Here is a 122,801-nt window from a genome sequence, read left to right on the forward strand (position 1 = left end):
AACCGAATGCGCCAACATCGAATCACTATCGCTCTGGCGAACTCCGTAACTCACATACCCTGCGCTTCCGTTTCCCTCACGTGCCCGTGTGTTGCCATGCCACTCTTCTGCCCTTTGCCTGCGTCTCCTCGTTGACCTTTTCGTATTTCTCTTTCTCTCCTCCTCACCCCCCCCCCTCTCGGTCTTTGGGCCGCCTCCAACAACACGTAGCTCGGCGCATCGAATTTGAAAACGAACCCGGGCTCCGCAGCCATCGACTCCAGCTGGCAGACTCTACTGTCAGCGCTGTTGTGCACTGAAGCGAAGCACTGCATACGCAAATACGGCACCGCCCTGATGTGTCTGTGCGTGGTAGCTATGTGGACACACTGCCACCGCCACTCTACCCATTAATCTCCTCTCTTCCCCTCCTCCTTATCCCCTCACTCCTCCACGCACCTTCAGCCAGACGGCCAATAGCAAAGGCGGCAACAAACTTAAATCCCACGCTGTGCGCCGATTCTGTCCTCACTGCCCTCACCTGCTCACTCTCGGGAAAGCCTCATACCAACCGTGTAGGGACAGGCGCGCCAACATACACGCAAGCAGCTCGGTACGTGCACGCACGGCGTTTCGTTTTCTTTCCTTCTTCGTTATCCCCCTTTGAACCTGGGATGGAGGCGCATGTTTAGCAAACAGGCGAAAAAGGAACACCTTCGTATTCGGCGCAATGCAGGATTGGCAGATTGCCGTGCTCGTCATCGTCATTGTCGTGTTTGTGGGGCTGGCGACGCCGCTCATCTATCTTATTTACCGCTTTGGCAGCCGCCGACGCCGCTACTCCTCGAAAAGGACGAACATGACCACCTCCCGCTACGCCGATAGCAGCTGTTGCGCCAAATATGGCATCCTTGACGCCGGAGATGCCTTTGCCCAGCTGTTCCGCGGTGACCCGCGCATTCATTCCAGCACCCATCTGCTTTACTTTGTGGACTTTCAAGGAGAACTGCACTGGATCAACTTCAATAAGAAACCGGCGGCAAAGATCGACACCGAGTCGGCGATACAGCAGTATATCTTCGAAACCTTTCATCCTATAGTCGAAGAAGACAACAGGGTAGTCCCTTTACCCCCTGAGATGCTGGCTCTGTCGTACATAAACTATCATCAGACGCTGGTAGTGCTGGACCTGAATCGCCTGCTCGCCCGTGACGCTGAGTTCGGTGCACGGATGCGGCACACCGCAGAGCGCCCGTTGCTGTTATCGCGACTGGTGGCAGACGGCGCCGATAGGGCCGTATTGACGGCACTAAGTCGTTACGGCCACACTGCTGGGGACGCTTTCGTGCCGCCCGTCACTCAAACAAGCGGGCAGTGCCCGGCACTTGTCACAGCGTCACCACTGCAGCAGTATCAGCAGCGGATTGAGGTAGACCTTAGTACATCTCGCGCAAATCCAATGTCCACGACTCCAGCAGTTTCAACCTCTCTGCCCAACACACACGCCCCTCCGCCGACGGTCCAGCCGCCCGTCGCTCCCCCTCTACTCCCGCCATCGAACTTCAGCTCTTCGTACGCGTGCGACATTTTCGGCATGGCACCCACCCCTGTCATTCACCCATGCGACACGCATCACATCACGACCAGCACCCCCGTCTCCATCACGGCAGCCTCGTACGTGTTGCTGAACGCCAACGGCAGTGGCACGGAGCTTGACGCGATGAGCACAGCGAGGATTGAAGGGGCGCGGCTCCGGTGGGACCGACGACAGAGCCTTGTGGTGTCATTTGTGTCGGGGGTGTTGTCGGGGTACCAGTGCATCATTGACCCCATCACAGAGGAGGCGACACTCTCCACAGAGTCTGCAGCGCGCGCCACGAACGTCAACGGTGTGGAGTCCATCGTGTGTCGGCGTGCCGACGCCCTATACTACACCGTCGAGCGCGTGAACTCGACGCAGTGGCTGCCATTTGACAAGGCCTTCTACCTCCCGGCTGGGCGGTGGTGTGTGCGGGCCCGCGCCACACTGTACTGCGACAACAGCAGCAAAACGATCGCGAAAGTCTTCACGGTGAGTATGATTTGACACGTGCTTAGGAAAAAGATGGCAGGAGAGGGGGAGCTGCCTGGGATTATGCACGCCGCCTCCTGATTCTCCTGCGTTCATACCTCTTTCATGACACTAAACAAACGTGCTTACTCACATGGGTGTCGACTGTATTGCCCGCCTGCCTTCTGTTCTCGTCATGTTTCGAAGGACTGCTAAGGTGGTCGTGATGACAGGGGGGACACACCTCACCGCGTGGTATCCCAGGATCCAGCGCCCCCGCTCTATGTGTGGGGAGGCCAATCAGCACCCTTTCTGTCCCTTCCAAAATGCCGAGCCACCACTGGTGGTGAAAGGGTCGTGCGCCTGCGGCGTGGGGGGTGGTCGGAGTGGTGTATCGCTGCTGCTGTCGGTGGGCAGGTCCTGGATAGCGATGCGCCGGAGGGCGCTGCGACACTGCACACGCGTGTACCATCCATGTGATTGGGCAGAGTGTCGGCGTGGCTCAAACGTACCTCACCTGGCCAAGGCGAGGGATGCGCCAGGTCGCGGAAGGCACCATGGGATCAGCTGTGGGGCGGCCTGCGAGGCGGGGTGTGTTCAGAGTTTGAGGCAGGGGGCGTGCTCGGATGACCGGGTCAGCGCATGGCTTGTACCGCGTGTCTGCAGCTGCTTCGCCCCACGCCGATGGGGACCTGTGACAGGCCAGGTAGACTGGAGTGGGAACTCGTGCTTCATTGAAGATGTTTTTGTTTTTCTTTACAAAGCTGAGGTGGCAACGCTGGCAGTCTTCTGTGTGACGACTGCTACCACGCCGTCGACGGTGCTGTGAGTGCCTCATGTGCCTTCTAGGTGAGCTGCACCGGAGCCCCTCCTACTTTCCACGTTTCTTCCTCTGTTTTCATTGTGTGTCTGTGCTCGACTCTCAGGTTTGAATTCGGGATCGCGGAAAGTTTTTCTCTGCTGTCATGGATGTCCTGTTCACTGTGCGGGTGTACCTGTGATTCTGTGCATAGAGGTACACATACATGCATACATATATAGCATATATATATATATGTAGGGAGATTTGTGTATGTGTACACGCGTTCACTTCGTATCTAGATGTGCAGTTTGTTCTTATTGCCTTTTTTTTCTTGCGTTGAGGAAAGGGGAGAGAGGGTGGGTGGGTGGGGTGGCGGGTCTGTTGGCGCATGAGGAGGAAAGGGCATCTGCTCGCTTCTTTGGTTTCGTACATTTTTTTTCTTTCGGCTGCTTTCCCCACACACAGACGCAGAGACCCCCTCCCCTCCCCCTCTCCTCTTCTCTTTCTTATTTTTGCTAAACGACAAATCCTCGGCTCACTTCTCTGATGTCTCCCCTCCGGTTCTCTCATGGCACTTGCACGGCGAATGCGAGGATGTACAACAGCACCGAAAATAATACTCATTAGAAAAAAGGGGCGTGGCATGCCATTCTGGCCGTATTCGATCTCCTGGCGTCCTGCGGTCGTCTCTAGCCTGGGCACTTCCCTGTTGACTCTGCTATACAGGCTGCTGCTGCACTGGCACCGGTTGTTCGCAACGGGATAGTTCATGTAGGGGACTGGAGGTGTCAGAAGCGACTTTGTCACCACACCGCATCCGATATGAAAGAAGTAAGGACGACGAAAAGTTGCATGAACCGTCGCTTGGCTTTTTTTTTGGAATATGGTACGTGCGTGTGCATGAGTGCTACCATGAGACGTCCTGGCTCGCCCTCAACATTCTTCCCACGCGCGCTTTTCTTTTCTCCCTCACCTGCGACAACCGAGAGCATATATCGCAGCGCTCTTCTGTTGTGCTTGTCTCTGTATGTGTGCGTGCTGGTGTGCTTGTGGGTTGTGCATCCAAGGCACTGCAGGAGCGTTCCCTTCGCCGAAATCGGGCGCGAAGAAAGAGTCCATCGCACAAGCACAGCACACGGGCCGCACCGCGCTTGCAGAGAACAAGACCAACACGCGACGCGTAAGGACATGTTGCAGGGCATTTTGGGGTCCATGCCAAGCACAGGCATCCGCGAGGCGGAGAACGTACTTCGGCAGAGTTGGCCATCGCTTCTCAAGCTGAGGGGTGAGGCGAAGACCCGGGTCTGCGCCGATGCAGAGTCCTTCCTCAAGGCGCAGCTCACCAATAGACCAGCGCCGTCCGATACCTTGGCCATCTTTACTACCATCTACGTGACCGCGGTGCACGCCATCCACTCTGGCCTTGTCGCACCAGTCCGATGGGCCACGGCGCAAGAAAGCCCCTTCCGTCGGTCGATGCCTGTTGAGCGCGCGCTGCCGTCACGCACCGAGGCCGCGCGAGTTGTCACCAGTGTGTGCGAGCGGCTTCTGCTCGCCAACGCGGAGGTAGCGGGTGCGTACTTCAGCAAGTTGCTGCGTGAAACGGCCATGGGGGTACCTCTTCTGGCCCTTGTGCTACGCGCGTACGGCGAGGCGGCGGTGAACGTACTGTCAGCCCATTCAGAGGAACCACAGTACATCGAAAACTGCATCCATCATCTCGTTTTGGCAACATACAAGTTTACCGAGGCCATGTCTGACGATGCTCTTACTATCGCCCATCCAATCCTCCTGCACGTCGCCCGCGTGAGTGGTCACACTCCGGACGCAATGCAGCTCTTGTGCCGCCCGATCTACTCCGTTAGCCCAATGCTGACGGGTATTGGCTTGTTTGACTACGTCGCCTACCATGCTGAGGCTGCGCTCCTGCTTGCTGCACTCGAGCAGTACGAAAGCGCCATGTACGCCCTTGTACCAGTGAACCAGCTTTCTCCAACGCGCGGCACGCGGGAAGGTGAAATAGGAAACCGTGGCGGAGCCGGCGAAGGAGATCTCCCACCGTGGCTACACGGGCTCGAGGATGAGGAAGCTGACGTGTGCGATGCCATCCCCCGCAGTGGCGGTTGCGCTGCGGACGCCAGCCGGGCTCCCGTTACCGGTGCCGATAGCGCTCTCCCTGAGCAGCAACCGGTGCTCCTCTACCCCTGGTACCGCACGGAGTGTGTCGGGGAGACGCGCAAATACACCAGCAGCACCGATGCCAAAGGCCGAACCGCTAAGGCAAATTCCCTTATGTGGCGAGATATCTTGGTGCCGTCCGCGATCGAACGCGAAATGAATCGCCGCGCCGTTACGTGGGCAAACCGTTTGGGCATCGTGCTGCTCGCTGCGGCCTTTGGCGGCGGCAGCCCACGCGGCGTGATGGCGCTCACACCGTCGGTCGGGGGGCGGATCGTGGACGACGAAGAGGCGTCGTCCATATGGACTGGCATGGCGTCGGCGATCGTTGGCCATGTGTGCTTTCCGCATCCGCTGTTTCGCCTCCTGACGGAGACCACTCCCGTGTCGCTCCGCTCCTTTGTGCACGTCGTCACGACCGAGAAGACGACGAGTGCGCGGCCCTACGCGGACCTTCTCGTAGCAATCTCCCAACGCGATACAAAAAATGCCTATCAGTGCCTAGGCAATCCCGCCAATGTCGCGCTGTTCACAGCAGACCTCACGCTGGATCTGGTCAGGGCAACGGTGCTGCGTGAGCTTCCGCGACACATTCTACTAGATGTGGCGCGCATGTACGCTCATGTGCCGGTGCAAATGCTGTTAGACCGGATACAACTCACACGCGCGGTCGCTAAAGCCAACGGCGTGACGCCAGCGAATGAAAGTGCAGAAGATGAGGAAAAGCCACTGGATGCCGCCGCTGTGGACAGCAGACACGCGCTTGTGCAGCTGTTGGTCAAGATGTCCGCAGCCGGAGATATAACGTCCTCTCACGTGTGCGTCGCTGCAGCTCCCGCTGCTGATGCGGCCGCGAAGGAACATGCAACTTTCTACCCCGTCGAAGAGGTAGCCAGGCAGTTGAATAGCGGCGCGGCCCCCTCCTTTTGTGCGTCCACTGCCAGCGTGAAGTGGACGCTGCCGTCCTCAGCAGCGCTCTTGCAGCGCTGTGCTCAAGTTGTGCAGTTCCACATCTGTCAATACCCGAGCGCCAACCTCGACACCTCTCTTGTGCCGATGCTGGTTCAGCTGCAGGAGCTTCACAGGGTCGTGGATGCCGACGCCGAAGAGCTGTGTGACACGGGGATTGTGTAGGGCGGGGAGGGGGCACACACGGTATCGTGCCGATTGAACGATGAAGGTCGTGTGACATGTGGCGTCTTCTCCTTGGTGCTCGTCTCTTTGTTTCTCGCGTCCGACCAACTATTTTTTTTGTGTGTGTGTGTCTTGCGAATACCCTCGCTGAGTGACTTGTACACATCATGTAAGCGTGCGTGGGTGTACGCGCTGCTGGTCATTCGCCTCTTGTGTCCCTCCGCTGTTTCACATTGTTTTTTTTCTCCTCGCACCGGTCTTTAGTGGTCTGCGAATGGGCGTGGGTGTGCACATGAGTGCACTGCTGTGTATATCGAAGGGAGGGAGCGTGACCATGCATGCGCCTCCGCATTCATTCCCGCTTGACTTTCATGCTTGCAACCATCAGCAGTGATTTGCCTGTGTGAGGCCGCATTCAGGCAAGAACGCCGTTCACTTTCTTGTGTGGGTGTGGCGCTTATCCACTGTTTCGTGGTCGTTTTTCGCCGTTCCTCTCTCTCGTCCTGGATGTCGTGTGGAGGTACCGGAGCCCGAGAGACCACGCACGGAGGTGCCCCCACACAGCATCCGGGTGACTGAGGTGAAGGAGACACACAAACGGAGCGGCGCAAGAAGCGCTGCGAGGTGTCGACCACCTTTCCAGACCAAAGAAAAAAAACATACAAGGGATATCGTACTCAGACACCGCGTTTCTAGCGTGGGTGTTGGTGTGTGCCTTCTGCGTCTGTGCCGGCGAGAAATGTACGGTGGCCTCTTTTCCTTTTGGCGCGGGATGGGGTGCGGGGGGAGGGGTACAGCAAGTACATTTTAGGCGGCAGTCGTAGCAGTACCCTCCCTTTGCTACGGTGGGCACACGGACTCGGCTGGAACGGAAGACTCTCACTACTCCTTCTCTTTCACACACGCATGTGTCTCTGTAGACACGCGCTGGTGTTGAGGGGACCTTGGATGGAGTCGATCACTTTACCCGGCGGCACTGCTGGAAAAGCGAAGCAAACTTTGTCATCAGAGTTGAGCCCACCAGTGGAGAGTGCCGCTTCACGGCCATAACACGAAGACGCGCAAAGATGTTCCACGAAACCTATCAAGCTCTCCATGCAGCCACACAAACCAACCAACCCCCATCCTGGCCAGAAACTCCCTCTCTCCCACCCTTAGTTCTCCCTCTATTGAGCAGGAATCACCCATCTATACAGCCGCGTTTCTTCTTGGCTGTGATATAAGTCGGGAATCTGATCGAAGCGGAAAAAAGCACTTGCTGGACCTGGCGAAGGGTCCGTTGTAGTCCTGAGCCATCCTTCTCCCCTCCTCGTCTGTGCCCGACCGCCCCGCAGCCTCAGCGTGCGTGTGTACGCATCTTTGCTACTGCACGCAAGTGGTCTGGAACGCCTACAAGCAAAGGCACACCTTCGTCTATTCCATAGCTAGACATTGGCGTATAACTGAGCATCAAAGGTAGAAAACGTCACTCATACAGAGCTCTCCACCACGGCCTCAATGACGCCTCTTGGGCGCGGCGCTCTGGCGCGGCGCTCGGTGTTTTCCACTCTTCTTGTGGCCCTTGTGTTGGTGATGAATATGGCGAGGCTTGTCTCAGCGTTCGGTCTCCACGCTGCGCGACGCAATAAGCCGTCAACAGCACCTGAGACAAGTTACCTCCCACATCCCCGCGCGAACATCAACTGGACACAGCAGAGCCTGAGCTCAAATTTAACCAAGGCGGAGCGCAAGGAGATTCTCAAAAGCAAGCTGGTGCTGACAAAGCTGGTGGTGCTCAATCGCCACGGCCACCGCGCACCGAACGCGCCGTTTTGGAAGATGTGCCCAAACGATATCAAGAGCAAGAAGCGCTACGACGTCGACGCAGAGGACTTGACTGGGCTCGGCATGGAGGAGGAGTACAGCTTTGGCCAATATATACGAAACACCTATCACGCCTTTATTGGCGACAAGTTCAACCGCACGCTGCACTACTTCCGCGCTGTCGGCGAGCCGCGCATCTTGCAGTCGGCGATGGCGGTGGCCCAAGGCATCTTCCCGAACGGATTCGGGCTGGGCGGCTACTTGCCCTCGCGGCCGCAGTTTGTGCCCATCTTCTCCGACATGGACACGCACGAGTACCTGCTCGATGACGTGCCGTGCTTCCGGCGGGCCGAGAAAGACTCGCATCAGTGGATCGACAACGACTATCAGAGCTTCATCGATGACCCGAACACGGCTCGTGTGTTAAAGATAATAAAGGAGGTGTGCGGCGAGTACATCGGCGCGGCGGAAGGCTACGCCTACATCAAGACTGTGGCAGACGGTCTCACGTTCAACAGCGACATTGGTCTGAAGGTGGCCCAGGGCAGGCTGACACCAGAGATGTTGTTCAGCATTCGAAACGTCTCGCTGCAGCTCCTCATGCAGCGCCTCTACGACACAAATGAGCAACAGACGTACATGGCGGTCGACCTCCCCCGCAACATCCTGCAGACGCTTAACCACACCCATGTCGGCGATACCCCGCAGCAGCTGAACGACTTCACCGATACGCGGCAGGAGTCCACCTTTTACTTTATGCACCGTGAGGCCCTCTACGCCTTCGCGCAGTTTTTTGGCTTTCAATATAACGTAGCTGGGTTGCCCTCAGGGGAGTTGCCTGTGGCATCCTCCATCATTATGGAAAAGCTCGTGCCTCATCGCGACCAGTGTTCCCACAACACCTCCAACATCTACGTCCGCATGACGCTCTGGACGCCGCACAACGGCATCTACACAATACCCATCTCCACCTGCCGTATCCCCGAACTGTGTGAGCTAAAGGAGCTGCAGCACATCCACGACACCCGCGTGAGCCTAACGGGTACATGGGAGCAGCTGTGCAACTACACGCCGCAAGAAATCGATCACACAACGGATATTCGTTGACGACAGAGAAGGTAAAGGGAAAGGGAGATGGTGGTGTCGGAAGCAGAGGGATTGGAAAGAGAGCTGAGGAGAAGGGAAGAGCGTGGGCAGTGTACTGTTTTTCTGTGCCGGATGTGGTTATCATGTTTTTTTTCGCTGTTGTGTGGGTGCTACCCGCTCAAGCGCTTATCCCCTCCCCCTCCCCTACACCCACGTACCTCCACACCCAGCGTCCAGGGCTGTGGACTGTGTGGCCCTTTTTTTTTCAGTTTTGTTGCTTTGTTTTTGTTTTGCTACACCAACTCCATTTGCTGCATTCGACGTTCTCCCCTCCCCTCTCTTTTCCTTGCTATTTTTATTGCCCTTAGCCTCCGTGCTTCCCATACTTCTCTCTTCATTCTTCTACCTGCTCCTCACCACCACCATCACCACCCTAGTTGACTATTATTTTCCTTTATTCTTCTATTTCTTGCCTTGTAGCCCCCTATCGACCACAAGCACCCTGTTACCCTTCTTGTTACCCACCGTGCCGCTACGCCACGCATTTTACCCTCTTCTCTTCGCCCGTGCTCTTTTTTATGCACGAACAGCGGCAGACAAGTCGTCAAGCACCAACTTGTTTTTCCGTCGTGCTCGGGGAGATTCACGCTCCTATCTGCTGCTCTGCAGAACTCAGCTTACACGGTGTGGTACACTTTGTTGGCAAGAGAGCATAAACAAAGAAAATGGGGATTCGGGTAAGAGGAGCGTCGTAAGACTCAAGCCGTGTGTGGTGTGTTTTTCGTCCGCGGTGCACGGTATTTCCTACACCTGTGAGTGGTGTATTCGCTACTAGCCTTTTTGGGGGAGGGAAGGGGGGGCTGTGTGTGCGTATGTGTGTGTGTTGTGATCATGCTGTGTCTGGGTCTCAGTGTGGGGGTGTTGGAGCCGAGCACAAGCGCGTAAAAGCGGGCACAAATCGTGCTTTTTTTGTTTCTCACCGCCTCTTCACCCGCCCCCGCCCATCCCTTCGTCGGTAGAAAGGGGATTCGTACGCGTGTGTGTGTGTGTGTGTGTGTGAGAGACACCTCAGATGAGGCGGAGAGACTGCATGTGTATTTTTGACGGTTGATATATGTTCATGTGCACGGAGGAAGGAAGGGGTGAGGGCACGCTACTTCCACGCGCACTCTCCACTTCCGCCGCCGCCCCTTCAAACCCCCGCCTGTATCACGTATGTAACAATGAAGCAAAGGAATGGGCGTGGAGAAAGATGATCGATGACAGAGCAAAAAAAAACGAGAAAAAAGGTAGAAGTAACTCAGGCAAACAAAAAAGAAAACGAAGAGAAGCACAATGGTGAAAGCCGAGTTGACGTGCACATGCGGGTGCGTGCTTCTTTTGCTCCCCGCGCCTGCACTGTAGAACATTGTTGTTGTTATTTTTTTTCGGGGGAGGGGGAAGGGGGGGGTCTTCTGACTCAGGGAATCGGTATCGAAGAAAAAAGAGTAAGCGAGACCTCCACGTACACTCCCCGACCCTCTGTTCCCACGCCGTCCTCCTTGCAAACCGTCTCATGGGGAGCAACTCCCACCGTGGACAGCATTCTCTTGTCTCCCTTTGACGCCTCACTAGCAAGACATCATTTAACTTACTGTTAGTGTTCTTTTCCCCCAACGGCGCGTTGAACGACGAGCAGCTCAACAGCTATACGCACACACCAACGCAGCTCACCTACCTCTGCTGCACCACGGCGACATCCACGAATCGGGCCGACCAGCACCGCTTGGAGTCGTTCAGCCCCCTGCAGCTCCACTGCATACAGCGCAGGCTAGGCGCAGGATTGAGCTCGACATCACCGCAACGAAGCACAATGAGAGAAAAAAGCAGCGGGTGGATGCGCGTATTTGCTGGATCGTCGACACAGCTCGGAGTGAGCTGGCCCGATCCTTGTCATGGCCGCAAGCCTCTTTGGCACTGCGCCAGCTCAGACTTGCCTGCTGGCACCAGGAGCCCGCAGCCGTACCCGACGACAGGCGGTGCAGGCTCGTGGCTTCCCTACAGAGTAGGCACTCTGCCCCGGTACTCACGGTCAAGGGGGGGGGCGCGGCATCATCAGGGTTTCCGTAAGTGCCATAAGGCATGCAAAGGGAAGACCCCTTCTTTGGTTCTCATTTTTCCTGTAGTCCTTCTCCCCTCGGCCCACGCTCTCCGTTCCTTATCTCCTTCCCTTCTCCCTGTGGTGCAGTGAGGGCCAGAAAGTGTCACACATTGCGTGACGAACGCGCGGGTTGAACTCGTGGGTGCGCGTGTCTGTGTGGCGGGTCATTTGGGTATCCTGTACCCACCACACATCGAAGTCGCTCACGGCTGTGAGACGCAATAGCTCACACATCGCTCTACTACTTTTGCTCTTTAATATTTGAGGTTAGCCTTTCTTCTTCGTTCGTTCTGTCGTTTGGTGCCATGGATCCATCGAAGCGAATCTGTCTCAAGAACCTGCCAGAGGGGTGCACCAAGCGCGAACTCGCCGAGCTGGTACGCAACCGCACAGGCACACCGATCCACAGCATCGACCTAGGCCTCGACGCCGACGGGAAAACGCGGCGCTATGCCCATTTTTCCTGCGAGGGCGCGAAGCATGTGCTGGAGGTGCTGAGCACTGGAGTATCGTTGCGCGATTCCACCATATACGCTCATCCTGCCAAGACGCATTACTCGTTCCGCTACGCTGAGGCTCGCCGCAAGCGAGAGCGGGCGGAAGCGGAGGAAAAGGAGCAGCTAGAGGCGTTTTGGGCTGCCTCGAGGCAACGCTTTTTGGACCGCACTAACGGCGGAGAGCTGCCCAAGAACAAGATACCCAAAGACTTCTACGCGTCGAAGCGCAAGTATGCGCGTATCGCCGCCGAGATCGCTCAAATGTCGCGCAACGCGCACGCCGCCGCGAGGGGTGGCGCCGCCTATGCCGAGCACCCACGCGGCGCCGCCCACGCAGCGCCGCCCTTCTCAGGCGCAGACTGTGGCACGAATAGCGCTTATCGGGCTGCTTCCAAGGATCACGGCACCTCAGGTGGTGGTGCTGCCGCGGCTTGTGAGCCGCCTCGAACCACCGCGGGTGGTGGTGACGCCAATGCAGCCAAGAAGTGTGCATCGAGGCTTACGGCTGCCAAATCTCAAGCACCTGCTGTCGCGCCACCGCCGCCGCCGCCTCCGGGGCCCACGAAAGAGGAACGAAAGCTGAGCGGCCTCCAGGCGAAGCTAGCTGCTCTGAAGGAGAAGCTGAAAAAGTGAGGCAAGTTTGCGGTCGATGTGCGTTTGTGTTGTGGGGTGTGGTCTCACTGCTCATCCTGACTTGACGCGAGTGGGTCTCCTCTACTTTTACGTTTTCCGGTAGTACAATTGAGCGTGCATGTGGGTTCGTGGATGTCTCGTGCGTACGTATGTGTGTATGTGTGTACCTAACTGCGAGTAATGAGTTGTGCGCTCACCTACGCAATCGGCCCATGCTGAGAAATCGGTTACCTCTGTCTTCTCCTTCGAGGTCGTGATGCAACGCTGAGGGCATGCATGCGTATGGGGCTGGATGGATGGCCTCTCTTTCCCTTTATCCCCTCTTTTTCACAAGAGGGTGTAGCTGATTGTGGGGCCAACGCGGTGGCGTGTGCGCCGCCTGTGTTTCTCTTTGCGTTTGGTCCTCTCGCTCTCTCCTGTCCCCCGTCTGCTGCTGTGCAAGGCGACATCATCACCACGCAGCCTCACATCAGTTGCGCCTTCCTCTTCGCCCTCGCCTCTCCCCACCTCTTTCCTTCACGGTAACCAACCTCCTCTCCCTTCTCCACGGCCGATGCGGCACACAGTCTATCGCTTCTCTCCCCACGCACCCCACCGCCTTAGTCGCTTGTGGACGGTATCATAATCAAACATTGAAAAGAGCGCCTCACCATTCTCGGTCTTTCGTGCTGCTTGTGTCGCTGCAAAGCCACTGCTTCACTGGGGAGAAAGCTGCACCTGGGGGCTTGTCTCTCATCCTCGACCTTGCTTTCTCTTCTTAACACGCACAGTGCTTCTGCTGCAAAACCAGACGAGCCAAACGCAACGTTAGCAGACAGGTAGTGGTGCCTTATTCCCTCTCCCCTCCCCACACACCCCACACCACTCCTGTCCTCTCGCGTTGTGTGCTGCGTTTCTTTTTGTAGCTGTGTGCCTGCTTGCGGGTGGAGCGTGTGTCTTGTGCGAGAAGCGGAGGGGGAACCAACGATAGAGTCCACTCTTGCGTCTTTGTTTTCTCGAATTCCTACGGCCCGTACTGGGAACGTTTGTCGCACGGTATCTTCAGCCCCCTCCCACCTCCTCCCCTCCTCTCGCCCCCTACCCGCTGTACACTCAATATACGGACATACACCGTTAAGCGAATACCCATACCTGCGCTTCCTCACGCAGGCACGCAGACACGCCCACACTCAGGCGCGCGCACAGTACGCAGAGGAAAAGACGGCAGTGCCAACCGCCTCATCCACGACGACAGTAGAAGGGGAAAAGCAGCGGTTTTTCAGCACCGTTTTCTTTTCACTCTCGTGTGTGCATCTTTCCTCAACGCCGTCAGCGATCTTCTTCTTTACTCTGTTTTTCGTTTTCTGCGTGCCTGTGTGGAGACAGGTCCATCTGTTATCTTTACGTATCCCTCACTCGCTCCCTCACTCGTTGCCCGTCTTCTGGGTTCTCCGCCTCCCCCTTCTCTATTGCTCGCTCCGTGTCATAACGATCTTTCTTTTTTCTTAGTGTGTGTGTGTTTAGCTCTGTTTGTGTGAACGGTAGTGGGAAGGAGCGAGGCGGTGTGTCTTGGGCGGTTCCTCTTTCACGGAGCCTTAGAGGCCCTCCTCTCCGTCCTGTGGCTCGTCTTCATTGTGGAGCGCCTTCGAAGGTGTGGAGAAGATAGGAGGGCAGAAGCTATTCCGCCCGACACATCTCTTGCTAGCCTCCTCCTCCCCTCCTGTTTATGTGTGCCACGTGTGCACTCGTGCTCTAATCCCGCTTTCGCTTTGTCAGGCTTCGCCGTTTATTTTGTTTTCCGCCTCCCTCCCCCTCACATGAACATCGTTTTAGATCGCTCCCTCACGCAACGTCCTTTTCTTCCTCCCTGTGTGTATTTGTGTGTGTGCCTGGGGAGAGGAAAAGGGAGGGGAAACTTGTGTATTCAGTGCCGTTATAGGTGTGCTCATCTTCGAGCTTATCGGAGTAACGTTGCGGCTGCCGTTGGCGCTTGCATCCTTTTGTTTTTCTCCCCTGTGGTGACTTCGCACTGCATCTCTCATCTGTTTTTCTGTCTCTTTTCGTCTGCTGAGTCGCCATCTATAGACTAACGCGTGCGCCTCATCGCGCCTCCCCCATCCATACCACCTCACCCTTAGCGCATACCTCACTGACACCGCACGTCGATAGCCACCATGCACACAAAGAACGCAGACTGTGAGAAATCGCAGCAGCAGAAGCTCGAGGAGGACATCAAGTCTCCATGCACTCCCTTGTTTCACTGCATCTCTGATGTGAATCCAAAGAGTGACAAGGCAACCAATTACGGTTGCGCAAAGCCTCTTGATTGGTCACCGCAGACACCAGAGACGTCACCGGTGAGCGTGGCAGAGCTGAGAGTGACGGTGGTGGCGGATATGTCCGAGGCGGAAACGACTTCCAAGAGTGTGACACATGGCAAGGCCCCGCGCACAAACGAAGGTGAGGCGACCGCATCGGGGACCGTAGAGGAGCCCGTTTGTGGCGTCGCTGCTGCAGGAGACGCTGCGCCCTCAGCGGTGCAACAGAAGACACAGGAGAGAGGACCATCAGCGCCTGCCAAACACAAACGCCCGTATGCTACCTCTGACGCCGTGCCATCCTCTTCCTGTCACGTAGATGCACTCGGCGATCTCGCTGGCAGCGTCCGGCAGCACCACCCGAGCTCCACACCCACGCTGGACAGCAGTAGCAGCAGTGGTGGCGGCGATGCGTCAAAGCACGCGGTAGCGGCGGGGAACGTCGATGGGCCACTGCCTCCGCCACTGAGTGGCGTCTTCTTTCCCTCCACGGCCTGCGATGCGGTGACAACTGCCTCCTTAGTGACCCTTATTTCCTCCTACTGCGACGTTGTGACGCTGGTGCAGCTTATGCGGGTGAACCGCTCGGCGCACCTGTTGGCGACGAGTGATGCCGTATGGAAGCCTCTTCTGGTGTCCATGAACCTGCCACCTTTGCTATCCGCCTACGAGCGGGACAGAGACTACTACGACTTCTTTGTCAAAGACGTCATCACCACACGTGCTCTGCACGGACACTACACATTTCAAGCCGCAAACGCCGCGTCAGGTAGCCGTGAAAGCGTAAGCACCACAAGCGGCTCAAGGTCCGCCGTCATGAACCGCGACTATATGTCACGGGACGAGGACTCCCTTCAGGATGATATATTCAACATTGCCTCACTGCAGCTGCTCATCTCCGCTGCGTCGCTGGGTCAGTCAAACCACCTTATTGGTCGCGTGCAGCTACTCCTCACGTATAAAAATGAATCGATGGAGGTGTTGCAAGGCTCCTGCCGCTTCTCCGTTCATCGCCGCTGCTTCTCCCTCTGCTGCAGCGCTTTTGGTACGGTGAAGCGCGGGCCCGTCTTCACGGTGGCCGTCGCGACGGTGACGAAGCCATGGGCGAATGAGGGTTTTCAGCACTTCAGCGAGCACAAGAATGGAATTCGGCTAGTGATGACACCGGTGCTGTGGGAGGGCCAGAGCCCTGGCTCGCAGATTACGGAGAACGACATTCTCGTCGTAAGTCGCCCCAAGCCGGTGCCCTCCTTGATCACATTGACGACGGGACCTGCGACGGCAAACAGCTCCCTGGACGCCCCCACAGCATCACGCGGCTAGTGCGGGTAGTGGTGGTAATCGGTACATGGTGCCTGTGGCATTCATGTGCAGGAGTCGAGACTGCTGTAGAATATTTATTGTCTTCTGTTTTGTTTCCTACCGCAGTATTCTGACGGCAGCAACGGAACCGAGGGCCGCGGTACGTGTCGAGAAGGCAGCTCCACGGAGGGAAGGTAGAAGCAATGAATGGATGTGCGTATACCTGCATCCCTGCTGCACGCATCTCATGCCCTCGTGCGAAAGGGGAAGAGCGACGGTGGGGGTAGTGCAGTGTTGTGTCAGTCACCACTAAAATATCTCGTCCTTCCCCTCCCCTCACCCTCTCTGTCCATGAGCATACGGGCTTCTGCCAGCACGCGCGCATCGGATCCGTTTGCCAACTACACGCATGTTGTTAGTGGTCTCGGACAGGTGCGTCGACGTGTGTGTGCCTTTTCCCGTTGAATACCCGCTTGTGTGCGTGGGTTCTGTACGCCCCCTCCCTCCCGCTTCTCTCTTTCTCCCTCGCCTCTGGCACTGTTTGTCCCTGTTCCCTCTCTGCGCGAACGCCCCTGCGTGGGTTTTTTTGCGCTGCAGCATTGCACTTGCATGTCAAAGAAGGCGAAACAGCACACACACACACGCTTATCGAGTCTCAGCGTCATCTTTCATGCTGGTGCGAGGGACAAATGGGCTGACCTTGAGTCCGTGCTGGTTGAGGCAAGGAAAACAGAGGCGCGCTGCACACGTGTTGTGCTCCGCGAGTTCTTCGCCTTTCTACTCTCTCGCTCTTTGCAAAATGCGCCCTGTGCCGTGGACAATCCGCATAGCCGACGCATCCAGGAAGGGCAAGGCGGAGACGAAGGGATGGCCGTGTCCAGAAGTGCGTGTCACTGGAATGCAAACAAAGGCCATGGTGGTATCCTCGCACTGCATCTTGTTGCTGACTCCCCACTCCTCTCTCCCCGCTTCGTGTGATTACCACCATCACCACCACGATTCTCCTTCGTGTGTTGTGTGTGCCTATCAACTCTCTCTTTTTTGCCTGCGTGCGCACGCATCTACTCCTTGCCCTCCTCCCTCCACCCCTCCACTCTATTCATCGGCGTACAGCATCATACACGCACACCAGGTGGGACAAGTGCCATTCATAGAGTACACACGCACACACATACGCCGGTGGCGAGCTCGTGGCTGTGCCTGCGCAAGTCAGGCATTGATCCTCACGTACGCCAACGTCTCGCCGACGACGAACAGGACCGGGGCCGTCAAGGCGCACAGAAAGAGATACTGCGACACCAACAAAGGAGAGACTGCCTCCGTGCCCTTTTACTAATTCTTTTGCAGATGAGAAGCTCTGTACGAGGCGCACACACGCATCCGCATACATTTTCCATCGCACACCCGCTTCACTAGCGAGCATACGGGTAGGCATGGGCTCCCACAATACAGAAAAGGAAGAGGCGAGAAGGAGCGCGCACGTGGACGGGGCCGGCCTCGACGGAGAAGCGCGTTGCGTGCCCTATCAGCCGCTGCGCGTGCGGACCATTGAGATCCTGTGGCACTTCAATGAACGCAACAAAGAAGCGGAGCTGCTGGGCCTGCAGAGCAGCGTGACGGAGGGCATTACGAGTGTCGACTACAACCCTCGTTGTCATCGCATCGTCACCACAGGTGGCGATGGCAACATTCGCCTGTGGGAAATCCGCGTCAAAGCCGTCGACGCTTGGCTAGAGAACAACGCAAACGACATGCTGGCGTGCTGCCGCCACCTGTGCCGCATGCGCACCTCCTGGATGCCGCTCACAGCGCGGTGGTCGCCGCAAGGAGAGATGATAGCGAGCGCACACTGTGACGGCAAGGTGTGTCTGTGGTGGCGCGACCCTTCCGGGGGATCAGCGGCCGCAGCAGAAGCGAGTGATGACGGCAGTTGGGGCAGTGGTCTACAAGGGACGTCTGGCGACTCGGACGGCGACGTAGAGGAATGGAAGGCATACCGCCACCTGACTGGGCACATCAGCGATATATATGACATCTGCTTCTCCGCTGATTCTCGCTACCTGCTGAGCGGAGCTGGTGACGGCAGCATTGTCATTCACGATCTGGAAGGCTCCACAATGCCGGTTCTACAGCTCACCAACCTGCACACGAAGTTCTGCCGCGGGGTCGCGTGGGATCCGTGGACGCGGTTTCTTCACACCTTTGGCTGTGGCCCGTCGCTGCTGTGCTTCACGCACGTGCCGAAGAGCGAGGGTCACCACCGCCGCATGCACCTCGCTGGCCAGCGCAAGTGCCAGGGGGACTACATTGGCGAGTCATGTGCCCTGTCGTACCGCCGCTTGTGTTGGTCGCCAGATGGCTTGCTGCTCGCTATGCCGTACGGGAAGGTGACGCGGACTGGTCAGCAGCAGGCGCTGAGCACAGCCAACCTGCTGGCCTCCATCGAGGCAAAGGAGAAGGCGGAAGCGACGTTGGGGGCAACGAAAGGCCATCCGCGGGACAACTCGTCGCCCACGCACAGAAGGGAGGCTGGCGGGGGTAAAAACCTCCACGACGCGCCTGTGACACCCATTGGAGATGCTGGTGACGATGCACTGGATGACATACTTCACTGCGTGTATGTCTACACTCGAGGGGCGCCGGACAAGATCGCCTGTCGACTTGGGGTGCGCGGGTTCAGCGAAGTGCGTGGCGTACTGTGGGCGCCGTGCTTCTTCGAGCCGCTGCCCGCCGACAAGGTTCTGGAAGGATGCTCGCAGCAGCCCACGGCCCTTTCGACCGCTGCAACCGATGGCACGGCGGATGAAGCGACGACAACAGTGTCGTCCGCGCTCCCGCACAGCGCCAGCGCCGCAACGGCAGAGGCTCTGCCGTCGCAGCTGGAAGCGCTTGAAGCGGCACGTCAGCGCCGCGGTGCCTGGGGGCCGGCGGAGTACCGCATGGCACTTGCCGTGTGGACCTCAGATGCTGTCATCGTCTACACAACAGACAGCAGCTCTCGCCACAGCGACTTCACCGACTTGCACATGCGCAGCATCACCGATGTTTCTTGGAGTCACGACGCGTCCCACCTCTACACTGCCTCCCTTGACGGGTACATCAGCGTCATCGCTTTTGGCGATTCCCTGACAGCGGCGCATCGACTACCGTACTTCTCGGCATCGCCGGCGGTGCGCTCGCTGTGTGGGCTCCTGGAACGTATTGAGCAAGTCGGCATCAGCGTTGAAGCCGGTCGAAGCACCGGCTCATTCTCGGCCGGAGCCGAGAGAGGGGACAGAAAGGCTGGAGGCGACGCCTCTGCCGGTGCAGCAGCAGCGGCGGCGACTAAGACCAGTGTAGCTGTGGTAAGGAAGAAGAGGAAGGTAGAAAAAACGTGTGGCGATGCCGCGACACCGTCAGTGGCGGCCACGAAGGAGGTTGATATGCAGCAGCTGGAAGCCCTCCTCTCGGACATCTGAGCGGGGAGGCCGTTTTTTTTTGCATGTTTGTGGGAGGGTGTGTGGTTGTGGTTGTCGCAAGCTGCGCGACCTATCCCCCTCCTCGGCCACCAGCCGATCTCTCCCACCGCCACTCCTAAGAATGCATCGCTTCTACAACATGCATGTGCCACACGCCAATAGAGACCTGTAAGGTAATATGCTACCGTGGGCTGAGAGGTGCGTGAGTATGTGGCTGTCGTCGCAACTCGCTTCTCCTGCTCCTCTCGGATGCGCGTTGGTAATAGAAGCGGAGTGGCACAGAAGCATACAAGCATGACGCATATGTCTGCCGTCTGACCGGCGTATGTTGCCGTCGCTTGGTGGTCCGTTTTCGAAGGTGTTATCCTCGTGGTCTCCCGTTTCGCGTGCGGCAAAACAAAACAAAAATGGGGCTGGCGGTGAGCCGGTAAAAAAATTCGCATGCATTTTGCGCACAGAGGGGTCTTCGCTGCCACTCCTCGTATACTACCAGACTGTCTTGTACCTTGTTCCCCCTCTCAGTGGCGAGGGGGGGGACATGGTCCGTCATCATGGGCGGAGGGCATAACCTTTTCTCCCCTGCTTTGACGCTTTGTGTGACTCGTGGAGACCCCACCGCGCGCGGGGGATGAAGCTGCCCCACTTTCCGTATACTTTTACCCCATCGTCTCGCCCCTTTTCTGATTCAGATCGCCATGTTTAGCTCGACTTCCAATATTGCCCCGCGACGGCTTGGCAGTGCCGGCCCTGGCGGCGACGACGCCTCAGCCTTGCGCGTCATGCCCTCCACAGGTGATCCCACAGACGAAGTGCGTGCGTCACTTGCCAGCCTTACGGCGCGGGCACAGAGGCTTGTGTCTGAAAGAGATGCTGAGCAGCTCCTGCGCAACGGGTTCGGCCTTTTCGAGGCCTCCCGCAAGGCCGCGGAGGAGGCGCGGCACCAGGCGAACAAGTGCCAGTCCACTAGCGAGGGCTACGCCCCGGCGACCCACGCGTCCGTGGAGTTGTTTATGACTCAGCACCTCGGCTTCGACGCTCAAGCGCAGCAGCGTCTGCTGCAGCAGCTGCAACGCCGCCACGCGCAGCTTGGTGCAGATCTCGGTCCGATCGACACCGTACCGAGCGCCGAGGCCTCGGGTTTCACGGGGATCGCGGACGTGGACGCGGTGGTGGCAGAACTGAAGAATGACATCTTGCTCGACGTCCAACACGCCGTGCACCGACGTCAAACGAGCATTGTGCGGGACCAGGTCGACACCCTCTTCAAGGCGGCCTGGCACCCCTTCTACGTGCGCGTCGCGGACGACTACGAGGCGCTGTCCATGGGGGCAAACGAGCTCGCCGCTGGGAAGGCCGGAGCCACTGGTCGCCTGTCCTCCACGGGCACCGCTGCCCCGTCCGCAAACGCATTTGGCGGTGCCAGCAGCAGCGCTAGCAGTTCCCTGGTGGACATACTCAATAGCGGCTCTTCGTTGGCCGCGGAGTTGAACAGCCGCATCGCCGCCTTTGCCGCCATTGTTGAGGAGTATGCACCGGCGCAGTGGATCAAGCACTTCACTGCCTACGTCACGGAGACGTCGCTGGACGGGGCGAATGACTTGACGGTGCTGTGGACATCAATTGTGCAGATTATCGAGCCAATGCAGCGGCGCGGCTCCGAGGCCGACATCATGTCCTACGTAGCCAGCAGCCGTCGCGTGATGGAGCGGAAGTCGCTGAGCCGGCTGCTCGAGCGGGTGTTGCGCATGGACCCCATGCGCTTCGAGGAGGTGGAGAACATGAGTGCGTTGCACCTGATGGACGTAATCGCGCGCTCGTGCGGGGCGACGAACCCCTGGATGCACGCATTCGTCGCGATGCGGGTGGGTCGCTACGATGTGGCGCAGCTGGCGATGGATGCTATTGGGATTCAGTCTGTGCGCGATGCAATGGCGAAGATGACCGCGACACCCCCTGCCGAGCGCAACGCCATGCCGCCCGCGTCCGATCTCCAACCTGTCTACGCCGAAGCGAAAACAAAAGAAGACCCATATCGACAGGCCGTGCTGTTGGTGCTGCTCGCTGGCCGCACGGGTGAAAGCCCGGCAGCTGTCCTGCGCACTATCCTGAGCCTCGCGCAAAGAGTGACAGACTCTCTGGAAGATGCGCTATGGCTAAGACTGTCATGCATTCGCGGTGTGGACAAGTCGGCGCAAGCTACACCCGTTCAGAGCCTCCGCACGCTCCAGCGTGCTGTTCTCGATGACATGCAGGATCTGGTGAGCATCACGCAGGGAAACGCCTGCCGTCTGGCATCGTTTCTCATCCACGCCTTGCTTCCCTCGACAGGTCTGCGGCTGCTCTTAGAGAACAACATCACTCATGTGGACGGCTTTCACATGGCGTTGTGCTTTAGCGCGCAGAACCTCTTGCAGGGTAGGCTGCACTCTGCGCTCGAGGCTCCAATCGACATTGCTCGTCACATGAACCGCTACTGCTCCGTGGTGTTGCTGGGCGTCGATCGCCGCATTCGTGCCACCGTGTTTGCAGGGACAGCGATCTTCGCCTACTTCCACAAGAGTGGTTTGACGGAGGCGTTTGTGGAGTGCTGCTTGAAGGATATCATTTGCGCGCGGCTGCTGGGCTCGCGCAACGCCGTGGGTGGGCAAGATGCACTGCTCCTGCGGGCCGGTACTCGCGCGCTTTCAGAGGAGCTGCTAAAGGCACTCATGCAAGTCGCGGAGGATGCCTCGGCTCGCAGCGAGGTGGCGAAAGCTACTCATGTTCTGCTGGCGGTTGCCTTCCTTGCAAGCCAGTTTTGCCGTCCAGAGCTGCAGCAACGGGCGCTACGGCGCGCAGTGCAGATGATGTCGCCAGCTCTGGCCCAGGTGCTGCATCTTCCATCGCGCAGCAGCGTCGTGTCGGACGTTCTGTCGCAGGCAGCGCAGCTGCAGCAGGCTGTGAACACTGCCCCGCACCATCTGAATGAGGATGCCATCAACGCGCAGGACTACCAAACGTTTGCGCAGCTGTGCCGCATGGCGGATGTGTATGCTTTTAATGTTAATGGCAACGTCAGCGACGCTGTGGATGCATTCCTGCAGCTGCCGTTTGTGCCGCCGCCAAACACTGCTGTGACGGGCGGGGTAGACGCCTATGTTGAGGCGTACTGCAACGCACCTGGAAGCGTGCAGCTAGGCGCACGTGCCGCGCTACGGATTGCCATCTCAGCAGCAGGGCAACTTCTCCAGCACTACGCACGCAACAGCACCAGCGGTGGCGCTGACGTCGATGAGAAGAGACTGCGCCTGCTGCACCGAATGCAAACCGTGCTCGAGTGGGCTCGTCAGTGCTGCGCGCGGACCAGTGTTGCATACCCGGCTGTCGCAGAGGGATTCGAACGAGCGTATCTGTGCTGAGAAGGTGCGCGAGGGTGTTTGCGCACACATCGCGTTTTCCCTCTCCCTGATCTTGTCCTTTTCCCGTTACGCTGCACCGCTTCTCACGCACACCCCTTCGTAACACAGTGTTTCTCTTTTCCCCTTGTGTGTGCGTGTATCTTTCCTGCCCCAGTCGCCATGATTCGTCACCTGCACGAGTACGCGGTGGGACAAGGCTGACGCGCGCGCTGTCTGTGATGTGTGGTTCGCGTGTATGTTGTATCCGTCCCCTTCCCTCCCTCTCTCTTTGTGAGTGCATATTGTTTTTGGGGGGAGGGGGAGGGGCTCATCGTGTACGGGGCATCAGAGGATCTCTGCCGGGGAGGTGCGGGAGTTAGGGTACCGAGCCAAAAGGAGGTGAAGAAGATGAGTAGGTATATATAGATGTGTGTGTGTAAGGTTTTGTTTGCGCATCTGCATCATTGTGGGAGGAACACAGGGCGGCGTTGACGCCCTTTCAACGTTCCGCCACGGTGCCTCTTGGCTAATCCTACGTGGGAGAGTGCAATCAGGTCCGTTTCTATGTGCGTGCATGCGTGGAAGGGTGTCCGCGTGCACAGGCGTGCGTGTATTTGCGTGAAGACTTTAGACAGAGACAACCTCTCGTGTGAGGGCCGTCGTTCTAAGACGCGTGTCGAGCCAAAAGAAAAGAAAACTCATAACGGCATATGAAACAAGTGCAGTCTATGCGTGGATGCTCTCTCTCTCAGCGTGGTACTTCACGCAGGCGAGCGTCGGAAGTACTCTGTGTGTGTGTGTGTGTGTGTGTGTAGAGGTGGGGAAAGGGGAAGCAGCACGCCCCACCACCGCCACACCCCCTCCCTCACCTTCCCTCTCAGAGGCCGATGTCAACCGCGCCTTTGCGTTGTGTTCAGCCGCCCTCGTTCTACTCTGGCGCGCTGCCTCCGCCTCTTTTCCTCATTTTCTGTCGAACTCCCGCACACTTCCTCTCCCTGCACTCGTGGGCGCTTTCTCCCGCTCCTCTTCAGTCCTCTGACTGGCACGTGGACGATGCCGCGGGATACGGATCTGGAGCGGCTGACGGCGTTCGCCAGCGACTACGCGCAGCTGTACGCGCGCTTTGCGAGTCACTTCTCTATCCCGGAGAGAGCCACCATCGACGGTTTTGCGGAGCTGTTTGATGCGAGCCACATCGAGTACCTACACTACTGCGGCGGCACGACGCTCGAACGTCCGTTCTTTCCCGCCATTACAAGTGAGCTTCTCATGCTGAGCTCTGCCTATCTGTCGATTCCGGAGGCAGTGGCACCGCGCGGGGTTCGTACGTTTGGACTGCTTCTGAGTTTATTCCTCTATTCCACTCAGCCCGCGCGGCAGCGGCCCCAGGTGCCGGCTAGTGTCGCCAAGGAAGGGACGACGTTGCCGCCAGTTCAAACAACTGCTTCGTTTGTGGGATCCGCACCACCCCGCACTGAAGGACCGCGAGCGACCCGCATCACGATGGTGGCGGACAGCCTCACCAGCTCAAGCACGCAGCAACCACAGTCTTGTAGCGCGGCAGAAGGAACGGCAGCCACTGCACCACCGTCTCCGCCTGTCCCGTCGTCCCTGCGTCTCCCGATGCAACCAGTGCCAGTGAGTGTCAGCTGCATGCGCTTACTGCTTTCCCGTCTGTCCATTGACACCGGATCGGGGGTCATGTCTGGGCAGCCCGCTGCAGGAGCTCCGCCTCTACGCACAGCAGTGGCAGACGCACCAGCATCCGCCTTGCCGGCTCAGCTGTCCCATACGGAGGCCAAGGTGGTGCTGGCGCTGCGCCGCGCCAGTGGGTGGCATATCGAGCCCTACCTGCAGCAAGGAAAGCACATTTCTGCGCTCTTGTCCGCTCACCAGGGATGCGCGGTGCCGCTTGTGCAGCACGTCACGCCTGTCCCGCGCTCTCTCTTTGCAGCTACACTGACAGCACGTTCGATGCTGAATGCGTCGGCGGCACCAGAGGAGATGGGCGGGAGCGACAGCCTCTTTCGCGACCCAGACTTTGTGCGGCTGCGGCAGGGGTACGAAGCGGCGCGCCGGCGACTGCTACTAGGGGAGCGCCGGTGAGCACTGCGAGAGAAGTGCCGTTTGTTTCTTGTGCTTTCCCCTGACAGTGGCACTGGAGATCTCTTCGAAGAGCGGCGCACTGTATCGCCTCCCGCTACTGCGGTTTAGAGCGCATGAGCCACATTCGCAGGGAAGGGCACCAGGAATTTTCCCTCTGCCTTTCTTTGACACGTTGATGTCGTGGACCGCGTGAGGCCCCTCTTAGAGGGGCCTCAGTGAGGCACTGTAAGAAATGAAAAGAGAAAGGAGTACGCGTGCGTTTTTGTGTGTGCGCTGCGGCGGCCGTGTGTCGAGCACGGATCATCGCGTGCTGTGGTCTTCGATGAACGTGTCTGTCAACTTGGTTCATAGGCCCTTTCCTCCCTTTTCCACCCTGTCTTCACATGCTTCCAACTCTTCTCAGCCTACACCTCCTCCCCTCCACGCGGCCTTGAATCGCCATTGTCTTTGGAACACACCCAACAGATTGCGTGTCCGCTCGCGCATCCCCTGTGGCGTGCGTAACGAGCCTCTCCACCTCTACTCCTTCCCACTGCCCTACAATGACCCTCCGACGTGTTATGCTGCGAGGGGGGCAATCTTCCCTATTGCCTCTGCTGGTCAGCATGCGATGCGCGCGGCAGCAGTACAACACTTCGGACCCAGCGCAGATTCACTCGAACAGAGACCCAGTCTCTTCTTCCTCGTCGACTGGCCCGTCACCCCCGCTGGGGGTCGCAGGCGCACCGAGCTCGGCTGGTGTCCCCCAAGAGGCGAACCTGCTGCTCGACATGCTCGGAGAACCTGTAGCTCCGCCCTTGAAAGCTGTGCTGCAACACGACGCACGAAACCCCAGTGCTTGGCAGCCACTCCGCGGTGCATCGTCAGCGCCCTCAACCGATGCGGGTGGAGAGGGGCGGATCTCGGATGCGTCGGTGCCAGCATGGTCTCAGCACATCCATCAGGTAGTTCGGCGTGCGGTGCTTGACCCTCTGCGCAACGCACCCTCTCAAATCGACGGCAGCAGATCACATGAAGAAAAGTGCTGCGAGAGTGTCGCGCCGCCGTCGCCGCCGGACTTGTCGGGGCAGTACAAGGTGATAATTGTGGACGCTCTAGGGATGCCAGCCGATTTGCCGACAGGTGCCCCGCGGAGCTTTGAGGACCTGCTCGGGCTCTCACCCTCGATCCTTCGGACGCAGCTGCAAAAGCTGATGGAGCGCAAGCGCTACCGCGCCCTCACCCCTGTGCAGGCCGCCGCCATACCGCTTATGCTGGAGTACCGCGATGTGCTCTGTATCGCGCCCACGGCGACTGGCAAGACCCTCTGCTATGTCTACACGACTCTTATGCACCTCCTCCTAAAGGATATAAATGATCGACCGGCCGCAGCAGCAGCAGCCACCGCGGGCGACGAGGGCGGCGGTGTCAGCCTGAACCGGCGGCAAGTGGAAACCTTCCTGCAGGAGAAAATCGACAAGGGAGAAGTCTGCCCTTACTGCGAACTGAGCATCAGCGAGGTGCGTGTGTGTCCAATGACAGGCTTCCCGCACCCGTCCGCGTCCGAACTCGAGACTGACCTCGCTCTTCGGTCAAAGGAGCGACGTGCGATGCGGCTGGAAGAGCTACAATCCTCTGTCGCAGAGCCGCGCGTGCTGGTGTTGGTGCCAAATGGTCAGTTGGCCTCTCAGGTCTCCGCCGTATTCCGCTCTCTTCACTGCGATTATAGGATCCACTGCATGGTACGCGCCTCCAGCGCAGAGGAGCAGCGCAAGTACCTGCAAGCGCTGGAGGGAGGCGTCGACGTGCTCGTCGCCTCCCCAGAAACCATACTGCCAGCGTTATACAAGCATAAACTGTCCCTGAGAAGAGTGCAGACGGTGGTGATGGATGAAGTGGACGATATCGTCTCTGTGAATCACTTCGAACCCATGAAGATCATCCTCGGCGCGCTGCCAAAGGGCGTGCAACGGCCGCAGCGACTTCTTCTCGGTGCCTCGCTTCCACCAGTTGCCTATGAAATGATCAAGACAAAGATGCTGCTTCCCTCTCACAGATTTTTGCTCGCCGACCTCAAAACCCCGGCAGAGCTAAGTCGTGCTGCTGCTTCTGCTCTAGCGTTGTCACCGTCGTCCTCCTCCTCTCCCGACAAGCCAAACGCAGGGGACGCCGGCGAGCCCCCTGCAGCAGCCTTGTCTGTCACCCTGACGGGCGGTTTCTTGACCGCGCGCACAAATCTGCGCCACCTCGTCTTTATGGTGGGGCGCGCCGAGAAGGTGCAGAAGCTCGCGTGGCTGTACGAGACCGGGAAGCTCAACCCAGACCAGCGCACCCTCATCTTCTGCAACTCACGTCACAACGTCGCCTACGTGTGCGACAAGATGAAGGAGCTAGTTTCGCAGGTGAACTTCACTACGCTGACCTCGCACGCTTCGTCATCGGCGCGGGAAGGTGTACTAAAGATGTTCCGAACAGGGGTGTCGACCAGCCTTATCTGCACAGACCTGCTGAGTCGCGGAATTGACTTTCAGGGCGTGGTCTATGTCGTGCATTACGACATGCCAACGGACATGGAGACCTGGACGCACCGGTGCGGTCGCTGCGGTCGTGGAGGCTCTCTGCATGGCAGAGGGTACATCTACACCTTTTTCCAGCCGGAGAACATCAAGCTGGCAAAGCCGCTGGTCGGGTATCTCCGCCAGCACCAACAGCTGGTTCCGCCGAAGCTGCGCGAGTACGCGAAGCAGTCTTTCATTGATGTGTTCAACAACTCGCTCTTCCACCATCCGACGCGGCCGCGCCGCAAGGATGATCCGCAGAACAGCACGCCGGTTCTCGGCCGCGGCACGCGACGCTTCCCGGACTACAAGCAGGGCACCATTCACAAACACTTCCGGCCACATTGACGGCGGATGTGTAGTGTATGACTGACCTTACAGAAGCAGTGGGAAGAGGAAAAGCACGACTTCGATCTCTCGGCCGTTGTAACCTCCAGCAGCACTGTCGCCGTGTCTTTCTCCGTCGCTGAGTCCACACGTCTGCGCGACACATCTGCAGCTGTCCGCCCTCCCCCTCCCCTTTTTTGTTCACATAAACGCAAGCACACACCTTCGCCACGGCTTGCGTTTAACTCCCTCCCCCCCCCTTCTTTGCTTACGCTAGCGAGCGAGCGAAGCAAGTCGCAGACACCCATGAACTTCTCGCCGAGCGCACAGTAGTGACTAGAAGAGGGGCGTCAGTTGTAGGTGCACCGCACCTCGCCCTCTCCACTTTCTCATGCGCAGAGCAGATGACAGCTCACGGATGTCATCGTGTCCTTGTGCACTCTTTCAGTAGTGGCACAGTGCTTTGGGTGCCTAGGTCTTTTCCTTTTTTTTGGAGAGGATGTACCCCGCATGTGTCTCCTCACGCAGCCCTGTCACATCGCGTGTCTACCCCTTCTTTGATTCTGCTAAGCTGCCGCTGAGTGCAGATCCTGAGTCGGTCTCGCTGGCTCGTTATTCATCTCTCCACCCTGCCCCTTCTCTTTCCCCATTCCCTCTCTCGCTAGCGTGCCTTTTCTATTTTCACCACTGCAGGGCGCTCATAGCCTCAGCCATCACCACCACTAAGCCCCCCTTCTACACGTCGTGCTTGACGGTCCCACATTGCACCCTGCCCCTTTCCTTCCTCTCGTTATTTCCACCCCTCTCTCCGCCTTAGCCCTTGGCCCTCGATGAAGCTCTCAAAAAAGCAGGTGAAGATCCCACCCATCCACAAGCTGCGGCCAGGCTGGTCTGCAGTGGCGCTGCACACCGTCATTTATCTTCTCCGCCACGACATCGTAGCAACCATTGTTGCCATCTTTGTTGTGCAGCCGCTGTACCACTGGCTGGTTCTGCAGAACACCTATGTGCAGGGGCTCTCTGACGCCGCCCTCTTCACGCTGGTTTTTGCAGTGCTCTGCCACTGCGTTCCCTGGGCCCTCTTCAACGGTGTCTTCCTCTTCTTCGACAGCCTCCACCCCCAGTATGGGATCAAGGGCCTCAGAAACAACGCTCTGCTGGCCCCGCTTGGCCGCAGAATGGCGGTGTACAAGCTTCCTCGGAAGCCGCAGCAGCTGCCATCGGCAACGCTCATCGTCAGCACGCTGTTAGACTCCGCGATCAATCACTACCTGGTTATTCCAGTTGTGCTCTATGCGTACCTGGTGCACACAAACGCGTGCGTTCTGCGTGCCCCACCGCCGGATACGGTGATAGTGGGCTTTGCTTCAGAAGACATAGTCAACTACATGAGCGGTCACAACCTGAAGCAAATTCCGATTAGCCTTGTCAACATCGCGTCGCACTTCCTGATCGCCAACATAATTAACGAGATGGGCTTCTACATTGTCCACAGCATCCTGCACTCGAACCCCACGCTGTATCGTGTGTTTCACAAGAAGCATCACATGTATACGGGCACTATCAGCCTCGCTGCAGAATACGCCACGCCGTTGGAGGAAATTCTCGCAAACGCGATCCCCACTACTGCGTACTTCGTGTTTATGTTTTTCCGCTACACGCGCGAGGAAGCATCGAGGTCGGCCTTCGTCACGTCAGCGCGGGCGTGGCCTCTCTTTATTACGTGGATGTGGGCGCGCCTCTGGGAGACATACGAGGTGCATAGCGGCTACTGCTTCAGCGAGACGTGGCTGGGCAAGCTTGGCCTATTGCATGGGCACCGTGCACGCTTCCACGACTTCCACCATACGCACAACGTCTGCAACTACGGCAGCGGCCTCTTCATGGACGCGTTGCTCAATACGATGGATCCATACGTGATCTACCGCTACCCAGACAAGCACCCACGCACGAAGACGCTGAAGGAAGAGGATTTGAAGGAGGCACACGATCTGGAAGTGGGCAGTGAAGTGATGGACCAGGTGGGCGCGTGTTCGTAAGGGGATGTTCAGGCACAAGGCGACTGCACGGACGACATCATCCTTTCTGTTGCCGGGATGTTGAACCGTCCCGTTTGACTTTCTTTCTGTTGTAGTTGTGTTCTTCTTTCTCTACAGAGGCAATGCTCACAGAGTCCTCCAGTAGTTTTGTAGCTGCTCTCCTTTTCTCGTGATGATGCCGGTCCCCCCCCCCCCGACCGTGAGTACCGGGGCAGAGTGCCTACTCTGTAGGGAAGCCACGAGCCTGCACCGCCTGTCGTCGGGTACGGCTGCGGGCTCCTGGTGCCAGCAGGCAAGTCTGAGCTGGCGCAGTGCCAAAGAGGCTTGCGGCCATGACAAGGATCGGGCCAGCTCACTCCGAGCTGTGTCGACGATCCAGCAAATACGCGCATCCACCCGCTGCTTTTTTCTCTCATTGTGCTTCGTTGCGGTGATGTCGAGCTCAATCCTGCGCCTAGCCTGCGCTGTATGCAGTGGAGCTGCAGGGGGCTGAACGACTCCAAGCGGTGCTGGTCGGCCCGATTCGTGGATGTCGCCGTGGTGCAGCAGAGGTAGGTGAGCTGCGTTGGTGTGTGCGTATAGCTGTTGAGCTGCTCGTCGTTTAACGCGCCGTTGAGACGAAAATGTCCGTTTCTCTGTGCTTAGCCGATGCTTTTGGTGTTCTCACTCACAGCTTTCGACCCGAATGGTCATCCTCGGTGGTTGACTCACTCGTCCTTGCTATGTGTCATCTTCGTTTTGCTTGTGTATTCTCACGTCCTTTAACGCACGCAGACAGGCGCCATCCCTACCCCACCGCCTTGCTGTGCTCGCCGTGAATGTGTCCGTGCGCGCGTAGGAGGGAAGCAATGGAAAGGAATCGCACCCACGCACGCACACACTCACGTGCGTATCAACTGTAATCGAAGAGAGTCACAAGGACTGGTCATTGAAGGGAAAAGCAACGACTTGTAAAGAGCATGAAACGGGGTATCAATCGAAGACAGCGGCCTGTGTCTTTGGCGAACCGCGTTTACTCTCCCAACATGTCCCTCGTACGTCACGTTTTCTTTTCTTCCATTTTTTTTTGAATGCCGGTGTGTGTGTGTGTGCATGTGTGTGTCTGTGAGGGTGACGTCATGTTCACCTGCTCCCCCCCCGCCCCCGCGCGAGTTTCCATCTGGGTATGCTTGCAAGACTGTTGAGGCTGCACTATCCTCTTCTATGCTTTACTATGAAGACGAGTAACCGCTCCGCACCAATACTACCGCCACGATCGCGTTGCACATGCTGCTTTGCTTATATATATATAAGGCTCCCCCTCCCCTCGTCTGTGCTGCTTTAGTGTGTGGTTTTCTCTTCACAAACGAGCGTCTGTACACAGGCATCGTAGGTGCTGTGTGCAACGCAGGAAAGAGCGCTATTGGACGACGTAACACCCGCCATCTCATCCTCGCTCTATATCCCCTCCACCCTCCCCCTTTCTCTTCGTCCTCGACGACATGGGACACCTCAGCGTGTGGTATCTCAGGATACAGTGCCCTCACTCTATGTGTGGGGAGAGGCCAAGCAGCACCCCCTCTATCCCTGCCAAAAATGCGGAACCACCTCTGGTGCTGACAAGGCCACGCACCTATGACATAGGGGGAGGCCGGAGCGATGCATCGCTGCTGCTGTCGGCGGGCAGGTACTGGATAGCGGGGCGTCGGAGCGAGCTGTGACAGTGAGCACGTCTGTACTATCCATATGATAGGTACAGTGTCAAAGTGAATCGAACGTATTCCACCCCCCGGCCCTCACTGCCTGCTGGTGATGAGGAGCCTGCGCCACGGCGGTGTGTGCAGAGTTTGAGGCCAATGCGGTTCTCCAATGACCGAGTCGGTGCACTGCTTTACCGCGTGTCTGCAGCTGCTTCGCACCACGCCGATGGGGGCCTGTGACAGGCCGGAGGGGGTAGAATGGTGTTTGACTCATACTGCATGGCAGAGAATGGATACGTTGCCAAACGAAAAAAAGGGAAGCGAAGAGGGGTGCTGTGTTGGACAAGCGGTTCCAGCTCTCGCTCTTCCTTGTGTTTATGGCTGTCTGTGTCCGAATAAAGGACCGAGCGCAGAACGTGATTTGTCTTGCTGTTGAGTCACTTCTTCTGGGTAGTGAATAATGCAAACAGAAAAGAGAAGTGCCGACATAGAAGCACACGGCGTCATGTACAACACAAGGTTCATGTGGGCTATGTATGGGAGTATGTGTCTGTGAGTGTGGGTGTCTAGGCGTACGTCTGCACGGTTTGTCCCTCTGTCGTGCATCGCGATACCTTGCGTGCCTTCTCAGTGGCATTGGTAACCCTCGTGCGCGTTACTATCCTCCCTCTCTCCCTCCCTCTCTCCCTCCCTCTTTGCTGCTCTGTCGCGCGCGCTGCCTGACCCACACAGCTTCGTTGCTGTTGTTGTTTTTTAGAAAAAGGGTATCGTCAGTGGCGCCGTAGCTCAACAAGCCAGCCGGCAACATCGCAGAGGTACAGAAACACATACGCCTCTTCCCCATACATCACTAGGTATCCCTGCACCGTTGAACTCCAACACACCCATTTCCTGTCACCCCTCCCCTTCCCCCACACACACACCTCTCTCCACTCGCCCATCCCCACCACCTCTGCCGCAGTGCACACCATGTCTTGTGAGTCCAATAGTCCAGCGGTAGACACCACAGCCACTGCTGCAGCGCCAAAGTTGACGACGCTCAAGGAAGCAATCGACCGAGATGGGGTGCCGGCCGCGTCCAGCTCGAAGCAGCGTCGGCTGATGGACATTCATGTCACGGCGTACCCGGGTTTAGTTAATCAGCACATGCTTCCAAAGCACAACACCGATGTCAATGATTTCTCCTCGATTGATCCACTGCAGTACCGCAAGGCGCACACAGTGCGCAACAACAATGCCGCCAGCTACACCGAGAAGGAGGAAAACGTGCTAGATTTGCTCACCACAAACCAATGTGCCAATCGCATGACCCGCCTCGGCATGCAACTGAGGGAGGAAAGGGCGAAGAACCCTAAAGGCGTGCCGTCGATCAGCAGTCTTGCGCCGCGTGGCTACCACAGCCGCTTTCTCTCCCCGAGCTTCGACGAGCGGTCCACCTATCGGTGGGACTACTGTCAGTGGGAGCCGGACGGCTTTCACGACACGGTGCGCCGCGAGCTCCTCGCCGCATACCGCGACGACTGGACAGAAGACGAGAAGGCGGATGTGGCCATCTCCATGAAGATTCCGTACTTGACGATGGCGGTGTCCTCGGACCAACTCAAGGACAAGGCTACGATCTACCGCAAGGACTTCATGGAAGACGCAACTCAAGCCGACTACCGCTCGTTGTCCTACAAGACCAACCTCGAAGACCTCGGCACCTCGTACGCCTACTCCGCCTACTCCATCGATGACCCACGCCGCAAGGTGCTCTTCGATGCGTCCGTCGCCGCCCTCAAGACGCCGCACAGTGTGTTGGAGAAGACGTACAGTCCACGCAACTCCTTCCTTGAGAAGAGCTCGTCGGGGAAGCAGCAGTCGGCAGCCCGTGAGGAACTGGACCGCCTGCGTACATTGCGGCGGGAGGCGCTGCGCCTATCTGCGGCGAAGCGCCGCGCCGCTGAGTCTACCGATGACGACAAAACGACGAAAACGGTGGTGATTCCCGGCCTTAAGGGTACTGGCTACCGTCGCGTGCCAAATGGCAACGGCTCGTACGTGTGTCTTCCACGTGATCACTTCTGCTACCAACAGGTGGACAACTTCTAAGCCGTCCTCACCGTGTGTCTCACAGCCTGCGCTGACTGTGCGTGTGTGTACGGGTCGTCTCTTCTTTGTTGCTTTCAGATGTACAAGAACTTTGTTTCTTACTGTGTGTGTGTGTGTGTGTATCTGCGCTGGGGTGAGCACAGTCCAGATACGCACAGACAGTAGAGCGAGAGATACGAGGAGCGAGAAAGAGTTGATAGGAAACGATGCATTGCTCTCCCTTTCTCGGTGGTGAAGCCAAGAAGTGATCTGCGCGCCATCTCTCCCCATCGCCCCTCCTCACCTGAACTCTCTTCTCGAACGGTGCGCACCCTATTAAACTATTTATGTGCTTCTCTCTCCCTCTCCTTCCTACTACAAGGTACTCGAGAGTGCATGGATGGGGGGGTCTGGGCAGCAGCGGACGGGCACACGATACAAAAACATGTGTGGTTGATCTGTGTGTGTGTGTGTCGCTTCTCTTTTGTTAGGGCCGCCTTCACCTCACTCAGTCGTCTGTGCAGTCTTTTTGTGGTTCACCCATCGACCTTTTACTCCCACTGACCTCATCCGTGTCCCCCCATCCCTTGCCTCTCTCTCTGCGACCGAAGTGGAAAAAAAATAGTGGGTACACATCATGTTACTCTGTTGAATCCGCCACATGGGCCCTCGCACTGCAAGAGAAGACGTGCGTTTCTGGTGCTTTCCGTGGATGGCGACGAGCATCATTTCTACAGCAATTGTTGTTGTGAGTGTTCACAGCATTATCTGTCATTTTTTGCTGCCATGACGAGCACATCAGTCCCCGCCCGTCCCTTCTACCGGCCTCTCTCCCTCCCCACTCCACCCCTTTCTTCTCCCTCACTCCCACGTCTCTGTTGCAGACGCGGCAGGACTCGGTCTTGCAAGATTAACAGCCCATCTCCTCCTCCCCCTCCCCCTGTCTGCGTTTTCCACCTAATTCAACGAGGGCAACAAGGACACTAGTCGTATTCAAACGGTCCGTATCACAAGAGGCGAAAAACACGCAGGTTTTCTCTCGAGGGAGCCATCGCTGGTCGTGGGGCCAGTCATCTGCCTCTGCCTTCCTCTCCTCCTCTACCTAGTAATACGCAATGAGCTCTGCAGAGATGCTGCTGGATGCGGCTGCGCTAACACCCTCTCTCTCCCAACTTCTCGTCGTCGACTCCGTTTCTAGCGTGCTTGTGTACCTCGTGCAAGACGCCGTCGTCGATGACCCCGATGCACGGTTACAGGCATTCAGTGAGGTGCTCGCCCACGTCAGCTCGTCGCCGAAGAGTGACAGTGCTGTTTCTGCAAACGGCCTCGGCGCTGACGGCACCAGCACCTCTTCCGCCACGCACACGCGCGCACATGGCGCAAGGTGGAAGTGGGCAGATGTGGTTATGCGCGGTGTAACGGACCCGTGGTCGCGCATCCGATCTCTGGCTGCGCCGGTGATGGCGGACCTACTAGACATGGAGGTCGAGCTGGTACTGCAGCGTCACGATAGTAGCTCCACCACCCACCTCAGGTCATCCAACAGCACGCCATGCTCCTCCTCGGTCGCGAGGGCGACGCCACGTAGCGCAAAGAAGGGCTGGAAGAACGAGCTGACAGCAACGGAGTCTTCGTTGCCGGAGAGTGTGTCGGTGCCGCTCGAATACGTGTGGCACTGGTGGCGGGGCACGTCGCTCTGGTACGAGCAAGACGGCATTGTACGAATGCTGGCGAAGCTGTACAGCCGCAGCGGCACCCCTTCTGGAGACGCCCTCCGAATGGACGAGGCGGGGCTGCGCTGTCTGCTCTTCAATGTCATCTTTCCTGCGCTGCGTAATCCACAGCTACCCGTGCGGGAGTCTGCAGCGCTTCTGCTGGGCATTCTCGCTGACCGCCGGAGCTCCACCTCCCTCTCCCCGGCCATCACTTCCTTCGTCGTAGACCACGTGTGCCGCACTATAATGCAGGTCCCGACGCCAGCTCGGAGCCACTCACCCGCAACCTTGGTTTCCGTGGAGGACACGCGCGTCTTGGAGGGCAACCTGCTCGCTCTGAAGGAGCTAGTGGATGCCGACGTTATCCGTGCGGAAGACGCCGACGTGATGCCGCTTCTTCTGCGGTTGTCGAGTTACCCGGCGTCAAGTGTGCGGCAATACGTGGCTCAGATTCTTCGGCCGCCCTCCCTGTGTGTATTTACCTACCTGATGCAGCGGCTGTGTGAGCACCAAAATTGCATGCCGCAGCACGCCGAAGGTGACGGAGACAGCAGCAGCAACGTCCCAGGCGGTGGGGAAGACGAGGACGGCGATGGGCTCAGCTGGCAGCGTCTTGAGACGCTGATGATGGCCCTACAGCAGCACCTTTTGTACCTGCATACCACGTCGGCTGCGATGCAAGACCTGTTTCACGCGAGCTCCGATACGAACGGCATCCTGACACCCGTCGTGTTCGCGACGTCGCTGTCGGTGGTGTTTCAGGCGACGCACTCGCCTCGCTTCGAGGTGGCGCGGATGGGACTACAGTTGTTCCCTTTGCTGCTGCAGCTCAGCCTTCGCTTCTGCCCGCCCGTCGCGCTGCCGCGCGTCTGCGAGGCGTGCTGCGGCTCTGATGGTTGCATGCAGGCGGAGCTGAATAGGATCGCCGCGTGCGGGGCCGTCGAGACCTTGGCGAAGGCGCAAACGTACGTGGCCACGTTCGTGGTGCCGGTGATGTGGTGGTTTCTGACGATCCGGCGGTTGGTGGCGGAGGTGAGGGAAAAGATGGCGCCGTCGCCGACGACGGGGGCGCCGGACGAGACGCGCGCGCAGGTAGAGGATTTAGTGCGACCGTACGCCACCCTAGAGCAGATCCTGTTCGCGTCGCAGGCACACCCCAGCGGAAAGGCGCGCAGCAGCGCGGCGTTGCCGCAGCACACGGCAACGTGTGCGCTGCTGCCTCTGGTGACGTACTTTGCGACGGTGATGGACCCGGAGGAGTGGCACCGGTGCGTCAACGAGCTGCTGGAGCCGAGCTGGTGGGCCGGGCTGCTCACGGATCCGGCGCGGCAGGAACAGGCGCGCGTCGGGCCAGACTTCGTGCGTGCGGTGCACAGGTGCGGCACGAGCAATGAAGTACGGCGCGTCGTCGAGCTTGTGCCGACGCTCACGGCGGCCCTGGCCGACGCGCCGACGCATCAGCAGTGCCTCCTTGTGGCGATGATTCGGGTGGCAGTGGTGGTGCACACAGCGCGCACCGTCGCGGTGGAGGAGCACGCGCTGTCTTTTCTCTACCACGAGGCGTACGCGGCGCCAGCGCTCGTCGAGGGCGGCGACGCGGTGTCACTTGGCCACGTGTGGCTAAAGCACTTCATACCGACGCAGGAAGCCATCCCGACAGCGGCGCTGTGGGGCGAGCCAGTGCCGCCGAGGGGGGAGTCGATCGTTCTTGTCGAGAGTAACTCGACCGTCTTTCAGGCTATCGAGAAGAGGTGCTACCAGGAGCTGTACCAGTCCCCTCAGACGGAGCCGGTGGTGCTGCGCGAGCTACGAGCGCTCATTATGAGCCTGCCACACCCAAGCATGAGCGGGACGCACGTGTACTGGTACGCCGCCGCCCTCGCCGCGGTCTTTGGGCGTCTGGAGAAGGTATGCCCGCAGTGGCTGGAGTCGGACACCGCGGCGGCGGCGGCAGCGACAGCAGTTGTCAGCGGCTGCGATGACGCCAACGAGTGCTGGGATGACTGGGACGACGACGAGGACGGCGCCGCACAAGGAATCTACGCGGCTGAGGAGGTGCGGAACGCAAGGGCGGTGGTTTTGGTGCTGCGGGAGCGCGCGGCGGCGCGGATGGAGGCGGGCGACATGGCGGCTGCCGAGGACCGCTTTCGCCCCCAGCTCGTGGTCCTCGCGGCTCTCTGAACGCCGAGAAGGAAGGGCTTCGTGACTGCGTTGGGTGTGTGTGGCTGTTGTTTGATCGATGTCAGATGAGGGTATGTTATCCCACTGTGACTGTGCTCGCCACCCAGCCCACATAGGCGCTGTCAACAAAGAAAAATACCGAACGATCGACGTGTTCGCCACACCTCCCCGGCATGCGAGGTGATTGCATGTCGTTGCGCTTAGTTCGTCATCCTGGCCCTTTTCCATTTTCCTCCGCCGTTTTTCCTCCTCCTCAGAAAAAAAAGACCCACATGTACCTGCGGGGACCGTTTCGTACCGAAGCGCAGTTGGTCTAGTGGTAGAATTCTCGCCTGCCACGCGGGAGGCCCGGGTTCGATTCCCGGACTGCGCATACTTTTCCAGGGTGATCCAAGCGAGCGGCCCCCGGGCGAAAGAAAAGGACGCGGCGGCCGCTCAGCTGGATGGGCGGGCGGGCCCCTTTCCTGGGGCGGAAAGGGACGGCGCCTCCGGGGAGCCAGGATACCCCACCGCACCCCGCGAAGGCGGGCGACCCCCGAATCCCACACCTGCTGCCCCGCCAATGGCGGGAGTGGGCACGCCGAGCACAGCAGCATAAAAACGCCAGCCCCCCAAAGAGCGGACCCCCATCCGCTTTACTTCGGGAAGAATTTCGGAGAGAAAAAGAATAGGCCGCTAGGGGGATCGAACCCCTGACCTCCGTCTTACTAGGACGGCGCTCTGCCATTGAGCTAAGCAGCCGCTGTTGTCAGGCTCAGATACCCTCAGCAGCCTCGCTTGCTGAGGCGGAAAGCACAAAAAGAATGCGCAGTCCGGGAATCGAACCCGGGCCTCCCGCGTGGCAGGCGAGAATTCTACCACTAGACCAACTGCGCTTAGCCGATAAACTCCCGAGACTGTAAGAGTGATTCTAACATACGCACCGAAATTCTTTCCCTACTTTCAAACGGTCCAGTGGTCTAGTGGTATGATTCTCCCTTAGGGTGGGAGAGGTCCCGGGTTCAATTCCCGGCTGGACCCCTTTTCCAGCCGAACGAGAAAAAGGAGCGCCGCTCGACGAGCCGAACCCAGCACGCTGCAACTCGAAACCGCCGTCTCACCCATTCAGTCATGAGAACGTGGGCGCGGCGCTGGAAAACAGCTGCGGTGGACATCCAAGGAAACCGCTAACCAAGAACGATCACACCCACTCCGCAGGAAACGCCCACAAAATGGCAAGCCTTGCGCAGGGAGATGTGAACGCAAGAACCTCAGGTGATTGTTCACTTAGTGCTGAACTAAAGACTCCATTACTCCTATTGCAGGGAATATTTGATCCCACCACGGGTGGGGACTACTTTTTGTCTCCCCTCGGCTAACCGCGTGAGACAGAGAAGAAAAGGTGCTGTCCTTTCTGCTCGTCGTGCGTCGTCTGGCAAGTCGCGAAAAGCAGTGTGCCCTGGTCAATCAGCAGCGTAGCACAGGCTGGGAAAATACAATGATAACGCCGGAAAGTGCGTCATCGTGTGCTACTTTGTCGTTACCGTTGTAAATCACATTTCTCATTCCCTTCACCCCTCTGATTTACGGCTGTGGCTGTGACGGTGGGTGGCTTCGTGGCGGCAGTGCCACAAAAAGCGGGTCAAGGGAGAAGTGAATAAACAGAATGGGCGCGCGTACGCCGGGGAGAGAGGTCGAATGACCGCAGTCCGCCCTTTGTGTCCCCCTGCAAGAGACAACGGTCTTGATGGGGGAAACGATCGCTTCCGAGGCAGGCGCACTGGCGCTTGCGGCGGTCCCTGCCCTCGCAACGATAAAGCCTGAGCACCCCTTGGCATCGGAAAAGGGCCGACTACTCAAATTGGAAGGAACACGGATTTGGAGGTGTGTTCAGCAAGGGGGTGGAAGAAGACTACATGCCCGACCAAGCGGCGAAAAAAAGAAGGGAACTGCAGAGAGGCGGAAAAACGCTGAGAACCACACGTGCGACCACAGAAAGCCACAAGCGCATATATGCATAACCTGCACGCATCTGCGCACCCCAACGCAGGGCGCGCGGGTTCCATGAGGCACTAAAAAAAGACGGCTCCCGTGTACGCGCCGCACGCGCCTTGAGTCGAAGACAACTGAAAAGCAAAAGTGTACCCCCTAGAAAGCGGCAAGAGCGAACTTGCCTAACGTGCACAACGCCCAACGACAACGGTACTCGAAGGGAGATGGAAACGACAGAGGAACGTGTGTGAGAAAAGCCCCGTGCCAAGTGGGGATCCCCTGTCCACACCCGGATGGAACGAAATAAAATCGTAGGAACGGAGAAACTGACAAGAACAGCATCCTTCACGACCGTCCCCCACTATGCATTTTCCGCCTCCCCCCCCCCGCCTCCGGCACGTAGCGGAGCAAGGTGAGGGAGGCATGAAACTTGATGAACACGCAAGGTGAGGGTGTGGGGGTTTCGTTTCGTTTAACCGGCGTGTCGAGTGGAGAAAGAGGGGAGGGGGAGGGGGACAGCACATAAGCAAGAGGTGTGACTTGTAGCTGCAACATTGTGCGAGTAAAGAGGACAGTCGCAAGAGGCCATGCGGGTTAGAGGAGGATTGTTGTATCCAACTCCCCTTCGCAGCCCTGTTGTGGACCATACGAAAAGGGGATGACCCCCCCCTCATCGACGGTTGCCACTTGCCAGTCTGTAAAACGTCAGCAGCGTCTGGGCAAATCTCTCCATCCCTCATCTTCACCCACGGACATTCAAGCCCAAGGGGAGAAACAGGGAGGACGGGAGCTAAACACCTCTCTATCCTGTAACAAAACGGTTCACCATAAGGAGCGCGGTTACTTTTGTTGTTGTTTGGTGACTACTGTGAAAGGCAAAAAAAAAGGTTGCGCAGGAAAATATAGGAATGGGAAGGACGCGAGAGGAAAGGCGTGCTTGTTTTTTTTTCTTGTCGACGCCTGTCCCGCACACACGCACACGCACCCACACACACACGGGAGTCGCTCATGAAAGGCACTACAATTCGCCTCACTGGCTTCTTTTTGCGTCGACCTCCAGCTTTCCAGGTTGCTTTTCTCACACGCAGGATCCACCGCTGAGTGAGCGCAACGGCGGGGAAGCTGATGGGCCCCTCGAAGGGCTAGAACACGAAAAGAACAGTAGCAGCAGTAGTAGTGGGAGAAACAAAAACACGGCTAAGCGAAAGCATAATCCACTGCAAATATGCTTCACACCGCACAGAAGGAAGAAAAGCATGTACCGAGGCAGATAGAATAAATCAGAGAATGTTCGTGTGTTGGGCGTTTGCGAATTTGCAACCTGAGCGCAGATGTACGATTTCTCGCAGAAGCACTGTCGAATAGGGGGTGTACTGTTGAGGAAGCCCGCAAGTAAGGCTATGCTCTTGCTTAAGGAAAATAAAGGCTACGAAGGAAAAAAGCATGGCTACAGGGTTCGATAGGTTGTCAGACGATAATCGCCTCGGATTGCTTGTTTTTGAACTTCATGTAGCGTCTCCACACCTCCATACCGCCGACGCTCGCCACTCCGCCGACGATGAAGAGTGTGATGCTCAGGACAGCAATCCCGCCGCTGGACATGGGCGACGATCCAGCCGTTGAGTTGTTCGCCGGGATGCGGTGGCAGCCGTAGTCGATCGCGTCGAGGTAGTAGCCGGTGCCGCACGAGTAGTTGCTGCAGTGCTGGCGGTAGAAGAGGCAGTCCTCCGACAAGCTGCGGTTGTCGCTGACGACGTCAATCGGGCAGTCCATGCGGAACAGAAGACCAGGGTCGAGGTAGCACGTGCCCATCGGGCTCGTTGGCGCGGTGGAGTTTATAAAGCGCTCAAAGTCGGCGAAGGGGCATATGTTGTCCGTCGCAATGTACGTGTTGCCCGTCGCGTCCTGGCAGCGCATGTCGAAGTGACTCAGAGCGAAGGTGAAGTTACTTTCCGGCCTCACACCAGAGTGACCGCGCAGCAGCCGCACGTAGAAGGACGACGGCGCGGCAGGCGCGTCCGTCAGCGACAGGAGTTCTATGATAAACGCTGTGCCGAATGGCGGCAGCATCGCCTCCATCGAGTTATCACCGAAGGAAACCGCCAGGGGCGAGATAGTGGTGTCGTGTGCACTGTACTCGTACAGCTTGTACGGCGGTGCCGTCTCGCGCTGCTGGTGCGCTACCATGTTGCTCACCAGCAGTTTCGCCAGGTGGTAGAACGGTGCGCCTTGCTTCTGATGGACGGGATTGCTGGCGTTGTAAGCGAAATAGAAATACGAGCTCATCGCCGTCACAGCGCACACGTCGTCCAGGTGCCGACTAAGCAGCGGGAGACTTTCCAAGCGGCCAGTGGGCTCGTACGCGCGCCCAATGTCGCACAGCCGCTTCGCACAACGCGAGCGCAGGGTGTAGTTGGCGCAAAACCTCTGCGAGTGAACCTCCGCCGCTACCGCCTGCAGCTGATCGAATGACATTAGTCTGTCCAACACCTCGTCGCACACGGCCCGCAGCTCCTCCTTCGCGTAATTGAAGCGAGCGCGAATCATCGGCACCATGTAGCTGTGCAGTAGCACATCCTCCTTTCTTCCCACTGCGTGGATTGCAGGAAAGAAAGTCGACATGTTCGGGAAGAGGCCCTGCAGAAGCCCGTTGGCGCTCTGAAGCGTGCGCAGCACATCCGTCGAGCGCGTATACGAGATAGATAGGTTGTACCAGCTGTACGGGAAGTATGGCTTCGACACAACCGAAGGGTTCTCCGTGTAGCGATGGTGCAGATACTTACCGAGGTTCACCAGCATCGCCTGACCCTCGTAGTTGAGAAACCCGCACGGGAACTCGGTGCCGCAGATGAGTGTGTGGTTGTCATCGACGAGCGGGGAGCGGGCTCCGTGGCGGTGCACCACCTGCACCAGCTCCACCTTGTACATCGGTGCCGCCGACACCACCGCTGCGCTGACCACCACAGCCACCACCACCACCACCACGCACCGGTAGAGGAAACCGATGCCTCTGAGCATGATAGCGGAAGAGAAGGGAAGCGGGCGATGGGAAGTCTCTTCTATGAGAGGAGTTCGCCGGCGGTAAAATGGGTCGAAAAAAGGGGGTGAGAGCCCACAAGCAGTGGAGTGGGAAGAAGACGGGGAGGATACCTGCAAAAGACAAGGAAATGGCCAGCACGACAAGATGACCGTGCACGTGTGCATGCGTTGGAAAAGGTCAGGCAATGAACGTGTGCATACAATGGCGTGAGAGTGGGGAAGAGAAAAAAAAAATAGAGAACAAAGGACGCAGACAGTGGGGAAGGCAACCTTTCTGTAACAGAGGCAACATATGTAAACGGTGCGCGGTTGCGTCTTCCCGGTAGGGGCAATGGCACAGAGGTGCCTATTAGGTGCTCGCATGTATGTGTGTGTGTGGGGGCGAGAAGGTGAGGAAGTGAGCGCGTGACAGTGAACATGGGAGAAAACCGAGTGAGAGGAGGCACCAGCAAGCTGCGCAGCTTGGCGCAATCCTCGCTTCGTGTTTGGCTTTCGATTCTTTTCGTCTGTTCTTACGTGTGAATATGCGCGCCTGGGTGCTTTGACCCAGAGAGAGAGCAGAAAAAAAAAGGGGTGCGGCACATCCCATTCAGGCACGCAAAGCCCGAATGACTCATCCGAGCATATACTCGCACAGAGAACAGACAGACAGCGACCCAAGCGCATGAGCACACGCACCTATACACGAACATGAACGCGTGCTTCCTCGTTCTACTTGCGTGTTTCGACTTCAACTCTTCTCCTCGATTCCCACACAGGGCGGTTGCATCAAGAGCGACAACAGCCACTAATAGCTTTGCTTGAGAGAGGGGAAAGAGAAGTTGCGAAGGACTGCATTGAACCCTCGATAACATGCGCCAAGAAAAATGCGAGTGGCAACTTCGCCTCCCAGCGTGGCCGTTTCTCTGCCATGCAGCATGAGTCAAACACCATTCTACCCCCTCCGGCCTGTCACGGGCCCCCATCGGCGTGGTGCGAAGCAGCTGCAGACACGCGGTAGAGCAGTGCACCGACTCGGTTATGAGAGAACCGCATTGGCCTCAAACTCTGCACACACCCCGCCTCGCAGGCCGCCTCGCAACTGATCCCATTGCGTCTTTCGCCACCTGCTGCATCCCTCGCCGTGGCCGGGTGGGGATTCGCTCGGGTCACGCCAACACCCTGCACATCATGTGGATGGCACAAGCGTGCTCAAGGACGCAGGTCGCCCTGAAGCAACGCTATACAGAACATCGCCACCGACAGCAGCAGCGATACATCGCTCTGGCCTCCCTCTATGTCATAGGTGCGTGGCCTTGTCAGCACCAGAGGTGGTTCCGCATTTTTGGCAGGGATAGAGGGGGTGCTGCTTGGCCTCTCCCCACACATAGAGTGAGGGCACTGTATCCTGAGATACCACACGCTAAAGTGTCCCCAGCCCTCAGAGACGTCGGTGGTGAAGAGCTTGAAAGAGTGGACCCAGCCACAAAAAAGGGATAGCAAGAGAAAGATGTCGAACGAGAGGCATGATGATGCATACGAGCACATGCTCCTAGCTTGGCCTAGCAGGCGAGTGTCCTATTTTCGTGGAAGAGTATACCGACCTGGCAGCCCTCCACTCGCGACCTCGATACCTCCCTGGAGCTGGCAAAGCGATCAGTGAGAATCCTGTTGTTTTCAAGTTCTCATCGGGTAACACTACCTACGAATAGGTAGACCTGCGCATTTCTCGCTCTTCCGTCACCCAAGGATCCCCTGTCGTGGTGGGCTATCAAGTGGCCGGGTGGAGGAAAAGTGTAACGCTTACAATGGCTGGCTTCCTCGAGATCTGACATGAATGAAAGTACCGAATGAGGTAAGGAAAAAAAATGGTTCGTGAAGCATATCATTGGAATGGCGGAGAATACGTTGACTGGCCACTCCATCATATCGTTTTTCGATCATCCCTCCCTGTTTCTCGCCAAATGCTTACAAAACAAAAACAAAAACAAGAAAAATGATAGACGGAAGAGTAAATCGCACATTTTAATGCGAGAATGGTAGCTTCACTCTGCAATAGAAAGCAAGCTATGAGGATGCACGGCAATGGTCATGGTGGGGCGCACCTTGCTCGCGCACACCCCCCACACATGCCGTGAACGTCACCCATAATACGTGCGTTCGTCCCTCCCCCACGACGCTGATCATTCGTCTTTTACACTTGCGCTTTCCTGCGCCACCACCACCACCACCACCACCCTCTTTCGACCACATTTTGCTTTACTGTTTGCATTTGTTTAGGTCCACCTGCGCAACGAGTAGGCGACCGTAAAAAAAAAGGTGCTTTAATGTCAGGAAACAAAAGTTAAAGTGAGCGCATCGAAAAAAAGAAAAGCACAGAAAAAAATTTCTACTCGCTTCCCTTCCACGTCTGAGTGCCCATGTAAATAAAGATGTCCGCTCCAGCTGAAGCGTCCTCGTAAGAACACATCCGCGTCTGCACACACACACACAGACACCAAACGCTGGCAAGACAACGCGCTTCTGTAAAAATCGGAATGGGGTACAGCATGCGCAAGAGAAGAAAAAATATACAGCAAAATACGCTGTAGCAGACACAAGAGAGAAAAACTGTGGCTTCTCTCCTTCTCCGAGGTCCTTCCCCGCCCCTCACACACACGTTCCTCTTCAGTGTTCCCCTCTAAGAATTCGTCGCGGTGTGAAGTGCACATGGGCGTCTCTCGCTAAGGAGAGTGGGGTGAAGGTAGCCGAGGGAGAGCACTGTCAGCGACCATTTATGAGTTACCCCCCTCCGCGCCCGCACTACAGCTTCGCTTCGAGGCTACTACTTTGTCTGCGTTGCGTTGGACCAGTAAAGTGCGAAGAGGCAGCGCACACCAGAGGCCCGGCACTCGTCGCATGAACTGAGCGCGCGTCAGACTCAGCTCGTGGAGGAAAACACTGGCATGCGATCCCCAATCACGCCGTCAACCTGCATCTTGGCCGCCTGCACGTAGGCAAAGTAGAGGTAGCTGTTCATGTCGCCCCACGTCCACACTTTCAGCCGTCGGTGGTGCATCTCGGCGACCATAGCACGTCCATAAGCACCAAAGGACGACGGCACGGTGGGTGGAGCATGCTGTGGGTCATCAGCGTGGAAGAGCTCTGCCGTTACGGGGCCGCGTTCGGCCGAACCGTGCAGCGGCGCCTCAGGAATATTCGGCAGCACCGCCTCATCCTCTGGCGACAGCAGCGTCCCGGCGTTCACCGAAACACCTGCGAGGTGCTGCGCAGAGGCGAACTGGATGGCGCCCTCCACGTAAAAGGAGCGGTAGTCCTTCAAGTCGCGCATCTCCTTCGTGTCGCTGAGGAAGAGGACATCGTAGCGACTCTGCTTCAGGGCCAGCGCAAGGCACACGTTGGGGTCGAAGCTGCTAAAGGTGATCTTGCGGCCGTTGTCCGCAAACTCGAAGACGACCCGCAGGATGGCGTCCACAAACCCGTTCACCTCAAACGCGTCGTTCTGCAGGAAGAGATTCGAGTCGACGAGCGGCTGGAAAGGGTATTTCACCTCTATGTTGAAGTGCAGGGACGGTGGTGTCTGCTCCAGCACCTCCCGGAGCGAGGGCACACCGTTAGGAAAGTCCTCCACCCCCATCAGAGAGCTCTTGACGGTCCGCGCTGAGACACCACCGCACACGCTGTCCTGTGTGGACGACGAGGAGCCCCTCAGCGCCTTGGGCTGGCAATTGCGCGCCCATGACAGCAGACTATCCCAGTGGTGTATCAGTAGGTCTTTGGTGGGAAATACGCGGTCGACGGACTTGCAACACTGCACGTGCAGGTCACGCAGCCGCGTATAGTTCAACTTGTGCACCGCGGCACGCACCGGTGTGTACTCTGCCTTCCCCGGACACGCACGTACGCCCTCTCGCTTCAGCGCCATCAGCTCAATCAGGGGGTCGTGGATCACGACCGGCACGCGGTCCTTGGAGAGCATGACGTCAAACTCGATCATCTCGCATTTTCGGGCGTGCGCGGCTTGGAATGATGGTATGGTGTTCTCGCTGCACTTTATGACGAGCGGTGCGCCACCAGAGGCGGATGGCGAGCGCGCGTACGTCTTTCCCAACCCGCGGTGACCAATCAAGGTGGGGACAGTGAGCCACGCAAACGTCTCCGAGGATCGCACAATCTCCAGCGGGCCGTGCTGCCCAGATCCCTCAAATGGAAACACTAGCAGGTACTGCACGTACAGTTTCATCCACAGTGGCGTAACGTCCACCGGCGCACCCGCGGGTGCAGGGCAGTAGACTGGCAAGAGTACGGTGCCGCTCGTGCTGGAACGCAGCATGCCAGAGAAGAGCACGGTATTGCCTTGAAGAGAAACTTCTGTGCCGTCCGCTATGTACGGAACCTTGACAGTCATCTCGATCGCGAACTCCTCCAACTCGCGAAGGTTGAGGAGGCACGTCCACACGTGCTGCGTACGCGCCGTCACAAGCGGCACTCTTCCGGTGCTGTCCACGTTGCCCGTCTGGGGCAGAACAGGCTTGATCGTCTGCAACGGTCGCACACACCAGCCCTTGGCCAGGAAACCAGCGGACGGCGACGTGGCCCCGCTGCGTGCCGAGCGCCGCGAGCTCTCGACGTGAGAATGGTGATGGCTACTGTGAGAGGAGTTCATCGTACATACCGACGATGTTGAAGACATTGCGGGGCTCGATGCTCTATAGCTGTCCCGACCGCCGTTGCTTGCTGCAGCCGCAGAGCTACGCCTCATGCGCATCTCATTCAGCTGCTGCTCCAACAACGCGGGTATGGGCAGGTTGGAACGACACCAGCAGCTGCCTTCTACCGGAATCGGCCGCACGCCTGTGATTTGGCAGACAGTGGTCGACGGTACCCCGTCAGGGGTCTCGCGCATGCGCCGACGCATTACCTCGCTCTGATGCGACATCAGCTCTGACTGCCACGCGGCCTGGTCGAACGGTTTGGTGGGGTCGTTGGCGTAGAAGGTGAGAGACAGCAACGGGCCTGGATTGCCGACGGTTGCGCACTCACCGCCGTCAGGGCCGCATTCACAGAAGGGCGGGATGCTGTCGCTCGCTGAGCCGATGCTAGCGTCTGCGTCAGCTTCGGATGCCGGAAAAGCCATGCCAGATGATACCATCACAGGCACCGGGAGAGAGGGGCGTGGCGGCAGTGCAGGCAAGTTGTACAGCAAGGCGAACTGCTCACCAGTGGAACCGAAGCAGACGGGTGCGATCGCAGCATCATTTCTCCCACTGTGACCCAGAGGATTACTGTCGACTGTGAGACTGGCATCGCGGTGCCGGCGCACATCGAGCACTGCCAGCCATTGGGGTGCCTCTCCGCTGCCCTCCGTAAGCGCGTCCTTTTCGTGCTCGAATGGCGTGATGCAGAGAGACGAAGGCTGGCTGTACCGCTGATCCACCCCGGCAATCACAGTCCCAGGAGTGGCACAGATGCTCGACTCTGGGGTGCTCGGCACGCGAAAGAACGCATCCTCCAGAATGACCAGCCGGCACGGCATGGAGATGGGCTCTGCGGCGGACTGCTGATTACGTAACCCGTCCATCTCCTGACTTGTGAGACGCACCTGGGCCACGTAATGCTCCACGGAAGACTGTTGACCATCATCGCAGTGGTGGGGTAGGTGCAAGAGGTAAGGAACGCGTACGCATGGGGCACGCTGGCACTGACAACATTCGAGTGCCACAGGCCACTTCAGCCCCCATGCCCCCATACTTTCCCCTCCACCCACCAGACCAAATCGCAGCTCTGAGGAGGAGGAGGCCACAAGCGGCTGCGCGCTTCGAGCGCACTCTCGCACAAAGAAAGCCTCCAGCATCTGACTTGAGAGGCCGTAGACACACACGTTCATCAGTGGCATGGCGAACGCGTGCTGATCTCTTTTTACGGCTGTTTTGTTTTGTTTTGATTATTTTTTTTTTCAGAACTCAACAAGAGACAAGCAAAAAGTCGTAATAAGGACGTTTTTACTCGTGGTGGTGGGGGGGAGGGAGGGGTGCAACGGGGAACAGATAAAAGAAAGAGGAGTAAAAAAGGCAATCTTCAGCAAAAGAAGAGCAAAGCGAGAAATACGGGTAAGAATGTTCGCGTTGTGGAAGACAAGATGGCTTCCGGCTGTGCCAATGTCCGTATGTAGCGATTAGAGGATCTGCTCGAAAACGGCGAGGGGAGTGGCGGCAGGAAATAGTATTGAGGTGAGGAAGTTGTCATCGTCACGAATGCACACCCGCAGAGAACAGAGAAGGGGAAGCAGTAGCATCGCGGTCCTTACTCTGCAGTGCTTCCTATCCCGTCTCCCCCCCCCTCTGGCTTGCGTAGGAGTCAAAGAATCCGCACAAAGGACAGGAAGCGAGGAGGAGGGTGGCGGAGGCAACAGTAGCTTCTCCCTTCTGTCGCAAAACCGTTGCAGCGACACGCAAAAGATATGCGCGGCAGCGGGCACCGTCTCTCACGGTGTGGTTGACTTTCTTGCAGTCCTTGTTGCGTTTGGCCATGATGCGTATTGGCCACTTGATTACACATTCATCTCTCTTTTTTTACGTCCGAGAGCGAGAGAGTGGAGAAACACTATATAGATAATAATGTCAAGATATGTGATTCTCTTTTACTTGCCATGTCGACTCGCCTGGAAGCATCACACACTGCACTTGACCCCCTCCCTCCCTCAGTCATCCCCCTCTCCCTCTCTGTAGTACTATTTTGTGCATGATAAGTCGGGTCAAGAGAAAGAGAACGAGCGATGCTACCTTGTATGGGCCTGTCCTTGTCTTGCTCCGTAGGTGTGTGCACGTGCGTGAGCAAGCGGTGTCTGTGGGGGGAAGGTGGAGGGGGGGGGATTGAGGGAAGGAGGGAGAAGAGCGCGATTCGTAAAACAAAGATCTCGCAGGAGGGGTGTCTTGTAGATAGCTGACGATAGCGCGTGTACATTGAAGGTCAATAGACAGGCAAAAACAGGCAGAAGAGAGAGTTCAAACAAAAAAGGAAAACGTGTGCGCACAGCCTCCCTCATACACAAGCACAGAAGCGAATCGCACACATTGTGTGGGTATGGGAAGTCTATGAAAGAGAGAAGCGACGGCCCAGCTTAGCTTACAAAGAGATCGGAGAGAGAGAGGGGAGAAACAAAAAGGCGAATGGAAGCGAAAAGGTGGAGGAGGCAGAGGAGATGTTCACACCAACAGGCGAAAAGACCACACCCGTTTCTCGCTGTTGCGTTGCGTTCCGTGGTCCTTTTATCTCTGTGCGGTTTCTCTGCGGGATGCTACCGTCATCACCATGAAATAATAAAAGAAAAAAAGAAATAAACGAAAGAAAAAGGAAGCCAAGACATATGTGTATGCTTGAGAGAGAAAACGAAAGAACACAAACGAATATGCTAGCAAAGGAGAAAGGGGAGGGGGCACAGAGAAGAAAAGATGAAAGAAGAATACGGCACACACGCGCAGCGCCGTCCTCTTTTTCGTTTTTTTTCCGTTTCGATGCCTTTGTTGTCTTGCTTTGCTGTTTGTCTGTTTCCGTACTGCTTCGGAGGGAGTGTTTGTGTGAGGGCGTGCGCAGGCAGTGAGGGAGAGCAATTTATCTAGACGATGACGTCAACTTGGCCAATGACTTGAAGCTTTCCTTTTGCGTTCCTTCCCCGTTGCGCAGCGGTTGTCTAACCCTTCACACGTGTGGCAGCAGACATACGTGCACTACGCAACAGAAGAGGAGAACGAAGGAGCAAAGACTGTTAAAGGGCGAGAGGGGGAGGGGAAGAACAATCAAAGCAAGAAAAAAAAGAGGCATAAGGGGTGAGTCAATAACTGCGCCTCGGCTTCGTGAAGGAAAGTGAGGGGGAGGGACGGAGGGGGGAAGGTGAATGGAAACGGGAAGCGGAAAAAAGAATAATAATTATAGCAATTACTGGCACAGAGACGCTGATGCAATGAATACGCTGAAGGGGGAAAAGAGAGAGGCTTCCGCAGACGCATACACAGCACCCAATCACATGAATGCCGCTGTTTTTTTTCCTTTCTTTTCGGTAGTCCGCGGTAACGCGTTGCCACCGTCTGCATTCCCTTCGCCCCCTCTCCACTCACTCTCCAGAAACCCTTCGTTATGCTCAAGTCAATAGGGAACATATTATCAACGGTCCACAAGCGCATGTCAAGTACACGCACTCATGAAAAAAAAAGAAAATGAACGCAGGGGAGTGGCGCACGCACGCATACACACACATAGGCGCAGACGTACGCTCAGAGGGGAAAGGGCAAGAACAGTATGTCGCACTACACTGCGCTTGAAACACACAGCTCACTTGCCCGCTGTCTTCTTTTTTTTGTCTGTGCTCACACAGGAACGCTTCTGATCGCGGGCAAAGTGGCGACTGTGTTGGAGGGAAGCCAATGGGGAAGGGGGGAGGGAAGCTGCTGCAGTGAGTGTAGTAAACAGAAAAAATATATATGTTTGAAAACGTTAGTGCCAACAAAGAACGCGCTGCGTAGCTAGCACACAAAGGCAAAAAGGGGGGTAAATATATATATATATATACGTATCTACCCCGACGTCTGACACGTTTCCATCGCACATCATCCCCCCTCTTCCTCACGCCCCCCCCCAGTGCCACGCGGCGTTGTTGAACGCTTCCTCTTCCTTAAGGGTGAAATGACGCCGTAGGCCTCTCTTACTCTTCAAACCTACAGAGTAGTCTGTAGAAAGTGCAAAGGAGAAAGGGAGGGGGAAGAAGAAACGAGGGAGGTGCGTATGCGTGCGCGCAACGACTGTGTGCTGTGCACAGAAAGCGTGACCTACGAGGGGTGACTTCACAGTGAAGATCGAAAAAGGCGAAAAAAGGGCAAGAAAAACATTCGAAAAGTGTCAACCAATTAAGAAAAGCAAAAACACGCACGCACACATCTACAGTTACGCGCACTGCCGCCCCTCCCCTCCCCCCCCACCACCACCGTCCATACGCACATACTCTCGGTCAAGTACGTGGAGCTGAAGAGAAAACGCTCAGATAATGGTCAAAAAGAGGTTCTGGTCCCGTCGCTACAGACTCAGCTGCGCCCCTGTTGGTTGCTTCTCGCGCTTAGATGCCCTCCTTGGAGTCATTCGCCGCCCCCTCCCTCTCATTATTGAGCTGGTTTCCCTCCCCCATCGTCGCGTGCATGCGCACGTACTGCTGACGCTGGCGGCGCCTTGCGCACATGCATATTGCGGCTGTGGCTGCCACAGCGATGATGGCGCCAGCGCAGAAGGTTGCCAGTGACACGCCCGCAACAGCGCTGCCACTGAGGCCGCTAGGGTCACGCAGCGTAGGCTTCTTGTCGGCGTCCACAGCGGCATCACCACTACTTTCCTCGCTGGTGTTGCCTCTCAGGCAACTTTCCTTGGAGCAGACGCACTGCATGCTCACGCTGTTGAGGGTTTCGCCCATCCCGCACGCAAACTGCGGGCACGCAGAGCGGTAGAACTGGCACGTGCTGGGGACCAGGGCTGTAGGAGGGGTGCCGTAGGCGACCGGCTCAGAGGGGCAGTCGGCGATGTCGATGGAGACCTGATCAAGGTAGCAGTAGCCGCGCGCGTCCGCCGGCTCTGACCACTTCACGAACCGCTTGAAGTCAGCGAACGGGCAAATGTTCCCCTCCGCCTTGTAGGCGATGCCGAGGGCGTCGATGCACTGCATCTGCCACTTCGAGTCCCACCCAAAATCGAACTTTGTGTCAGGGCTCTGACCAGGGTTGCCACGCAGGATGCGAACGTAGTGCGCCCCGGTCGACTTGTTCTGTAGCAGCTCCGCCACGAGCACCTGGGCAAAAGGCGGCATCATACCATCCGGAGTGCGGTCACCGAGCGTACCCCACACTGGGCCAAGCGAGGTGTCGTGAGCGCTGTAGTGCATCAACTTGTACGCGTTCGAGCCCTCAATCACTCCCTCCATGTTCGTCACCATCTGCTGAACGAACGGCTGTCCGCGGCCGCCCTGCTTGAACATGAGCGGGTCGCTGTGGTTATAGTGGTACTCGTAGTCGAACAGGACAGTCGTGACGCGCTTCAGCTTCTCGAAGTTGGCCTCCAGCAGCGGGTACTGGGATAGCTCACCAATGGCCTTCTTCGCGGCAGCAATATCAAAAAGTGTGCGCACGCAGTCGGAGCGAGTCTCGTAGTCGCTGCAGTAGCCCTCCTGGTAGATCTCTGCGCCAATCTTCGTGATCTCTGTCCAGTCGGGAAAAAGCTCATCCGTCAGCGGGTTGCACACGGTGCGTAGCAGTGCCTTGTTGTTGGAATAGAAGAACTTGAGCCACGGCTGCGTGTTGCTGTTCAGCAGCACATCGATCGGCTCCGGCACGGTGTGGATAGCAGCATAGAGGCTGCTCATGTTGGGGAAGAAGCCACGCAGGAAGGCCTCCGCACTTTGCAGGGTACGCAGAACGTCGGTGGAGCGACTGTAAGACACATCCAGGTCGTAGTTTGGCGACTCGAACATCGGCGAGCTCACCACGGATGGATCAGTGTTGTAGCGGGTGCGCAGAAAGCCACCAACCTTGAGCAACATCTCAAAACCCGCCCACGAGAGGTACCCACACGGAGACTCGGTGCAAATCTCCGTCGTGTTTTCACGTGGCAGGCCGGAACGGGCACCATGGCGATGCAGCACATTCACCTGGAGCACCTTGAGGATGTCTGCCTCATCCGAGGCCCCATATCTCGCAATGGTGCTCTGCGCATGGGCAATAGAGATGCCGCATGCAATCAGCACCGCCGCCAGAACGGCTCCCCAACCAAGTCTGGGAAAACAAGCCATCGTGGATAGCTGCGGCCTCAAGTGGGCAAAACTGGAGTGGGATGCTCAGGCGAAGCTGCGTGCGTTCCTTCTCCACTGGGTAAGCAAGATAGCGGAAAGGTGAAGAGAGATGCGTCGCCGCTCGAGCACACACACACACACACACACACAGGGAGACCAGAGACCTGGTACGAAATACGAGAACGAAAGAGAACGGGAAAGTGAGGAGAGGTCCAAGACTAGTGGGCGGGGGCGGGCGGGAATGCGGAGATGAAGAGCGAGAGAAGGAGAGATGAAGGTGAAGCCCACACTGCTCGTACGGCGGCTCCATTTCGGGAAGGATACGAGGGGGTGAAGCGAACCAGGCAAAGAAAGAGGGTTCGGTGCAGTGGATGTGGGCAAAGGCACGCCACGTGCGATGGTGCGATTTTTTGTGCGTGAGCGTGAGGGGAGTGAGAAACGAAAAGGAGAGAAGAAAGGAGACAAGAGTCAGAGCAAAGCGCGCAGCACGATGCAGTGGGGAAGGGGGAAAATATGAGCGCGTTGAGGCGAGAGTAGAGCGACTTAGACCCGGGCATACGCGCACACAGCTGAGAAGGACGATGGCGCCGCTCTTTCGTTCCCGTTTCTGCATTACCAGGGAGCATAAATGCGGGGGATGTGGTGCGACGAGATACCGACGCCGCTCGTCCTTGTGGCACATCGCCTTTCCTTGTACTGTAACGCGAGAAGGAGAAGCGCGTGCGACGGGCCGTGGTCCACTTCGATAGGCCAAAGGGGACGCTGCGACTTCGCCATTGGACCTCACTGGTGGCGTATGCCAGCATAGGACGGACACAGTAGTTGTCTCTCCTTGTCGCGGCAATACAGCACCTGTGAAGAGCGGCAGCGCCAGTGGTGTCGCTTCCAAGCTCAACTGCAAGAAACCAGCCCGCCAGAACCCTTCATTTTGATTTGGCATAAGTGTTTGTCCTAAGTCTGTGCCTTTGGGAGGGAGGGGATCCAAGCAGCAACCTCCCTGTCGTTCAAAGGGCGGGACCCATAGACGCACACGCACACGTGCGACAAGAGTAGTCATCCAAAGCGAGACAGAGGGGAAGCAAAGAAGATCCAGTGCACTGTCGCTGGCCTCATCATCTCCCCTCCCCTCGCCCCCTCAGACCACGACAGCCGAGAGATGATCGACAAAATACTCAGTAACGAATATACATGCGTCTGTTCAGTCAGCTTGGTTTACATCGCGTGTGAAGAGAGACACCGTATATGCAAACATACGCACGTATGTGCAGCGACAGCCACCTCTGCTCACTCACCCGCCCTACCACCACCACCACCAAGACACATGAGGGGTCGCAGGTCCTTACGGACAGCCTGGAGACGCTACATCACAAGAACATAGGAAGGCAGCGGTATCACAGCACCGTGAGTGGAGTTCACTTGCAATATGGAGGTTCCGCTAGACTCGGCAGACAACGGCTCGTCCATGCTGCCGTGGGTGGGACTTCCCCTCACCTCGTGCACATCAGAGGAGCTGTCCGCCCGCACCTCCAACGCCACAACTGCCGGGCTCCCGCTCTGGATGAGCATGCTAGTAACAATACCATCACGGCCTACGCCTCCGGCATTGGCACTCGAGAAAGTCATGAGCAGAGATGTTGGGTACGCACTGACGAGAGTGTCGCTGACGCGCAAGATCGCCTTTTCTATACCCTTGTTTACGTGAGAGAACCTCGGGACGGTGTCGCTGCTGATGCGGCTGTCGGCAGTGTTGCACTGCCCCGCAGCCGGTGCGGTGGTGACTACGCGGGTACACGACGAAGAGTCACCTTCGCCTGAGATGGAGCAAGACGTGCGGTGATTGATTCGTACATACGGTAGCTGTAGCGCATCAGAAGTGCCCTCCCCGGCGCCGTGGGAGGGGTCCGCACTGAAAGCCTGCTGCTCATTTCCCACCCATGTTGGTGGTGCTGACAGGGCACCAGTGGCTGCGTCAACATTCGGCCCCATGCTGAGCAGGGTCGCAGCCCAGTGAACAGGCTGAAAGACATAGGCTTCGGCTTTGTTGCGCAGAATCGGCCGACCCAGTACCCCGCATCCATCAATGCGCGCCGCCGTCGTGGCCACGTCGGCCCGGTTCACGCCACGCGTCAGTGGGACCCCGCATGAAAGCCACACTCCGGGGTTCGTTGTCTCCAGCAGCGTCCACGAGACACAGCAGTAGACGCGCACTACTCTAACACTTGAGTTCGACGACTCGAGCTCATGGGAGTGGGCACCGTACTTGATTGCTGCAGCGAAGGCTGCACCGCTGTCGCGGTCGTCGTCGTCCGTGATGGCATGCGGCTTTGCATTGTCTTGCAGACGTGGCACTTGCAACGGGTAGTAGGTGCTCTCCGTAGAGGCGTAGGGCGCCCGCAGCGTCGCGTAGGCCTTGGCGTCCAGCTGCCGGTGACCTTTTGTGGTCGCCGCAGCGTGATCCTGCGCCATGGATGCCTCATACTCTTCCTTTTTAGTTAGTGGCACCGTGGTGGGACAGCTGACTCGCCTTGTGTGTCCCAGACCCAACTGGCCACATGTGTTGTCCCCAAAGGCGTAAAGCAGCCCGTTGCGGAGCAGCACGAAGCTGTGTGCGTCTGCGGCAGCCACCTGTACCATATCTATCCCGAACAGCAGCGTAATAGCGCGAAATGTGGACTGCACGAGCACCGGGCGCGATCCGCCAAGCTGGCCGTGCGCACTGGTGCCACACGCATAGACGCAGCGTCCAGACTGAGTGAGCATGAGCGTGTGGTGCGCACCGCACGCAACCTGCTTAATGTGCCGATCAGCCGGAGGTGGCACGTGCCGCCATGAAGCGGCCGAGTCACCACTCGGCGTGCTCTTTGCAGCAGCAGTGGGCGATCGGGTGCAGCAAGCGAGGGATGACGGTAGAGGTGCCAAGTCGATTGCAACCCGGTAATCCTTCAGACTGCTCAGCGGTGTATCGGTGTCCTCTTTGCTAAGGTGTTCCCTGTGCGCGCCGTCCGTCAGTGCACCCTCTCCGAATCCGGCAATCCGCCTGGGCGCGCTCAGCACTGGTTCCCTCGCGCCGCCAACGTTCTGCTCATCAGCGATACCGTCAGCGGCATCGTTGGACGACCACACAGAGCCGTCCCCGAGCTGGCCGTACATGTTGTCGTAGCCACAGCTGTAAACAGCCCCTGAAACAGTGCAGTACACAATGTGCGCCTCTCCAGCTGCGACATCGACAACAGCCTCCCCGCCGCTCTCCAGCACCGAGACGTGTGCCTTGCTTGCTGCACCGTCCGCGGCAAAATGTGAGAGAAGCAGCAGCACACCATCGCTGCGGAGCAAAACAGAGTAGACGGCTTTGCAGAATGCTACCTTTTCGATCTTGCACAGCGGCATCCACGAGGCCGTGGGTGATGGTGACGCTTCCAAGAATGGACGCAAAGCATCCGCAACGGGCTTCGCAGAGTCAGCAAGCGAGTACAGGGCCGCCTGCGTTGGCGTCGCAGCCGCTGTCGGTACAACGGCGAACATGACCCGTACCGCGTGTCTAGTGATTCAAGTACAGAAGAAAAAATAGAGAGGAATTCCCAAAGGAGATGCGGGGAGAAAGGAAGGGATAGACGAGCTGCAGAGTCTTGTTGCCAATGCTCCTCCGCTATCGGTGCAGCGCACCTATCAATCCGTCGTGTTTTGTATGAGCTCTTGTCGAATACGTGAATGTGTGCGTGTGTGTGTGTGTGCACTCAGGGTTGCAAGAAAGGAAAAGAAACACGACGCTGTTGGCCTGATGGGGTAGAGAAAAGGGAAACAAGATCGCTCACGACGACGAGCCGCCCTGACAACAGCGAACGCGCTCTGGCCGTGTAGGAGCAGTCGTTAGTGTGCTCGTGGAGACCCGTGCGCTTTGCAGAGAAAGGAAATCGTGGCATTGAGGAGTCGGAGATAGTGCGTATGAAAAGCCAATGTTGTCGATTACACCGCAGCAGAAGAGCCCCGTGCGCTGCGTGCATGAGAGAGAAAGACCAGCATCTCTTGAAATCTGCGCTTCCACGGAAGACGACTAGGGCAGGTGGGGGGGGAGATGACAAGGTTCCGTTCTCGCTCTTCTTTCAGTTGCCCCTCACAACCCCCACAAACGACTGGTTACGAATGTGAGGTGGAGCGCCCGCCGCCATGGACATGCAAAAGCGTTGCACTATATAGAGATACGGTGGACATACATAGGTGTGTATCATCGCTGACGCACTTATTAAAATTTAATGAGTTCGATAGGGTGAAGAGTGAGAGCTGTTGTCCTCGCTCCCCCTCAGGGGTGGCTGATGTGCACGTTTCCGCGCACACATAGGATGGAACGAAGCAGATGAAGGCGGAGCAGGCGCACAAAGCATGATCCCACCCCATCCCTCCCTCCTTCCTTCTCCGGGGTGCACATACACGTATAGAGAACGCTACCTGTCTCACGGAGGAGAAGAGGATACGTTGTACTGAAGGGGTATAAAAGGGAAAGTAAAGAGCGCTGCGAGTTCGTGACACAACACACAGCACACACACAGAGTCATCCTCGCCCACACCGTGAATCGAAACCGCCGCTGAACCGGGTTGCTGTCCCACGGGAGGAGCGGAGAGGGCAATCACTCATCAGCAGCCGTCACCTCCAGAAAGAAGAATAACGACATCGTCTCCTGAGAATAGGCAGCGCCGCCCTCGCCCACTCCTGTCTCCATCACGAGACGCCAAATGCGGTACTCCATCATTACCACCACAGTCGCGTACGGTCAACCCCTAAACGCTCTCAACTCGCCGTCACTACACATCATCGCTGTCCTCCGCGCCCTCTCCTCTTGATCCTCCTCCTCTGCACACACACACGCAGAGATAGATAGACACATACACGCACGCTAGCATACAAAAGTCGGCATCAGGAAGAAGAAAAACAGGATGTTACCCTCCTCATCTTTGTCTTCTCTGGCAGCCTGTGGGCACGTTGCTGATGTCACCCCGGCACAAGGTAAAGGAGGGACAGTAGCGAGGAAAGAGAACGGCACGCGTGCTGCCCTCACTCACCCACGCACAACCAGCAACACCACACAAGCGCCAAGTGTGCTACGACCATGGGAAAAGGCAAGTCGAACTAAGGAAAAGAGAACACGTCAAAGGCGGACGCCTCACGGCTACTCGGGGCGGCGACCACCTGCCTCGTACACCTTGAGCAGCCTCATAACGTCACCAACCAGAAAGAAGGAGCCGCACACGAACACCTGCGCCGGCTTTGAGGCGTCCTCGTTATCGCTGGCGGCCGGCAGAACGAGGTCAAGGATGTCCTCCAGCGCGGAGAAGGAGCGGGCACAAGGGAGGCAAGTCACCTCACGGTACATGTTGCGCCAGTGTTCGGTCGTGGCCACCATCTTTTCCCTCAGCTCACTCACCCTTCCGTCCGCATCACTGGGGTCGGCCGAGTGCGACGTCATGCGCGGGTTCGACACCTGTGCAATGATCACCTTGCAGAAGTGGGGCACGTAAGGCATGAAGGCTTTGAGAACACGCTTCGGATCGCGAGAGGTGTAGAAGACAAGCACGCGGCGCGGCGCCGGGTCCCTGGTGTGGGCGGCGCTGACGTCCAGGAACCACTGCGTAGCACTGGAGATACTCTCAACGGTGTGCGCACCGTCGAGGTAGAAGGTGATGTTTGCGCCATCGTCGACCGCAGCGATCTGTGACCGGCCGGCGTAGGTCATGGACTGCAGCACGCTCTTCTCCACCTCGTCCAGTGGCAAGATGGGGGGAATGTTCGCAATACGTCGCGCCGCCATCAGCGCCAGCTTGCTGTCCTCTATGGCATGTACGCCACCGATAGCGAGCTTCGGCCAGCTGTGAATCGGCAGCATGTTCCGATCCAGCAGCACAAGCGGCGTGCCAATTTTTCGAGCGTGCTTCTCCAGTACTGGGCGCGTCTCTGGATGGTCCACCTGTGGTGCCGCAAAGCAGACCACGCCTGGCTTCATGATGCCAGCCTTCTCCGAAGCGATCTCCTGGATGGTATTGCCCAAGATTTCCATGTGGTCGTAGCCGAGGGACGTGATGATGCTTACCTCGGACGGGATTGTGTTGGTAGAGTCGATCCGGCCGCCGATGCCCGCCTCCATTACCGCCACCTCTACGCCCTCCTGCTCGAAGATATACAAGGAAAGGAGAAAGATAAAGCGAAAGAAGTTTGCTCGCGACGGTGAGGCGATGTCGCGGTCCAGTTGGCTGTCTGAGTACTGTAGCGCCTCGTACTTGTCCAGGAACTCGAAGAAATACTGCGCGTATGTGTTCTCGTCCAGCAGCCGGCCGTCTACCACCGTCCGCTCACGCAAGTCTGTGAGGTGAGGGGAGGTGAAGAGGCCCACCTTGAAACCATACGCCTGCAGAAGGGCAGCAGTGTACGCGGAGGTGGTCCCCTTGCCCTTCGTGCCGGCAACGTGGACAAAGCGAATCCGCTCGAGTATGGGGGCAAACCCGAGCCGGTCAATAAAGCGCTTTGTCGTCTCGAAGCCGTCTGGGCACCTGTTCGGCCGCCGCCCCGTCATCCTCACGACAACCTCCATCGCATCCTTGAAGGACCGGTGGCGGCGCTTGGACACACCGGCAGTGGCGGAGGTGGTACCTTCACCTGCGCAGCCGTCCTCACCCAAGTTGTGCGCCACTACCCGTGACCGCGCGTGCTGCGGCGGTTGCGGCGGTGGGCTCGCCCTGCCTCCAGAGTCCGAAGCAAGCACGCCAGGATGGAGTGTCGACACAGGCATCCTGCTAATGTGCAGCGCACTGGAGGAGCACGCACAGGCGCCAAAATGAAACGTGCAAAAGAGGTGCGAGCCTGGCGATCGAGTCACACAAGAGACGGACGAGAGCGCAATGGATGCACTCAAGCTGTGTCGCGAGACGTGAAGCTTCGTCGCCGGGGCAACGGTGGCAGCGGTGACCGCAGCAGCAGACTCAACAACGCAGCCAAAGAGTAGCGGAAACGCCTTCAAACAGCCGGCACCACGTAAGGTGGGACGTGCGTGTCTCGCACAGCTGAGAAGGAAGAGAGAGGAGCGAGAGCGAAGATTAACTAAACACTGGCGCATGGCACAGACACGCAGGGATGGTTGCTGCTTGTGCTTGACCGTCCTTCTAACTCCTGTGAACAATGATAAGCGGGCTGCACCTCTTTTTTGTGCGTCCTCGAGTACACCGCACACACACGCACAGCGACTGCTGGGCGTGGGGGGGGGCGGAAGAAGATAAAAACGAAAGACAAGCGAAGAAAAAGCGACAATTGCCAAAGGGCAATGCGTAGCAGCGGTCGAGGAAGAGGAGAAGAGAGAGCTACAATATAAATATATAAATATAAATGAAGGCAATCCGCAAGTAGACGTCGCTGAAAGCGGAGAGAAAGATGCGAGAGATGTGAAGCGGCGGTAGAAGAGGAAGCGTGAAACCATGAGCGCAGCCGTCTCCTTCGCCGACGTGAGAGATAAGAGAACAAGGAAGGGAGGGAAGGTGTGAAGAGAACAGGCTGTGTCACCAGCGGCACACACGCATCGCCCGGTAATCCAAAATACGGTGAGGCGTGCGCGACTGAGCCGCACGGCGCAGAAGAGGCCTGGACAGAAGGGCCGCGCCACAGCTTGGCTTCGCCTCCGCCCCCCGGTAAGGCGCTACTTTGGGGCTGGAGACGCTTAGGAAGCTCTGAAGTCAGACGGTAGACTTCCTCCCAACTACTGGCCGTCTTCCAAGCGAGGAGCCGGAGATGGTTCGCCAAAGGTGCGACGTAGCGGCGAAAGGGTAGCAAGTCGGACTGCGACATCGGCCGTGCTGGATGCAGCAGGAAGAGAGCCCCTTCGGTACGTATTGCCGTGTCGACGAGCGCCCGTTCGCGATGGGGCCCCCCACCCCCTCAGTTGGCGAGGCACATGGATCCAACGGCGTGCGTGTGTGTGTGTGTGTGTTATCCGTTTGTTCAGCTCCCATGCGACGGGCACATGCAGCTATGATAAGCAGTACCTCTTTCGCAGACATCGACAATGATGGGACAAGGACGAGGACACACCTACATACACGGAGTTGGAAGCAGCAGCACTCAAAGCGAGACAGAGAAAGGGTGCAGCAACACACGTGAGGCATGGCACAACAGCAAAACAGGAAACAGTATTATCCCAGACATCGTTGCTGCGGTGGTGACTATCCCTCTTTTGTGTTCTCCTTCCAGGTCTACCTCTCTCGCCGCCTCCTAGCGGATGCGTTTGGTGCTGACGCGCTGCCCATCGTCGTACACCTCATCCACGTGCACGACGCAGACCTCAAAGCCACAGCGATGCAGGAGGTCGTTCACGGCGATCTGCGTCGTGCTCAATAAATCGCTGGGGCTCTTTACCTCCATCAGGCAGAAAGAGGTGCGCCGTACAGCAGAGCCACCCTCCACTGAGGGCTGAACGGCCGCATTGCTACAGTCACCACCGCCGCTGCCGCCAGTGCGCCAGAAGACCAAGTCGGGGAAGCCAGAAAACGCCAGTGGCACACCTTCCGTGACTGGACTGAGGTAAAGACACCGCANAAGCCGCCAAAGAGGCTCGAGGGGGATGGCACGTAGAATGTCGAGCAACGGCAGCGACCCAACTGGCACCTTCCATGCCTCTGGAACGGCAAGCGTTGGGGCGCGGGAGGAGAGTGATGCGTCCGCGCTGTCCTTCACCGACTCTACCCTTTGCGCCTCTGCGTTCCGCTCCTGCCCCACCTGCCCAAGCGTAAGTGACGACGTCTCGGACTCAGTGGAGAGCAGTGGCGTTGCTGGCAAGGAAGACGCAATCAGCACCAAGTCTCCTTCATTGGTCCCGCGGAAGTCCTCCTCCATCTTTGAGGTGTAGCTGTGGCGATGTAGGTCACAGCCGTCCTCATCTCGACTGCGTCGACGGCGTGCTCGCTCCTCATCCCTGCCGTAGCTCTTGTCATCCCCACGCTGAACTACGTGTGCTTCCTTACGCGGTGCTTCGACCCCTGCGTCTCGCCCTCGCGCCTTGAGATTGCTCGGCCTTGCCGCTTCGTCGGTGTTCCCTTCTACCTTGATGCGGGCACCGACATATGCTATCAGCTCCTCCCTCGTGCAGCGTTCCAGCTGCGCCAGGCGTGCCTCGATCAAGGCGCGTCGGCGCCATAGAAACTGAATAGGCGTGGTCAAATCGAGTGGGCCGTCCTGAAACGCAGAGAGCCAGAGCACTTCGTGGGTCGGACAGGTCTGTGGCGGAGGCTGGTCGGACTCGTGGTCGCGTGCATTGACTGGGAAGCTGGCGAACGAGGGAGACACAGAGGGAAATGCCCAGTAGCAGTCCCACAAGAGAGTTCGAGCAAGACACGCAATCCACTGGCCCTCGCAGTGCGCGCCACACCAAACAGAGGTCACCGCCGCGCTACCGGCGTTGTCTCTCCTCTCGGTTTCTTTCTTAGCGAAGTCGGTCGTCAGCGTGTCTTTGCGCTTCCGATGCTGCCGATCAGCGGCAGGATTTGCGGCCGCGGCCGTCGTCCTCGAGACGCCGTTCCATCGACCCAGATAGTGCTGAAGAACAAGCAGCTCAACAGGCAATGCAGGGCGACACTGTGGGTTGAGCACACCACTCGGTGTCGTCGACTTTGCCGCTTCCGCGGCTCCGCCTGCTGATGCGCTTGAGAGTCCAGGACCTTGACCACTAGGTTCCCGCCAAAGCATGCGATCCAGCTTATCTCGCACGCCGCCAACGTGGCGCACCGCCACGTCCACGAGACGACGCGTTGCAAACGCCAGATGCGCTGCTGGCGGAGTCCACTGACGCACTTTGCGGTGCGTCATTGCCAGCAGCCTTTCCAGTGTGAGCCGATCCTGTCGGCGGCAGTAACGGTCTCGCGCGTACTCCCACGCTGCGTGAAGCAACGCGAGCGAGTCAGCCGACGGTCTCTCTGCCGCAGATGGAGAGGTGCTGTTATCACCCGTGGCGAACGACGCAGAAGCAGCAGCAGCCCAGAGTACACGAAGCATGCGGCCGCGCCGCTGCACCTTTAGCGGCAACCCAGACTCGCTGGCCGGAGAGTGCTTGCCTGCAAGCACGTCACAGAGCGCAGCTGCTATAGAGTTGGGCATCGCATCACACGGCAACCACTTGTCATTCGTCACGTCCCCGACGCCGTTGGAGACGGCGGCGGGTACCGAGCGCGCGTCGTCGACCGTGTGGCTCGCCAACTCACGATACCCTGCCTGAGCCTCCGCCAGCACTGCGTAGGCCTCCGCGTAACGTTTTTGATTAGACATGTTCTGGGCCAGCCGCGCCAACCACTTCCCGCGCTTGTGCGGCTTGTAACGAAACGCATACGTGATTGGGGAAATGGGACAGCGAGCGGCGCTCACCGGCATGTGATGCAGCACAAAGATTGGCTCGTAGAGAAGGTGGTGCAAGCAGGCATTGGCGTCGTCGTACCGTCGCGCGCTCTGCAGGAGTGGAAACAAGAGCTCCAGGCATGCAAACCAGCGGTAAAGCGGCGTAAAAATCAGAAGATGCTCGGCGTGGCATCCTTGCTGATAAACTAGTGACTCCAGCGATGTAGTCACCGATGACGTAAACTGCTTCGACAACGGCGCTGCTTCGGAGACGACGGGGGAAACAAGTGGGTGCATGGAACCGAAGTGTGTCGCCTTACCAGAGACCAAAGAGGCGGAGGCGGAGGCGGCAGTGCGCGCATGGTGTGGATGCTGCTTCACTGCCGCCACACCCGCACGCACGGCGGCCATGACAGTGTCATACATGTGCGACACGAAGGTGCTGCTCTTTCCGCGATGGCGCTGCGCTGCGGTCACGGCGCCGTCAGTCACGTCGTACAGTTCGCGCTGAGTGGAGAGGGCCCGGCGGTATTCCTGCAGGCTGCCAGGACTAGAGAAGAGACACACATGCGGTGGAGTCGGCCACGCCTGGGTAGCCGTGCCATCCTCAGCAGCGCCAAAGTCCCAAAATGAGCGGGATGTGTGCACAATCGTATCCGTCAAATGTGAATCGCAGTCCTTCGGCTCGCCTGAAGCATCAGGGCGAGGTTGACTCTCCGTCTTGTTGCCTGCTCGTCCATTAGAGGAGATGTCTCTGTACGGCTGTCCGCATACACATGGCAATGGTGCCTTTGTCGCGTTTACTAGCCGTGGTGGCGAGCACCACCGTGGCAGAAGGGCATGCGCAACGCTCTCCTCGAAGGCCTTCGGGCCTGGGTGTGCCGCAGTAGATGGTGACGGCTCAGTCAAGCTCGGTCGCGCCTGGTGGCGAGCGGCACGGAGAGTCTGTAGAAGGAGCAGGAGCTGCGGCCGCACCATCAGCAGTGTTGGCGGAGTTGCCACCGCCATCGTGGCCGCCACTGCTTTCGCGCCTTGGCCGCTCGCCATTCCGGCGCCGTTGTTGGACGTTAACACATGGAATAGCTCCGTAATCCACGTCAGGTGCTGTCGTAGCCCTGAGTGGGGCACATAGACGGAACCGATAACACGATCCCAGCATTGCGCCACCGTGTCCGCCTCCACACTCAGAGTCGGAAAACATCGGCGAAATGGAGACCGATCAGGGGCACTGGAAAAAGCACTGGGGCAACGAACTGTACCTCGAGGGGAAGGCCTGGTGATCAACGGTGCAGAGGAGAGAGCATGTGGTGCTGTAAGAGACGGTCCGTGAGAAGGTATCATTGTATCCGTGGTGGCAGTATCAGTTGTCGCCGGCGCTGCCGGTGAGCCATCGACGGTCCTTGATGGCACCCACACGGAGTACCGCCGCTCAACAAGGTAGCGAATCATATCTCGCTTACGTCCCGGTATCACGTCGTACATACTGTTATGGCTTATCTGCCCTGGCCGCACACATGCAACGTCGTCTGTCCAGCCGCCGCTCTTTAGACGCAGCTCAGACGTTGCCTCCGCCATGATACCCCCGCCAACACTGCCATCCGTACACAAAACGTTTCCTGAAGTTCTGAGGGCGGATGCTGTGGTGGAGGCGATAGCACGGGTAGTGATGCAACCATCACCTCCTCGAGCGCGTTCATCCATTAAGGCTCGTGCTTTGCTGCAGTGACGCAACGTCGTCAGAAACGTCCGTAGCTCCGTAGCCCGCACCGCCTGTGCCACACGAATGACCGTCTCCATGCTGCTGAACGTCGACGCCGACGTGCTGACGGCAGCGGTGTGACGATGCTGCGGCCTACCTTCGTCGCAACAACTCAGAAGAAGTCGCGCCACTCGCGCCCCGTCGTAGTGCTCCAACACCGGCGATGGCGCCATCTCCGTGCAGACGAGCTCGTCGGCCGGTATCAAGGGGGTCTCCGTCAAGTCTGTGCCCGCGTCCTCCTCGGCGCCGTGCAGGCACACAGTCTCCGCACCACCACCAGCAGAGTCAAGCGAGGTCTGTTTCGTGGCCCACCAGATAACGCGCCGTTGTGTCAGCGTGTTTAGGGCAGGCTGCACGTGCAGCCAGTCTCCGTAGCGGACCTCGAGGTGGCGTGCGGTGAAGCTGTGCGCACGGCGCAAGAGAAGCCTAAGGAGCAACTCCGATTCTTCGCTGCCACTCCAAGCCCAGTCGTCGACATGCATGTTTGCGCTTGATGCTTGCTCCGCGGCAAACGGCGCTGTCGCACGCTCTCCGCCATGCTCCTCTTTAGTGTCGTCGACTGCCGTCAAGGAGAGGAGGGCCCGACACGCCCACAGATCCTCCGCGCTCAACGCGCGTCCTGCATACCGCAGCACATACCAAAGACACACGTGAAACGCATCTGTGACAAGCCACGAGTGAGGCGTAGCAGAGGCAGCCGAGGGGGCGTTAAGCGCTCCTTGGCCCGTCATCAAAGCGATGGACACAGAAACGAGTGCTCTTTCCTCGGCGTCACCCTCTCCATCGTCGTCGGACGCGTAGCCCTCTTCGTTGTCGCTGCCACCCTCAACGCCTGCGCCTTCGGCAAGTGCATCATCACTCATATCCTCATCAGAGTGTTGACCACTATGCCCGATCGTACGTGCGGCACCGCCTGCGCGACGAGACAATGATGGTTTCGCGCCGCTCTTCCGCTGGCCAGCTATTCGTCGCTTCTGCACGAGTGGCGGGGCCGCCGTTGTCGAGGTGGACGACCCTGCGGATGCCAATGCTACTGCCGGTCGCTCACGCTTTCGGGAACAGGGCACGATCGCAGGAGCAGTTGTAGATGTCGCTGCACTGTCAGCTAGATGCGCCATAGCTTCCTGTGGACTTTCTCCCCTTGCGACGGTCGCGGAAGGGCGAACACGATTTTCGAACGGTGCAGCAGCTGCGGCGGAAGAAGACAAGGCCGTCTGGCAGTCGTCCACGACCTCCACTACCATGGCACCGTCATTGACAGTCCTTGAGCGGCTCGCCCCTATACCTCTTCGAGGGTTCAAGAATGGATCCGTCGGAGTCGCGTCGGCATCAGCACTCATCGTGTCTGGCACTGAGCCCTGCTTCCTGAGGTATCCGCCGTCCCCCCTTCGGCCTGTCTCTTTGAAGGCTGCTACCACGTTGCTGTGCGCACTGGAAGGCTCGTCGCACCCTCTTGAGCACCGTGCCAGGAGAGACACACAGCCGCGCTGAATACGCCCTTAACACACTGCAGCCTCGCCGCACGTCTCGCTCGGCGGTGCGTTCGATTGAAAGAAAGGCGTTTAACGGCAGCTCCGCGTTTCGTTTTCTATCTCTGTGAACACAGAGCTTGTGTGTGTGTCTATAAGTTATGCAAAGACGGTTGGGTGTACGTGTGTATGCGTGTGTGCAACGCGTTGGTGTGAAAGACGCAGTTACGTGGTGAAAGTACAAAGGAATGAAAAGGCGAGTGTGTGTGAGAGAGAGGGGGAATGGCTGCGGGGTGTTGAGTTCCCTGTCCCTCCCTTTTCGTGACTTCTCTCTGGTCACGCGTGTGTGTGTGTGTGTGTGTGTGTGTGAGGCACGCCTCCCCCATCCCCAGAGAGGCGGATTTCGAGGGAGGAAGGATAAGGTAACAGTGATGCGAAGAGTCCTTTGAAAGTGTAGGCGCTCGCATTGAGGCAAGGAAAGGTGCGCGTCTCCGTTTTGGATTCCGTCGCCGTTGCTTAGCAGTTGTGCATGTGTGCTCGTGTTGGTGAATAAGTGCACCGCTGCGGTTGATGGTGTTCCTTTTTGGGGGAGGGGGGTTGACGCCGAAGTGCTCGACGCGCCGTGCACGTGCGCCGTGAAAGGAGCGGGAGAGGCACAGATGGGCAAGAAAGGGCAGAAGATCAAGAAAGGAAAGGGAAAGGTTAAAAGAGTGAGAAAGACGAGTTTACCTTGGCGCGCAGGTACACATGTCAGTGCACGCCTACAGGTGGTGAGGCATCACAAGAGCGAGCGTGAGACCGAGCGTCAGATCGGGCAGAAGTCACCGTCTCCTCAAACGGCAGCGTCTGTTTCTTTTAGTCATATATGTTCTGTCGAAAGAGAATAAGAGCTTGATGTCGGGTAAGGATGGTGGGCGCACACTGCGGAATGTTCCTCGTCAGCTCGCAGAGGCGCGCACAAGCACAGGCATTAACGCGCGCACAGACAAAAAAAAAAGAAGTGAGAAGCAACAGCATAAATTGCATTCAAGCATCGGCGCCACTGCCATATTCGCGAGTCCATACTGCATTGACATCACCGTCTCCCTCTCCACGCACATACACACACAGCTTCTTCACACCTAGGCTCCAATTTCTAGCCCTGCCTCCACCATTATCGTCTTCCAGTGTTGCAGCGCTTCGTGTGCGCTTGGTCGCTGCAGAGGGTCGAGGTTCAGCAGGGCCGACATAAAGTCCACCACGCGCTTCCCCACAGCCTTTTCGAGATCGCGGCGCTCCCAGTCGTCAAGAGCCTTCTGCGAAACCGACGGCGTGCAACTAGAGCCGGTGTCGCCACCAACACTGGATGTGGTCGGCACGGTGGCCTTTTGCCGAGAACGAGGCGTTCCCGGCAGAGGGCCAGCTGCCGCGTTTGTCGTTGAAGCCGCCGTTTCGGGGTTCTGCTCCTCGCTGTCGTCGACAGCGGCGAGAACCAGCAGCCGGCCCAGGCGGGCCTCCCCAAAAAGCATGCGACCCGTGAGCATCTCGTAGAGCAAGCAGCCGCAGCCCCAGATGTCCACTGAGAGCTCCGCCCGCCGCAGCAGCTCCGTCATCTGGGGCCCCGTCGACCCTATCAGCTCCCCAACATGGCTTCGGTGCGGAAGATATTCAGCTGATGTGCCACCAAAGTTCGCAGTGTGGGTACCACGTTCAGCCCTCTCGGAGAGAGTGAAGAGCGAGGAACTGGCTGGGGTCGCTGCCGCGGCTGGTGCGACGGCTGTCACTATGCGATGGAGCAGGGCGTAGCGCCGCTTCGCCGACATGAGCTCGGGCGGCTGAATCGCCTCTGTTCCCCTGCCGACCCCCCACCGACCAGCCAAGAAGCGGGCCTCGCCTCCCATGATGTCACGCTTCAGGTTTTGAATATCATCGTCGTCGCACGTGTCGCAGGAGCCGAAGTCGCACAAGCACACAGAGGACGGCAGCATCGGCGGGTCCATCTCCCCCCGCTCAGCGCTGGCGTCGGTAGCGGTGATGAGGATGTTATCACATTTGATGTCACCGTGGCGGATGCGGCGGTCGTGCATGAAGACGACTCCCTTGAGCACCTGAAGGAGACAGCGTGCACACGTCGCGAAGAGCGAGGTGCTTGGCGCATCGACCGGCGTCGGTGTGCTGGAAGTCATCGCAGGCGCCGCTGTCGGCACTGGCTCGCTCTTGCGCGAGTCCCTTATCCCCGGTGGAAGCGTGAGCACGGCGCACCCCAGTGGATAGTGCTTCTGTCGCCACAACCGCAGCGATCCTTGGGAGTAGTGCGGCAGAACAAGGATGTACTCGTCCTTGGTGTTGTCGAAGGAGAGGAGCGGGATGATGTGCGGGTGACCGCGCAGACGATACATAGAGAGCACCTCCGCGTGGCAAAGAGGCAGGTTTCCACTCTCGCTTCCCTGAACATTGAGGGGGATGTGCTTTATCGCCACCTCACCCTTGCAGACTGCCTGCGCGATCCGCTGCGCCGCTGTGCGCCATGGCACACGCAAGCCATCCAAGACACCGGGCGCGATCTTCTCCGCGGTTGTCGCGACCGACCGGCCCATCTGGAGACTTTGAGGCGTGGTGCCACCACCACCAGAGCCAGAACCGCTGGCTGCTGTGCCTCCACGTGTCTTTGCTGGTCGCCAGCGAGACCCGCGCTGGCCCCACCCAGGAGGCAGTTGCGTGTCCCCAACCGTGCCGGGCCTCTGCACGAAGCCGGATGTGACGGAGCCGTAGCCGCCGGCGCCAATGCGCCGCTCATTTTGCTGAGTGATCAGAGGGGTGATGGCGCGCGGAAGGAGCAAGCGTAGGAGCACATAACGACCGGTGAGCATTGCGGCACTCAGTTTGCCGCTATGGCCGCCGCCGGTGCTGCCTGCCTGGGGCTTCTGAAGAGAGTGCTGGCGCATGCCGCTGCCGATGTTGCCGCCGCTTTCGCTGTCAGAGCGCGAGTGGCGAGGCGGTTGCGGAGAGCACTCTTCCTGACTCGACGCGTACGCGGACTCGAATTGCTCCATTCTTACCCGCTCCATCGAAGCGTACTCGTCAAGTACCCATTCCTCCAGCAGATCAATAACAAGGCTGTTGCAGCTGTCCTTGAGGTAGTTGTGCATTGCCTGAATAACATGAAAGGAAGAAGGGCTGTGTTGAGGGGTGTACCGCCACCGATCCGTCTGCGCCACATCTGACCTCTGCGAGTAAGTCGAGCCTGAGGCTCCAGCGGCACCGCCGCTGCCACCGTGCCAGCGCCGCTGCGAGGACGAAGACATGCCCGGCAGCACACGCTTCTGCGTGAGCGAGGACACGGTGTAGGCGTACTGAATCATACCGCTGTCCTGCTGGAGAATGATAGAGCATATGCACAAGATGAGTTCCATCGTCACCGCCGGTGCCACCATCAGTGTTAGGGTTGGGCGAGACGTGCGAGGCACTCGCTTGCGGCGCCGTTGACCGGAAACCGCTGACAACGGGTCACCCTCGAGCACGGGCAAGGAGTTCAACGACAACCCGCTGTCGCAACGTCGCCGCGCCGCGTGCCCCTCCTTTGAGTCCTGTTCGCCCATGCCGCCGGCATAGCTGCACCCCCCATCGCTAACATTTCCGCTGCGGCTCACCTTTCCGGCCGTTGGTGCAAAGTCACCAGAACTGAAGACAGGCTGCGAGTGTGATTCACCCGAGGAGTGGCTGCCGTGGAAGTGAGCGGCGGCCGTCGCAGCAGTCGGAGAATTCGAAGTGGTGATGGCTGCTGCAGTAGCGGTGGCGGTGTTAGTCGCTCCACCAGATGCCGTGCCCTGCGCCGTCAACCCAGATTTCAGGGGTGTCGTGTCAGAAGGAATCTGTGCACTTGTGGCTGCGCCGGCCGCAGGGTGGGGCTTCTGGTTCTGCGTCTCAATGAAGCCGCCAGTGTCGCCGGTGGATGTGAAGTACATAGGCGGGCCTAGAGAGCCAAACGACAGCTTAGGAAGGACAAGTCCATCGACAGTGGTTGGAGTGGGCGTGGGCAGCACAGGTGCAGGTGGTAGCGTGAGAGCCAGCGCGTTCGCGGCCTCAGCCGCACCTATCAGTGGTGCACCCGTAACAGTTGGATCGACATGCGCCGCACCCACCACCGCCGGTGCCGCCGCTGTCGGGCAGTTCAGCGCCGGAAGCACCTGGGCTGGCGGACACGTAAGTGACGGGCTCATCGGCCTCTCCGCAAAAACGGCGGTATCACCGGTGGAAGTGAAGTACAGCGGTGGGCCGAGAGCCCCGAGAGACAGCTTCGGTATTGTCAACGCGGGCGGTTTCGGCGAGTCGCCGCGGGTTGCAGAATCGGCGTTCGCGTTTGCCGTGGAGTAACTCTCATGAGGTTCGTGTGCAGTCCACTTAGGCAGCGTGTGCTTGGACACGCTTACTAGCGTATCCGACCTGGCTTCGTACGTCACGTCGCACTCGCCATCGTCGTCGTCTTGCGATATGTGCGAGGATGCGTCCACCAGAGACATACTTGTGAGGCTGAGGACGTGTTCCATCGGTTCCTTTTCCATTTGCGGTCCCATAGACTGCTCCTTGTAGAAGTCGTTCTCCTGTGCAGCAGCCGTGTCACCTGAGCTGGTGAAATACAGAGGCGGCTTCAGGCCAGTAAAAGACAGCTTCTGCACCACAGGGGGAGCTGTGACGGGGGATTGAGGCGGGGCCGGCACAGGAGTACTTGAAGTGGAAAGCGGTGTCATGCTCCTCACTGTTGCCTGGGTGCCTCCCGGGATGGTGTGGTCGTTCAATCCTAGCCGTCGCCGCTCCGTGAAATCGCAGGCCGGGGTCAGGTCCGATATGCTTACCATCACCTGCTGCTCTGCCTCCATGGATCCCTTCGAGACAGAAGACCGCCGAGCGCTCCACGACGACTCTCGTCGACTCTCAAATTCGCCAGAGGACCCAGAGTTCGGCGGCTTCCCCGGTGGCCGTTTACGGCCCTCGCTCATCCCTGGCACCACCGTCACGGAACTGCCGGACGAAGACACCTCAAAGTCAACGAAGCCCTCCATCTTGACGCCCTCCGCGGTGGCGTACGGCTTTAGCGCGCAGTCCAAGGTAACGACAGGCATCCCCACGTCCTTCAAGTCCAGATATGGCTCATCCGGAAACTTTTCCACCGGCTCGCCGCCGTAGTCGTCCATGCACTCCTCCCCCTCGAGTTCCCCTCGCCCACTGATCATCTGTAGCAGCCGCCCAAACACGGAGGCGACGGACAGGTTGGCTGCCGTCTCGTGAGCCTCAGCGCAGTTCCAGCACAGCTCTCGTAACGCCCACAACAGCTCATGGCAGTAGTGCGTCCACAGACGCTGGCTCAGGTGCTGGAGCGCGCTCACCGGAGAGCGCATTTGCAGCGACTCAAGTGTGCGATACGGCGTGGCATCGCCGCGGCTGCTAAGGTCCCCGTGGGTCTCGGAGGCCGCGCGCTGGTCGACGCTTCTGGTAAGCGGGGTCCCGTTACTCGTGCCGTCCACGCGCTCGCTCATCGTGTGATCTGGCGCCGTCGCAGGTCCGCTTGCACTCAGCGCCGGCAAATCCGCATAGAAAGCCTGCACGTACCGTAGGAACAGCAGCCGCACGTATGTGGACGCGTACGTTTTGGGCAGAACTGACTCCACGCCAACCTTCATTGAGGCAATAGCCGTGTAGTGAGTCTGCATTGCCTTATCCCATACCTGGCCCGCGACTTTGGTCGCTGTTTTGGTGAAGCTCACGAAGGTGTCCGCGTCCAGCGGTGCGGCTGCGAGGCGCAGAAGGCGCAGCAGCTCTACTCGAATCCACAGCCCACCGCACACTTCGCGCATCGCGCGGTCCGTCAACACGCGCCGATGAGCGGCGGCGGGAAAGCGGGGTAGTGCCTGATCAGCTGGCGAGCCGGTGCAGTGGAACCAGGAACGCTCATGCGACGTTGTGCGGGCACTTTCAGGAATAAGGTTGCTGCTGGTGTCGACAGTCGAAGGTGGACAAGCGTAGGGTATAGACAGCAGTTGTGCGCATGGGCCCGTAGATGTGTTGAGGAGGGAGGTAACGACGCTCACCTGCATCGAGGGCGCACTATCACGAGGTGCACGAGAGACCTCCAGATACGGTGTAAGCGGCGCCGTCTGTGCCAAATCTTTGCCCGCACACGAATTCAGGTATAAGCTCACCAGCTGCGCGTGTTCGACAATGCGGATAAGGTGAGAGTAACGATTGAATCGCACATCTGGCCACCACATGGTGCTTTGCGTGTACGAGCTGCTGGCGGACGCCTCTGGGCTCACCGCGAGATTGGCTGCTGGCGCGCTGATAGGAGTCGAAGCTGATGGTATCGGTTGCCGCGCTGTAAATATCACTTCGCCAAGCGCGGAGGGGTTCGCAGGTGCAGCCACTGAGGTCAACAGTCGTTCCCAAAAGGTGCGCGAACAATCATCTTCCAACGTCCCGTCTACCGCTGCTGATGTGTTCAGTGGCGTTTCACAGGCTGTGGCGACTCGAGAGTGAGCATGTCTACTATCTACGGTGAAGTGGGTCACCGCGGACTGCAGTACCATCGATGTGTACGTGCTGAGAAACTCCTGCACGCGGTCCAGTGGCGAGTCCGCCACAACCTGCGGCGCAGTGGCAATCATCGAGCTGCACAGATCGCTGAGGCCCCAGAGAGCCGGCGATCCAGCGCCTCCAGCCAAAACAGCCGCGGACAAGGTGTCTGCGAAGTCAATCAACGGGGCCGCCGTGCTACAGGCGCTCACTGTCAGCTGGTACAGGTAGAGCGGCTTCTCTGGAAGAAACAGCGCAGCGTCAAGGAGGACGTCGACGATCTCGAAGAAGTAGTGAATGGCCAGCTCCATCCAGCATGTCTGCGAGCCAGACGCCTCCAAGCGGGTGGCGGCAATGTCATAACTACCACCCCCGCCGTCATTGAAGAGGCTCGTACACTCGCCCGCACTTCCCAGGCGGACAGAGCCGTCCACAGCGGGGCACATGAAGAGGCTTTCGTCGTCACTCAAGTTATCGGCGAACATCACACCCTCGCGGAACTGCCGCTCAGCCGCGCCGCCGCTCTCAATGTCCGCCGACAACGTTTGGCAGACGCTCTCCATAAATGATACGACAACGCCGAGCACCTTCCCCGCAGGCTCAACCAGCTGTGAGGTGATGAAGCTCTGCATAGCGGCGCTCGAGGTAACCGACGAAGTCCTCAAGCCCACGCCTGCAGCATTACCGCTGCCGTAGCCACACAGGGCTGCTGAGCAAAAATGGCTTTGGGCGCCGTACATCTCATAGCCGCGAGCACGCGTCAGCAGAAAGTAGTGCGCCAGTCCTGCTAGATGCCACACCGCCCCCTTCAGGGAGCTCGGGGCGTTGTGATCGCCGTGAAGCAGGTGCGCGGTGGTGTCCGCAAGATGGGCAAAGCTACTAAACCATACGTTCACAAAGCTGGCCGAGCTCTCGTGCGGAGGCGCCGACAGATGGTTGACTTTGGTCCCCCCTGCCTTGAAAGCGCTACGGCTCTTCTTCAGAGTCGATCCGGAAGTTTTTTTTGTATCCCCCACACCTTTGACCCACGCTGGCTTGGGCGCAGGATGGTGTCGGCGCACTTGATCATCGTGATGCGCAATCGTCATGTCAAGGGTGATGCACTGCAGCAGCTCCTGCGTCATAGCAACGTCCTTTCTCTGAAGTGCGCGCAGGGCGACGCTGATCAGGGTTTCACGGACATAGGCGGAGAGGTGCTGCCACCGCAAACAACTGTGGCCAAAGCCAAACACCTTGGCGAGGTCCATAGATAGGGGTCGAGGTGGTGGGGGCGTCGCCGCTGTCTTCCTGGTCACCCTCCCTTTCGACTTGTCAGAGAGCGCGGCGGCAGCAGCCTTCGCTGGGAGTCGTTTCAACACGACCACGGTGGCTGTCGCTGGGCCGGTCTTCGCCGATATGGCTGATGGGCTGATGTCGCTGCGCCTGGTGACAGCAGCCGCCTGCCCCACCGAAGCAACTTCTCCCTTCGGCACCGCCTCACCCATCACATGAGAAAGCAACACCACTGCAAGTGAGAAGGACACCTCAAGCGCACGAGCGCTGTTCACAAAGAGTTGGTAACTGTTGGGGACAATGGCGACAGCGCACGAGTTGAGGTGCTCCAGCAGCAACCTTGCCTCCAATGATGGCGATGTGACAGAGGGAAACACTGCCGGAGGTGTCGCACTGGCGTTGGCATGGTGAAAGAAGAGGGTGCTGTTACCGGGCATCCGATCCGCTGCACCCTGAGGCGGCGTCGCGAGGGGAGGCAAGGGGCCTGTCATCGAATTGCTAGTCGTCGGGGTGCCTGTCCATGTGTAATGTGAATGCACACCGTCGCCCGGTGTTGCTGGCGCTGCAGGGGTGCCGGTACCGTCCGTGCCCCCGCGAGGGGAGTACGCGCTTCCAAAGCTCTCCACAGCGCCGCCGTACGCGCGTGCAGAGACAAAATTTACGTCAGGCGACACGGACCCCTCCTTCACCAGGGCGGGGAGCAGCTGCAGTAGTGTGTTCATGTCCTGCGTTGCGTACAGGGTGCCCAGCTTGCGAGCAAACTGCACGGCAGAGCGTGCCTGGTGCAGCTCCTTTTCGACTCGCCCCAGGCACGGGGCCAGCCCGGCCGACGGTATTACAGCTGCCACCTGGAAGGGCTCGCTCGGCTGCTGCACCGCCGCGTAGCTGAACGAGCTGTCGCTGCTGTTCCCTCTCGCACTGTTCCCATCGCCATTGCTGACTTGACCGTCCTCCGTAGACGACGATGTATGCGGTTGGATGCAGGCGATGGTGTCTAGCCGATACGGCGGCGAGGTGGGCGAGGAGCCAGCAACTTCACCAGCTGCATCAGCTTCCGCGTCAGCACGATCGGGGAAACGTTTCGCTTCACTCCGTGCCGAGCATGCTGCTAAACGCGCTGCATTAGCGCTCTCCAGCCACTGCAAGTACAGTTCCACTGTTGACGGGCAAGAATAGCTGCCGCTGTGCACCTGCGGTGCCTCCTCCTCAGTCGCATCCGCGGCTGTGTTGCCGGCGTCGCCAAGAGCAACGCTGATGGCAGCCTCACCTTGGTGTGACGGACTAACTGGTGCACCACCAACGCTACTGCTGCTTCGGTCTATTACGTTAGGTCCTGCGCCACCGAACGCCGACACGGTATGATCCCCAGAGATCAGCCTATCCGATGATGTGTTGATGCTGATAATGTTGGGGGCAGCAGCAGAGTCCAAGGCGCCTGCCGTCAGACTCCCGGACGAGGACTCCGTCGCCACGCTTGCCTCGTGAGTGAAGCACTGCGCTGAGTGGGGTGACAGTGTGGCAAACCCCAGGGCATCGCTTGCAGCCACACCGCTCTGCAGAGGGAACAAGCGCTTCATCACAGCGCTGTCCGTCATCTGCACGCCAGTGAAAGAGAGAAACGTGTTGACCGTGAGCAAAGTCCCGGCGGTGGGCTCAACGCGTTCGTACTGCCGCCGCTGCAGCTGGCGCGCCAACGTCTCCACCGTTGGCAAGAGCTGTGACAGTGACGGTGGTGGTAGTGCGTTCGCTATCGCAGACGACGATGTCAGTGGCTTGCGAGGTTCCGTGACTTGCCCCGAAATCGTAAACGCCCTCTGTGCCTCTTGCTGCGCGCGGATCACGTCGGTTGCCAGCCCGCACGCGGCGTACAGCCAAATCCAGAATGGCAGTTGCACATACGCACACGCCTCGCGCTGCTCCACGGCGGTCGTCGACAGCCACATTGGGCAGTCTTTGCCGGGCGTCTTGAGAGAGACGCTGCTCAGAAACGCTGTGATACGAGACCAAAAAACGCTGTGCATCAGCTGACGAAGCGCCCGCAGTTCGAGCGATGCCGAGCTGACCCCTGGCGGCGACTGAAGACCTCCGCTGGAAAGCAAAGCTGGTAAAGGAGACGGGGACGAAAAGGACGCAGGGCTCGTCGGTTTTCTGTCCTCTCCCTCTGCCCCGGTGTGACTCTGTCGACATATCGTCGTCACAGCGTTTAGGGCAGCCGGCCCACCGGCACGGCTGCTTCCGCCACGGTCCTGGCCGGGAAGCGCCGCCACCCCCTCCTCCTCTAGAGAGGCTAATGTTGTGGTGGGGTGCAGAATAGCGTGCAGGTGCTCTGCGATTGTGTGGGCAATCATAACGACGCCGTTTGAAAAGTCTTCTGCTTCTAGAGACGGTGTTGTCGCCGGAGCAGACCCATCCGCCACCTGCAGTGATTCGCTGCTGGCACTTCGCGCATAAGACGTGCAGTGGCTGCCGTCTGTTGCGATCGCGGTGCTATGGTCGTGTCTCCATTCATCTGGAATGCAGTCGGAAGAGAGGAGGTCAGATACGGGGTGGTGGCTGTTGTGGCGGGGCGAGACGTCAGTGGATAGAATGGTTGGGTTGCCGGGCCGGTGGTTGGAGTTGGTGCAGTGTAGTGGCTGTTGCGGATGCTGGGAAGCAGAAGCCTCTTCACCCAGGAACGACACTGACGGTTCCTCGGAATCGAGGCCTCTCTTCTTTCTCGCTGTCTGCCACGCAGCTGGCGAGCTGCTTTGCAGCTGCTGCTGGTCCAACGCAACGCGGCACTGCTCCACCGCGGCGGCAAAGTCGTCGAAGAGCCGTTCAAGGTGCCTCTGCATGTCCGGCAGCTGCGTCATCGAAACCACAGTGAAGCGGTGGGAATTATCCGTGATGGCGCTTGGTGGTGTGCATGAGCTCGTCTCCTGGTCTCTGATGGCGCCACCAACGCCGATGCTGTTCTCTGCAAGTAAGGGGGCGAAAAGCTTCTTCGGTGCTTCAGCGGACTCCGGCTTAGAGGGAGCAGGCACACGAGTTGCCCCCATGGCAGCAAGCGTTTGCTTGCGCTGAAGGCTTTTGATAACCACCCTTGGTCCACCGGAGAACCTTTGCGACACAGACGTCGAGGTCCCCCTCGCTGCCGATGATGAGGGTGTGTCGGTGGTAGCCACTGCAGTGGTCGTCGAAGGCACAGGTGCGCGAGGGTTGTGGGCGTCGGATTCAGAAATGTGGCAATACGCGTTCACGCGCGCTACGCAAGCGCTCCAGCACCCGCTCCGCTCTCTTTCCTCGACCTGAGAAACGGACCCGACGAAGCGCCGTGCCGGTGCCGCCCTGTCTACATCAGCTACGCCTGGGGACTCGACAAAAGCGCCGCGATACGGAAACAGCCTCTCCACCTCGGCGCGGACTGCCTCTCTCACCACACTATCGATGTCATAAACGGGGTGTGAGTGGAGTGAACGCTCAGTCAGGTTCTTGGCTACGGCATTGCGTGACATATTAGCGCGCAGCAGCACCGAGTACAACACACTCGTGGGCGTTGTGTTGGTTGTCGGTGCAGTCGCTGGCGAAGCGGAGGCTGTTTTCGGCGAGTTTGCGCGAAGCCTCACCGGAGTGGTCTCCTCCAGCGCGCCTGTAGGGTATTTGGACGGCCATGACTTGAGCTGGTTTAACGTCATAACGTCAGCCGTCGCAAATGGACCAGCGGAGAGAAAAACAAAATCAAGCAAAGAGAGAGAGCGTGGTTGCGCTACTCTGGTCGAAGAGGGGGAGGGGAGGGGGGGCGCAGGCTTGTGAGCCTACAGATAGTAAACCGCCTTATCGCTTGCCACAAGAACAAAAAGAAAAGCACCTGGCCCAAGTGGAAGATCAACGAAGAGAAGCACTCCCCACACAGGCACAAAGACATGCGCGCACGATTCGAGTAAAACGGAAAGCTGCGACACCACAGGCTAGCGTGACTGCCACCCGCGATCGTATCCAGCAATGAACGGGAAGTTAGTGCGCGACTGTGTTGGCTAGATCTGATGAATCTGTTGCCTCCACCTTTTCTTTTTGTCGGACGTGCGCAGCTGAGGAGCCTCGATGCGTGGATACGGTTTTGCGCCGGTCAAGCAGTTGAGCCTCCTTTCTTTTCTGTGTTAACGACCAGGAGAGAGCAGTAGTCAAAAGGAAGAGGGCGAGAGAGTGGTGGGGAGGGGGAGTGCGACGGAAACTAGAAAACGACAAAGAGCAGCAACCACACGTACAAGGGACGTGTACCTGTGCCCCACTCCCTCACGAACCAGAGAAAACAACGAGAGAGAGAGAGAGGGGGGACGAGGGAAGGAAATACCGTGAAAGAAAACTAACACAAAGGAGCAGGAGGAGGAGGAGGGGGGAGGAGAGTACAATGTGCGAGGTGAGTCGAGCTCTTTAGCGCAAAGGAGAACACGCAGACACGCAGACAGAGAGAGAAGAAAAGAAAGCACGCAAAAAAAAAGCACAAAACGCAGACGGAAGGAAACACCGGAGGGGGTCGAAAAAAAAAAAGAGTCGGCCAGGTGTGTGTGTGTGTGTGTGAAGGGGGGGGGGGAAGGGCCAATACAGGAAACGGGCTAGAAGGAGAAGACGAGACACAAGTTGCACTTTCCTCTTCTACGACAGTCCTCTGTCACACACGCACGGGGACAGTGGAAAGAAAGGGAGGGGAGGGGGGCAAACAGAAAAAAAGAGAGAGAAAAGAGGGGCACTCACAGATGCACAAGACAGACGCAGCTAGCAGCAGTAGCACAGTGCACGGAGCGAGAGCCCGGTTCGGGCCAAGGCACATATACACACAAGGACAAAGAGGAGGAGGAGGAGGGGGAGAGAGTCGGTTGGCGCGTCCGCCGGAATGGACCAGTAAGAGAGAGAGTGAGAGAGGGAGCGGGAGGAAGGGAAAGTACAAAGGGAAGGGTCGCCATAAACAACAACAAAAAACAGAAGACGTGTCCGGAAGCAGTTACCACGAGAGAGAGCGAGGGCGAATGAGCGAGATGGCCTTTGTCCGTGGGTGCGTTTCTCTCCGTGGGCCAGGAGGCTGCAATGACAGCGCGCAACGTCTCCACTTCACTAATATCTCGGTACAACAAAAAAGCCGCCACCGCGTCCACGACAAGTCCCTCTTTGCTTGCTTGTCTGTCTGTGGTGTCCCCTTGATGTCTGTTTCACGCATATGAAAGGCGCCGGAGCACACGCACACACTAATGAGCCTGTGAAATATATGTAGGAGCGCCGGCAATGTAGGGAGAACGAAAGGAAAAAAAAACTCCACACAAGGAAAAGGGCACGAAAATGATGGCTGTCGGTGAAGATGCCGCTACAGGGGGTGTGCTTGTGTGAGCTGTGCCCAACCCAAGCACACACACACACACCGCGTGGGTCTGAAAACGAGGCGGGACTGAGCAGGAAAGGGGAAGCGCGTACAAGGCGACAGAATCAAGCACGGCGAGCCGAACAAGAGGTAACGACGTATCAAGAGACAGCGAGAGGCAGAAAACAGCGGAAAGGAATGTAGACGACGTTCAACCAAGGGAAAGCAGACGCTGTAAAATAGAGAAACAAAGAAAAACAAATGGAGGCACAAGACAGCAGCGCTGATAAACCTCACCACACCCAGCCACACCACACACACCCACAACGTACACGCCTGCCGTAATCACAGGTGCACCTCCTCCTGCTTGTCCCTCACTCGGAAAACTCTTCTGACGCCTACCCGACGTGACCCCTTACCCTTCACCAGAAAGTTGCCACACAAGAAAAGGTGATACTACGCGGCGTCTACTCAAAGCCGAAGATTCACTTGCTAATCTGAAATCCTGAGTAAAATAGAGAGACGCTTGTTGTTTTCCTCCTGAAGTTGTTCATACGTTTGTATGCGTGTTCGGTCATTTTATATTTATTATTTTTTCGTTACAAATGTGTATGCGATCGCGTGTGTGGGTGCGTGTACGGTACATCGAGGAAGATCAGAGAGACAGCGAGGGAGAGATGAAGCAAACAAAAGAAAAAGCCGCGCTCCTATGTCGTACAGCATAACGTGAGCGCACACCAACATTGTGCTAAAAGCCTTAGCGACAACACAAAGGCAGCAAGCGTGCAGCCAGAGCCCAGGACGCAAAAGGTAACCAAAAGACCCGGCAACACCACATGAATGCGTATTACTTTCGTTTCTAAAAATGGCCTCGTAAATACAATGTGACCAAAATCAAGGAAGTGAGAAAACGACCCTCTGAGTCGGCAACCCCAGCAGCAACCGCTGCAGCAGCGTCCATCAGTAAAGTGCATTGGTGTTTGCTTTCCACAGGCCGTTCATTCGGTTTTCTTCAATAGTTTGTCGTATAAGCCATCATTTAGACACACGCACAGACACGGCTCGGGCTGTGGCGTCGGCGGCTCCAGCGGGCAGTCAGATTTCAAGGACTAGAGGTTGCATCTCATGACGGCGCGCGACAGAGAGCTGGCGCGCAGCGCAGTCGGATATATGCTTGTTCTCATTGGTCATCAGATGTTCACCGCACGTGCCGCGCACACCATCGCAGCCTTCGCTCTCCCTCACACCATCCATCGGCACCACTCATCGACACGCGAGCGGGACGAGCGAAGCGCAGGTGGGTCGTTCCGCACACCAGCGCAACGCGCGCACGTGGTCACAGTGCAAGTCAGCGGATGACGCTTAACAGGGGTTCAGTCAAGTGGCCGCACGCAGCGGCGCTTCCGAGGGAGCCACCGCGAGGCAGCCCCCCGAGGTGATTGTTGTATGTTCTGCATCACGCTTGCACAGCGCACACGCCGCCTCCCTCGCGGCACCACCACAGTCACACACCCAAGGCGCACCAAAGCACACGACAGTCAGCCATATGTATTGCATTGGTTTGACTTCACGGACGCCACCGCGCAGGCGGCGCGCTCCGATTATTGGTCGATTAATTATGCATCACGCGTCCGTTGCACGCACACACACACACACACAAAGCAGCACCAGCATCAGCGGTGCACAGCCGGTCGCAGAGGAGCAGTCAGATTTCAAGGACTAGAGGTTGCATCTCATGACGGCGCGCGACAGAGAGCTGGCGCGCAGCGCAGTCGGATATATGCTTGTTCTCATTGGTCATCAGACGCTCTGCAACACAGGTGCACTGAGCCCCGCGCCTCGACGGCAGCGGGGAAAGCGTGTGCACACACAACGTAGTTCGTCAGGCACTCGCAGCGCGCGCACATGCCCACCCCAGCAGCAACCGCTGCAGCAGCGTCCATCAGTAAAGTGCATTGGTGTTTGCTTTCCACAGGCCGTTCATTCGGTTTTCTTCAATAGTTTGTCGTATAAGCCATCATTTAGACACACGCACAGACACGGCTCGGGCTGTGGCGTCGGCGGCTCCAGCGGGCAGTCAGATTTCAAGGACTAGAGGTTGCATCTCATGACGGCGCGCGACAGAGAGCTGGCGCGCAGCGCAGTCGGATATATGCTTGTTCTCATTGGTCATCAGATGTTCACCGCACGTGCCGCGCACACCATCGCAGCCTTCGCTCTCCCTCACACCATCCATCGGCACCACTCATCGACACGCGAGCGGGACGAGCGAAGTGCAGGTGGGTCGTTCCGCACACCAGCGCAACGCGCGCACGTGGTCACAGTGCAAGTCAGCGGATGACGCTTAACAGGGGTTCAGTCAAGTGGCCGCACGCAGCGGCGCTTCAGAGGGAGCCACCGCGAGGCAGCCCCCCGAGGTGATTGTTGTATGTTCTGCATCACGCTTGCACAGCGCACACGCCGCCTCCCTCGCGGCACCACCACAGTCACACACCCAAGGCGCACCAAAGCACACGACAGTCAGCCATATGTATTGCATTGGTTTGACTTCACGGACGCCACCGCGCAGGCGGCGCGCTCCGATTATTGGTCGATTAATTATGCATCACGCGTCCGTTGCACGCACACACACACACACAAAGCAGCACCAACATCAGCGGTGCACAGCCGGTCGCAGAGGAGCAGTCAGATTTCAAGGACTAGAGGTTGCATCTCATGACGGCGCGCGACAGAGAGCTGGCGCGCAGCGCAGTCGGATATATGCTTGTTCTCATTGGTCATCAGACGCTGCAATATAGTGATTGGCATACAATAACGTGGAAGGAAGCTGCACGAGAGCCGAAGACCGTTCACCCTCTCCACAGGCGGATGGCGGAATAGTGTGGCTCTTGAGAAAATAGCTCGTGATGGTTGTGCTCCCTGATGGAGCCTGTGCAAGGTAGGAGGAGCAAGAGTAGGCAATGGTAGGCGAAAAGACGAACGGATGCAGGGAATGCGAGTGTGGCGGTGGAAGAAGGCGGCATCAAGGTTGGAACGCACTGAAAAGGACGAACTGCTACATACAAAGTAGATGCGAAAATGGCAGCGGCAGTTCTGCGCGGCGATTGGCAGACCTTTGTGGTGAATGAAGGCACCCCGCCTCGTGCACAGCTGTGCTCAGTAGCGGATGACTGTTTCCCTAGGAGGTGATGACATGCTGAAGGTGGTGCTGCCGAGTCTTTGAAAGGGTGCAGATGCGGTGAACGAAGTTGCGGGTCAGGGAAGATCGCCTCACCGTTTTGTTTTGTTTTCCGTTCAGTGTTCGTGTATGGTAGATGATTAGGTGCCTTCATGCAAAGCCAGTCTCACCCTGTGTAGCCCGTGTGGCACCCCAGTGCGTCGCTTCGCTGAAGCCTGGACTTCAGGCGGTGCACGACTCTCTGCACATCTCGGGTGACCAAAGAGGTGACTCGCAAATGCAGAGAAAGAAAATGGGCAAACACAACAAAACAACGCGAAGCGGACAGGAAAAGAGGAAGAGAGACGCAGAGGCGTGAATAGCGACGCGGCCAACACGGAGACCTGCATCGGTTACAGCTCTGCCCCCGTACTCCCTCCCCCGACTTCTCCTCACGGTAGACCTATGTGGTTCTCTCCAATGGTGAGGTGATGCGCCCACCCGGCTTCGCCTACGCTTCCGCCTCACATGTTGTGCTTCACCTCCATAGCTCACACCTCTTCTTGTAAGAGGGGAAACGGGACCTTCTTGGACAACACCAGCGTCTTGTGCTCGTGCGAGTAGTACCCACGCACATACCCTCGTGCAATAAGTTTCGCAATCCAGAGCGCCATGCGGTCTTCATCCATAACGCTCTCCGCCATGCGAGCCTCAGAGACTGGTGACACAGCCTCGTCGTCTCGTGAGCGTTTCTTCGACGCTGCGGACGACTTCCCATCTTGCGGCTCCTCACTGGTGATGTAGGTGTACGCGGCCAGCAACGTTGGAATTGTGATACGGCTGTTGTCCACGTCAGAAAGTGACGCCATGGCGGCGTGCACACGGGCGACCACCATGAGATAGCAGAGAATCTTTGCCTGCTGCAGAATTAGATACACACCGCGGCGATGGAACGTCGAGGCGTGACTATCGAGAGCAGCGGAGAAGCACACTGGGTCCCCTCGCTCAATGGCCGCGGTCAACGAACCGAACAGGCGGGGGAGCAAATCCTCGTCGGCGCGCAGAATCTCAGCGGGGATGCGCCGCCCATTCGCTACACCGGCCACAGAGAGAAAGAAGCGCACCCGCTCCTTGTTGAGGCGCTGCGGCTCATTGCCGAATCCTGCGGGCGGCAAAAGCGTGTAAGCTATCCGCAAAATGCGGTGGGCTTCGTCGAGCTTCCGCTCGTACAGGCGCATTCGGCCTTGATAGTAGTGATAGGTGACCACCTCTGACACCATGTGCCGCGAAGGGTGTAAGATGGAGCGTGCCGTCTCTTTCGATGACTCGGCAACCTTTTCTGCATGCTCCACGGCACCCAAGAGTACGGCACACTGGTGAGTGTTGTAGCGCTGAAACAGAATGATGAGGAGACCGTTCACGAGGGAGAGGGCCCCGCGACGGCGCGAGTGCTCGGGAGCTTCCTGGGCGTCTACAGACTGAAGTGCAACCAACAGCTTGCGCCACGTTCGTATCACCTGTCCTATGCAATCGTCAATGGCGCTGCCACTCGCGTGACGGGCGACTTGCGGAATGCGGTGAACCAGGTAGAGCAGCACAAGGGTATCCCAGCCGACTGTGCCGGGAGTGTTACTGTCCACGCGTGGTGGATAGTGATCGCGGTTCATGGAGTGGCATTCCTGAAAGGACTCGAAGGCGTACAGAAGCCCCTTCAAAAGTGTCGTTTGTAAACTGCGCTCCAGCTGCTTGTCCGTCACACCGTTGCCCTGCCCGGTCTTGCTCGCAGAGACAGCTGGATGAGACGAAGACGGGGAGAACGAGCTGGAGTCCTGCAAGATGCACTTGCGTGTGCAGCGCTGGTATTGTGTCAGGGCACCTGTGATAGCGATGCGCACCACTAGCTCACGGCAGGACGCGCGCTCCGCCTCGTTGAGGGCCTCCACGGCAGGTGTTGGCTTGCTTGCTCGGGTGAGACGAAGATTCCGCGCGTTCTGGCGTAAGTATCGCTCGCAGGCCTGCTCCAGCGAGGCGTGGGTCGTTTGGATGAGACTGTGCATAGTCAGGGCGGAGTCGTTTTTAATCTGAACTGGTATGCCCTTCTCCGCCTTGGCGATGGCATCCTTCAAGATGATTCCATTGCGCGAGCAAATGCCAGCTGCCGCCGCCTCCAGCCACGTGGCCTCGATGAAGTAGTACTGATGCTCCATTTCGACCCAGCGAGCGGGCGAGCGAGCCTAACGGCACGGAAGACTAGGAAAGGGGGGGATAAAAAGAAGGAGCGAGTGGCAGCTACGGATGTCGGCGCGGCACGGTCGTCGGGAATGCGTGGTTCGCTCTTTGATTTCCAGTAGAAAAGGGGGAGACCGAAGGGCTCGATGCGCGAGAAGAAGAACGAAAAGTAGCGACAGACAGATGGAGAGACGAGAAGACGTCGCACCTGTGATGGGCGGCACTCGGCTTCTGCCGATGAGACTTTACCTGGCGTACGTTAGGCGGACTTGTCCACGACACGACATGAAACAAGAAACGACACACACACACACACAAACATGGAGAGCACCAAGCACGGCCCAGGCACGAGGGAAAGGGGATCTGGCGCATCTGCCAAGCGACAAGAAAACGAAAAACAGCACGGCCCTTATCTCCCTCCTCTCAGGCATACTGGGCAGCGGCGTTTTTTTGTGTGTGTGTTGTTCCTTCTCGACTCTGTTGCTGCCTTCTTTCACTCTCGTAGTGGTGGTCATTCCCAGTCACCGTCTGCGAAAACGTGGCAGAGAAGGAAGGGGGTGACGTCAACGCAAGCCTCAACATTGATGACACGTCGGCTTCCGCGATAATCCCTGCGCACAACTTTGCCATGCGCCTGTGAAAACGAGGTGGGCTACTTATTACACAAGATAAAGGGGTCAAGCGGATGGGTGTGGGCGAATAAGGCTAAGAGGCGCATGCAAACACACAGGCACAGTCCTGTCCATCTCCGGCGGCGTTTGAGTAGCCACGCCCTCTCCTCCGACGTCAGCAGCGCTCCAGCATCACACACCAGTTCTCCGTGTCGTAGTATGACTCCCGGATAGCGACCTGAATCGTCCCTGTCCCATCATCGCTGACCGCGTCCTTGCACAGCTGCTCCAGTTCTCCCTCCGAAAAAAAGTGATAGTAGCGGTGAAACACCTGCTGTGCACCATCGTACTTCTGATTTCTCTCCCACCGCACGAAACCGTCGCCGGTTTCTGGGTCAACCAGACACTTTTTTTGGCCTCGCTGCTCGCGTGCCCACACGTAAATGAGTACACGCCCGCCATGCGGCCGAACAAGGCGGAGGAGCTCACGCACCGCCAGTCTCCGCCGCTCGCGACTCGCATAGTGGTGGATCACTGCTATACTGATGGCGGCATCGAAGATACCGCTACGCAACGGGCATCGTAGAGCGTCGCTGCGCACCGTATCTGTCCGTGGAAGCTCCTCCGCAGACACAGGTGTCGCCACCGCCTCTGCCTCGCTCTTGGCACGCTTGCCACTAAGGCGGCGACGCCGCTGCCCCTGATGCATGTTTGGGTCAACCAGCTGACGTTGCGTGGAGCGCAGGAGCTCCTCACTATAGTCGAGGCCCACGACGTAGCGGTGTGCAGGTGCAAAGGAGACAAGAGGCGGTGAGGCCTGCGCTGCTGCCTGCTGCCACGACTTCATCCCGAGAGAAGCGCCTGATGTGCTCATGGGATGCGAGGGGTCGGTGAGGGTAAGTCGCTGTGCTGCCAAAAAGTACTTCCCATTTCCGCAGCCGACATCCGCCACGAGGGAGAAGGGCGGTAGGCTCTCCAAAAAGGCGCTGACCTGGGGCCATGCCTTGTACCGTGTGCTAGAGAAGTGGTCGGCAATCGCGCTGTACACGTCGTGCACGTGTTCACGCTCGTAGGCAGCGGCATCGGTGGACAGGAGAGGAAACACCGGCACGGGGTCCGCCTCCGTGATCACATCAGCTTCCACTCGAGCCTTCTTCGCGTCGGATGTTGCTGTGGGACCCGCGCCGTTAGCCGACATCTCTGGCCTGTCTACGTGTACCTTTGGTAAACGACGCACGTACGTCTGCGGAAAGCGAAGATGGATGAAGCAGCACGACGCACTTCACTGGTGCAGAAGTTCTGCCGACGTGTCACAGCAACGAAAACAGTATGTGAAGTCGAGCAGATATGTGATGTGACAATGGGAAGGAGGGAGGCAGGACATCAGGAGAGAAGATAACGTCGTCTACGTGTTGCACCATATCGTCACCAAACATCCGCCCGAAGTAACATAGCAACTATACAGTTAGATGCCTTCGGATGAAGTGTTCGTGTCTGGTGTTTTGTGGCCTGCGCCTCGCAGCTGATCCCATTGCGCCTTTCGCCACCTGCTGCATCCCTCGTCGTGGCCGGGTGGGGATTCGCTCGGGTCACGCCAACACCCTGCACATCATGTGGATGGCACAAGCGTGCTCAAGGACGCAGGTCGCCCTGAAGCAACGCTATACAGAACATCGCCACCGACAGCAGCAGCGATACATCGCTCTGGCCTCCCCCTATGTCATAGGTGCGTGGCCTTGTCAGCACCAGAGGTGGTTCCGCATTTTTGGCAGGGATAGAGGGGGTGCTGCTTGGCCTCTCCCCACACATAGAGTGAGGGCACTGTATCCTGAGATACCACACGCTGAGGTATCTTCCTGTTACCAGAACTCCTCACGTTCTCATCTTCCAAATTTATCATGCCTCGTTTCGGTTGCGCTACAGGTCAAGGAAAAGGCAAGAATAGAGACAAGGAGCCGAAAGGCGAGGCACCCGAGAAACGCTGCCTCGCTTCAACTCCGCATCCGCTGCGCCCACCGTGTCTCTCTCTCGCCGAAGCCGTCCTCCTAGGGCGCGACGTATGTTCGCTACAGCACGCTCCTGCCCTTGGCGATCCTCTCTCTGACCAAGCGAGGCGCCTGCCGTGCGCCACTGCGGATTTTCCCCTCGGCGTTGTTGTCGCCTTGGTAAAACAACTCCACGATGCCGCCTGAAATCCATTTGGCCACACAATCGACGTCTACCCGACGCTCGAATAGCGCGATGAGGGGACGAGAAGTTTGCCGTCCCATGGATTGAAGAGTCGCAACGTGCGAGTGCCGCACGTGCACGGGGTACTCAGGTACGCCGACAGGCAGCGCTCGTTTGCCCCGCACCTGCTCACATGAGAAAAGTGGTGTAGCGTCGGCACTTAACCATGGGGCACCCAGTGGGCACCTTTTCCCGCTGCTTTTTAGAGAGACCTGTCAACTCCGATGAGGCATCGCCAGCGCAAGAGACATCATCCCGCGATGTGAGGCTGTGGCCGTGCAGGCAATGCTTGTGCTCCTAGACGTGTCGAGGCGTTTCATCGATCCACGAAACGCGGGTTTCGCAAGCTGCAGCTTTCCCGCAACAGTCAGCGTATACCTCGTTCCACAGGACACTGTCCGACTTGCGTGACGTCGACTCCACTAGCAGAAGCTCCTCGTCCTCTCTCGGCCCCGTATGTGCCATGCAGTTGCAGAGACACACTGTCTTGGCAACTGTCGGCTTGGCGAAGGAAAGCACGTGACAAGGGAAGATGCAGAGGAAGTTGATCGCGACATGATGGCTTGAGAAGACCAAGCGGTGAAAGGTATTCTGCACCACCTGCCACAGGAGCTCCTGGCTCCATCGCCACCTCTCTGTGTCGCGGTCACGATTTGCTTTCGCACCCGCGGACAACAATGGGTCAAACGAGGATGGTGTGAGGTTGTTCTTTGGCTCCTTGTCGCAGAGCTCCTCCAAGATGTCGTGGGCGGCGCTCGCACAACCGCGTCGACCGGTGGGTTCCTCCTCCATTCTCGACCACCCGATGGGCATCTTGCTGTGGCTGCGCGGGGGTCCCCAAGAACCACGGCGTCGAGCTCGACTCGGACGACGAAGCAGCAAAGCTCCCAGAGTTGGTGCGAAACGCCGCATCGGCGTCATCCGGCGCCCGCGAGAGGCGGGCCGTTGGCCGGCAGTACCACTCATACCGCCTTCACTAGGCCCTCGCGTTGTCGAAGCTCCAGGCGCCGCCCGAAACATGGGACCGTGGGATGCGCGAGGCGCCCGCTAAAATGTCCTCCCAGTCTCCACAGGAGCCGCAAACAGACAGCGGCGCGTGTCACCGGCGTGCAAGCGGGTTAAAGACGACGGTCCACAAATCCACTGGGGTTGGTAGCGCGCTAAGGCCACGACACCGGGCGTACCTGGGTGCGAGACCAGGTATGACGATTTAGCGACTCGTGCTGCCGGTTGCACCAGCAATCATCACGGAGAGTTGTTTGCCTTTGGGTGGCATACAAGGAGTCCCTTGAATGTGGCCTGAGCACCGTGTGCGGACGCACAATGGGTGAGAAGGAAAAAGGTCACTTAGCAGCAGTAGGACCTACAGAAAAAGAAATCAGAGGAGGCACAAGGATTCTCTCCTGGTCCCTCTGTCTTCGACCGAGTATGAGGGCGCATGTACAGTTGTGGGTGTGCGTGGTTGCATACGCACAGGGGGAGAAGTGTGTATCTATTGGCAGGTGTGTGTGCGTGTATGTGGGTATGTGATTTGACAGACTCTCCGGCATACAACTCGGCGGTGTATTGCGCTGCCCGTCGTTCGGTGCTGACGGCAAAGAGAGAGGAGCCTTCGATATTGCACACGAGTGCCTAAGCGCCTTGGTGGAATGGAAGACAACAGAAGAGGAAGAGGAAGAGAGGCCAGCGTGAAAGAGCGAATGTGCGCATGGACGGTGGATGGCTTGTGTCCGATACACAATAAAAAAGAAAAACGTAAAAAGAAGTGGTTCAGCCCAGTGCGCACCGCCACGGCCTCCACTTTCATTCGTCGTTTTCTTTGCTGTGCTTGCGCGAAGGGGAAGAATCAGGCGCGGAGAGGCTTTTGTGGTGTCGCCGGAGTTGAAGGACTTTTTACTCATCAAACAGCGCTGAGAAATGACGGCAATGCAGCCCCACCCCACTGAGGACGTGTGTGAGAAAACGGTCTCTAGCATAAGCGCTCCCTTCCCTAAGCCAACAGTTTTCATCGAATCATGCAGCCTCCCTCGTGCGCGACTCCTACGCACGCACGCATTCCCCCCACTCACTCCATTGACCGTTAACCGTTCGGCCTTGCGTGCCACCGTTTTGCGGCAACGCACACTGAGCCAATGATCTGACTTTTGTTGTTGCACGCTTAGCTCCACCCCACAATCGCCTCGGCATCAACATACAGGCACCCTCTACCGAAGCGCGCACACGCAACGACACACGCACACCTAGAGGGGAAAGAACAAATAGCAAAAAAAGAAAAGAGAAGGAAAGCCAAACTCTCTCCTCCCGTCAGATCTGCACTGCACCCGCATCGAGCGCCAACTTCGTTGTGGTCATCGCATGCTTCTCTCTCTACCCCTTGTACTTGTGTCCGTGTGCACTTTTTGAGAGAGAGGGCTGTATCTGGGGAGAAGAGTTAGGCACCACTGCAAGCCCGCCTTCTTTGCGTGTGCGGGTGTGTGCATTGAAGTAGAGAGAAAGCACTAGGCGAAGGTGTTTGAATATAACGTAACACAAACATATATATATATAGACCATTACTAAAACAAAGCGAGACGATGCGTTATGCCTGTGTTCATCCTCTCTGTCCGTGCGTGTGTGCCTGCTTGTTTTGTTGTTGTTCTTGGGGCGAGCCATGTGTGTGTGTGTGTGTGTGTGTGTGCGTGTACAGGGGTACGATCATCGGTGAGACAAGATGGATGGCGTGTGCCAAGGAAGGAGAAGAACCTATCACTCGATTCTTTACCTTTTTTTTCGTTGCGGTTCGGTGGTGCTTCTTCGCACAGGCTTCCTTGCTGTTGTTGCTGCTGCTAATGGTTTCAAATGCTCGGATTGCGCGCGCCGACCAGCCTACAACGCGTCTATGGAAGGGAGTCTCGGCTAACAACAAGACAGACAATTGCAACGGTAGGATGACGACCACTACTTAAACACAGCCGTCTCCGCTTCTAGACTCGTTAACATCCACGCCTTTGCCTAGATGCACTCATATGTACGTACGGAGTTCCTCAATCTCGTCCATTCCACCAAGGCTTTTTTGTGTCTTTGGCGCAGTGCTGCGCCACAAACAATGTATGTACTTCCCTCCTCCCATGCGCCGAAAGAGAGAGAGACACGCAGGATATTCTCTACAACATAGCGGCGCCAGTGGAGACATCGAACATGGGTGAAACCGGGAAAAGACGACGCTACGCACCTGCCGGCACGCGAGGCATGACAAAACAGATGATGATGATAAATAAATAAAAAAGAAACACTTTTAACACTCAACAACATGAAAACGGTATGGGGAGCGAAAGAAGTTTTTTTGAAGACGGTAGGGTGCTCCCCTCAAAGAGAATTCCCTCGACCTTTCACTTGCTCTCCCCCCCCCTCCAGCACCACCCCACAGACGGCGAAGATGAAAACGAGGGAGGGGGAGAGGAGGGGAAGACCACCCTTCACTTCGTCTCCTTCGCTTGTCCTTGCACTGAGCGCGTCTCCTTCGGTCTGCCATTCACACACATGAGCACAGACACCCAGACAAACACCCCCTTTTCACATCAAAGCCCATTAGGGAGACTGGTCAAAGAAAACAAGAGTGGTAGAGATAGAGAGGCGGTGGAGACATCACACCACCCAAATTCCACCATAGCTACATCTGCCAGCTGGGTGTCTCCTCCTACAGCAGAAGTGACAGCGGGTTCTCCATGGCGTCATGGAAGTGCTGGAACCACTTGGCGCCGAGCGCGCCATCGACGATGCGGTGGTCAAAGGACGCCGCAAAGTTCACGGCGTTCTCGACCCTGCCAGTCATCTCAAACTCGCCTGTCTCCCCGTTCTTCACAATCTCAGCGCGCGGCTTGGCGGAGCCGACAGCGAGAATCATCGCCTGCGGGGGATTGATGATGGCTGTGAAGCCGGGGATGCCCGTGGCACCGAGGTTCGACACGGAGCACGTGCCACCCTGGAATTCGCTGGGCTGCAGCGTACCTTCGCGCGCCTTCTTCGCTAGAGCCTTCGTCTCTTTCGATATTTCTACGAGACCCTTCGCCTGCGCGTTGCGGATGATCGGAGTAATGAGGCCAGTCGGCGTGGCCACAGCAACCGAGACGTCGACGGTGGCGTACTGGCGGATGAAGTCGCCTTGCCAGGAGGAGTTCACCTCCGGCACCAAAGTGGTGGCGCGCGCTACCGCCTTGACGATGTAGTCGTTCACGGTGATCTTGTACTCGCCGTTACCCTTCGCGTTCAGCTGCTTGATGAGGGCCAGCATGTTGTCGACGCGGCAGTCGTCGAAGAGGTAGTAGTGCGGAATTTCCATGTTCTTGGACTGGTGCAGGCGCTTCGCGATGACAGATCGCATCGTCGTCACCGGAATGTCGGTGAAGTTGGGGTTCGCTGGCGGCGTTCCCTTGGCTGCCGCGGGCTTCGCGGGGGCGGTCAGTGCCGCAGCAGCAGCAGCAGCAGCAGTCTTGGCCGGTGCAGCCACCTGTGCAGCCGAGCTGACGGCGCCGCTTGCCACAGCAGCCGCCACGTCCCTGGACGTGATGCGACCCACACCACCACCGGTTCCCTTGATGCCGCTCAGTGGCACGTTCTTCTCTGCAGCCATCTTGCGAGCGTACGGCGATGCCTTCACGCGGTCACCAGACGCCGCTACAGGGGCAGCAGCCACAGGGGCAGCAGCGGCAGGGGCAGCGGGAGCCTCCTCGGCAGCCGCAGCTGGCGCCTCCTCGGCCTCAGGCTTCCAGTTCTTGACCTCGTCGGAGTGGATACCCTCCTTCTCGTCGACAATGAGGCACACTGTCTGACCCACGACCGTCTCCTCGCCAGCAGAAGTGATGACGCGGGCGAAGAAGCCCTCTTCGGTTGCATTATCGTACGATACGACAGCCTTATCGGTCTCGATGTTGCAGAAGGTGTCGCCGGGGCGAATGGCGTCACCAGGCTGCTTGCACCACTCCGTGATCTTGCCCTTCTCCATAGTGGGGGAGAGCGCGGGCATGGGAATGGGGGTGATGGTGAGGAAGCGAAGGGTGGCCAGCGTGGCCAGCTTTGAGGCAGCACGGCAGCGGAACATGGCGAGCAAACCTGTGTGTCGTGTGAGCGATAGCACTAGTCGTAGAGGGGGTCAAGGAGTCGGTGGAGTGCCTTTCTTATTATCTTTCTTGAATTAAAGGGAGGAAGGGGAGAGTCGTCAACACGTCGTGTTACGGTCTCTCCTTTCGAGCTATGATGCGCTAAGGATTACAAAGTCGTCGAGTTGAGGGCTTCGTTCAGCTTTTCTGTTTCTTTCATTCCTGTTTATCCAAGGGCGTAACTGGAGACACACATGTGCCAGAAAGATGGCAAGCAGAAGAGAGGGGGGAGAAGAGGGAAGAAGGGTGAAGTGGCGGGAGAGCAGAGACGCGAGGCGACAAGCACAGGGAGAGACGGAGAGTGCATGGGTGGCAAACCCGCCACATTTGAACCATGACGCGTAGGCAAAGTCAGGTCAACCGGAAACCCACTTTCTGCACGAGCAGGTCCTCGTTACGAGTTGAAAACGGCTAATCTATGTTTCTCCTTTCGCTTGCCCTTTATCAATATTCGCGGATGCTCGAGGTCGCACCGCTTACAGAAAGGGGTGCAACGCTGCAGAGAGACGGAGGGCACGCGTCTGTGACTCCCGGTCAGCGCGCCAAAAGCGTGGTAGGGTACATGCACGTGACAGTGGTTCAAGAAGCATGTCTAGAGTTAGCAGTGAAAAAGTGATACGTGTAGAGAACATGGAAAGCGGATGCTGAGACGCACGCGTCGCACATCACAGCCAACAAAGAGATCCAAGAGAGAAGGAAAACGACAAAGCAAACAACAAAACAAAAGGCTGCAGAGCTGTTGTCTTCCTTTTCAGACCGAGGGGTTCGACAAAGATCCCGCGCAGCAGTGTGCGCGCACTGCAGCCTCCATGGCTCTCCGTGGCGCCGGACTCGCTCCCATGCAACGTCCTCACAGCTCCAGGTCCACGACGCTCGGAGGGAGCAGCACGTTCTGGCCAAAGCGGCCAACCATCATGGCGGCGTTAATGCACGGAAGGAACGGAATTTCATCCAGTCTCACCACCCCCTCAGGCTGGCCCCCGCCATCTCGTGTCGCCACGCGAAACGACTTCCTGACAAGCTCAGGCACTGGCAGCCGATGCATGCCATGTGCACCGTGAAGATGTCCACAAAGAAGTACGCGGCGCGGCGCCACCTGTTGAGTATACGTGCAAACTGGCTGCTCCTCAACGCTGTGGTGGGCTCTGGGAATGTCTGGACTTTGGTGAACGACCAAGACATCGACAGGACCCCCTGGAGTGCCACCTTCGAACCGCGCACGAAGAGGCTGCTCCGGCGAGCATCGAGGAGCAGTGGAAACGGCTGCTGGCCCATCCTCTTGCCGCGCCGAGGCGAACATGAAAGGCTTCCACGCCTTTTTGCCCTGAAATGCGGTATTGGGGCTCCAGCGAGAGTTGGAGATGGAGCGTGGTGAACCGTAGAAGCGCACATTGGCGGGTTCCACCACCACACTGTCCTCGCACAAATACACAGCAGGTGCAAAAAGTCGGCGAACATCTTCTGTAGGCATTGCAGCAATAGCCTTGTCATGGTTACCCGCAATGATCAACTTCACGGGGTGCGGGTGCAACGTGTTATCCGTGAACCAGGCAGAAAAATCGGTCAGCATCGCTTTGACGTCCCGCATAAAGTTCAAGCCTTCCTGGATGTCGCCGCAGTGCACTAGCACGTCGCCGTTTGGAACACTCATCTCTCGATGCCGCTCGTGGGTGTCGCTGATAATGACTAGGCGCAAGGATGAGACCGACTTGGGTGGCAGCTCAGCAATGTCATACACCAACGGTTTGCGCAGTGAGTAGGTGGACGGGAGCTCGAACTCGCCGCTCCGCACGGGAGGAGAAGGGTCTGCCCCGTAGAGTGACGAGTGCAGCGCTGTTGGGGCCATCGATGAAGTCGCAGAGGTGCATGTCGATGGAAGCAGCCCCGTATGGCGGACGAGTCTCGGCAGGTAGCCATAATACTCGCATAGCGCTGCAGCTGCCGCAGGCATGGCGACGCACACAAACACGCAGGAAATGAACACTACCGTAGGAGTGCTGCTCCACGCCACACGCCTTGCGTAGGTAGAAATTAACCTCTAGTGACAAGAGGACGAATGAAAATGGAAGCGCACCGGTGATAGGGCGGCGGCCTCCGCGACGCTGGGCGCGTGCACTGCACCGTTCAGCCCTCTCTCTTGCACGCACTTGGGGGAGGGGGGGCATGGAGAGGGAAGAGAGAAAACAAAGGGACGAGAGCGGTAGATGGAGAAGAATGGAGAGGTTCTGGTGTGGAAAGTGCAACGCGTAAGGCGGCTGCACGCAGCGCGAGGAGGACAATTTCAAAAGCCATCGAGTACTTTTCATCCGGCTTCTTCGCCAAAGCAGAGAAAAAAATGGAAAAACTAACGCACATGCCACAGGACATCTGCGAGGCAGAATGGGGGTGGACGAGGTCTCTAAGGTAGGGATGAGGTACAGCAGCGGCACAGCCTCGGCCACCGCGTCTGCAGAGAGTAGTGCGCCTCACGCGTGCATGTTACAGCACCCCGCTCTTCTCACAAAGCCCCTGGAGCCCACCCCATCTGTCTCCCTCACACCTCTCCTCCTCCTCCACACCGATTTCACCACACGCGTCCCTCTCTCTCCCTTGCCGCCTCAATGCCGTGTCTTTTGTAGCACACACACACAACCATCTCAAATGTGCACGCTCACAACTCAGAGGCGCCGCGGTATCATCACACACACACACACATACCTCAAACTTCGCTGCTGGGAAAGTCAACTCTCAGCCTCGCCCGGACGCCCCGGTGTTCACCTTTGCTATGTTGATCAAGAACTCCTTCACCTTCCGGCGCTGCCCAGCAAAGTTGCCCACGATTAGGAGGTGTGCGTTCAGCGTCTCCTGCTGCTCCTGCGAAATCCCTGCCATGGTCAAGGATGGCGTAAGATTGGGGAAGAGCCTCACGTAGGGCTCACTGATCGCGTACGCCACGTTTTCACGTTCGCACGGCGTCAGCTCGCCGTCCGGTGTCAGGGTCACGTACGAGATGAGTCGTGAGTACACCACCACGCGCACCTCCGACAAGGCCGACTCCACCTCCGGCAGAACTGCGGCGTCGGTGGTGAGGTTGACGATGGAAATGAGAAAGCTCTGTGCTGTACGGTTGTCGGCGCCACTCTCAAAGATGCTCATTGCCACCTCTGCCGTCGCGAGGAAAAGCGCCTTGTCGCGCTTCCACAAGTGGCTGTCCAGCACGTGACCCCGTATAAACTTGGTGACATCTTTTGCGTAGTAGAGCCACTGCTTTGACTCCACGACATCATCACGGGTATTGCGCGCGTTTGCCTCCGCCATCCGCTGCCGACGCACCTGCTCCTTGCGCTGAGCAAAAAATCGGTGGAGAAGTTGGAAAATGTAGATGAGTAACGTCGGGTGCTCCTTGCCGATCGGCAGCAAGCACCTCTCCGTGAGAGAGCGAGTAACATGCGTGGGTATCTGAGCACTGGTCGTGAGGGCAGTGATGACCTCACCAAACCGTTCCGCTGGCAAAATGGGGCTCAGTTCCCCAAAGACTTGGTATAGAGCAATGCGAATGTTCATCAGCGTGGCGCGAGCTCCACGCACTGCGTTGACCAAGTGCGCATCACTCTTGCGTGTCTTACCGGGCAGAAACAAATCTCTCTCCCCCGCTTCCTGCTCGAGAATGCTGCGGTACTCGGGAGGCAGATCGCTCGGTTGCATGCTGTGAATGCTCAAGAGCAGCTGCCCGATCAGTGGAAACAGTTGCGTTGCCTTCTCTACCACGTATGGCGTCATCTGGCATCGCCGGAAGACGGCGGCGATCGTGTTCAAGCATCCCTGCAGCACGCCCCTCGCGTCCTTGTCGTCTGGCGTAGCCGCGCACATAATGCTATTGAAGACGTTTTGGTCTGTCAGAGCTGGAGAGGTGGCCAGCATGTTCACAAGTGGGTTCACAATTGTCTGCAAGTACGCGTCGGACTCATGCGCCGGCATAACAGCCGTGAGCGCGATAAGGGCCTCGTACAGGAGTGAGCGCTCCATCCCATTCGCGCGCATCAGCATCGGCTCCAGCTGTTTAATCAGAGAAGGCGCCCGCGGCAGAAAGCGGCGGCTGTGCTCGACGCACATTTGCACCAGCAGGGTGTGAGCCCGGCGCCGTGCAGCCGAGACGTCGATGTCGTCGGTGTATCGACTACCCTCGTCGTTGATGCAGTTCAGAAGGATATTGATGGTCCCCTCCCATACATTCATGCCATCGCCGTCGCGCACTTTCCAGAAGTAAGAGATCATGTTGAAGTACACAGGTCTGAGCACCGCGTCAGAGGGCTCGTGGGCCAGCAACGTCGACACGCACGCGTTGACGCTCACAGTTGAGTACTCGAAAGCGGCGGAGAGGTACTCCATCATAAACTGGGTGACCTCCCAGTAGACGAACGTCAGGCTACTCTGCCGCACGAAGCGGCTGCGGGTGCGCGGGTCTTCGGGGGTGCCTTGAGGGTCAGGCAGGTCGCCCAGGAGGCTCAGCAGATACTGGTTCGTGCGCTCCGGGTACATGCGAGCCAGCTGAGCCAAGATCTTGCTTGCACCTCGCCGGAAGTCAGCAAAGACCTCCTCAAATAGCTGCTCGAATCCAAACTGCTCTCGAGAGAGCTCTTGGCCTTCCGGATTCGTGCCTTGCACAGGGTGACATAGGTTCTTGGGGAGCAGCAGACGCAGCCCGTTGTAGATTTCGATCGCGTCCACGTGGCGAAACGCCTCCTCTCCCATGCGCTCCATCAGCTGCACAGCCTCCTGCCCGAACAGGATGCTGGGTATGGAAAAGACTGACATGATGCTCTGCACCAGTAGCACCCCCTCCAGCTGCACAAAGTCCTTGGGAAGCTCCAACGCCAGGCTAAGAATTTCATCCAGTGCGCCAATGTCACCAGTAGCGACCAGCGCGGGTATCTTCCGCAGCACAATGCTGAGCAGAACGCGCAGGATGGCGCTTTTGTTGGCATCGCCGGCTGAGTAGGAGCGCAATAGACCCGTGGCGCAGGCTAGCACCGGGCGCTGCGCCGGCAGCCATCGCAGCAGTACCTCCATCGTTGCTGCCAGGCTGTGCTCTTGCCACACAGAGAACGGTAGTTGAGGCGCGAGGGCGCCAATCACCTTGAAGGCAGCCTCGACGCACGGCTCTAAGTCCGGCGCCAGCGCCGTGGACTGCTCGCCGCCGGAGGTCATGTAGTATGTGTAGAGACTCATGGTAGCGGCATTCAGTAGCTGGCTCCCCTGCTTGGTCACGCTGCGCTTCAGCTTCCCGATAGACTCGCGCGGCACACGATCGAAATCAGGGTCGACCAGCGCCACTGTCATCTCGCTCAGAAGCAGCATTCGACGGGGTTGCGACTCAATTCCTGTACACAGGGACCCCAGTACTTGACCTATCACCGTGTCATCCGAGTAGATTACGCATTCGATGAGAAGCTCCATCAAGTCTGCCCGCAGCAAAGGCCCTAAGGTCGGCTCATTGCAGTACCAAGAGAGCAAATCCATCAGAGGCAGTTGTGTGGGTTGTAGCACGCGTGCGTGCAGGGCGTGGCGCAGCAGAACCGCGCCGTACGCCTGAACTGCCACGCCTTCGTTGGACGTCTTAAGAAGTTCGATACCGATCCGTACCGCATCTGCAGCCTGCAGAGCCTTCTCCCACTGCAGCAGTTGGAGAGTGCAGCTTTTTCGATGGTCGTTATTGGTGCTCGCGTACACCTCACGCAGTAAATTGATAGCATCGCCTAGTGACATGCTGAGTAAGGAATAGACCGTTGTGGGGAAATCAGAAACACAGTGTGGCGATTAAACTCGGAGAGGATTTTTACGCTGTTGCTGCTGCTGCTGTTTTTTTTTCGTTCTGGAGCACAGGTGTGGCCTACCTGCATAGTTTCACTACCTCCTCGACGCGCTCCTCTTCCAGCACGTGCGGGTACTCAGGCAGAAACCACGGGAGTTCTCTTACCTTCGACGGTTAGCCTTCACAAAAAGAGAGATGTTTGGCGAAGAAACGGGCTTCTGTCAAGCAGGGCTACTTGGGTTTATGTGGTTGCTTGAGTGGCACATGCGGCCAACGATTTGGCTTCCCATGGAAAAGCCCCAAAGACAGAGCGCCGCAGACGAGAGATGAAACAGTAAGGAAAGACCGGCCCACCTGAGTGGAAGAACTGGCAATTGCAAGGAGCACAAGAGGGGTGCACAAGCCGGCAGGGGATAAGTGGAAAGGAACATGCGACAACAGACGCGAGAGACACAGAGGAGGTGCGGCACTCTCGAGAGAATTTGCAGCGTTCCTTGGGTACGTTAGATCACAGCAAAAGGCCAGCTGGACCCTCATTTTGAACTGATCGTTGTCACGGCTTCCGTCATTCCTTTTCTTTTCCTCCCTCTTGGTTTTCCTTTGCTTTAGGTTTCCCAGAAGTTTGTCTGTTGTTTTTTTTGTTGGATGTGAGGTGCAGCACGAGCACTGGAGGTGTGCGCACCCACATGGCTGAAGGTGTGATGACGGCAGCATCGCATCGCAACGAAGTCGTGAAAAGCATGGCGAGCTCAAATGCGAGGAGGCGCGTGAGGGATGGTGCCAATGCTTGCCTCTGCCTCTGCCTTAGTGATGCCTCTGTGACGGGTGGCACGATGACTTTTCAGCGGGTGCCAATGAAAGGGCGGTTGTGGCATTTGCATCTCCGACCACACGGCACTCACGCACTGAGCTCCCAGGCTTCATCACCCAGTCTAAGCGACGGCAACGGCCCCAGTCGGTTGGACTCACCACGGTCGTCTGTCCGTCCAAAGACCAGCGGGACAGGTCAGACAAGGTGAAGCTGCATTGAAAAAAGGTTGCACCCGCTGCGTCCCAGTCGGACAAGTCAGCGCGGTGAAATATGCAATGAGAAAAATGCGCCCGGCGCACTGCCGCTGCCGACATGTCGGTAGACAAAAACGTACAAGAGTGAAACTGGGCACCTGCCATATTTGCCCTCCGCAAGTCACACAAGTTGAACGTGCAGTGCGCAAAGTAGGTTCCCAGAAGAACGGCCTCGGAAAGATCGCTGCGATTGAAGCTAGCAGACAAACGCGTGCCGGAGAGGTCGATCCTGTGCAAGTCGCGACCCTCAAGCACAGCCCCGATCTCTCTCCGCGGACGCCACGCGGCTGCAGAGCTCAACGAAAAATGAGACTTTTTGACGGCGATGGATGGATCTGCTTCGACAGCCAGGAGAGATGAAGGATCAGGCTGCGCGGGCTCAATTTCTACAGCAGTAAGAACACAATCGCGGAGAAGGCGCCGCGCGCAGTCTACCGCATCTTCCGAGGTCGACCCGGGCTCCGGCGTCGAGCACCCCGAGGGAACAGATGACGCAGATCCAGTGGTGGTCGTCTCTGCCAACCTTGATGAGCGAAGCAGGAAGAGCGCTTCGAGGATCTGGCCTACGGCTTCTGCGTTGACGCGGCGGCTCATGGCAGCACAATCGCGCCGTTCGTATAGTAGTGCCGCCTCTTTGGTCGGCAATGTTGAGAGATGATGATGAGATAGTAGAAAGCAAAAAAAGAAAGTTGGCATGAACCTGCGCCTCTCATCTCTTCGTGCACAGTGCCTCTGCTTCAGCTGCGCACACGTCCACAGCCAGCATGCTGAGCTCCAAAAAAAATTGGTACGCAACCACGCAGAAGCGCACAGGTGCCCCTCCTCGCCATTACGCATGCACGAGCAAAACTAAGAGAGCGATAAGAGCAAGCGAAGACGACACCAGAGCGATACCTGGTGGGAAATGCCTACTGGAACGCAAAGACGAAAACGGGCATGCAAGATGCTGCTGCACTTCTGCTTTCCCCTGCCTGTTTCTTTTTTGTTTTCGGACTTCTGAGAGTGCAAGTACACTGGTGATCCACGTAAAGGAATACAGTTTCAAGACACGGCTACGGGGAAAAAAAGGAGGGGGTGGGGGGTGTTTCCTCAGCAGCCGACCGCGGCTTGCTGAGTGGGACGTACGCCACTCAGACATGTACATGCTGCAGTGAGTTTTCGCGCGCGAGGAAAACGAAGGCCGTGAGGCCTTTTGGCAATGAACAGCACGTCTTTGCGCGAAAACGAACGATTTGTGGATGGGGCAGAAAGAAGGACGCACTGTGCACGGGCAGCAGTGCGTGTGACTCTCTTGCTTCTACAATTTTGGTCTCTCCTCTTTACATTCTCCACTGTGTCTTTGATGACTTCGATAGGTGGCGGAACGGCACTGGCGGGCTGCTGTCGATTGAGCGAGCGCTTTTTGGATCTGCACGCACCACAAAAGGGCCTGATGCACTCGGTGGAACCGCAGCAGATACTGGGGCACGCGAACCTGAGTGACGATCATACTCGCAGTGCCCCGGGGAAAAGCAGGGATGATAAAAGTTCCCTTTCGCATCAATGTGGTGCACCGGGCAGACGCCGTGGGCGTGCAAGTTGCTCGGAGTGGAACTATCCATGTGGCCCGGCGTCACAGAGCGGTGGCGTGAATGGCTCTCACGGCTAAGGATTTCTGCAATCGCCTCCACATCCGCGTCCTGATTCTCTTCGGAGCCGTGAAGTACATGCACGGCCTCTCGGTTCAAGGCGCACATGCCCCGCAGAAAGGCCTCCTTGAGCTTTTCATTCAAGCTGGCATCCTTTGCTCTCTCCTCCTCCAATTGCCTCTGGTACCCCTCAATCTGCCCGAGTAGCTCCTGCTCGCGGCAGTCGCGCTTGTGCGCCTCCTTTGCCTCAAGCCGCTTCTGGCGAAGAGCTGCCGCAAACAGGCGCCACTGCATGTACGCGTGAAATAAGCTAAGCCGCCCAATGTAGACGTGAGCCTCCTCGGCGAGTCGGCGACGCTCCCGACGAACATCAGCACAGCGCCGCCATATGTGAAAGAGGCGCTCGAGGTGAAGGTTTGCGTGCATCTGCTGCAATTCCACTGCGGCCTGCATCACTTGCGCCTTCTTCTTGTGGTGACGCGCCTCTTCCGCTGCCTTCGCCGCCTCAGCGTCCGCAATCCTTCGCTCCAGCTGTTTACACACCGCATCAAGCTCTTGCTTGGCATCATCGCGCACCTGCTGCGTTCGCCGCCGAAGGTACTCCTCTATCATAATTGAAATGTGGTCATTCATGCGAGCGCAAGCGCCGCCAACGTTCTCAGCCACCTCAGCCACGAAGCTCTCATCAGTCTCTGCCTTTACGAGCGGCATTCTGCAGCGTGCGATGGTGTTGAGGCAGACAGGCGATCGTTGCAAAGGAAATATATATATATATAAGATGTACCCTGTTTTATGGAATTCGTCAATAAAACGTCACAAAGGCAACGAAGACGTCGAAGGGAAAGAGGAACCACACGAATGTTTTTTTTTCCTGAACTTTTGTGTGTGTGTGTGTGTATTTTCTTTCTCCCACTCAACGGAGGAGGGATTCTACCCCGCACTCCGACGAAGAAAAAAAAAAAAGAAAGCCTGCCAAAACCCCCCTCTGCCCCTATGCTTCTGCATGTTCACGCGGAACCCAAAACTCACCTCGCAAAGAGAGCCGGTGTGGGGCGGATACTGAAAACGGAGGGTTGTGGAACTGTGGAAGAATGGCGCAGTCCCAACGCACGTTGCAGAGGAGCCTATGGAGCTCCTGCGTACAGCGGCTCAGTGGGACTGCAGGCAGAATATGTGCGCACCCACACAAACATCAAAAAGGATGAAGAGAAGGGCGAGAAGTGGAAGGGGAGCCCTCCGCCAACCTGCCTCAGGTTGCGAAAGCAACGAAAAAAAAACGGAAAAAACTGTGCACCGTTTGTCTGCATCTCCAGCGTCCGGCAGGTCCTGGTTGCGCTGTCTTGTGCGGTGGTAAAGCCAGTCGACAGCTGCGGAGTCCGATGGTCTTAGTGTTTTCGTTTTTTCTTGCGTCTTGAACTGAAACGATAGCTGCGAAGCACGAGGCCTAAAGACGGCGATGCAGCGGGGTCTGCTTCGAAGGAGGAACACTACAAAAGAGTCAAAAGCGCCTCAGAAAGAAAAAAGCGGAACACTGGCTGTAGAGAGCCGCATGTCACACACGCCGCCTTTGCACCACACCAATGCCTGCCGTGCTGACGCAAGTGGTGAAAAAGAGTCTTGTGCAAAGGAAGAGGCGTAAGGACGTACACATACGTGCTTACTTTTCAGCAAACATTTCTTTCGTGGTCAAGCTTGGTTGAGCGTCGAGGGACTCGTCAGCAAGGCCACCCTCCTTCTCCTGCATCTTCGCCGCCTGCTGAGGGTCTAGTGTCGTCCCGTTGATGCGCAGTTCCTCCTGCCTTTTGCGCAGCTCTGTGTACTCCTTCGCTGCCATCTGCGTTCGCAGCAGCGGGTTGCGCGTAATTTTTTCTTGCTGCACGGCCTCCTTATAGAGCAGTGCTGTTCCGTATGTGTACGCGTGCTGCGCAGAGTTCTCGAGGTGCGCTTCGAGGGCGTTGATCGTGCGATCAAGCTCCTTGCGGTCGATCAAGTGCGCCATCTTCTCGCGCACTTTGGTCAGCTCCTCCATCAACACAAGCTTCTGCGATCGGTCGCCAGCCAGCAAAATCTGACACAGGCGCCTCAGAGCATCGTTGATGAGGCGGTGGCCTCGCACGCGCGACGCCAACGCGCACTGGGTGTAGATATACACATAGGCCGGCTCGTACATGTCCCACATCCGTTGTACCTCGTCCCGGTCCTTGGGATGCACGCGAAAGGCAAAGTACATGTGAGTCCAGAAGAGAAAGGGATCAGAGCCTTCGTGCTCCTTGGAGCGCCACTTGAGTATTTTGCGCCGGAACACCGTCTCTGCGACTGCATTGAGCGTGCTGTAGTACGGCACCAGTTCTGGCGTCACAGAGCCGCCACGAGCACGCTGCTCCATGTCCTTCATCAAAAGCTCATTGGAAGGCTGCCACTTCAGACGTCGGTGCACCTCCTTTGTGATAGCCTCGCCGTAGGCAGGCAGGTTTGCGTGCACAACAGCAAGCCGGTACGGTAGCTCGCTGAACGGCTCGACCCAGTGACGCGGCTCACCTTGCGCAAAGAGCTTGTCCACCACCGTCTCCACATCCTGCAGGTGTCGCAGCACGTGATCACCAGGAGTGTAGATACGAAGCATGTATTTTGCCTCTGTGAGTAGGGGCGCCTTCCACGATGCGGGCAGCCGCTCGCGCGCTGTGCGCACCGCCAGATGATACAAGTTCACGCACTTGTCGCGGTAGGACTGGCTGGTCTGGAAGCGGCCCTGCCGCTGCATGAACTCCGAGTGCTCCCAGTACAAGTCCCCCATATAGCGCAGCCACAAATGCTCTGCGGTTTCCTGAGTAAGAGGTGCACCTTCCAAGAACACACGCGCGCGCTCAGGGAACGGGTGGATGGATGGGTGCGTCTTCTTGTTGACATTTTCCAAGCAGCGGTCAGAGATATCCGTCGCGAGCGTTAGGCGACCTCGACGTTCGTTAAACCACATGTACTCTGTTTCGTCTGTCATGGGGTACCAGCGCTTACTGCTGCCGGAGTGCCACAACGCTTCGGCCTTGTCGAGTTGCCCGGAGATCTCCGCAAAGACAGCATTCTCTCCATCGAGGAACTCCTTCTCATCATACTCATAGGGTGGGTCTGAGTCGGGTACCGGAATCTGCACAATATCCTTGCCAGCCTTCGCATAGTTGGAGAAGAGCTCGATCGAATCCTCGTAAAGCTCCTCGGCACGGGAGCGAAAGCGAGTGTCGGCGAAGTCGAGGAACATGCAATGGAACTTCTTGCCTGTGTAGAACGCTAATGCACCGCGACACCACTGGTAAAACGCCTCCACCGCGGCGTCGCGGGACGCGTCGCTGATACCGTCAACGCGGGAGGGGCACCTGATGCGGGCATCGTTGAGGTGACGGTGGAGAAACTCTTTGTGTGTCTCCAGTTGTTCTGCACTCTGGAACTCTGTGATCATGAACTCGCCGAGCTCATTCTTGATCCACTTCATGAAGGGCTGGGTAATGGGCTCATACTTACGATCGCGCACCATGACCGCATAGCGCTGCACTGGGTTCTTGCGAATCGTCTCAAGCTCGAGGGAAGTCATCTCTTGGACAAAATTCATGAAGTTCCTCCCTAGAAGCTTGCTCTTCGCCGATGCACGTCGAAGAATCTCGTCTGCCTCTGCCTTAACGGCGTTCGCCTCGGTGGCGCGATTCCCCTTAAACTTGTAAAAGTCGGCGAGAAAGTGCTTAGTGTGGGCCTCGAAGACGAGGCGAAACACCTCCTCCTGCTCCTTGGGCACCTCTGGATGATCGCCAACGCGCCCTTCGCGGAAGCGCTCCATTGCGTCGTACAGCATCTTCTCACACTTGTCCTCGCTCGTCACCTGAGTAAGGTTCCCGAATTCTGTCAGAGTCTGCTGAAATGCGTCGCGATACGCCCGCCATGTCTTCTCGAGATCCTCCTTGTTGAACTCGACTGCGTCCACTGCATCGACACCACGGTACGGATCCACAATGGAGTCCGTCTCCCACGGCAAATTGGGTAGCAGAATATCGGAGTCGTACGACAGCTTCGACTTGCGCAGCCGCTCCTGGCGCTCGAGCCGCTGGCGCTCCGACCTCTTCATCGGTTTGCCGTCCTTGCCCACAAGCTTCTTCTCCTTTGCATCCTTCTCCTGTGCCTCAGCGGCTGCCTCAAGTGAGTCGTTCTTTGAAACCTCGCGAAACAGCGGCAGTGCCTTATACCCGGCTACCAGCTCCGGCAAAGACTTGAGCCTGTGCATCTTCACTTCGTCAAACGCAGACGCTCCAGACGGGGCGTCGTCCAGCGTCACCCGCTCATCGTCGCGCAGCGGTGGCGGAACGTAATACTCCCTTTCAGGCTGCTTTTCTTCCAGGGGGTCGTGCACCATACCATACTGTCGAATCATGGGCTCTGTCTCGACGAGAGTCTCGCGATACCACTTCGGCATCTCATTCAGCTCTCTGGATTGCGGAACGCGGAAGAGCTCGTTTGGCACATCTGGTTCCGCGTTTTTCGGTCTCTCAGCGACGTGGATAAACCCCTCCGGCCTAGATGGGTCAACAGCTCCTGAGTCCGACTCGGTCGTCGCCACAGACACTTTGATATGAATCTGAGAAACTGCTGGCTGCCCTTCCGCTGTCTCCTCAAGAAGCGGAGACTCGATTTTCTCCACTATCTCTCCGTCGGTCAGGGAGAAAGTCGTCTTGCCGGGATCTAGCGCCTGTCGCTTCGTCTCCAGTTCCTTGAATTTTTGGATATTCGCCTCAACCTGAGCACGTAGCATCGGACGGTCACCGTATTGCTTCGATGTGTTGTGGTGCGCCTTCGTCATTGCTACTGCTGGGTCGTGGCCAGCTAGCCGGGCGGCCTCCGCCTCTTGCTCCAGCATCTCATACTGAATGCTTGCCTGGGTTGCGATGGCGGCCCCCTGCTCCACAGTAATGCCAGTCGGCAGCGGTTCCATATCCGCCTTGGGGAAGCCAGATATCGGATCGATCTGTGCGGGGTTCAGTTCCCTCTTCCCCGCCGTGAGGGCCTGATGCGCCCCGTACGCCTGCAGCTTTATCTTTGTCTTGGCCACTTCGAGAGGATCTGCAGTACCAGAGAGTGCCTGGTATGTCTGGTCTGGGTCAAGATCCACGACGCCAGAGAGAATGCCGTGGTACACGTCGCCCATTTCAGACTGACGCTGCTCCTCTTCTTTCAACAGCGCCCGGTCCGTTTGCAAGCTTTGGTGAACGGCTTTGCGCTCCTCGCCCTCGATGAGCCACATGCGGTCCTTGTAGCGGGTGTCGGCAAGGTGCCTCCAGGAAGAGTCGGTCCATCGCTGATCAGTAGGTAGCACCCGGCGACGACCGTTTTCATCGTAGTGGTCCAGGTAATCCGTGTAGCCTTGTGGCCATATCATCCGATCTTTCTGAATCTTGAAAGACCGGTCCTTCCAGTGCAGATACCACTCCTGCTCACGCTCGATCGGATCCTGGACGAACAAGTCGAAGCGATCGCGGATATCCTGAATCACCTCCTCCGAGGTCGGGATGAGAGACTTGCGCCACCGGACCTCCCACGGCAGACCGTCGACGTCCTGCTGCTCCTCCAGCATGTCGCGCCGCATCTGTGGGGAGCTCTTTGTCAGTCGCTCGCCGGGGCCATACTCGCCAAACTTTGCCCGCATCTCACGCTCCTTGTCAATGTCGCTGCGCCGCCGAGCTTCATCGGACATGTCGGGCAACTTCACATGCTCGAGATTGTTGAGTCCGAATTGAATGTGCTGCGTAAGATCAGGCGACTCCGCGACAGATATCTGAGAGCCTGTGTTGGGGTCGGCGTTGGGCTGGCCACGCTGGTGGTCGCGCGACCTGCCGAGGGAGCTCTGTGACTGGTGACGCACCGCACTCCACTGCGTTGGATATCCAGCACACCTCTTACATGATAGTGAGAAGCATCGCGCAGATGGGCGCCCACTTCGTACCCTGCTCATCATTCTTGAGAGCTTCAGAGTGTGGGTGTGGGTGTGTGAAGAACGGCGGTCAAAGCGCTACTGAATCCGCTGTGTTCTATCCCTCTCGCTTTCCCGCAAGAACTGCGAGTGGGGCGGATGGAAACCAAAGAAGGCGGAGAAAGTTGAAGAAAAGGCTGGCCGATGAAATGGAGACCTTGGCGAAGGGATGAGAGCGGGCATGTGGACCCAACAAGAACTTGCCGAACCAAGCCCGACTGCGCAGCCTCTCTTGATCTCACAGCACGCCCCTTTTCGTGGGCCGCTGCTGCGCCTGCCTGTTGCCCCGAAAAAGGAGCCGAGGTGCTGTACGTGCACTGAGTCGTTTCTCCCGCCCCTCACGGCTTTCTTCAGTTTCGATCGTTTTCGTGGAAATAGACGGAGTCACACAAATAAAACACAAAGACGCCCCGCCTCCCTCGGCACTGCCACGTGCGCAGCATGCTTTAGCTTTACAGAGGCACGATAGCACCGGCAGAGGATTCCGTAAGATACAAATCTCACAAGCGTTTCTTACTTTCTTCCCCCCTGGCGAGGTACACTACATTCCTGCTAGCTTGTCAGACTGCGCAACGCTCAAGCGGCAAGCTGCGGTTCTTCCAATAGGAGTGTGGCCTGTGTACCTCAGAGGATCCCCCAGGATTTTTCCTGTTGAAAAGGGAAAGGAAGAGCGCCCTCTCCTCCCTGCATGTCTCGGAAAAAGACCCTGAGCACGAGAGGCCAGAAGTCACAGTGTAGACATGCACCAGACATACAGGAGATCGGGAGCACGCAAGATAAGAAAAAAAAGAAAACGTACTCAGCAAAATGGGAAACCAGAAACAACGTTCTCAAAACTGTCAGTTGTGGAGAAACACAACACCGCACACAGCATCGGGAAAAGGGAGGAGCGAGAGCGTGAAAAGGCTAGGAGACAGGGAAGCCGAATTATTACACGCACGCACACAAGAGAGATCGTCCGGCTCTGAGATGAAAAGAGCCTCAGTGCGTTCCGACGCACCGGAAAGGATTTGCGGTGCCCTGAGGCGCTCCCATGCTCAGCGCCGCTCTGTCACGAGAATGCTATGAGATTGGAACGGTTCTCCGACCGTTTGCCTGGTCGCTGTTCCCGCCTCGTGGCGGCGCAGCCTTGCTTTCCGAAGCCTGTGAGAGGCGCGGAGGACGCTCTGGGAGAGCCTCGCCCTTTATAATCTTCTCAAGATCCTTGCCACTGAGAGTCTCATACTTGAGCAGGTTGTTGGCGATACTCTCCAGCTCGGCGCGGTGGCTTAGAAGAAGCTCTTTGGTCTCGATGTAGGCCTGCTCCACAAGGCGATGTACCTCCTTTTCGATTTTGAGCTTCGTCTCATCTGAAATGTAGGCGCCTTCGGCGGTGTCGGGTGTACCATAGTCGACGAAGCCCATGGCGTCGCTGAACCCGAACTGTCGCACCATGTGGCGGGCCATGTTTGTGGCCTGCTGAAAATCCGAGCCTGCGCCGGTCGTGATATCGTCAGGGCCCAAAAGAATCTCTTCGCCGACTCGTCCCGCCACACACACCTTCAGGCGAGCCAGGCACTGGCGCTTGCTTTGACTGTACTTATCCCTGTCCGGCTGCTGCTGGACGAGTCCCATAATGCCGTTGCCGCGGGGAACAATGGTTGCCTTGTGGACAGGATCGGCACCCTCGTCCTTCAGCAAGATAGCACTCAAAGCGTGGCCGCCCTCGTGGAACGCAGTCACGCGACGCTCCTCCTCCGGCACAATCTTCTTGCTCTCGGCACCCATCATGACGCGGTCCTTGGCGTACTCTATCTCTTCGCTGGTCACCTTCGCCTTGTTCAGCACCGCGGCCCTGATGGCTGCCAAATTCACCAAATTGCTAAGCTCGGCACCAGTGAAGCCAGTTGTTCCGCGTGCAATATCCATTGCATTGACCGTGCTGTCTGTCTTGATTTTGTCAAGGTACACCTGAGCCACCTCCGCGCGCCCTTTCATATCCGGAGGGTCAACGGTGATGGTGGTGTCCAGACGACCGGGGCGAGTGAGTGCCTTGTCCAACGTTTCAGGGGTGTTCGTGGCGGCGAGGACAATAACAGCCTCGTCGGAGTCGAAGCCGTCCATCTCTGCCAAGAGCTGGTTCAACGTCATGCGAGAGGTGCTATGGTCGGAACGAGAGCGGCGACCGCCTAATGCGTCCACCTCGTCGATGAAAATCAGAGCTGGTGAGTTGGCCTTTGCGGCCGCGAAAAGTTCGCGAACGCGGCGGGCGCCAACGCCAACAAACATCTCATCGAACTCGCTTCCGGTGGCGTAGAAAAAGCTCACGCCAGCCTCCTTGGCAATCGCCTTTGCTAGCATGGTTTTCCCGCACCCTGGCGGACCGGTGAGCAGCGCTCCTTTTGGCAGCCGCCCACCCAAATTGTAGAACTTCTCGGGGTCCTTTAGAAACTCAACAATCTCCTCCAGCTCTTTTTTCGCCTCATCGCATCCGCGGATGCTATCAAAGGTGACCTCCAAGTTGTCCAGATTCACCGGCTTCACGTCGACAGAGCCGAACAGGCCAGATATGCCAGAGCGCGCAAATCCTGACTTGTTTGTAGGCTGGCCCTCCTGAAAGCGATCGTTGAACTCCTCGACCAGGCTGATGAAGCAGCTAAGAGCAATCCCGAAGAGCAAGAACATCCAGAAGCGGGTGGCCCAGGAAGCCTTCTGCGGGGCTGACACGACCACAATCGGTCTTTCCTTCGTGCCCAGATCGCTTGGGAGCGGTTGCTGTTGTGGCTGCCCATACGACATACCCCCTTGCGGCAGGGGTGGTGGAGGAGCCATATACGTAGCATTATACGGAGGCCACAGAGGCTGCGCGTAGTGTGATTGCGGCGGCGGTGGCGGTGGTGGAGGATAGGTCCCGGGGGCGGAGTAGTACGTGCGCCTTTGCAGAAACTCCGGCGCCACAATCAGCGTCGTCCGACACTGGGATAGAACTCCGGCATGCACGCGAAGCACTGTTGTTCGTCGGTTGACGACCAAAGATGCGTCCCTGAAATACCTTCGCATTTCGAACGCCGGCATGTTGTCGCTGTTTGCGTGGTTTTTCTTTTCAGAAAAGATCAATAATACTGTAGTAGTTGAATGCAGAGTTCGGGAAAAGGAGTAAGAAAGGGAATAAGAAGCAAGTAGATGCGAACGCATGAGTGCACCGAGATAGTGTCATGTCATCTTCTATTCCCAAAGAGAGAGAATATGTGCACGGTTGTGGGGTAAGACGCACCACATCTTTTTTTTCTTCGTGGAGAAGGTTAGATCGACGATAGAATCGCTTCAAATAAAATAGAAGACATGTGAGCCATTTTGAGAACACTGATGCGGTAGCTTCTGAGCGGCATAAGAAAAAAAAGTTTTATTTACACCAACAAGAAGCCCAGCCTGCTCGTGTGTGTGTGTGTGTGTGTGTTCACTGCAGCTGATAAAAGGATACGAGCATGTTTCGGAAAGCCGCAGGAAGACCCTCGAGAATCGACTGAAAAATTGCAGGGCACGTCTTGCCGGCATGAAACAAAAACGATTGAATGGCCTCCTTCGTTCCAGGGTAGTTTACTGCAGCCTGCTGCCAGCTGTACACAATCTTGATGGCAGAAGAAAAGACCCCTGAGAAAACGTCTGCCGGCAGTTGGACCAGTGCCTGGAAGAGATGAATGGTAGCCTCTGATTTGTCGACTGTGTTCTCCGCCTGCGCCATGAGTTGTGACATTGTATCAATGCGAAACAAGGCCGCATAGTTTGGAACTGCGTCCAGTGCGCCACATAGATCAAAAGCCATAGCCGAAAAGTAGTAAGAGGAGTCCCCAAAGACGTCACTTCGCAACGCAGCGTTTGCAGACTTCAAAGCCTCCGTCGCAACTGTAGACAACTGGCCGGGGTAGCACGATGTAGCCTGCCCAATGAGCCGCACAAGATGCTCCTTGAATTTCGGATCCTCGGCTTCAGATACTTCGCCGGTGGCCCACCTCAGGAGAGTGTCGTGGAGGCCGGTAGGCAGTGCACCCGATCCAACAGCGCGAAGGAGCCCACATAAAATTGTGATTCCAGCTACCTTCACTTCGTGTATTCGCGAGGTCGTCAGGAAATGAGCAGCAGAAACTGGCAAACCCCACGATGTTGACCTCAGCCACTCCTCAAGAATCGTCGTTGAGACTGAATTGGTGTATGCGCTGCAGATGAGCAGTGTATTGAAAACAAGGTCCGCGTCATCCGTTACGTTCCGGTTTTTGATGTCTGCAAGTACGCCGTTCCACGTGCTCAAATTCGCCACCGCCACCTCGTTGCTAGGGTAGACCGAGATGAAAGCAATCATTGCACGATCCAGTGAGAAAATGTCTTTGTCTAGTAGAATATTCGGCTCCTCTCGAATGTACATTGCCGAATAAGACTGCTCGAACAATGCTGCGCGGTTTGCCCTCTCACCCTGAAGTAGAGAAGAGAGTCTCTCGGCTGTTGCCCGGTCATTGAGAAGGCTAATGAGCTTGTTCAGAAAATCAACCAAGAGGGATAGATTGGTCGTCGAATACACCGACAGGCACGCGCAGGCCGACTCTAACAACAATGGCAAGTGAGGCATGACCATAGATGTGCTTCCGTAGTTCTCCAACACTCCGTAAACCACATTTAATGCACTGACGCTCGTGATCTGAATCCGCTTGCTTGTGCTCTGCAATCTCGAGGCAAGGAGTGGAATAATCGTATTCATCGTGCGAGGGGACGAATTCAGGACAGTTTCACTTATCCGCGACAGAGACCACATAGCAATGCTCACAACACAGACATGCTCAGACTGATTGCTGATAAACTGAACAAATTGATCCACTAAAGAGTCGAGCACTGCGCGCAGCTCATGAGTGCATCCGTTGGCGATCGTGCCAACAAGAACGATACCGCCCTCCCTCTCACGCCATTCACTGCTGCTCCACAGCTGCTGAATGGGACCGATGAAAGCCTGGTATGTTGCGTCACTTGAGAACGTGCTGAGCACATCTACTAATTTCAAAGCAGAGCTACGTAGCGTCATGGCAGCTGCATCATCGTCCAGCATGTCGTCCTCCGAAATATCCTTTGTTCCACCCTTCACTTCAAAACTGACAGCTGTGCTATCCCGAACACGGTAGTCGTCTGTGTCCATGATGTTTGCCACCTCCTCTGCCGACAGTAGCGCGTACCGCACAAGGGCTGGAGCTAAGGAGGAAATTAGCTGTGGCACACCAGAAACGAGAAAAGCAACAGCCGTTTCCCCACCGTTGCGATCATACAAATCCACGGTGGTGGATATCAAATCAATCGCTGCGGCGACCAGCTCCTGATTTCCACTGATGCTGTTCTGACTACTGCAAATAATTTGAGCAGAATTAGTAATCCACCAGTTTGTATACCTCTGCATTTCGTTCGGACTCATCTGACCGAAAAAGTCGAAGTAGTCCAGGAGAAATGAGCAGGTACGCAAAACGAGAATCACGAACGCCGAATCCCCACCACACGAACACTCCAGTAGGGATGTGCACACGCTTGACAAGCTGTGGCTGGCTTTTGACAGACCCATCTGTAGTGGGGAAAGTGTGTCGACATTCCAGTCGAGGAGTGACGCTTGCTCGTAAATGTTGAAACACATACGAAAGGCAGCTTTTCTTATCGTCACCGGAGCACTCTGGGAAGCAGCAAGCTGGGAAACGCGCAGAATAATGTGCTCGCTAGATTCGCCTATTTGCTTGGGCACATCTTCCACGAGGTACTGAAGGCAGTACAGTGCGGCGAGAGTTTTCGATTCCCCGCCTGGAAGCAGATCGTTCAGCAAAATGCTTGGAAGATCACCAACCCCCGAGCCTATCCACCATTCAAGTGATGTCAACGCCGTTACCTTTACAACCACTTGCGCCGAAGTTCGGGCTATTCGCATATCGGGCGGATTAGTCAGCGACTTCAGTGCAAAACGCGCAGCTTCCTTCACCGCGCCTTCGCCAAGGGCATGACGGGCAGATGTCAGATTGTTTTTTAGCGTGATTCCAGCGAGTTGTCGATACTGAGCCCACGGAACCGGGAGCACCATATCCGCCACAGGATTTGTCTCTGCTCCGAAAACAGTGGAAAGCAGAATACAAAAGGCAGGGTTCGACTCGTACTGCTTGAGCTGAGCGTATGCCGCCTTTGAATTCGACACCTCGACACCATTATTGTGAAGCAGCTGAATCACACTCACCAAATCACCTTCAGTTGGTGTATACATGATGATCAACTATTCTATGGAGAATGGTGCCGATTATTTATGAGCGACCTTCGAGGAAAAAGACTGAGGAAGCAGAGGTGGCAAGGAGAGCGTGGTTAAGAAGCATGAGCGAGATCAAATCGCCATATAATAACTTTCTCAGCAATCGTGCAAGGACATAATACAAGCCGAGTTTTTTGGGTTATCAATGCAAAACAGCCTCTTTGCGAACTGACAACGGCACTCATCTACCAACAGAAAGTGGGATTTGACTATTTATTCCATCCTTGAAATCAGCACAAAATGAAGATGCGTTTTCTGCTGGGATTTGACCCTTCTCTATGCATTTTTCTGCAGCGCGCCCACTTCTCTGCCAATACAACATGAGTCACGCACCACTCCATCCCCTGTCCGTCACAGGCCCCATCGCCTGGTGCAGTGCAGCGGGAGACACACACTCGCTAATGCAATGCCGACCCGGCCATCAGAGCACGGCCCCTGCCTCGGACCCCAGCCACCACCAGTAGGCAGTGCGAGGGCCGGGTGGGGTACGTTCGAGTCACGCCGACACTCTGCCTGACACATGGATGGCGCACATGTGTGCACTGCCGCAGCTCGCTCCGACGCAGCGCCATGCAGGACCTGCCCGCGGACATCCGTAGCGATAATTCGCTCAGGCTTCCCTGCGCCGTACGCACGTGACCCTGTCACCACGCTGAGGTGTCCCCCGTCATCAGGGTCTCATGCACCTGCTAGCGTCCAAAACCGCCCATTTGAAAAAAGCGGCAGTAGGCTCTACAATTGGCGACTCACGTTCTGAATGAGTGAAAACCAAATCGAAACTAAAATACTATTGCGTGTATGTCCTCAGAGCTTCGCAGCAGGTATTTTACTCATTGCACGCGGCTCGCAAGTGTCCAGGGGAGAAACACAGGCGGATAGTATTTTAAAACCGCGTACCAGAGAAAAGAAAATTACGCTGGTATACCTGACTATCATGGGAGGCGCTCCCCGATGTGTGTCACGTATTTTCAGTTGCTCTGCATACATATCATGCTGGACACATTATAGGAGGAGCAAAGATGGCTTCGCCTTCTCTCAACTGTAGCTATGGATATCCGAGTAAACCTGCTTGTGGAGAAGGGTCAAGCTTAGGTCACGTCTTCATAGGTTCCGTTTCAAAGGGCACTCTCTATGCGTGTATTGGGTTGAGACTCACTTTTCCACCCTCCGCTGTTTCCTCGTTGACTCAAGGCCACATTTCACATTCACAGCTTCACTGTGATCCATGGAATCCGTGCGCGCCTCAGTTCTCAACGTGTTAGACGGACCTGAGAACACGGATACGCATACACCTACATCTCCCGAAACTGGCAGCCGTTGGCCCATTCCTCCTCCGGGAAGAGCGCTGAGGTCCAGCCCGCCTCAGTCTATTGTCTTACAAAGAGAAGCTGCCACTATCAGGTTTTATTCTGAACCTCAGCCCACCCTTCCACGACCGCAATCTTTTGCTCCGCAGCTCCAAGTGGCAGGGGGGCAGATTTGTTCTTTTTTACCGCTTCCGGGTTCTGCATAAATCTGTCACTCTTGAAAAGCAAATCACCTTCGACGTCTTTCGCCCCATTTGAAGGCTATGCAGAGACTGAAGTTAGCTGGGATAAGCTTCCCCCGAAGCGGACAAGAGACCAATTAATCTGGCGGCGGTACGGCATAGTGGCCACTGTCCCCGCTTTTCATTTATGTAGTGGACATTCCCACCCTCGAGATCACGCATAGTTTTGCCCAAAACGAAAGGCGTCAGTAGATCATCGCGCGCACTCAAGCAATCACCTGCAACTTGCTCTAATGAAGCATTTCGCGGCCACAAAACAGAACCTATCACACAGGAAGCCGGAAACCACCGGGGTTTTCAGCGCGGAAAAACACCTTAGAACATCAAGCTTTACACTGATTTCTTCGCTTGCAAAAAGAGATATGAATGTGCGATCAAGCAGGACTCACACGACGTCTGGTAAACCAAGCTGCTACAGGACACATCGCCTTGTATACGAACACGAAACAAAACATCTAGATATGCCCACCGCTTCTCCCCACAGATGACGATCGCAACCTACCTGAAAGCAGCGGTAGCGCGCTAACAGCACACAGCGTGCCACAGCTTCCCTTTGCGATCGGGTGCTGGGACTCTCTCGTCCGCACACCGCCAACATGTTGTTGGATGACTGTAGAAGAAGCACAGCCTGAGTTCCAGATAACGGCGATAAAGAGGGAATGCAGGAGCTCAGCTGATCTGTGCGGCTCGCCGGTTGTCCTGGCCCCGCCTCCACTTCCACTCGCCAACAGTGCCAGCACCCAGGGTTGGGGGACCAGAGCCTTTCTTCTCTTTTCTTTACAAACGCAGCATTTCATCACGAACATGCCAACGCACACAAACTTATTTTCCTGTGGAAGAAACGAATGGCCAAACGCTGAAAAGAGCACCCGCTATCATTTTGGCTAAACCAGTTTCATTTTGAAGCTTGTGGATTTGTTGATTATGTGTCGAAACTACGTCTTAAACGTGCTGCCCAAGATCTGAAATGCGAAAAATGCGGCGGTGACGAGGCCAGCATTGAGACTTGCGTTTGCAAAAGAGCGCCCCAGCACCGACCGGGACTGTTGTCTTGAAACATCCTTCACGTTGTTTCAACAGCTTTGGGTGTCACACCCAAAACGCCAGGGCCCTGGGGGAAAAACGTCGCGGATCGCCATGCCCCCTCCCCCCAAAGCCCCTCGCAGAAAGAGCCCCCCGCCCTTTGTTTTCTGTGAAGCGCAACCCGTTCCCCCGCAGAAAAAAGTATCGTTTCCACCGCCTTTCGGGTGCCTGACCCCTGGCGTGCCAGCGTCTTCATCCACTGTCCTTTTCCCCTTTCCAAATAAGCCCCGTGCCCTGTTTTGATTTTCCCCCTGCTGCCGGTGTGTGTGGGGGGCCTGGTGGCCGGGTGTGGTCGCCGGTGGCGCGGTTGGGTGGCCTGGGGCCCGCGCGCCTTCGGCTTTGTCGGGGGGGCCCGGGGCTGGCCGGGCCCCAGCCCCTCGCCTGCCGACCGCAGGCCGCGCGCGGCGCTGGCCCCCTGGAAAAACACGGTGGCCGCGGCAGAGGCGGGGCATCGCGGAACCCGCGCGGCGGTTCCCGATGTCGCTTTCGCGCTGGCGCCGCGGGTTTTCTTGCCTTGGCCGTTGGGGTGTCGGTGCGCCCGGTGGAGGGGGGGGGGTTCGGCGTGGTGGCGTGTGGTGCAGGGGTGGGGCGGCGGGGCCTGGGTTTTGGGGGCGCGCGGGGGCCGGGCCGCCCCGGCGGCGACAGGGCCAAGCGCCCACGGCGCAGCAAGGCGAGGGCGACCGGGGACGGACGCGTTGGAAAAGGAACGGGCTTTCCTGAAAGAATAAAGGGGGGCGAGGCAGAGCGGGGCGAACAGAACACGGCGTCGAAGACGGTAAAGTGGAAAAAAAACGGAGGGACTTCGCGTCGCTGCCTTGCTGTTAACGAGTGGGGCGGCGCGTGGGAATTCTCGCGGTCCCTGGCGCACTCGTGTTCAACTCCTTTTCTTGCTATCCAGGATGAGCGTTACGGGGCCGTCGTTCGACAGGTGAATGTTCATGTAGTGCTGAAAGTTGCCGGTCGCAATCTTGTGTGGGGCATACTCGCACCGCAGTTTATCGCGAAGGGTGTTGAACACCTTGAGGGCGTCTTCAGGTGGCATAGCGTTATGGAAGTCTGGCTTGTTACCCTTCATGACGTGCATGAGCGTAAACTGTGAAATGAGCAGCACCTCTCCATCGATTTCCTTCACGTTTCGGCACCACATCTTGGACCCATCCTCATTGCTCCACACCCGAGCCCCAAGAATCTTGCGGAGGATGTACTCGGTGTCATCAGCCGTGTCGTCACGCGCGATCCCGACAAGGACGGCCAGCCCTTTCTGGATGGAACCTACCACCTCACCCTCAGAGGTGACGGAGCCGCTCAGAACGCGCTGGATGACGGCCTTCATGGTGTGCAGAGCGCTCGCAGTTGCACGCACACCGACAGCTAGACGGGATTGAGTGAAGGTGTGTAGCGGACGTACGGATGTGTCACACAGCGCCCTGTTCGGCGGCGAGCATCGTACGCAGTTTTGAAAGGGAGCCAATGGTGGACGGAGAGGCGAGGAAAAAGAGGTCCATAACAGAAAGGGGCGCAGCTATGGACGTTGTTGTCTCCATGGCGGCTGCAGAACTCGGAACGGGCGCGCGCCGATGAGCACAACACGCCCGCCACGCACAGCCGCCGTCAAGAGAAAAAAAAGCGAATTCCTTGCTGGACTGTCTCGTGACGAGGATTGGGGAGCAGGCGCAGCGCGCGGTGGTGCAGTTCATCAAGTTTCACAGTTACCAAAGGGGGAGTCGCAGAGGGCTCTCCAGATTCACTTCACCGAGGAGAACCAAGCGCGGCAACAACAGGAACAGCGAACAACAACGGCAGAAAAGAACGGCGGAGACTGATAGGTGCCAGCATAGCGGGGCACTACGGGCAAACACAAACGTTTACGCACTGCGCTGGCGTCTGCTCCTCTCTGAAACGGCACTCAAGAGCGAGTGGTGGCGCGTCCGACGAGCCGCCTTCGCTTCGGCGAGGGCAGCTTCTCCGGTCACCTGCGCACCAGTGGGATGCACCGTGCCTGCAGGGCCGTTGCGCACAAGCGAGAAGATGTCCCGCTTTGCTTTCTCCACATGAGCACGGTGGGTGCTGACTTCACGCACGCCATAGTGGCGCAGCACATTAGCCTTGGCGGAAAGGGTGTGGGGCGAATCAAAAAGTGCCTCCCTTTCGACCCACAGGCACACCAGCGGTCGCGACTCCTTTGGGAGCGTGTGCTCCAAATGCCGCGCCACTGCTGTAGCCTCTCGCAACCCGTCCACACACCGCAACTCCTTCTGCTCTCGGAGAGCAAGCGCTAAGAACGGAAGGAGAGGCCAGGAGGATGCGGCGTGAACTTGGTAGGCGCTAGGCGTCGCCCTGCTCACGAGGGCGTCGTGCAGGGCACGCACGAATGCGGAGGCCTGCCGTGGGGCGTCGTCCGCACCTGTGTACATGCGCTGCAGTTCTACAAGAGAAGCCGGAGTGAGCACCACCACCGTAAAGCGCAGGGGAAGCGCTGCTGTTGGCCCAACAAGCAGCGGCTGCAACACACGCAGAAAATCCTCCACGGTCAACTCGTCATCAGCATCTTTCCTCGAAGTTGTGGCGCAGCGTTCGGCGAGCGCCCGTATGGAAGCAGTTCCCAACACCAGCACCGAGGTGGCTTGGCGTCCTGCGGAGAATCGCTGCAGCTGCGCGTCAAGGGTTTCCAAGGTGAGGGTACGAATTGGGAGTTGCAAGGACGCGCTTACCACACGATCTAGCGTCTGACTGGCCTGTGCCGGGTCGTCGTTGTTGCCGCACGCGTAGAGAAGCTCCACTACGCTCTTTAGCTCTGCCTGCGGCAGCTGAGCGTAGACAGAGCTGACGGCGCAGTTGACGACGGTGGAGGAGGCGGGGCTGGAAAATGCGTTCGCCACCGCACTGCACCACGACGTGTCACGCTGCTTAGCGGAGAGCAGCAAAAGCCATAGAAGTGACCGCTGCTGATCTCCAGAAACCCTCAGCCACGCCGTGACGCGGTGCGCAGCTGCGGTGGCCGGTACAGCGGCGACGGCGTCTGCACCTTGACCGGTTTCTTTGACCTTCTGCATCCGCTGCAACAGCGGCCACAGCTCCCCGTCGCCACGTGCCCACTCACCCTCCGGCACGCTTGACCAAAGCAACAAGTGGAGAAGTACCAGGCTGCCACTCACCGCAACGTGTGCCGGCACCCCTGCCGATGTCGCAGCCACGCAGTAGTAGTGCAGCGACTGGGTCTCAGAAAAGTACGCGGCGAGAGGGGCAAGGAGAGACGGCGGAACGCTATAGCCTTTCTGCGTTGCGGCCGCCGCGAAGATGACGAGGGACGCAGCGAGCGCGTAGGGCAGCGCGAGCTCTTGTACTCGAGGCCCTGAGAGGTTGGCGAAGAGCCTCAAAATCTGCTCCGCCGCGGTGGTGCTCGCGGCCACTGGGACTAGCATACCAGCACTTCCGATCACAACAAGCTCGGCGGAGAATATGCGCAGCATCAGCGAGGTGAAGTGGTTCAGCTCGTCACGCTGGGCTGTCGTGCGCTGACGCACCGGTGCGGCACGGCAGAGGTGGCCATATACTCGCAGCGATGCCCGCTGGACGTGCACATCGTCCGAGGCGGCGCCGCCGTTACCCGCGTCTGCCGCCACGGACAACCGTGCGTGCTGGTCGGCGAGGTAGCGCAGCAGCTCTGCACCGATTGCAGCGATGCCAGGCCAGCTGATGGCACCCCTCAATCCATCCCACAATGAGAGCGCCTCTTCCACCGTGCAGATGACGGTGTCGCTCGTGCGCTGGGGATGGTACAGGAGAGCCTGCATGGCGCTCTTCAGCAGACGCACCACAGCCAGCTCAAAACGCATGTCTGCGGCATCTTCTTCCACCAACGCAGGCCTCTTCACCATGGCGCCGTCGTCCCTGCACCACCACCGCGCGCTGAACCAAGACGAGGTGCGAGGTGGAAGACCACTGCTTGTCCTTCGCCACGTGCCCTCACTGCCGCGGCCGCTGCGCCGTCGCTCTCGGTGCTCGGCCAACGTGGCGAACCCCAGCGCACCACGCGCGCGGTACAGGAGAAAGATGAGACGCGTCACGGTCTCTGCGTCCCCTTGCACGGCGGCAGCTTCAGCACAACGCACCGCCACCATTTCATCAAACAACGCCTTTGGTGCTCCGTGCTGCATGTCGCTGCAGTAAGAGGAGCCCGCGACCGCCTTGCCAGGTGAGAGAGACGTCCACGAAAGGCGCGTAATGGTGGCAGCCTCCAAAAGTTCCAGCGCGTGCGCCTTCATCCCCTTCGTTGTGCTGCGTAGCATCGCAGCTGCAATCGCCGCGAGTACCACCGGAGAGCGTGTGAGAAGCCACTCACCGTCAGCGTCGCCGCAGTGCACCCGGCGGGTAGGCGACCCTCCGTGCAAACTGTAGCGCTCTTGGAGCGCTGTCGACAACAGCGGCACCTCCGACTCTGTTGCCTCTCCGTCTCCCGCGCATGTGTCTGTCAGTCGGAGGAGGCGCGTTAGCCACGCTAGTGCATCGCCGCCCCCTTGTATGGTGTCCATTACATGCTGGATAGCAGTGGCTTTGACAGTGCGCACCTCGTTCTGAGTAAGGTCCCATGGCCCGGGCTGGTGTGGGTGAGGAGGTTTGTTGAGCAGGTCCACCAGTACTTCAGCAATGCGCGCGGCTTCCGAAGACGTGCCGAGTGCTTCACGCAAGCGGGTAAGAAGCTGGAGAAAGTGTTGTGGGGTTGCGAGCGCAGGCGCTGGCGAGGTGTGGCGGCTGACACCGCTGGCCAAATTGCTTGGCCGGTACACGGCATAGCACTTTGGGGCCTCCAGCGCTAGACAGAGGGCAGCGACTTCGCTAAGCGCTACGCGCGAGCTGCTGCCTGGCGAGGACGGACTTTGAGCGAGCAGGTCTGTCCACGAGGCAGAGATGCCAGAGGCATCCATAGCTGAGGCAGTACGTGGACCACCAATAGACGGGTACCCGCTGGTGGAGCTAAGGCGCCGACGCACTGCCGCCGCGCCCAAGGGAGGCGGGACATCGGCACAACGTCCTGTGTGAGAGCAGCGACACTGGCGCTGACTGACACACAGGGGGGTTGAGAAGGATAGCCCCTGGGTAAGCAGCGGTGCGATACGACTCCGCGCCCGCGCCACGATGATGTTGCGCATTTAGGGAGGACGATCACGAAGGACACGCCACTGCAGGGCGGAATTGTGGAGTCGAGCTCACCTACGCAGGCAGACACACAGTACTCCAGCAAACAACCAGGGACGGCACAAAGTGGGGGTGGGAAGAAGAAAAGGACTGGGAGACGAACGTGAGGGCAGAGAGGCAGCCGTCAGCGTGCTGCCGCACCGTACAAGGAAAAAAAGGATCAAGCAGCGAATGACGCAGTGTAGTGGTCGTGTGTCCCTCGTTGCCCCTCTCTGCCCATAATGACCAACTCCGCCTACTCACAGTTCTCCCCCGTATGCTCCACGACAGCAGATGCCAAGAAAGGCTGCGTGCTTGTGTGTGTGTGTCACGAAAAAGCGGTCCGACATCAGTGGTGAGTTGAGAGAGGATGTGACGAGATGGTCCGTAGCGTCGTGAGAGGATTCACATTGCAAGCAGGTACATCACAATGGGGGTGGGGGTGGGGGCTGGCACTCATGCTGTGGGCCTTACCGTTTCTCACGCATGGAGAGCATGGCAAGATGCTCGCAAGCGCAGACAGGCACATAGGCTACGCAACACGACACCTTCAAGGCACCTCGAAGAGAACAACGCGATCACCTGTACAGGTGTGTGTGTGTGTGTGTGAGAAGGGGGAAGTCGCGTCGACTGCCGGTCTCTCAAGGGCCCACCTCGCAAATGCTGGGCTCGGAAATGCCATATCCACACAAAGTACAGCATGCACACGCCATATTTTATTGCTCAGACACCCTCTTGAGAGTGCCTGACTTTTCTTATTTAGCACACGTACAAATATCGCGACAACGCGCAAGCACCCCGCAGCTGCGGAAAGCCGCTAGGAAAGGTGCAAGAAGAAACAGGGCAGGCTAACACGAAATGGAGTGGGTGCATGACCGCTAGCAGCAGTAGCAAGCCTTGAGGAGGTCTGTGCTGAC

The 122,801-nt window shown here is 57.7% G+C and overlaps 31 protein-coding genes across 31 annotated transcripts; 12 read left to right on the plus strand and 19 right to left on the minus strand.

Annotated features, from left to right (window-relative positions):
- Window positions 1-709: 709 nt before the first annotated feature.
- LMXM_36_2450 (conserved hypothetical protein) lies at window positions 710-2,065 on the plus strand (the record flags this gene model as incomplete). Its single annotated transcript, XM_003874547.1, has 1 exon — window positions 710-2,065. One exon carries the CDS (start codon window positions 710-712, stop codon window positions 2,063-2,065), a length of 1,356 nt encoding a protein of 451 aa, XP_003874596.1.
- A 1,954-nt stretch (window positions 2,066-4,019) lies between these two features.
- LMXM_36_2460 (conserved hypothetical protein) lies at window positions 4,020-6,143 on the plus strand (the record flags this gene model as incomplete). Its single annotated transcript, XM_003874548.1, has 1 exon — window positions 4,020-6,143. One exon carries the CDS (start codon window positions 4,020-4,022, stop codon window positions 6,141-6,143), a length of 2,124 nt encoding a protein of 707 aa, XP_003874597.1.
- Window positions 6,144-7,715: 1,572 nt separating this feature from the next.
- On the plus strand, window positions 7,716-9,053 carry LMXM_36_2470 (putative acid phosphatase; the record flags this gene model as incomplete). Its single annotated transcript, XM_003874549.1, has 1 exon — window positions 7,716-9,053. One exon carries the CDS (start codon window positions 7,716-7,718, stop codon window positions 9,051-9,053), a length of 1,338 nt encoding a protein of 445 aa, XP_003874598.1.
- A 2,424-nt stretch (window positions 9,054-11,477) lies between these two features.
- LMXM_36_2480 (conserved hypothetical protein) lies at window positions 11,478-12,302 on the plus strand (the record flags this gene model as incomplete). Its single annotated transcript, XM_003874550.1, has 1 exon — window positions 11,478-12,302. The coding sequence occupies one exon, from the start codon at window positions 11,478-11,480 to the stop codon at window positions 12,300-12,302; it is 825 nt and encodes a 274-aa protein (XP_003874599.1).
- A 2,153-nt stretch (window positions 12,303-14,455) lies between these two features.
- LMXM_36_2490 (conserved hypothetical protein) lies at window positions 14,456-15,922 on the plus strand (the record flags this gene model as incomplete). The annotated part of the gene is made up of 1 exon (XM_003874551.1): window positions 14,456-15,922. One exon carries the CDS (start codon window positions 14,456-14,458, stop codon window positions 15,920-15,922), a length of 1,467 nt encoding a protein of 488 aa, XP_003874600.1.
- A 1,412-nt stretch (window positions 15,923-17,334) lies between these two features.
- LMXM_36_2500 (chromatin assembly factor 1 subunit b-like protein) lies at window positions 17,335-19,359 on the plus strand (the record flags this gene model as incomplete). Its single annotated transcript, XM_003874552.1, has 1 exon — window positions 17,335-19,359. The coding sequence occupies one exon, from the start codon at window positions 17,335-17,337 to the stop codon at window positions 19,357-19,359; it is 2,025 nt and encodes a 674-aa protein (XP_003874601.1).
- Window positions 19,360-20,054: 695 nt separating this feature from the next.
- Window positions 20,055-22,757, plus strand: LMXM_36_2510 (nucleoporin interacting component (NUP93),putative; the record flags this gene model as incomplete). Its single annotated transcript, XM_003874553.1, has 1 exon — window positions 20,055-22,757. One exon carries the CDS (start codon window positions 20,055-20,057, stop codon window positions 22,755-22,757), a length of 2,703 nt encoding a protein of 900 aa, XP_003874602.1.
- A 1,032-nt stretch (window positions 22,758-23,789) lies between these two features.
- LMXM_36_2520 (conserved hypothetical protein) lies at window positions 23,790-24,842 on the plus strand (the record flags this gene model as incomplete). Its single annotated transcript, XM_003874554.1, has 1 exon — window positions 23,790-24,842. One exon carries the CDS (start codon window positions 23,790-23,792, stop codon window positions 24,840-24,842), a length of 1,053 nt encoding a protein of 350 aa, XP_003874603.1.
- A 770-nt stretch (window positions 24,843-25,612) lies between these two features.
- On the plus strand, window positions 25,613-27,727 carry LMXM_36_2530 (putative DEAD/DEAH box helicase; the record flags this gene model as incomplete). The annotated part of the gene is made up of 1 exon (XM_003874555.1): window positions 25,613-27,727. One exon carries the CDS (start codon window positions 25,613-25,615, stop codon window positions 27,725-27,727), a length of 2,115 nt encoding a protein of 704 aa, XP_003874604.1.
- Window positions 27,728-28,536: 809 nt separating this feature from the next.
- On the plus strand, window positions 28,537-29,745 carry LMXM_36_2540 (hypothetical protein, unknown function; the record flags this gene model as incomplete). Its single annotated transcript, XM_003874556.1, has 1 exon — window positions 28,537-29,745. One exon carries the CDS (start codon window positions 28,537-28,539, stop codon window positions 29,743-29,745), a length of 1,209 nt encoding a protein of 402 aa, XP_003874605.1.
- A 2,648-nt stretch (window positions 29,746-32,393) lies between these two features.
- On the plus strand, window positions 32,394-33,515 carry LMXM_36_2550 (conserved hypothetical protein; the record flags this gene model as incomplete). The annotated part of the gene is made up of 1 exon (XM_003874557.1): window positions 32,394-33,515. One exon carries the CDS (start codon window positions 32,394-32,396, stop codon window positions 33,513-33,515), a length of 1,122 nt encoding a protein of 373 aa, XP_003874606.1.
- Window positions 33,516-34,609: 1,094 nt separating this feature from the next.
- Window positions 34,610-37,390, plus strand: LMXM_36_2560 (conserved hypothetical protein; the record flags this gene model as incomplete). Its single annotated transcript, XM_003874558.1, has 1 exon — window positions 34,610-37,390. One exon carries the CDS (start codon window positions 34,610-34,612, stop codon window positions 37,388-37,390), a length of 2,781 nt encoding a protein of 926 aa, XP_003874607.1.
- A 3,438-nt stretch (window positions 37,391-40,828) lies between these two features.
- On the minus strand, window positions 40,829-42,379 carry LMXM_36_2570 (membrane-bound acid phosphatase precursor; the record flags this gene model as incomplete). Its single annotated transcript, XM_003874559.1, has 1 exon — window positions 40,829-42,379. The coding sequence occupies one exon, from the start codon at window positions 42,377-42,379 to the stop codon at window positions 40,829-40,831; it is 1,551 nt and encodes a 516-aa protein (XP_003874608.1).
- Window positions 42,380-45,299: 2,920 nt separating this feature from the next.
- Window positions 45,300-48,275, minus strand: LMXM_36_2580 (related to multifunctional cyclin-dependent kinase pho85-like protein; the record flags this gene model as incomplete). The annotated part of the gene is made up of 1 exon (XM_003874560.1): window positions 45,300-48,275. One exon carries the CDS (start codon window positions 48,273-48,275, stop codon window positions 45,300-45,302), a length of 2,976 nt encoding a protein of 991 aa, XP_003874609.1.
- Window positions 48,276-51,485: 3,210 nt separating this feature from the next.
- Window positions 51,486-53,201, minus strand: LMXM_36_2590 (putative membrane-bound acid phosphatase 2; the record flags this gene model as incomplete). Its single annotated transcript, XM_003874561.1, has 1 exon — window positions 51,486-53,201. The coding sequence occupies one exon, from the start codon at window positions 53,199-53,201 to the stop codon at window positions 51,486-51,488; it is 1,716 nt and encodes a 571-aa protein (XP_003874610.1).
- A 1,359-nt stretch (window positions 53,202-54,560) lies between these two features.
- On the minus strand, window positions 54,561-56,723 carry LMXM_36_2600 (cyclin-e binding protein 1-like protein; the record flags this gene model as incomplete). The annotated part of the gene is made up of 1 exon (XM_003874562.1): window positions 54,561-56,723. One exon carries the CDS (start codon window positions 56,721-56,723, stop codon window positions 54,561-54,563), a length of 2,163 nt encoding a protein of 720 aa, XP_003874611.1.
- Window positions 56,724-58,363: 1,640 nt separating this feature from the next.
- Window positions 58,364-59,977, minus strand: LMXM_36_2610 (folylpolyglutamate synthetase; the record flags this gene model as incomplete). The annotated part of the gene is made up of 1 exon (XM_003874563.1): window positions 58,364-59,977. One exon carries the CDS (start codon window positions 59,975-59,977, stop codon window positions 58,364-58,366), a length of 1,614 nt encoding a protein of 537 aa, XP_003874612.1.
- A 1,469-nt stretch (window positions 59,978-61,446) lies between these two features.
- LMXM_36_2620 (conserved hypothetical protein) lies at window positions 61,447-66,657 on the minus strand (the record flags this gene model as incomplete). The annotated part of the gene is made up of 1 exon (XM_003874564.1): window positions 61,447-66,657. One exon carries the CDS (start codon window positions 66,655-66,657, stop codon window positions 61,447-61,449), a length of 5,211 nt encoding a protein of 1,736 aa, XP_003874613.1.
- A 1,250-nt stretch (window positions 66,658-67,907) lies between these two features.
- LMXM_36_2630 (putative protein kinase) lies at window positions 67,908-78,278 on the minus strand (the record flags this gene model as incomplete). Its single annotated transcript, XM_003874565.1, has 1 exon — window positions 67,908-78,278. One exon carries the CDS (start codon window positions 78,276-78,278, stop codon window positions 67,908-67,910), a length of 10,371 nt encoding a protein of 3,456 aa, XP_003874614.1.
- A 5,363-nt stretch (window positions 78,279-83,641) lies between these two features.
- On the minus strand, window positions 83,642-85,297 carry LMXM_36_2640 (conserved hypothetical protein; the record flags this gene model as incomplete). The annotated part of the gene is made up of 1 exon (XM_003874566.1): window positions 83,642-85,297. The coding sequence occupies one exon, from the start codon at window positions 85,295-85,297 to the stop codon at window positions 83,642-83,644; it is 1,656 nt and encodes a 551-aa protein (XP_003874615.1).
- An 808-nt stretch (window positions 85,298-86,105) lies between these two features.
- On the minus strand, window positions 86,106-87,128 carry LMXM_36_2650 (conserved hypothetical protein; the record flags this gene model as incomplete). The annotated part of the gene is made up of 1 exon (XM_003874567.1): window positions 86,106-87,128. One exon carries the CDS (start codon window positions 87,126-87,128, stop codon window positions 86,106-86,108), a length of 1,023 nt encoding a protein of 340 aa, XP_003874616.1.
- A 4,707-nt stretch (window positions 87,129-91,835) lies between these two features.
- Window positions 91,836-93,236, minus strand: LMXM_36_2660 (dihydrolipoamide acetyltransferase precursor,putative; the record flags this gene model as incomplete). Its single annotated transcript, XM_003874568.1, has 1 exon — window positions 91,836-93,236. One exon carries the CDS (start codon window positions 93,234-93,236, stop codon window positions 91,836-91,838), a length of 1,401 nt encoding a protein of 466 aa, XP_003874617.1.
- Window positions 93,237-94,144: 908 nt separating this feature from the next.
- LMXM_36_2670 (conserved hypothetical protein) lies at window positions 94,145-95,245 on the minus strand (the record flags this gene model as incomplete). Its single annotated transcript, XM_003874569.1, has 1 exon — window positions 94,145-95,245. The coding sequence occupies one exon, from the start codon at window positions 95,243-95,245 to the stop codon at window positions 94,145-94,147; it is 1,101 nt and encodes a 366-aa protein (XP_003874618.1).
- A 776-nt stretch (window positions 95,246-96,021) lies between these two features.
- Window positions 96,022-99,039, minus strand: LMXM_36_2680 (conserved hypothetical protein; the record flags this gene model as incomplete). Its single annotated transcript, XM_003874570.1, has 1 exon — window positions 96,022-99,039. The coding sequence occupies one exon, from the start codon at window positions 99,037-99,039 to the stop codon at window positions 96,022-96,024; it is 3,018 nt and encodes a 1,005-aa protein (XP_003874619.1).
- An 850-nt stretch (window positions 99,040-99,889) lies between these two features.
- LMXM_36_2685 (conserved hypothetical protein) lies at window positions 99,890-100,846 on the minus strand (the record flags this gene model as incomplete). Its single annotated transcript, XM_003874571.1, has 1 exon — window positions 99,890-100,846. The coding sequence occupies one exon, from the start codon at window positions 100,844-100,846 to the stop codon at window positions 99,890-99,892; it is 957 nt and encodes a 318-aa protein (XP_003874620.1).
- Window positions 100,847-101,469: 623 nt separating this feature from the next.
- Window positions 101,470-102,489, minus strand: LMXM_36_2690 (conserved hypothetical protein; the record flags this gene model as incomplete). Its single annotated transcript, XM_003874572.1, has 1 exon — window positions 101,470-102,489. One exon carries the CDS (start codon window positions 102,487-102,489, stop codon window positions 101,470-101,472), a length of 1,020 nt encoding a protein of 339 aa, XP_003874621.1.
- A 946-nt stretch (window positions 102,490-103,435) lies between these two features.
- LMXM_36_2700 (conserved hypothetical protein) lies at window positions 103,436-107,767 on the minus strand (the record flags this gene model as incomplete). Its single annotated transcript, XM_003874573.1, has 1 exon — window positions 103,436-107,767. The coding sequence occupies one exon, from the start codon at window positions 107,765-107,767 to the stop codon at window positions 103,436-103,438; it is 4,332 nt and encodes a 1,443-aa protein (XP_003874622.1).
- Window positions 107,768-108,844: 1,077 nt separating this feature from the next.
- On the minus strand, window positions 108,845-110,560 carry LMXM_36_2710 (metallo-peptidase, Clan MA(E), Family M41; the record flags this gene model as incomplete). Its single annotated transcript, XM_003874574.1, has 1 exon — window positions 108,845-110,560. The coding sequence occupies one exon, from the start codon at window positions 110,558-110,560 to the stop codon at window positions 108,845-108,847; it is 1,716 nt and encodes a 571-aa protein (XP_003874623.1).
- Window positions 110,561-111,218: 658 nt separating this feature from the next.
- LMXM_36_2720 (conserved hypothetical protein) lies at window positions 111,219-114,035 on the minus strand (the record flags this gene model as incomplete). The annotated part of the gene is made up of 1 exon (XM_003874575.1): window positions 111,219-114,035. One exon carries the CDS (start codon window positions 114,033-114,035, stop codon window positions 111,219-111,221), a length of 2,817 nt encoding a protein of 938 aa, XP_003874624.1.
- A 3,548-nt stretch (window positions 114,036-117,583) lies between these two features.
- LMXM_36_2730 (putative D-tyrosyl-tRNA deacylase) lies at window positions 117,584-118,042 on the minus strand (the record flags this gene model as incomplete). The annotated part of the gene is made up of 1 exon (XM_003874576.1): window positions 117,584-118,042. One exon carries the CDS (start codon window positions 118,040-118,042, stop codon window positions 117,584-117,586), a length of 459 nt encoding a protein of 152 aa, XP_003874625.1.
- Window positions 118,043-118,574: 532 nt separating this feature from the next.
- LMXM_36_2740 (hypothetical protein, unknown function) lies at window positions 118,575-121,634 on the minus strand (the record flags this gene model as incomplete). The annotated part of the gene is made up of 1 exon (XM_003874577.1): window positions 118,575-121,634. One exon carries the CDS (start codon window positions 121,632-121,634, stop codon window positions 118,575-118,577), a length of 3,060 nt encoding a protein of 1,019 aa, XP_003874626.1.
- Between the last annotated feature and the right edge of the window lie 1,167 nt (window positions 121,635-122,801).

The sequence above is a fragment of the Leishmania mexicana genome, chromosome 20, assembly GCF_000234665.1.
Source record: "Leishmania mexicana MHOM/GT/2001/U1103 complete genome, chromosome 20".
Lineage (NCBI taxonomy): Eukaryota > Euglenozoa > Kinetoplastea > Trypanosomatida > Trypanosomatidae > Leishmania > Leishmania mexicana.